General features: G+C 46.3%; 1 protein-coding gene and 3 pseudogenes across 1 annotated transcript; 3 read left to right on the forward strand and 1 right to left on the reverse strand.

The window, feature by feature from the left end:
• Positions 1–7555: 7555 nt before the first annotated feature.
• Positions 7556–11031, forward strand: LOC148162896 (histo-blood group ABO system transferase-like; annotated as a pseudogene).
• An 11326-nt stretch (positions 11032–22357) lies between these two features.
• LOC148162897 (acrosin-like) lies at positions 22358–62098 on the forward strand (annotated as a pseudogene).
• LOC114203315 (melanoma-associated antigen 8-like) lies at positions 34683–35708 on the forward strand (annotated as a pseudogene).
• Positions 62099–63193: 1095 nt separating the features above from the next.
• LOC148162898 (synaptosomal-associated protein 47-like) lies at positions 63194–90050 on the reverse strand. Its single transcript, XM_088017079.1, is given in 6 exon segments — positions 63194–63787; positions 69104–69260; positions 71972–72047; positions 73592–74160; positions 89558–89831; positions 89834–90050. Coding segments are annotated over 6 exon segments (1875 nt in total). The 5' UTR covers positions 90039–90050.
• Positions 90051–134109: the final 44059 nt, after the last annotated feature.

Consider the following 134109-nt stretch of genomic DNA (forward strand, 5'->3'; position numbering starts at 1 on the left):
CCGGTCCCCCTGCCCCTGTTCTGGCCAACACTGCACACCCCAGTCCTCCTGACCGTCCCTGCAGTGGCACTTGTTGCAGCATGCTGTCATGTGTTGTTTCTCGGTCTGCCCTTCCTGTCGGAGTAGGTCTCTCTCACAGCTGCCTGGCTGGATGACAGGTAGATGAATGGTTTTGGGATCTTTTCCCCTGGGATAGCAGGTACCCAACAAAACCCTGATGGGCAGGGTGAGTCTCTGTCCCTCTGTGTCCCCCCAGCCTCGGTGGAGCATAGTGCCCAGGACAAGGGATTTGAGAGTCTTCCTAGATGAAGTTTGTTCTATGAAGGTGGATTCTTTCTGATATCATTATGTAACCACATAACGTGGCCGTCCCTGTGAGACAGAAAGCATGTTACTGTATTGTGTTCTACTTGCATACCGTGGCTAACAAAGAGTAAACACACGCTCACACTCACACGTTCACACTTGCACCTCCGTTTCTGAGCATCACTACCATGTAAACTACAGTGAATTCCCATTGGGCTGCAGGTATGTAGATATGCCATTAAAGGTAGAAATAGAGGAGGGTGGATATGGAGTTCTGGCTAAAATGATGGAACTCCTCGCCTACGCGGGTAAAGAAATTAGTTTTTCCCCAGAAAACACTACGTTCTGCTCAAAGGAGTGACATGATAATATTACGTTTTAGAACGGGGATCAGCACAGACTTTTCTGTAAAATCTTCTGTAAGGATTTTCTGTTAGGTGTTGCAATCCACGTGGTCTCCCTGACAATGACTCCACTCTTGCACTGTGGCTTAAAAGCAGCCACAGACTGTCCATAACTAATGTTCCAGCCGCACTTTATTTAAGAATACAGGGGGAGGCCACATTTAGCCCATGGGTGGCAGTTTCCCACACCCCAGTTTTGCAACCTGATTTACGATGGCGGAGAGGGCTCTTATTTTCAAATGGCAGCATGGGCATACACTGGGATCTATCCTGCCTGACCCCAGCCCTTAAACCTGAAAGGAAAGATGATAGCAAGACTGACTAACCATTAAGGCCTCAGGAATTCCCCCGCATTTCTCTGTATGCCTCTAGCTTCCCACAAGATGTTTGTCTGTGGTTGAAGTACACGTAGGTATTGTTTGGCTGAATATGTCCCCATTGCCTAGTGGGTGTATCTTGTGGGGTATATAACACGCAGACGGTCATCTTGTTCAGGCCAAGATCATGAACATGTTTACGGTTTCCATGAGTCAGTGGAGGACCTGGCACGTGTGGGCTTCAGGATGAGTTTGATTAAGACCTCAGCAATGTTTTTGAGCCCCTGGCTTCCTGGGCCCTCTGTGGTGCTGGCACTGGCCTGGCCTAGGCCACTTCTGCAGTCGTGATGGAAAAGCCCCTATACTGGGCGGTCCACCCCATGCTTTGCACTGCAGGCTGAGACCCAAGGTTTCTGTCACCTCACTGGCTGGGACCAGGTCACATGCCTATGGATGAGCCAGGGAGTGGGGCTGTGGAGACTGGTACAGGTTGTTAGGTCCTCTGTTGTAATGACTTTTCTAATTGCTGTGGTGGCAATGTCTTCTGTGATGCATCTGTTGATAAAATGAGTATTGATTTCTGGTAGCGAGTGGGTCCAAGGTGCTGGCTTAGTACCTAGCACCTCAGTCCCGGCACCTCAGTACTACTCTACTCTTCTGCAGAGACAATGGCTGAGAATGAGCAAAGTTGATGGAAACTGGTCTGGAATGCACAAGGTAGGGGTGTGTGTGTGGGGGTATGGGGATGGGGATAATAGCTCTGGACACCCTGTATCTACAATTTAACCAGGTTCAAGAAGGAGCGAGGAATCTATGGTGTTTCATAGTCAATAATGTTGTAGATGAAGAATATGCCTTTTGCATGGAGTATGACAAGACTTGTTCAAAGTATTTTCTAGTTGGTACAGAAGTCAGGGAGAACAGCACCCCGATCTGCTAGGATAGGCGTGAGAGGCTGAGTGCTCTCAAGAAGGTGTCTGGCTTTTGCAGGGCTCAATGTGAGCCTGCACACAGGACAGACGAGGACAGTTAAAGGTTTTGTTCTACGGAGGGAGTATTGGAAGAATGTGGCACACCTCGTAATCCTGGGGAGAGCACAGATCTCAAGTGGACTGTGGAGTAACTTCGTGAGAGTGGTGGTGATCTGTAGCATCCTGCTAACCAGATTCCTTTCCTTTATTAAGTTCTGGGGGTGGTTTCTATGCCTTTGTCCTAACAGCTTGGATTTCCAGGGGGTGGGATTTTTTTATTATTATTTTTTATAGTTATTTTAATCACCATACATTACATCATTAGTTTTTGATGTAGTGTTCCATGATTCATTGTTTGTGCATAAAACCCAGTGCTCCAGGCAGAACGTGCCCTCTTTAATACCCAACCCCAGGCTAACCCATCCCCCCACCCCCCTCCCCTCTAGAACTCTCAGTTTGTTTTTCAGAGTCCATCATCTCTCCTGGTTCATCTCCCCCTCCGATTTACTCCCCTTCATTCTTCCCCTCCTGCTATCTTCTTCTTTTCTTCTTAACATACATTGCATTATTTGTTTCAGAAGTACAGATCCGTGATTCATCAGTCTTGTACAATTCACAGTGCTCACCATAGCACATACCCTCCCCAATGTCTATCACCCAGCTACCCCCTCCCTCCCACACCCCGACCACTCCAGCAACACTCAGTTTGTTTCCTGAGATTAAGAATCCCTCATATCAGTGAGGTCATATGATACATGTCTTTCTCTGATTGACTTATTTCACTCAGCATAACACCCTCCAGTTCCATCCACATCGTTGCAAAAGGCAAGATTGCATTCCTTTTGATGGCTGCATAATATTCCATTGTGTATATATATCACATCTTCTTTATCCGTTCATCTGTCGATGGACATCTTGGCTCTTTCCATGGTTTGGCTATGGTGGACATTGCTGCTATAAACATTGGGGTGCACATACCCCTTCGGATCCCCTACATTTGTATTTTTGTGGTAAATATTCAGTAGTGCAATTGCTGGGTCATATGGTAGCTCTATTTTCAACTGTTTGAGGAACCTGCATACTGTTTCCCAGAGTGGTTGCACCAGCTTGCATTCCCACCGACAGTGTAGGAGGGTTCCCCCTTCTCCGCATCCCTGCCAACATCTGTCGTTTCCTGACTTCTTAATTTTAGCCATTCAGACTGGTGTGAGGTGGTAGCTCATTGAGGTTTTGATTTGGATTTCCCTGATGCTGAGCGATGTTGAGCACTTTTTCATGTGTCTGTTGGCCATTTGGATGTCTTCTTTGGATAAATGTCTGTTCCTGTCTTCTGCCCATTTCTTGATTGGATTATTTGTTCTTTGGGTGTTGAGTTTGATAAGTTCTTTATAGATTTTGGATACTAGCCCTTTAACTGAGATGTCATTTGCAAATATTTTCTCCCATCCTGTCGGTTGTCTTTTGGTTTTGTGGACTGTTTCTTTGGCTGTGCAAAAGCTTTTTATCTTGATGAAATCCCAATAGTTCATTTTTGCCCTTGCTTCCCTTGCCTTTGGCGATATTTCTAGGAAGAACTGGCGGCGGCTGAGGTCGAAGAAGTTGCTGCCTGTGTTCCTCTTTAGGATTTTGATGGACTCCTGTCTCACGTTTAGGTCTTCCAACCATTTGGAGTCTATTTTTGTGTGTGGTGTAAGGAAATGGTCCAGTTTCATTCTTCTGCATGTGGCTGTCCAATTTTCCCAACACCATTTGTTGAAGAGACTGTCTTTTTTCCATTGGACATTCTTTCCTGCTTTGTCAAAGATTAGTCGACCATAGAGTTGAGGGTCCATTTCTCGGCTCTCTATTCTGTTCCATTGATCTATGTGTCTGTTTTTGTGCCAGTACCATACTGTCTTGATGATGACAGCTTTGTAATGGAGCTGGAAGTCCGGAATTGTGATGCCGAGGGAGTGGGATTTTTTTAGGTCACTGTAACTGTTGGTCCCCTTGGGGGTGGGCAAGTCCTGTTCCGCTGTTGAAGTTGTCTCTAGCGGTTGGAGTGTGTATTACAATCCCATAGGGAAATGGCAGGGGGGCTACAGTGGTCGGCAGGCTATTGTTATTGATGATTTTTATGGGTGGGTTCCATACGATGAGATGTGAGGTCTTATGGCTAGGGATCCTCATTAAGTGCCCGTAAAGAGTGCTTTTTCTGAGTTTAATAGTAGATATATTTTATTATTTTCAATAGCCCTCCTTCTTCTTGGTCCCCCAGTGAGCAGTGCATTACAATGTTGCCGCATTTTACCCGCGTGCGGATGAGTGTTTGAGAACGGAAAATGTTGGCAATGCCTCTACAAATTGTACACTGGAACATCCAAAGAATAAAATTGTATTTTTGACAAAAAATAGGAAGTATCCTCCTGTGATTCTTAGTTTAAACCAGGGGAGGGGGCCTTTTTTGTGGTATTGGTAATGAGTACCATAGTCCTTCCTAGGGAACATTATCAGACTCTATTGGGAACTTGGTCTTTGTTATTGTGGAAGAATCAGGAGTCGACAGATTATTTGTCTCCTGTTTCATTTTCCATGAACATTTCCACAATATTTGGTTTCACACCTCTGCCATTGTGAAATCATCCCAGATTTGGCACCAGCTCACCCTTCTGTGCAAAGGGTATGTTTGAACCAAGAAAAAAGCAGCTTCTGGGTGACTGGGAGACTCTAGGATCAGAATGCTGTTGGTAGGCAGTTACTGTGACCCTAAATTCTGAACAAGCTCCTGACACCCAGACTAAATAGAGTTCAGATTTAGAAACTTCAGATAGAAATTTTGTGTCCATGATGACAACTAAAGAACACGTGTGATACTTAAACCGAACTCTAACCCTTGACTTTAACCCTAAAAGCTAACATGACCCTAAGCCCCAAACTGGAACCCTGAATCTCAAACCTGAAATTGAACCCCACACCCAAACTCTGAACCCAAGCCCTGAATCCAAGCCCTGAACCATGAACCCAAACCCTGAACCAGAACTCTGAGTCATGAGCCCTGAACCCAAACCCCAGCAAGAACCCAAACCCAAATATGACCTTAAACTTTATCCCCTAAGCCCTAAGTCTTAAACCCTAAATCATAAGCCTAAAGCCCTAAACTGTAACTCCAACCATTACCCTCACGCTCACCCAAAACCTTCACTCTCACCCTGATCCTAAACCCAAACCCTGATCTAGAACTCTGACCCAAACCTGAACCTGAACCCAGACCCAAACCCTTGACCACACTTTGTTTATGCATTCACCATGGATGGACAGTTGCATGGTTTCTGCCTTGTGATTATCGTGAACATTGTTCGGGTTTGGGGGCTAGGGTTAGGGTCTTGGGCTGGGGTCAGGACCAGGCTTGAGATCAAGTTTGTGTCGGAATCATGTTCAGTCAGGGCCAGGGTCATGTTCAGTGGCACTGTTTGGGTCAGGGACTGTTGTCATTCCGTATTGTTTCCAATTAATTGTTTCTTAGCTATTTTTGGAGAAGTTGGGGGGATATTGGGCTCCATTCAGCTTGAATTTTCAGAATTTAATGGCTTCAGCTGGACCCAGGGAGCGAGCAGGTGCTTCCATTGAGCAGGGAGCTCACCTTGTCCTGCACTGCCTCCCCCGCCTGCAGAGGGCGCACGACCCCAGCTCCCGCCCGGAGCCCAGAGCCCGGCCTGCGCAGCCGCCGGGACAGGGGCGGACCTCCTCAGAACCTGAGGTGGAGGCTTCTGGGGGCCGTGGGGCGCGTCCACGCTGACAGGAGCCCGGCCTCCTCAGGACCCGCTCTGGAGGACGTGGGGTCGCGTCCACACGGACAGGAGCCCGGCCTCCTCAGGCCCCGCCGCGGGAGGAGAAGGTGAGGAGAAGCCGTCTGAGCGGGGACCGCGGAGGGGGCCCGAGCTCACAGGACTCAGCGGAGGAAGGGCGGGTGCGCAGACCGTGGGGTGTCCGTGGCTCTGTGTGCGGTGACGTGGGGTCCCCGCGGTGCCGTGCGCGGGGCTGTCGGGGCTCCCCGCTCCGGCCTCCCTGCTGGCGTCCCCAGTCCCCTCTCCTGAGGTGCCCGTCTTGCATTTTCACAGTTCTAACCAGGTTTTGGGGGAGGGTTGTGGAAAATGGGAATTCCAGATCCCACTGCTTCTGCTGCACCCGAGACACGGGGGCTGCTGATTGAATCCTCCCGCGAGTCTCTCGCTACCACGTGGCCTCCTTCAAGGGCCGGTGGGCTCTCCGCGGTGGGGGAACCGGGTCTGGGAGGGCGCGGCCTCCGTCACAGTCTGGTGTCGTCTCTGCTTCCGTGACCTGGTGCCGCCGTGGTGGTTTGAGGAGTCGTGGACTCTGCGGTGATTTCAAAGCGCGGTCAACCGGTCACCGCAGCGCAAATACGCTTTACCTCCACACTCAGACCCCAGCTGTCGTCTCCTTACCACATTTACCACACGGGGTGCTTCAGGGCGTGTTACCCCCGACGGGGACACTGTCCCGCGGAACCACCACATACCCGTAAATGAGGAAACCATTACACTCTCCACATTATAACCCAGACCACAGGCCCACTTCCACTGCCACCACCTGCCCCACATCCGAAATGGCCTTTTCCATTCAGATCCAGTTTTCTTTTTCTGGAACTGCTCCGAGACTTTCCCTTATTTTCACAACCCTGATGGGTTTAAGGATTTAAGGATGGATTTCGAGCCAATTTACAGACGGCGCTAATCTGAGTGGCATTTTCTGTCTGGCTTCTGTCACTTGGGCTGTTTTCAGTGTCCATCCACGTGGTGACATGCATCAGTCCTTCGTCCACTTTTCCACCGTGACTAAACATAAATAACCTTTACCACCTAAACATTTCAGGTACACAATGCTCTGGCCTTAGCTGAGTTCCCACGGTTGTACCTCATTCTCCAGAACATGTTCATTCTCCCCGAGGGAGACTCTGTGTGCATTAAACACCCAACTCCCCGTGATTTCTCTGGAGAAGGGTCTATCCAAGTCCTTTGTCTATTTTAAAATTAGGTTGTCTTTTTGTTGAGGAGTTGCAAAAGCTCTTTACATCTTCTGGACAACAGACGCTTACTAGATACATAATGTACAAATATTTCCTTCTGGGGGCTGTCTTTTCACTTTCAGGATAGTCACTTCTGATGTACCAAGATTTGTAATTTTTTCCAACATTTGTTTTAATAGTGAGGGAGAGAGAGTGTGCGAGCGGTCGGGGGCAGAGGGAGAGGGAGAGAGACTTTCAAGCAGGCCCTACTCTGACATGGGGCTTGATATCATGACCTTGAGATCATGATCTGAGCCAAAATTAAGTTAGATGGTTAACTGACTGAGCCAGCCGGGCGTGCTGAAGAGATTTTTAATTTTGAGGATATTATTTTATCTATTTTTTCTTTCTTTTCTTATGCTTTGGTGTCAGAGCTAAAAGCATTGCTAAATCCAAGGTTATGAAGATTTATCCCCATTTATTTCTTCTAGAGTTTATAATTTTACCTCTTACATTTAAGCCTTTACTTATTTTGAGCTAACGTTTCTATGTGGAATGACGTAAGGGTCCAGTTTCATTCCTCTGCACATGGATAACCAATTGTCCCCCAATGTAATGTTGTCCACCCTTGTCAAAATTCAGTGGACCATAGAAGAAGGGGTTTATTTCTGGTCTCACTTAAATCCCACTGATCTGTATGCATACCTTTTTAAAAGGGTATGCAGAACAATAAAAATTGTTATTTTATTTATTTATTTAAAACATTTAATTCAATTAATTAACATATAATGTATTATTTGCTTCAGGGTGAATGCATACCTTTACAACAGTATCACAACGTTTTCTTGACTATTGCTTTTTTATTAGATTTGAACTTTGGAAGTATGACCTTTCACCTTTGATTATCTTTTTCAAGATTGTTCTGGCTAACTTGTGGTCCCTTGAAATTCCATATGACTGTTAGGATTAGCTTGTGCATTTCTTCCCAAAGGCCTTTGTGAATTTTGTTGGGAACACATTGAATTTCCACATCGCCTTGTGTTCTACTGCCATCTTATCAATAGCATGTTTTTTCCTCACCATGGGGTGTCTTCAGAATTATTTAGGTTTCCTTTACTTTCTTTCAGCAATTTTTGTAACATTCAGTGTACAAGATGTGCACCTTGATTACTTCTATACCTAAAAATTTGTTAATGTTGATGTTCCCTAAAATGGAATTGTTTTCTTAAATTCCTTTTCAGATGATTCATTGCTAGTGTATAAAATAAGAGAGATTTTTGTGTATTGATATTTTGTCCTGTAACTGTGCTGAATTAGGTAACTGGCTGTAATCATTTTTGTTGATTATTTAGGAAGCTCTATGCAAGATGATGTTATCCCTGGTCTCTGATTAGACAGAGTTCTAGTGTTTCCTTTCACATGTGGATGCCTTCTTTCTTGGCTTATCCTTCTGGGTAGAACTTTCAGTACAACATTGAGCAACAGGTGAAAACCAACAACCTGTCCTTGTTCCTGATTTCAGAGTAGAGCTGTCCATCTTCAGACTTAAGCATGGTGTTTGCTAGAGATTTAATGAGAAAATTACTCCTTACTCCTGCTTTCGTGAGTATTTATATCAGCAACAGACTTTGGACTTTGGTTAGAACATTTTCTGCATCAATTAATATGACCACATGATTTATTAAAAATTCATTGTGCTGTATAACATTGCTTGTTTCACTCTATTGAATAACCTTTGAGGTGTTTGTGCAGAGCCACTTGCTTAGGGTGCACAGTCTGTTTATGAGCTCTTGGTTTTGCAATTCTTCTGATCTAGCTTCTTACATCTCTTTTAAGAAAGGTACAGGAATGTATTTTGCTGATTTTGTGGGGTTGGTAATAGTGGTTAGGGTTAGGAGTTAGGGATTAGGTTTAGGGTTAGGTTCTCCCTCTCCTCTGCTGCACAGAACCCATTCTCCTCTGTAACTAGAGTGATATTTTCGGAACATAACCTTTGGGCCTTTCTGTGGTCTGCTCCCCTCCTGCCCATCCTCTCCAGCCTCACCTCTTCCACCACAGCCACCCTTCTGTGGGCCACCCAAGTGTGTGGTCGTCCCACATGTGCCCTGGGCCTGACTACAAGCCTTTGCTTTTGCTCTGCCCTCTGCCGGGATCCCTCTTCTATCCCCCTGCTTCATATCTGGCTTGTTCCCCCATTGGCTGGGTCTGGGCTTGCCCTCTGGTGACCTGACTCATGTCTGCTGGTTGAGTGTGCTTATCCCCTATTTAAATGTAGTGCCCGCCTTCCCTGTGTGAGTGATTTACTAACCTGCTGGGTGTGGGGCAGGCACAGGGAAGTAGCCTTAGCGCCTATGCAAAAACATCAGTCTCAGAGGGGCTCACAACGCTTGCCTATAATGGGGGACCTGCTGTCCTCACAGGGGGGAGCAGGTAGTACCCTTAAAGGGCGACCAGCCATGGAACGTGGTTGGACAAGACTTCCAACCTTTTGGGGCCGGGGAGATGTAGACTGGACCTGGAAACTTACACCCTTGGATTCAAGCCTGGGACCAAAGCAAGCCCCCTCTTCTTCCTGGTGTCGTCTTTTGCCTTCCCTGTCCACGGGCTGGACCTGATTCCTGATGTGGCAGAGTTTGAGGGTGACCCCTCCTAGGAATACCAGTGGCTTACTGAGCACCTTGTCAGCAGGATGCCCAGTAGCCTTCCAGGGAGGACCCTACAGGAAGTGGAGACATGTCTGCGGGGGCCAGCGGCAGCCCACTCAAAGCAAAGTGGGACTGGTGTCCGGCCCTGCTGATCCTAGCCGCTCTGTAAGACATAGAAATGAGGGCTGTGCCCAAAGGTGCTTCCTTCCTGGAAGGTGGGGATGGGATTTGCAGGGGGGTGGCCAGTGGAGGGCACCTGCAGGGTTTGCCCAGGAGCTCAGCACAGGCGGAGTGTTCCTGGCTCCAGCATGCTGACTGTGGGGCTGCATGGGTTTCCAGCCTCCAAAGCCTCAGGCTCCCCTTTGGAAGACAGGCTGCTGATGACCCCCATCTCGGGGAACAGATATTAGGGAGGTACTGCTGGCAGATTCCATCAGGAAGGTCAGGAGTTGGCTGTTGCTTAAAGCAGCCCAGGGCCCACCCCCTTGAAGAAGGTGCACATGTCCATGGCCCCCAACTCTGGTGTCCTGCTGCCAGCCTCTTGCAGTGACCCTCTTCCTGCCCTGTCCACTGCCCCTGTGGATACGTGGTCTTCCTGGAGCTGTTCCTGCAGACACCAGAGAAGGACCTCATGGTAGGGCACGGGGTCAACTACTAGGTTTTCACCAATCAGCCGGCTGCCGGGCCCCGTGTGCCCCTCCAGGTAGGCCGAAGTGTGGTGTTCCTCATGGTGGACACAGGGTCACTTACTACGTCTTCACCGACCAGCTGGTTGCTGTGCCCCGTGGGCCACTCTGGGAGGGCCGGAGAGTAGTGGTCCTCGAGGTACACGGCATCCTGCTCTGGCAGGATGTGTCCATGCAGCACAGAGCAATAATCAGCCGCTTCCACGAGCAGCGCTTCTTCTGTGACGTGGAAGACCAGGTGTGCGTGGACGTGGATGCGGGAATGAAGTTCTGGGACCATGTGGGCATGGAGATCCTATCCCCCCTCTTTGGCACCCCACACCCCGTTTTCTACTGGGCAGCCCATGAGGACTTGAGCTACGAGCGCTGGACACAGTCCCAGAGCCACATCCCCAGGGACCAGGGCAACTTTTACTACATGGGGGCCTTTTTTGGGATTTGGTGGTGGAGGTTCCCCGACTGACCTCAGCCTGTCACCAGGTGATGGGGGTCAACTGGCCCAATGGCACTGAGGCCGTGTGGTCCGATAAGTGCCACCTCAAGAGGTACCTGCCAGGCCACAGGCCCACCAAGGTGCTGTCCCTGGAGGACCTGTGAGACCCACGGCTGTTGGGCTGGCCGCCCCATCATTCCCCGGGTCATGAAGAAGCTGAGATCCATGGCTGTGCCCAAGAATCACCAGGACACCCAGAACTCATGAGGAGCTGTCCCCAGAGGAGCTGTGGGACCTGCGGTATTGGGCTGTCCCCTGAAGGACCTGTGGGACCTGCGGCTGATAGGCTGGCCCCTGTCATGAAGAAGCTGAGATTCAGGCCAAGCCCAAGAATCACCAGGACAAACAGAACTCATGAGGGGCTGCCCCCAGAGACCATGCAGGACCCATGGCTGCTGGGCTGGCCCCAGAGGACCTGCGGGACCCGAGCCTGCTGGGCTGGCCCCCCATCATTCCCTGGGTCATGAAGAAGCTGAGATTTGGGCCATGCCCAAGAATCACTAAGATACCCGGAACTCATGAGGGGCTGCCCCCGTCTCCATCAGGAGGTGCTGCCTTGAGCGGAGCCATCAGAGCAGATTCCTACTTCTGTCCCCTTGAGGGAAACAGTGGAACCCAGCACTGCTTGCACGGGCACGCCAGCGCCCCAACCACTCCTGCGCACAGGAGGCCTGCTTGGGGGCATAAGTTCCTCTCTTTGTGGTCACTACATTTTGATCATTTCTGTGTCCTTTACAGCTGTGAACGGCTCCAGTTTTATATCAGATGTTTTTCTGTGTCAATGCTGAGCAACCATCTTAAAAAGAACAATTGAGGGAAAAGGTTTTCTCCGTGGTTCTAAACAGAAATCTCCTGTTGGGGCTGGGAGCAGTCCTGTAGCAGCCATGGACCAGAACAGGTGCTGGCCGGGTCTTCCCTCCCAGTCCTTACACCTCACCGCGGCCATGGGGCTTCAGGGTCAGGGTGCGCCGAGCCACCTCTCAGACCCCCCAGTGCCCTCGCCACCAGAGTCCTTGGCCGTGGCCACTAGCACGGCTTCCAAGAGCGTGGAGTCCCCTGGGCAATATAAGGTTCCCGCCTTGGTTTAAATGGCTATTTCTGTGCTGGTGTTTGTGAAATGTGGGCACTCGCTCCGTCTGGATGTGCGTCCCCTTGGGATTCCTCAGTGCCCACCAGTGGGTTTGCACTTGTGCACTTTCTCTGGACCAGCTGCCTGCACTGTGTCTTAGCAAGCATTTACTGAGCTCAGTCACCCAACAAGGGGCAGAGCGTGAGAGCGAGAACTAAGATACAGGCTCCCTGCTCCTGGGCCCTCCAGGGACTCGCGATGGCCTCGACTTCCTGACTCCTTTTGTATTGTGGTATAATGGACATACAGCTGATACCATGAAGCATGTTTCAGTGGCAATAAGTATATTCCCTGTTCTGCACTGGCTACCTCTGTCCATCGCCACAATGTTTTCATCATCCCAAACTGAACCTCTACCCACGAAAGCCTAAACCCCATTCTCCTTCCCCAGCCCCAGCACCCAGCAGCTCCTTCCACCTCTGTGAATGGGAGTGCTCTCCATCCCTCCCAAGTGGGGTCCTCCGGTGTCGGTCCGTTAGGGACTGGCTTATTTCACGTAGCATAATGGCCTCAAGGTCTGTCTCTCTGAGCCTGAACCTGACCCACTTTCCCCCAAAAAGTGTGGCTCAGCCCTCTCCTGTCTGAGCCGAACTTCCTCAGTCCCCTCTGCTCCCCTCACTTTCCTCCTCAGCCTGAAGATGATCCCAGCCAGTCTGCAGCTCTGAAGACCTGTTCAGTCCAGATGCCAGGCACATAACCCGGGGGCCCCGGTCCTCACCTATACCCCATCTGTCTATGTCAGGTTCCTGCTGCCCTCCCCCAACTGACCAGCTGCAACTCCCACAGGTGTCCCCATCTCAGGAGAGGGAAACACCAAGTCCAGACCCTTGGAGTCCTCTGGGACTTCTTGCTTGCTACCAACTCTCCCAGTAGTGAAATGGCTACTGGAGGACATTCAATGTCAAAAAGATTTAAAGGCATACGTGAGTCTCTGCTGCCTAAGGCAATGGATAACAGTTGGGGCAAATAGAAACCAAGCAGAATCAGAGGAAGAAAGGCTGAGGAATGAGGAGCTTTAGGGAAGAAGGGTCTGGAAGCTCTGACGGCCCCTACCTGACCTTCAGATGCTCCTCAGTTACTCCTGTGCCTCTGGTATCTTCCTGGAAACCTGACATGGCTGTTTTCAGACAGCTCGTCCAGCAGCACCCTCAGTTTCTGGGAGGTGAATTTGCTGGAATCCGCAGGGTGTCCTGCTGCCCCACCGGGATCGCGTTTTGAAGGTGCTTCGTCCGGGCATCTGAGGAGCCAAGACTGTGGGTCTGTGACCTGGAGGGATTCTGAGCAGAACTGGTGGGATGGGAGGGCTGTAAGGCCCAGAGGCAGGTTTCCAGAAAGCGCACTGGGGTCCCCGGCATCCTACTGTTTTCGATTCAAAGCCCTGAGATCTTTAAAATGCCAGCAATGTTACAGCATGGGCCAGAGAAGCAAATGTCCCTGTGCACCCAACACCACCTAAACTATTGGGCATTTCTTGTCACTTGAGCTGAGCACAAAGGATTGGGAGTTGGGGCTTGAGGAGGGTCCTGGGCCAGACTTTGTATTTGGGAGACAAAGACCATCCAGACAAGCTTGTGCTGAGCCTGAGGAGGGGGTCTGTTTGGAGACCCCAGTTGCAGGCACGGCTGTCCACGGATGAGCCCTCAGCCTGCCCCAGTGCACCTGCTGCTGGGGGAGAGCCTGCCCCTCCTCTCTGCCTGAGGGCTCTCTCCTGTACCAGGTGCCTCTTTCCCTGCGAGCCACTGCCATCCTGCAGCCTGGGAGGGTGGATACCCTGAGTTCCTCCAGCTGCTGGGGGGGCACCTGCCCCCTCCTCTCTGCCTGAGGGTTCTCTCCTGCATCAGATGCACCTCCTCTCCTGCCAGTCACTGTCAGCCTACAGCCTCGGTGGGTGGATACCCTGACAACCCCCAGCCCGGTGGCCAGAGCCAGTGTGACATTGTTTCCCAGCAGGCCTTTATGCCATGTCGCCACAGTGCTCACTCTCCTCCTGCAGGCTCACTGTGCCACATCCTCCCTCAGTCTCCCTGGGCCCAAGTCTTCTTCTGCTCGTGGACCATCCTTGACCCAGGCTCTACACGCTGGGACTGGGAGCAGGTTTCTGGACCTTCTGGAATCTTGCTTCCATGCCCATGACATGGGCACAGTCCATCCTCACAGACTGCGCAGAGGAGACCCAGCGCAGGAAGAGGCAGGCCACTACAAGGGAGATGGCAAGTGACCCAAGAGGGAGCACACAGTCCTTGCAAAAAGCACCAGGCTCACAGGACCCAGCATAGGATGTGGGTGTCAGGCCAGAGGGCACAGGGAATCCTGGAGGGGGTGACCCTGTCGGGGAGGCCATGGAAGGGTCCCAGAAGAAGCAGGAGACAAGGAAGACGACAGGACAGAGCTTCCCAAGGAGATTGTTGGAAGGATCAGAGAATTGCAGAGACCCTTGGGAAAACTCAGACCCTGGAGATGTTGGCTGAAATGCTGGCATTTGGTCCGAAATGTTGGGTCACAACACCGCAGTCGACACTGGATGATTTAGTCTTTGTTGGTTCTAGGAATCAGTAGGTACCTGCCAGTGGAACTCACATTGCATGAAGTCTAAGATATACTTACTTTTCATTACTTTTCAGGACTAGACTTTTCTAGAGGAAGTTCTAAGTTTGGGTCTTCCATTCTTTTCTTTGTGCAACTGGCCTGTGTTTTCAGGAGCCGATTCCTGGTGCTCATCACCACTGCTAGCCCTGAGGACTGCCCCCGTCACCTCCCACAGGGGACGTGACCATGTGGTTTGGGGGGTGCTCACTGATGAAGCCCCAGTGCTCAGTACACAGCAGGGACCCCAGATCCTCTGCTGAATGAGGGAGGAAGGAGGGAGGGAAGGAGGGATGGAGGGAGGGGGAGGGAGGGAGGAAGGGAGGGAGGAGGGGGGGCTGCAGGTGGGGAATGAATGAGGGAGAGAAGGAATGAGGGAGGGAGTAAAACCAGGTCCATAAATCAGGAGTCCTTATTTGGGGTGAGGTCCGAGGGCATCACAGCCTGGGCCCTGGATGGTGGCTCAGGGCACGTCCATCTGTACTCCCAGTGCTGACCTTCCTTCTCCTTGGACCCGCTGTCATCCTGGATCCTCTCCCCCTCCTCCTTAAACAATTCTCAATGTTCCCAGGAGCAGGGTGGCAGGAGGGGTGGGTCTCAGGAGGGGCTTCCCAGATCCTGTGCCCCGGATGACACCGGGACTCTAGCTGCAGGGCATTCTATCATGAGAACTGGGACCGTGGATCCCATCCATCTCCTTGGGCATTAGTGCTGTTCCATTCCCTGCTCTCTCCAGCACCGCTGTGATGAACACTCCTGACAATACGTGTGTGAAAAACCGAGCCAGAGTTTCCGGGGCTGAGTCCAAGGCTGAGGATGGGTGCCCCTGTGGCCTGGGATGGGTGCTGCTCACTGTTCTCCCAGACAGGGGTGCCTGTCACCGTTCTCTCTGGGGGACCTCTACTTCCTCCCATTCTCCCCAGGGCTGCTGGTCCCCAGACCAGACACCTGCCAGTCTGAGGGTGACCAGCGCTGCCTCCATAGGGTTTCCTTTGCCGGAGTCCTTCCCCAGGAGCTCCCGCATCTCTGACACATATTCCCTGCGTGCCTATCCTTCCGCCTTGGACTTGCATGTGTTTGGTCTCCGTCCCTGTGGAACCCAGTGACTGGGAGCGTGGTTGGACCAAAGTCAGGTGAACCCTTTCTCTGGCCTTGGGTTGTGAGCAATGCTTTTGCCCTTTGTGGTGTGCCGTCCAGCTTTCTGCGTTTCCCTGGTTTCTGTGTGGGGCTCAGGAGGAACCGGCCCTGTCCTGTCTGGGATCAGGCTGTGGTGTCCCAGCAGGACCAGGGGTCTCGGCCCTGAGATTGTGCCCACCATTCCCTTTAGGAATTGTAATCTATGTAATCTATGATTACATCTGATGTGTAATCCATCGGGGATGTCAATATCAAATGGGGGAAATTTTATGACAAATAAACACAGAAGAAAACGAGTCCCCTTTGAAAATAGGGGGGCAGACACAAAGGCCCCTATTGTGTGATTCCACTTACAGAAACATCAGGAATAGGTAAAGGAACAGAGAGAGAAAGCAGCTTAGGGGTCACCGGGGTCTGGGCTGTAGGAGAAAAGGGCAAGGAGGGCTTCTGGTTCGGGGACTCCTTTGGGGAATGAGATATTCTGCGGCAATGTTCGGGGGTGTGGTGGCACAGCGTTGGGCATGTACTTAATGCTCAAGACGTGTTCAATTGAAAACAAGTAATTTTATTTAAAACAAATAATACACAGCACATAGGACATGGAAGGATAAAATAACAGTTAATATGTACCAGAGAGAAAGAACATAGGGAGAGGGGATGAGACAATCGGGCGGGGTCTCGGGTTCCAGCGATGGAAATAAGGGTAATTGTACAAGGAGCTCCCCCTGCAGGGCTGTGGGCTCTGGATGTGGCCGTGTGAGCCCTGCAGGAGCAGGAGTAGGGGCAGGGGTTAGGATAGGGACAGGAGCGGGGGCAGGATCTGGGTCCGAGGCAGGGGCAGGGGCTGGGGTGGGGGAAGGGGGAGTGGCAGGAACTGTAGCAGGGGCGGGGCAGGGGCTGGTGCAGGAGCAGGTGCCAGTTCTTCCTGGACAGCTCCAGGCTCTCCGTGGGCAGGTGCCGGGTCACCTGCCGGCTCCTGGTCTCCTCCTGAAGTCACTGCAGGCACTAGCCCTCCCTCCAGATCTGGCTCTAGCTCCTCAGGTGGTGGAGCAGCTGTGAGAGGAGAAAAGCTCACCCCTGTGCCTGCTCTCCGTGGGCCTTTGCAGAGACAGAGCCCAGCCCAGGGTCTCCCAGAGAAGCCACAGCCGTGAAGGACCCCTCACGGGGACGTCTCCCCAACTGCAGTCCACCCGCTGTGTGCTCTGTGCCCAGTCGTTGCTCCTGGCCCCACACCAGCCTCTGGGGGCTCCTCCCTGTGGGGCCAGCACCAACCCGTCCCCACACACCACAAACACCCAGCCCCAGGCTTCTCACCCTCGGCCTCGGCCTCTGTGGGCTCCTGCTCCTGGACCACTGTCCGGTGAACAACCCCTTGGGACAGAGGTCCATGTGGTGTCGGAGGTCTTGCCTGGCAATTCCCCAGCACCATTCTCGGGATGCCCGTGGGGTCAACCCCTCTGTCAGGGAGGAGGGCATGTCTGCCAGCTGCCTCTCCATGGCCTCCGTGGCCTTCTGCAAAGACAGGGACCGGTAGCCGGCCCCGAGGCATCACAGCCCTGCCCGGCCATCCGCAATGTCCTCCTGCCCAGTCCCCTGCTGCTCCCAGATCAAACACACACCTGTGCGTGCATAGCCCTGCACCCGGGATGCAGTGACCCATCCCTGCAGGGCTATCGGGATAAACCTCGGGCAGAAGGGTCAGCGCCCACACACCCCATCCCACACAGCCAGCCTTGACCTTGAACATGACCTGCCCACTGGGTATCTGACCCCTCATCAGCCTGCTCCTGCTCGGGGTAGCCCCACACCCATGACCCCCCTTTACACACAAACTCACACACAGGTGCACACACTCACACACAGACACACAAACACGCACAGGCACACACCCCCATCCACATACGTGCACACACACACACACACACACAGACACACGTACGCACACACACAGACACACACACACACACACACACACACACACACGGAGGGCACCTGGGGCTACACAGGTCATCAGAGCGAGTGGGGCTGGGTGGCCGGCTCTGGGCCTCCTGGTGTCACCTCTGTCCTTCCGGCCAAATGGCCAGAGGTGGTGGGGAGCCCTGACATGAAATCCCCAGCGGAGGACAGCGTATGCAGGGCGCGCTTTCTTCTGCCTACAGCCTCCGGACCTCGGCAGGCAACATGTGAACATCTTGGTTTGAGGATCTCCAACGAAATGAGCTGGGCAGGGGGCTGCCTGTGGAATGTGGGTGCCTGGTTACTGGTGTTCAAAATTCTGTTGGGCTCTGTTGTCAGGGAAGTGAGGTCACCACTGCCTGGGGTCCCCTTACCCAAATTCTTCCTCACACAGGAGCCCCCCCGAGGAACCCCCTCCCCCGCTGCTCAATGCTCACCCTCCCCCCATGCCCCATCCATACAGTGACACCCACACAGCCCACCCACAGCCCCCGGGAAGTCTGGGTGCAGCCAGTGTCCCAGCTGTGAGGGCACAGACCTGGATTCAGACCTGGCTCCTGCGTGTGCCCACGGTTATGACCCTGGACAGACCCTGTGCCTCTCAGGGCCTCCCCAGGCTCCCCATCTGCACATCGGGGTATTCTGGCTTCTACTTCTAGGTTCGCCATTAGGGGTAGGACCTCTATACATGTTCCATACCTACTACCACAGGAGGCTGGTGCACATGTGGCAATGCAAGGATGATCCAGGAGCTGGGCTTGGCATGGAACACAGCTCAGAGGGGCCTGGCTCTGCTCTGGGGTCCAGGCAAAGCCACCCCCCTCCTGCCTATGTCCCAGCCCCCGTGTGAAGGTAGTAATGTACTGATTCTGACCTTGTCCCCTGGTGAAGCAGACTTCCAGGGGCTCCCATTATGGTTAGGCTCAGGTCCCAGGGCCTCGTCTGTGCCCGTGTGCTGGGCAGTCCCCACAGTGGCCCCTGGCACCCCTGAATCCTGGTCACACAGCCCTGTGGAATCCCATCCCATCCAGGGTGGATGGCCTGTGTGACGGCGCTCTCAGGAATGGAATGGCACAAAATGCCGGGATGTCATTTCCAAGCTGATGGAGTCTGTGACTTCTCCTGGTTCCCTCTGTCCTGTGTTCATTCTCTGTCCCCTTCTCTGTCTCTGTGTCTGTGTCTCTCACAGGAGCAGACCCGTGGGTTCCATGGGCGATGTGAGAAACCGCAGAAGCCTCCCTTGTCCCCGTTTCCCTCTCCGGTCCTGGTGCTCCATTCCTTCCTAAGGTCTCCTCACCCTGACCAGAGCAGTGATTCTGGATTCTCTTCCACATGGGGACCCTGAGGCTGCAACAAGGAGGGCCCTGACCTTGGTATCCAGACTGGTGGCCCTGTGCTCTTCCACCTTCTGCGTAGCCAGGTCCTAAGGCCCCCAAGCCCCGAGTCTGTCCTCTGCTGAGAAGGACCTCGAGGGGGTAGAAAACATTTTCCCAGCACTGGGATCACAGGGGGTCGGGGATGGCGATCCAAGGCCAACAGGCTCTTCGACAAGCCTGTGGGACCCTTGGGACACTGCATCTCTGCAGCCCAAGTGACAGAAGAGTAAGCTGAGGCCTTTTGTGCTATAGCCCTCTGGACTTGGGGCTGGGTATCTCTTCCTACTCCCAAGTTTGCAGGGTGGTGTTGGACACCGGAACCCAGACCCTGTCTTCTCCCAGTGCCCTGGCAACCCCCTGGGCCCCTTGGGGAACCCTGACCATCAGCCTGGCCTGTCTCCCCTCCCCATGCTCTGGATCTGGGTCCTTGCCAGGAGTCCTGATGCCCTGCCCCATGGCCCAGCCGTCTCCAACCTCTTTCTTCTTTCCCCCTTGTCCCCACCTCGTTCCCAGGGTGCCCTCCCCTTCTGACCCCAGCTGGGCAGTCAGAGTGATGTGGGTGTGGGGGTGGGTTTGCAGGTGCACATGCCTCTACGTCCATCGGATGCCAAGGTCATGTCCCCACATGGGACGGGGTGGGTAGCTATCCCCGAGGATCTGAGGGGCTCTCACCCCCAAAGCGAACCTCATGGGAGGGTTGGGTCTGGCCTAGGACTGGAGAGCAGCCCTGCTCCTTGGGCTCTGCACCCCTCAGTTGTCCTGGGCCAGTCCCTGCCTCTCTTGACCCAGGTTCCCAACTGCCCCTGAGGGTTGGACATGGAGACGCTTGAATGTGGCCGCTCCTCCATGGGTAGGTGGGGGACAGGTGCACCAGGCACCCAGACCTCCCCACCGAGAGGGCCAGCCAGGTGTGTCATGGCCAGGTGTGCAAAGGAGACCTGCACGCAGCACCTGTATGGTGAACCAGCCCTGCAGCGGATGTACATGAGCCCCATGGCTCTGCACCTGACCAGTCCCCCACATTCCCTCACCACAGCTGACTGCTCTGTGGCCCCAAAGTCCACTGGGCCCCGCAATCACACCCACCCTGGGCGGCAGGCCTTAGGGTGCAAGGCCAGGTGGGTAGGACATCTGGGGACACACAGGTCATTGAATACCCCCCACCCAGCTGCCCTGGAATGCAGACTCCCTCTCAGGGTCCAGCTAAGTGCAGGACTGGGCCAGTGAACCTGGAGGCATCAGTGGAGGCCGACTCAGGACAGGGAGAAGATCAGTCTGCCCCTTCCCCTTCTCCTCTCCTCCTTTTGCCTTGTCTTCCTGGCAGGACCCAGGGCAGAGGTCCAGCCTGTCCCTGGCTGCAGCCCTGGCTGGAGTCAGAGGGTCGGGAAGGAGGCCGGGGAGGAGGGGCCCACCAGCAGGATGCCCGAGTGTGAAGGGGGTCGTTAGTGTAATGAGGGACCCCATGGGCATTCAGGGATTTCAGCCCTTTGTAGACATGAGCCGTGGCCCCAGGACTCGGCCCCTGCCCCATCCTTCACTCTCCAGAAGGCCCTGCATCCTCCCCAGCCCAGTCCTGGTCCACAGCCAGTCCTCCCTCCGGCCCCAGGAAATCCAGCTGCTCCAGGGGCTGCAAAATCATTTCAAGCTGGAACCGAGCCATCCCTATGGGGCCTGGTTCCGGGTCCTGCAGCCCCAAAGTGAAGAGAGGTGAGGCCAGGCAGGAGCGGGGAGAGGGCAGAGTGGACTCTCCCTGGGGACCATGGCTCCCTGGTCAGTGCCGACCCTGTTGTGTGCCGGCCCCTAGGGCACCCAGATTCCAGCTCCCAGTCAGGCTCCGGGAGGGAGACCAGAGCGTGGCTCCTGCTAGCTCAGACGTGTCACTCTGTCCTGTAGCTACAGCCTGTCCCACCAGCTGGACTCCCCTCCTAGTCGGCCAGCTCACCTTCACGGTCAAGAACAGGCCATCATGAAGCTCAGGGGCAGGTGCGTGGCTGGGCAGGCAGGGGAGGGCTCGCTCTGGGCTCAAGGAGTCTCTGGCTGGTCTAGCAGGGGCTCTGGAGGGCTGGCCTTCCAGATTCTCTGCTGACTAGCCCTGGGTTAGGGTGAGGGTTAGGGTTAGGTTGAGGGTGAGGGTGAGTTTTAGGTTTAGGGTTAGGGTTTATGGTGAGGGTGAGGGTGAGGGGTGAGGGTTAGGGTTAGGGCTAGGGTTAGGGGTAGGGGTTAGGTTTAGCGTTAGGAGATGATGGCTCCTGATACTCAGGTAAAGATATATAAGACCTACTGGATATTCAGTTGAAGGGCATGTGACCTCCTGAAAGTTATGTGAGCTGAGAAAGTGTGACATTCAGTTAGCGAAGTTAGTAGGAGAATAAAGCTCATTTGACAATCTGAAAACTCATAACACTCAGGAAGAAGCTATGAGGTGTCCTGACACACAGGTAGGCGAGGGACAACCTGTTGATGCTCAGATGGTCTGGTGGAGAACTTACACTCAGGGAGAGGAGGGCACACTGCCCTTCATGCAGGTGGAGGTGTGACCTCCTCACACTCCTACAGGAAGGTGAAACTTCTTAACATGCAGGTATGTGAGGTGAGCATTTGTCATGCTCCCGTCGGTGAGATGCCGTCTCCTGACAATCAGAAAAAATGAAACCTCAGGATATTCAGGTTATTGTGGTGAGAATTCCTGACCCTCAGGTATAGGAGACACATCTTCCTGCATGTAGGTCCCAGAGAGGAGACCTGGAGACACTCAGGTAGGAAACCCCAGACCCTGTGATACTCAGCAGTGAATAGAAAGGTGGGCTTTGTAGTCCTAAATTAGAGAAATTCAAAGTGGCTCTTTGAAAAATGTGCTGATAGTATGTACTTGGAAGAGGGAAAGACAATTTGCCCTACACAGGGTTAAGGATCGATTAATCTGGTGATCCCGACACCCTGTGACCTTGACATGCTGCATCATCTTGACACAGAGGGACAGAACTGTCCCTCAACCCATGATTTGTAACAGGAACTGTGGTTGCAGCTTGCATGAGGGGCAGACCCTGACACTGCACAAAACTGGATCCTCAGATGATACGGAATCTTTGAAGGGTAACTGGGAATGAAGATCCTGGCCTTGGGACAGAGGGAGGGGGCTGCACATGAGCCCCCATCCCCCGAGGGGTGCAGAGGAGCCTGTACAGAAAGCTGGCATCTTGTTTCAGCCTGGACCGGTTAAGCTAAACGGCTCCTGCCTGGCCTGACTATTGGGGTGGGGGAGGGTGGTAGCCATGCTGACTGGTCAGGAGGCCACAGAGGTTTGTGAGGTCACTGGGCTTCCAGGCCGGGCTGGGGCAGGAGTATGGTAGAGATGCTGCCAACTGCCCTTCTGCTGGCCTTGGCAGTGTCTGTGGTTGCCAAAGATAACGCCACGTGTGAGTATGTGTCAGGGACATGTCCGGGGGGTGGAAAGGGTGTTTTCTGAATACAAAACCCCACCCAGACGCCCTCTGTCCAGGGCTAGGAAGGAGGCCAAGCTTGGGCCTTAGTAGTCCCCTGGGTCTCACGGGTGTGACCAACATCCCCAACTCAGACCATCCTTGCTCCCAGCTTCATCAGCCGAGAGACCCCAGGGCTGACCCCGGGCTCCTATGCCTCCCATAGCACAGACGCTGGGGTCCTTCCCTCACCTAGAGACTGACCTCACTGCCTCTTGCACATCAAGTCCCAATTTTTAGAAACCCCTTTCTTCCCACGGATAGTGAGGTGCTCCTCCTGTGGCTGACCCCAAAGACCCCAGGGTATTTTCATGGCATTCTTCTAGGGTCGGGCCTCCACCTTAGACTCTGACAGACCCCAAGTTACCCCCAAACTCTTGTGGCCTCTCCCCAGTTCCCAGAACTTCCACCCCGGAACCCGCTGCTCCCCACACCTGGGATCACTGGAACTGCCGTGGCTACTCTCCCTCCTCCTGCCACCATCCAACCCCACATCGCAGCCCCAACAACCCTGTGGCTGTTTCCTAAGTCTCCCGCCCAGAATTGGCTCTAAAGACCTCAAGCCATTACACCTCTCTCTCACCTCCTCTAGCCTCCCCCCTGCCTTGGGATCTCCCATATTTCTAAGGCCCTTATCATCCGTCTTGCTTCCTAGCGCGCCTTCTTTCCTCGACTTGGGGCTTCACCCACAAGACCCCAGAACTCATACTCCTCAAAACCAGTTCTGAAGTCTGCAGCTTCTGGCTTCCCTACCACCCTGACAGCACCTCTCCTCAGCAGCTCCCCCTCGGACCCTCCACACTCCCGGTTGCCCCATTTTGCCCAGCCCCCTAGCCCTGATTCCCCCATCATGCAGCTGCGAGTACAGGCTGTGCCTCTTCTTGGTTTGAACTGTGCCCCTGGTCTCTCCCCAGTGCCCCCTGTGGGTTATGGTTCAGGCAGAACCCACCGGGAAGTGGAACCCTCGGGCCCTGGCCCTGGATGGTCAGCCTCCAGGTATTCATGTCCCATAATAACCGAATGTACCATGCGTGCAGAGGCACCTTGCTGAACTCCCATTGGCTGCTTACGGCTGCCCACTGCTTCGTCTCCAAAAAGTACGTGTGGGAGCACGTGGAGGGGGGTCTTCAGAAAGGCTCTTCCCAGAAAGGGACATTCTCCAGGGCTCCATGTGCACAGTCTCCCCGGGGCTCTGGGCTTTGTGGCAACCAGACCATGAGTGGGTGGTCCCAGGCCCTTGCTGAGGAGGGCTCTGAGGATCATGATCACCAGAGGTTTCTGTCAAGTCCGTCCTTTCTGAGGATGACCTGGCTTGCCTCTGTGCCCACAGAAAAGTATATGACTGGAGACTGATTTTTGGAACAAGGGAAATTGTGTATGGGAATGAAAAGCCAGCGAAGCTGCCTCAACAGGAGAGATATGTCGAGAAAATCATCATTCATGAGAAATACATCCCCAGTTTAGAGCACGATGACATCGCTCTCATGAAGATCACCCCTCCCGTTCCCTGTGGGCAATTCATCGGAAGGGGCTGCCTGCCCCAATTTAGCACAGGCCCACCTCGAGTTCCCTAGGCCTGCTGGGTGTCTGGCTGGGGATTCCTGAAAGAGAAAGGTGAGTATGGGAGGGGCTCTCACAGGGGTAGGGACACGGCAGGTCATTTCCTCAGTGGTCTCTGAAGTGCAGGGGACATATGTGGTGCCTAGTGGTAATGTCCACCAGAATGCGGGACACTGTCCCCTTTTAGAGCGAGAGAAACTGGCAGCCGAGTCCCCTGTCCACAACCTCACCACTGATGGCTCGTGCGGTCGCTGGGTGGAAGGGTGCATGCAGCCCCAGGAGAACCTGGGCATTTTTCGAATGGGGTATGGGCTGTGGCTCTATCTGGGGCCTGGAACCCCAGTTGCTACCTTCTGGAAATGGGGGATTGTCCCCTGAAACGGCACTTGGAGAAGAGCTCAAGATGGGGTTTTGTGGTTGCGGGCCAACTCCTCCCCTCTCTGGACATCCATTTCCCATCTGTGAGTTGAAGGGACATGTCATGTGCTCTCTGAGCTCTGAGACCCCAGAACCCAGCCCTCCAGACCTCAGTGAACCTCTGCTCCCCACCCTCGCTGGTCACAATGCGAGAATCCACCCCCCCCTCAATCCGAGTGACTTCGTTTTCTCTGGAGAGAGGGGACAGGGTTCTTGGCAGGCCAGCAGTGGGCAGCAAGGGTTTGACGAGTAGGTTAGGCCTTTCAGCTTTCCACAGGTGACCACATGGACTTTTTACCCAGTCACACTGGGGATGAGAAGAGAGACTGAAAGCTATTCTGTCCGTTGATAATGGAAAACTGAGGGCTCCTAATTCCTGAAATACTTTACCTGTTTTAAATATTTTCATTATTTCAAAAATATTGTTGGATATGAATTTGTGCTTAATATAATGCAAAATGTTATGGTTTAGAGAAGAAAGAATCAAAAATGTTTACTAGAAAAAAAATGTTCACTAGCCCCATCAAGAATACAAGGATGTTCCAGGGTCATGCTTTCTTACATTAGAAGTACACACTGGTACCAGACTCTGGCCCTATCTCACTGTGACAAGGTGGTCTTCATCCCCTTTGTCTTTAAACCTGGGATGACTCATATGTGATATAAGACCAAATAAATCTCAAATACTTAACTCTATATTCTTTTCACATAAATCACTTAAGCAATATGATGATAACATAGCCACCTATGAAATACTCCCACTTGAGTAAATGCATGTCAGATGCATAATAGAATTCACACTACATAATCATCAAACTGAAATGTATCTCTTTAAATATAATTGCATATTTTCCTTTTCAATATATGTTGTAGGAAACTCATCAAAGCACTCTAATTTCTTTTTTTTATTATTAATTTAATTTTATTATGTTAGTCGCCATACATTATTACATCATTAGTTTTTGATATGGTGATCCATGATTCATTGTTTTTGTATAACACCCAGTGCTCCATGCAGTATGTGCCCTCCTTAATTCCCTCCACCGGGCTAACCCATCCCCCCTCCCCGCTCCCCTCTAAAACCCTGTTTGTTTCTCAGAGTCCATAGTCTCTCATGGTTCAACTCTCCCTCCGATTCTACTCCCCTCATCTTTCCCTTCCTTCTACTAATGTCCTCCCTACTATTCCTTTTGTTCCACAAATAAGTGAAACCATATGATAATTGACTTTCTCTGTTTGACTTATTTCACTTAGCAGAGTCTCCTCCAGTCCCATCCATGCTGATATAAAAGTTGGGTATTCATCCTTTCTGATGGCTGAGTAATATTCCGTTGTATATATGGACCACACCTTCTTTATCCATTCATCTGTTAAAGGGCATCTCGGCTCTTTCCACAGCTTGGCTATTACGGACATTGCTGCTTTGAACATTGGGGTGCACATGGCCCTTTTTTTCACTACATCTGAGTCTTTGCGGTAAATACCCAGGATGCAATTGCTGGGTCATAGGGTCGCTCTATTTTTAATTTTTTGAGACCCTCCACACTGTTTTCCAAAGTGGCTGTGCCAACTTGCATTTCCACCAACAGTGTAAGAGGGTTCCCCTTTCTCCACAACCTCTCCGACATTTGTTGTTTCTTGCCTTGTCCATTTTTGCCATTCTAACTTGTGTAACGTGGTATCTCAATGTGGTTTTGATTTGAATTTCCCTGATGGCTAATGATGATGAACATTTTTTCATGTGTCTGTTAGCCATTTGTATGTCTTCTTTGGAGAAGTGTCTGTTCATATCTTCTGCCCACTTTTTGACTTGATTATTTTTTATGGGTGTTGAGTTTGAGAAGTTCTTTATATATCTTGGATACCAGCCCTTTATCTATAGTGTCATTTGCAAATTTCTTTTCACTTACCTCAGAGGACTCAGCCGATTAAACACCTATCAGATAGCTGAGTGATTGTTACTGTGAAGATTCTTTTCCCTCCACCAAGACAAGACTCTGAAACTAAAGAAGGTATTTCCTACTATATACAGCAAATTTCTCCAACCACATATCCAGCCCAATGCAATCACATCACTGTTCATGGCTGACTTCCTCCCAGCTGGAGGGTAGACTCCCAACCTTACTTAACAAATGCCTGTTTTTCTACCACACGAGACACAGTTTGCATCCACACATTTGGGTGTCTGAGCCCAAAAACCATACCAAGGGAAAGTCAGGAGATCACTTTAGATACAGATGCCCCTTTAAATTCACACAAATAATGACAATATAGACATGGAACAGTATCTGGTTTCCTTTGATCACGTCCTAGGAAGGGAGTAAGAGCAGATGTGTCATGAGGAGAACAGATTAGATAAATCAGTATATCTGATGACATTCTTTCAGGCACACTAAAACCTTGCTGACACATCTGTCCCTTGAATCTTGGACAAAACATCAAGACGGTGGGCTAGAATGTGCCAGCCCTCATTTCCCACAGACACTCCATAAAGCACAACATATGGACAAACATAGTTTTGTCAGAACTCCAGAAACCAGCTAAAAAGGTGCAAAAGCCACGTGAATCCTTAACCAAGAAAAAGTCCTTACTCAAAATGTTGGGAAAGTTTGTGGAATTGTGCCTCCCCTTGCCATACCCCCAGCTGGAGCAGTGTGGTTTAGTCAGGAGGACACTTCTTAATTCTCAGTTCCATCATTTAGACAAAAGAAGAACATACTTGCTTATAAAGTACTGACTTGTGGAGGGATCTCCATATGATTTCTGTCTGTCCCTGGCTCAGAACAGTGATGGGTAAAGTGGCATAGTTGGAAGGCCTCTGATGGCAGGGACAGTTGCAGTGGATCATTAAAGCAACAGTGAGCTACAATTTGTGGGGGAAGCAAGACATTAACAAAGAGACATTTAATACAAATCCAAGAATTCTAGAAAAAAAAATGCAGGGATGAGAGTCTAAGGAAATTTAAAAGTGACTTGTGTGTGGAGAACTTGACCAAAACACACAGAAGTCCACCTTTACTTCTTTTATAAGATTTGAAAAACCAAACCTGAAAATTATTATAAATACATATTAATGGGCCCACACATACAAAAATCTCATCTATGATATCAGTAACGTAATGTATTGTAGAACTCATTTTTTTGTAATCCACATGTGTTGTGGACTGAATTGGGTCCCCTCTTAATTCATATGTTGAAATCCTAACCTCCATTATTTTATAGTGTCTGTATTTGGAAATAGTACTTCCAATAGGCAATTAAGTCAACATGGATCATATGGGTCACCTTCATCCAATATACGTGATTTCATATAAGTGGAGTTTAAGATACAGACACTTTTAGACTTACAGCCGTGTAAAGACAGACAGAGAAGATGGATGTCTACAAGCCAAGGAAAGGGTTCCCAACAAAATTCAACTCTGCCAACCCCTTGACGTCCATCTTGTAGCCTCCAGAAAAGTGAGGAAATTAACTATTATTAATTACAACCCAGGTTGCGATACTTTGATATGGCAGCCCCAGCAAACAAATACACTATGGTAATGACAAATAAAGTATCAATAAACTACAGACAAAAGGAAATAGGAGGTAAATAAAAGCATCCCATTATTAAAAAAATCAACAAAATGAAGGCATTAAAAAAGGTAATGAGGGACAGCAATAGCTATAACAAGAAAACACTTAACAAAAAGGCATTGAGTTATTTTCCCACCAGTAATCCTATTAAATGTCCCATTCAAAAGATACAGATTGACAGAATGGAATGGATTTAAAAAGAGAAAATAACTATGCTGCCTACAGGATACTCTCCTTAGTTCTAAGGACAGACGTTGATAGATTGTTAATGAAACAATAAAAAAAAATAGACTGTGCTGAAGTAGAAACCGATTGAGATCAGTGGCATTTACACTAAATTCACACAAACATGAAACTGTAAGAAAGCAAAAGGACACATAACAATAATAATGACATTTCACAATTATAAATATATGTATACCAAACCCAGAGATATTAAATATATATAGAAATTTTGGCATGATTTCTAGGGGAACATGGAACATTTTCCAAGATAGACCTTATATAAGAACAATAAACATTTATTAACAACATTTTAAGAAGGGTAAAGTCATACAAACTAGCTTTCCTTATCATAATGAGATAGAATTAAAAATTGGGGCAAGGGCAGCCATAGCAGGTATGACTGCTATTACTGCCCACTTTGGGAGCCTCAAGGCACACGGCAAGGATATCATCCTTCAAGTAGCCCCTGCACATGAGCTTAAGGCAGGCATTTTCCTGACTGCTGTCACCTTCCAACTTCTAGCACATGTTGGAGCAGGCTGGTCCCTTCACAGCACAGGGTCAAAAACCTTCTTGGTGTAACAAGCACAGTTGTCAATTGCAGCCAAATGGACTGAAGGAAACTCTAGTCAGTCATGATAGTAAAGTGCACACAATCCACATAGAGACCTCCTTAGAGTACCTGGTTCTGGTGAACCGGGGCATTGTGCTGCTGGACAACACAGGACCTCTTCTTCAAAAAGCCATGACTGTTAAGGTCAAGAAATGTAGCTTATTTTCCAAATACATAGGAAACAAGCACAGAGGGTTACACATAATAATGAGATGGAGGAATATATCCCAAAAGAACAAGGGCAAAACTGCATCAAATTGCTAAATGAAGAGAAATAATCGATATGACTGTTATAAATTCAAAGTAATGGCTGTAAGATATTCATGGGATTTGAGAAAAGACTGTAGGCTCTCAGTCATACAAAGACAGAACATATTGAAAAGAGACCCAGACTTAGATAAAGAACTCAGGAACTGAAATAAAATACAGTAGAGGGAAGCAATAGCATATAAGATGAGGCAGAGGAATGGATCAGGGAGCTAAAGGAGGATTAATGGAAAACAACAAAGATGAACAGCAAAAAAGAAAGAAAATAAGAATAATAAAGTATGTGACAAGGTGAAGGGAACTCAGCGTATCATCAAGATTGATAACATTCACTTTATAAAGAATCCTGAAGGAGAGAGAGAAAGAGGGGCAGAAAATTTATTTGAAAAAATAATAGCTGAGAATTTCATTAATTTGGGGAAGGAAAGAGGTATCCAGATCCAGGAGGCACAAAGAAACCCTCCCCCCAAAAAATCAAAGCAAGGAGGTGCAAACAAAGACACCTCATGGCAAAATAGTATTGATAAAGTGAGAATTATCTTAAAAAGCACTAGAAAAGAAAACTTGCATATAAGGGAAATGACATAAAACTATCAATAAATTTCTTAGAAACTTTGCAGGCCAGAGAGGTGTGGCATGTTACATTAAAAGTGCTGAAAGATACAAGAAGACGTAAAACAATATATTTTTGCACACAATATAGGAGTACTGAAATACACAAAGCAACTCTTAAGAGCCATAAAGGAAGGTAATCACAGTAATACAATAGAGGACTTCAAGACCTCACTCACATCAATGGATAGATTATCTAGCCAGAAAATCAACAAGGAAACAATGACTTTGAATAACACGATGTACCAGATGGACCTACCGGATATATTCAGAACATTTCATTTAAAAAATATTGGAATACACAATCTTTTCCAGTACATGAGGCATTCTCCAAAATGGATCCTATGTTAGGCCACAAAAAAGTCTCAAATGCAAAAAGATTGAAATTGTATCATGCATTTTTCTCACCACAATGGTATGAAACTAGGAAGCAATTGCAAGAAAAAAAGATGGAAAGAGCACAAATACATGGAGGCTAAATAACATTCTACCAAATATTGAATAGATGAAACAAGAAGTAAAAAAGGAAATCAAAAAATATATGGAGAAAAATGAAAATAAACTACAATGATCCAAAATCTTTGGAATGCAGCAAAACTATTCTAAGAGGAGACATTATAACTGTACAGGAATACATCACAGAGCAAGACAAATATCAAATAAAAAACATAATATTACACTTAAAGGAACTCGGAAAACAAAATAAAAACCAAGCCAGTAGAAAGAAAAAAAATAAAGATTAATCAAAAACAAATGAAATTTAAACTATAAACCAACCAAAACCCAAGAAGACCAAATTAATGAATCCAGGAGCTGTTTTTGTTTTGTTTTTTAAAATTTTTTATTGTTATGTTAATCACCATACATTATATCATTAGTTTTTAATGCAGTGTTCCATGATTCACTGTTTGTGCATAACACCCAGTGCTCCACGCAGAACGTGCCCTCTTTAATAGCCATCACCAGGCTACCCATCCCCCCACCCCCCTCCCCTCCAGAACCCTCAGTTTGTTTTTCGGAGTACACCCTCTCTCATGCTTGGTCTCCCCCTCCGATTTCCCCCCTTTCATTCTTCCCCTCCTGCTATCTTCTTCTTTTTATTTTTTCTTAACTTATATTGCATTATTTGTTTTAGAAGTACAGATCTGTGATTCAACAGTCTTGCACAATTCACGGCACTCACCATAGCACATACCCTATGGAATGTCTATCACCCAGCCACCCCATCCCCCCCACCACCCCCACTCCAGCAACCCTCAGTTTGTTTCGTGCGATTAAGAATTCCTCATATCAGTGAGGTCATATGATATATGTCTTTCCCTGATTGACTTATTTCACTCAGCGTAACACCCTCCAGTTCCATCCACGTCGTTGCAAAAGGCAAGATCGCATTCCTTTTGAAGGCTGCATAATATTCCATTGTGTATATATACCACGTCTTCTTTATCCATTCATCTGTCGATGGTCGTCTTGGCTCTTTCCACAGTTTGGCTGTTGTGGACATTGCTGCTATAAACATTGGGGTGCACACCCCTTTGGATCCCTACATTTCTATCTTTGTGGTAAATACCCAGTAGTGCAATTGCTGGATCTCCCTTGGGTGGGCAGAGGGGCGGGCCCTGGTCCTGCTGGGCTTCAAGCTGAGGATGCAGAGAGAGGACTGAGGGACCCTGGACCCCCGCCCAGCCTCAGTCTGGAAAGGTCCGGGGTGGCAGGGGGGGGGGTGTTGGGAACACGTGGTGAGTCCTGACTTCCGCATCCGGGTCTCAAAGACCCTGGATGCCTTGGCAGAAGGAGAAGGGCCTCCCTCGTTGGGCAGAGGGGAGGCCTCATGTCCTGCTGGACTTTATGGTGAGGATGCAGAGGGAGGAGTGAAGGACCCTGGACCCCAGCACAGCGTCAGTCAGGGAAGGTCCATTGGGGGGAGGGGGGCTGATTGAAACACGGTGAGTCTGGACTTCTGAGTCCGTGTCTCAGAGAGACTGAGGTGAGGCCCTGATGAAAGGAGCAGATGCTCATGTGGGCAGAGGGGAGGGCCCTGGTCAACCATTGCTGGGGGGGTGGCTTGGGGAGGCCAGGGATAAACCCGGCAGGAGAACAGAGGGGAGCCCCGCAGAAGCCCACCCATGATGTCAGTCTAGGGAGCCCCCCCTGGGCGGGATGGGGACACGTGGCCAGTGCGGCGACTTCTGAATCTGGGTCTCCCGAGAACCTGGGGTCCTTGGTGGATCGAAGGAGCAGGGCCTCGCTCAGGGGGCAGAGGGGCAGGCCCAGGTCCTGTTGGCGTTTACGCTGAAGTTGCAGAGGGAGGACTGAGAGACCCTGGACCCCAGCCCAGAGTCAGTCCCTAGAGGCCTGAGTGGAGGACGGGGACACCCCGATTGTGTTCGTGCGTGCGCTTGTGTGTCCCCCACTGGCCCATCTGGGTGTCCCAGACACGGGATGCTCCGGTGCCCAGGAACCGATCCGCAGGCAGTAGGGACAGGCAGAGGCATAGGCACCCAGGGAGTCCTGGTGGAGATCAGAAGAAGGCCCGAGAGACCTAGACGCCCCAACTCAGCCTTGGGAAGCCCTGGGCTTCGTGGCCACACGTGTTAGCCACAGACTTACCCCGGTGGGCTCAGGGCAGGGAGGGCCTTGGTGATGGCAGACCAGCTTGGGGACAGCAGCCAGAGTGGCCTAGGACCTGCCAGGGCTCGAAGCGAGGACCCCCAGGGGACTCCCCAGGGAGCCCGCGGGACCGCGGCCCTGCTTCAGCTACGGGAGACTCCTGGGATGGAAGAGACCACACAGTGCGTGGCCACTTTGGCCTCAGGGCCTCCGAGAACCCCTGGCCGTTTGGATGGAGCACTGCCTCGAGTATGCGGGTGGGGGGCGGTGGCCCACGTGTTGCTGGGTGGCAAGGCAAGGACTGGAAGGAGGACTGCAGGATTGGGGACAGAGAACAGATTCGGTCCCGGGAGGCCCCGGGGCCAGATGGGCACCTAGGGCGTGCCCTGACTTCCCAGCCATGTCTCCTAGAGCCTGGGGTCTGGGTGGAAGGAGCAGGCTTCAGGGCCGCCCAGGCTGAGCCCGGTCCTGCGAGGATGGAAGGGGAGGACCAGAGGGAGGACTGACTGGGCCGCAGTACGGACAGGCCATGGAGGAGGACCCTTGTGGAGGAGGAGCCCACGCCTCCTGTCCGGGGGTCCACATCTGGCTGTTAGAGCCTGAGGGCCTGTGGTGAGAAGGAGCGGGCCTGGGGTGGGGCGGGCCTGTGTGTGTGTGAGGGTGGAGTGCGGGGTCGGGGGGGTGGGGCACAGGTCCGGTTGGGAGTCAGGGTGAGGACCCTGGGGGAGGACTGGCCATACCCCCTCCACCCCATCTCAGCAAAGAAGCCAGGGCACCGGAGTCTGGCTGTGCCCGAACCAGGGAGGATCGGTCAGCGGGGGCCCAACCTGGCACGCATGCTCACTTGTCTCATGGGCCAGAAGGCGGGAGTCCTCGGGGAGCTGAGGTCTTGGTCTGAGGGGCACATGCCTTCTATCTCACGTTGGGGACCTGGAAGAAGCGCAGGCCCTGGCAGGAAGAAAGAAGATTAGCGTCCTGGGGGCCTGAGGGCATCCCCACCCCAGGACAGAGTGGCCCGTCCCTACGACCAGCCCTTTGGGATCTTGCCGGGGGCTGAGGGGCGGGATGGAGACGTGGCCGTGGATGAGGATGTGCTGGCTCCTCCCCCTTTTCTCGGAGCTCTCAGGGTGCTGAGGACCATGCTGGGTGAGGTCGGGGTCAGGTCATCTGGGGAAGCGCACCTGGGAGACACACAGGAGTCCCTGCTTCTGCCAAGAATCAGTGTGGGGACACCCGAGGGAGGAGTGAGTGACTCCCCACCCACCCCTCGGGACCAGGAAGGGATGGCCCAGAAGTCTGTGCAGCCCCTACCTGGAGGTCCTGGGAACCCTGGGTGGGGCCTGTCAGGCTGAGTCCCTCCTCCTCCCCAGATCCTTCCTCTCAGGATGGAGAGGGCCCGGGCCTGAGGGTCTGGACTCCGGTAGCAGAGGAGGCAGGTGCCCTGGCTCTGGGTCTGGCCCTGATGGTGGGGGGCAGATGAGAAATGAGGGGATGCCTCCCACAGCAGGATCCTTAGGGCCCAGGCATACCCTGTGGCTGCTGCCAGCCATGGGGAGACGGGCGATCGGTGGGCCAAGTTATTTCAACTGACTTTTCCTTCTGGCGTCTCCCAGAGATGAGGCCTTGGCACCAGGAGGGTGGCCTCCGGTCAACACAGGGAGTATTCCCAGGCCTTCCGTGGGGTCAAGGTATAGACGGAGAGGTGCGCCCATCCCAGCACAGATGGCACCCGAGCTTGGCCATCCCTGGGATCCCGAGACGAGCCCTTAGACCTCTGGCAGGCGTGGGCAGAGGTGGGCCCCCTGGCTTACCTTCTGTGGGGTCTTAGGGCTGGGCGGTCTTGCTGTGACCCTGTGGCCTCAGGCTGCGGGGGTGCGGCCCAGGCCCTGCCAGGGGAAATAGCAGTCCCCTGAGGGGCCAAGGAGGGGACCAGCCAGCTTGGACGGATGGGGACCTCACAGAGTGCGGCCCAGCCCTCCTGCCCCACTGGGGGCCGTGGGCCGTGCTCTGTGTCTGCACCCCGAAGTGACTCCTCCTTTTCTCCTCCAGGGGCTTCCAGAATTCAGAGTCGAGGCCTAGGTCTGAGGCAGGAACCTCTAAGGTCCCAGAGCAGGGGAGGTGCAGGTGAGTGCCAGTGAACAAGGTGAGTTTCCTGCTCTGAGCATGGAGCCAGGCGCTCGCCCATCCCACCCCAGAGGGGACCCCTCAGCACCCAAGTCCGACGCAGCGCACTGTCAGCTCCGGGACTTCAGGCCTCTGCTACCTGGGCTGCACCCTGAGGAGCCATCCCACCTTTCTTCAGGTTCAGCTCGAACACCATGCCCCTGGGTCAGAGGAGTGAGCTCTGGAAGCTGGAGGAAGACCCGGGCCCGGCCCAGGGCCTGGTGGAGGCACAGCTGTTGGGGGCTGGGGAGGAGAAGGTCCCCCGCACCCCCCCCTCCTTCTCCACCTTGGCCTCCTCCCAGTCCGCCGCCCCATCTGGCTCCTGCTCTGCCCTCTTTCTGGTCCCCTCGGAGGAGGGGTCTGCTGCTGGGTTCCAGAGTCGTCCCCAGAGCTCTCTGAGTGCCTGCCCCTCCCCCACTGCCCAAGCAGCCACTGCCTGCAGCCAGCCTGACCAGGGCTCCAGCAGCTCCTGACCAGGGCTCCAGCAGCTCCGGTGAGGAGGGCGCCAGCCCCCGCGAGGAGCCCGAAGAAGCCCAGCCGGGGCTCCAAAACCTACTCCAGGGGAAGCTGGCCGAGCTGGTGGAGTTCCTGCTCCTCAAGTATCACACCAAGGAGCCGACCAGCCAGGCAGAGATGCTGGAGATCGTCGGCAAGGATGCCCAGGATGCCTTCCCTGTGATCTTGGGCCAGGCCTCTGAGTGCTTGCAGCTGGTCTTTGGTATGGATGTGAAGGAAGTGGACCCCAGCGACCACTCCTACATTCTGGTCCCCATCCTGGGCCTCACCTATGATGGGATGCTGAGCGGTGAGCATGGAGTGCCCAAGACTGGCATCCTGGTGGTGCTCCTGGGGGTGAGTCTCCTGCATGGCGACTGTGCCCCCGAGAAGGAGGTGTGGGAAATGCTAGGGGTCATGGGGGTGTATGCCGGCCAGGAGCATGTCATCTACAGGGAGCCGAGGGAGCTCCTCACCAAGGTCTGGGTGCAAGAAGGGTACGTGGAGTACTGGCAGGTGCCCGGCAGTGACCTTCCTGCTATGAGGTCCCGTGGGGTTCCAGGGCCCACGCCGAAACCAGCAAGTTGCAAATGCTGGAGTATTTGCTACAAGTCAGGCGCGGGCAGCTGGCTTCCTCCCTGGCCCTGTCTGAAGGGACTGTGAGAGATGAGGAAGAGGGGGCCTGAGCCCTGGGGTCCGCCAGGCCCTTTCCAGACTTTGCTGGGTTCGGCAGCCTCTCCTGCAGGGTGCTGGGCATGAAGTGAGGCCACTTGCTGGTTCTTCCCTGTGTGTGTGTGTGTGTGTGTGCCCGTGAAGACAGAGCCCTGGGCTTTTTAAGGAGTGCAGGGCCACGGAGGGTTGGGAGAAGAAAGCAGGGCAAGGAGCCTCCTGCGGGTGGGGGGGTTGTTTCCTGGGATGACTCCCACATCCAGAGCTTGGTGTCCTTGCGGAAGCTCTCCTGTGGGGTTCCTTGCCATAGAAGGTTTCAGCCGCTTCAGGGGCTGATTGTGTGAGTACCATCCACTCTGCAGCATTTGTTCTTACCCAGTCCAAGAGTTAAGAGTTTTATCATGTTCTTGGGGTGCCTGGGTCCTCTGTTGGTTAAGCGTCTGCCATCGGCTCAGGTCAGGATCTCAGGATCCTGGGATCACACCCCACATGGGGCTCCCCGCTCAGTGGAGACTCTGCTTCTCTCTCTCCCCTGTGTGTGCTTTCTCTTTCTCAAATAAATAAATAGCTTTAAGAAAAAGTTTTTCTTCATGCCCTGGACACCAGCCTGGACACCTTGCCTACTTGCTTGGGCTCTCGACCGAAATCACAGGCCATTGGCCTAGGGATGGGTTGGAAAGGTGCAAGAACGGAAGAAGCAAGGGATGGGGGTCAGAAGCTGAAGAGATAGAAGTTTCCTGGTTCTTGCTTCTGATGCCTTCCCGACCATCGTTGTGCAAATGCCAAAGGCAAGCACGCGCACACAAGCGTGGGGACAGGGGGCAGGAGGGCCCAGGTTCTGTCAGGAGTCAAGGTGACGACCAGAGGGAGGAATGAAGGACCCTGGACCCAGTAGGGAATGTCCTGGGAGGCCTCTGGGTGAGACAACGGTGACATGAGGTGTCTCCTGAATTCTGCTCTGTGTCCCAGACACACTGAGCGCTTGTTGTGAGGAGTGGCCCTCAGGAGCAGGGTTGAGGGCACCGGCCATCCAGGGAGTCCAGATGGGGAACAGAGGGTAGGGCTAAGGGACCTGAAGGACCCATCTTGGGGAATCCCTGGACTGTGTAGCCTGATGCGACGTCCACAGTCTTTGCCCGTGGCTCTCATGGCAGTGAGGGCTTTGGTCCGAGGGAAGAGGCCTGGAGACAGCAGAGACAGCATCACCAGTGGTGCTGCGGCTCATGCTGAGATCCCTGAGGGAGGGCTCAGGGAGGGACCTGGACTCCAGAACAGGGACAACGCACTGAAGCCTGCCCCTGCTGTCCGCCCTGGGAGGCCTGTTTGTGCCAAGTCCACAGGCGGTGTGTCAGCACGTCCGCATCCTGGTCTGACAGAGGCTGGGGGCCTCCTTTAAAAAACCGGGGGTCAGGACCTAATGGAGGAAGACCCAGGCCTGGCACAGGGCCTGGTGGAAGCACAGCTGTCGGGGGCTGGGGAAGAGGAGGTCCCAGCAGCTTAGATGAGGAGGGTTCGAGCACCTGGGAGGAGCCGGAAGTCACGCAACCCTCTCTCCAGGACAAACTCCACGTGAAAGTGGCTGCCCTGGTGGAGTTCCTGCTCCTCAAATACCGCAACAAGCAGCCGACCCGCCAGGCAGAGATGCTCGAGATCGTCAGCAAAGATTACCAGGATGACTTCCCAGTGATCTTGGGCCAAGCCTCCGAGTGCATGCGGCTGGTCTTTCTCATGGCCGTGAAGAAAATGGACCGTAGTGACCACTCCTACAACCTGGTCAATGTCCTGGGTCTCATCTGTGATGGGATGCTGAGCGGTGAGCATGGCATGCCCAAGACCGGCCTCCTGGTTTTGGTCCTGGGGGTGAGCCCCCTGCATGGCGACCGTGCCCCCGAGGAGGAGGTGTGGGAAACGCTGGGGCTCATGGGGGTGTATGCCGGTCAGGAGCACATCGTCTATGGGGAGCCCAGGGAGCTCTCACCAAAGTCTGGGTGCAGGAAGGGTACCTGGAGTACCGGCAGGTGCCTGGCAGCGACCCTGACCGCTACGAGTTCCCGTGGGGTCCCAGGGCCCATGCTGAACCAGCAAGGTTCAAGTGCTGGAGTATGTGCTCCGGGTCAGGCACGGGCAGCTGGCTTCCTCCCTGGCCCTGTCTGAAGGAGCTGTGAGAGATGAGGGAGAGGAGGCCTGAGTCCCAGTGGCGGCCAGGCCCTTTCCAGGCTTTGGTGGGGTCGGCAGCTTCTCCTGCGGGGTGCTGGGCATGAAGTGAGGCCACATTTTGGTTCTTCCCTGTGTGTGTGTGAAAAGAGAGAGCCCCGGGAGTTCTAAGTAACGCAGGGCCAGGGAGGGTTGGGGGAAGAAAGCAGGGTGAAGAGCCAGCCTCTCTGGGGGCCTGTTCTCTGCGATGACTCTGACATCCAGAGCTTGGGTTTCTTGAGGAAGCTCTCAAAAGTTGTTCCTTGGAGTACAAGTTTTAACCAGCTTCGGCAGGTAAATGTGTGCGTGACATCCACCCCACAGCATTTGGACTTACCCAGTTCAAGAGTTTTAAGAGTTTTGTCATGTTCTGGAAATAAGGTGAGAGATCTTCCCTCCTTGTTTGGGTTCTGGAATGAAATCACGGGGCATTGGCATAGGAATTTGTTGGAAAGGTGGAAAAATGGAGCAGTCAAGTGACGGGGTCAGGAAATACGGAAATAAAAGATTATTCATTTTTGCTTCTTACTCCTTCTCGTCTGTCATTCTGCAAATTAACATAGATGCATGCGCCTTCACTCACTTAGTTCTTCAAGAAAGGAGGAGAAATGACATCTCAGCACAGAGGGAGCCCTGCTCACTGGCTCCTTGATTCCCAGACATGGGCTGAGCTCTGCTCTCTGGAAGGCCCTGTGTGTGAGCAGTGAGGACATTAGGAAAAGCAGCACACGTTCCACCCTTAGGGGACAGTCTAGCAGCTGCACTCATGGCAGGAAAGTGGGGAGAGGTGTCCTGAGACCTGCAGAAGAAGTGGAAGAAAGGTGAGGTGGTGCGTCTCCCGGGGCAAGCACTGCAGTGGAAGTGCCCCTGGCCTGGGTGGCTCAGGGTGTCGGGTCACCGTGCTCCCTTCTGTGCAGCTGATCACCGTGAACCCGGGGGGTGACAGTGGCCCTACTTGGAGACAGCGTACCTTAGAGGTGGGAGCAAAGTCTGAAATGGATAATTGCTCTGACATGTTCCTTCTGGATCATGGACAAACCAGGGAGAAATCTCCTCCTGGGGCAGGAAAAGAAGATATCCTGCACTCTCATCCCAAGGCCGTTGAACACAGTGCACAGACTAGGTGTTTTATATCCGTCATCTCCAAGTATTTCTGGAGAAATACAGTGATATTCCTTTGAAGTGGAGCCCAGAAGACTCTAGACTGGCACTCTTGTCCTGACCATGCAAAGCCAGAACCCACTGCTTAAAAAGTCATTTTAGTTTGATTATCTGGAGTGTAATTTGGACAGCTATAAGTAAGCAAGGTCTAGGTTTTGGTCAGGGGAGAAATGAGTGAAAGGAGTGGTTTGGTGGAAGAGCAGCTGGAGGGAGGGAAGGAGCTGGTCTTTGACTCACATTCCAGGAGCTTTGTATTGTGTCCAGCTGGGACAATTCCCTCACACCTGAATGCCACACATATTCCCATATATCTCACATATATCCTCTGATTTAGAAAATGGATTGAGTTTTACTTATGAAGCGCCCTCTTTGGCTGATTAGCTATTCCATGTCCTATTGAGCTGCACATTCTCTAACATGACCTCGGTAACAAAAAATAAATAAATAAATAAAATAATACCCCAGAGGAGAGAGTGGAAGGCCCTGGGATCAAAACACACTTGAAATCACTGCCATTCATCAAAGTTCCAATATGTGCCAGGCACTGTGCAAGGTGCTTTCCATATATCACATGCATTCCTGCAGTCCTGCAAGACGGGGCTTATCAAACCCACTCACTTAACTCACTCACTTCAGAAAGAACCTGAGGCTCCTGGGACTTGGTCATTTTCCCAGGATCACGTGGCTAGTGAGTGACAGGGCAGCGACTAGAACCCGGGTCTGAATTCATGTAGAGTCCACGCTGTTCCCACCCACTGCAGCCTGTGGCCAACCTTCCGAGTCCTACATCATTCCTGAGGACAGCATGGTGTCTTCCAGGTGACAAAAAGAAGGATGCTGTGGCTAAGGTACTAAAAAACCTGTTGCTAAGGAAGGAAGGTGACAATGAGAATCAAACAGGTTTTGGGTACTGTCTGTGGGCTTTATTAACCTAGAGTTCTTCTGCCTGAACCTCAGAGTTCTTTGAAAACTGACTGCCCAGGCGCTGGCATTTTTAGCAGACCTGGCACTTTCCCGAATTACAGCAGCCTTTCCCTGGTATTCCCCCGTGTGCTCTTCTGTCTCACTCTTGAACCTGGCCTGCTAAGGAGCTCATCACTGGTCCCCATGGAACAGCTAGGAATCACCTTCTCTCCCCCAACATAGAACCTTACTCTCTGTAGTAATCCTCTGGTCACTAAATGAAGAAGTGAATCCTCCCTGCTGGGATCACAGAATCGTTTGAAAATTAGATGTCATCCTGTACTTGAAAGTATCTGTCACACAGGAGGTGCTTGAAAATTTCAAAGAATTCCAAGGCAAACTGACCTCAAAAACTCCTCCCCTGGGATGCCTGGGTGGCTCAGTCAGTTAAGCATCTGCCTTTGGGTCAGGTCATGATCCCAGGGTCCTGGGCTCGAGTCCCACATCAGGCTCCCTGCTCAATGGGGAGCCTGCTTCCCTCTGCCCGCTGCTCCCCCTGCTTGTGCAATCTCTTTCTCCCTCTCTCTCACTGACAAATAAATAAGATCTAAAAAAAAAACTCCTCCCAGCAATAAAGTCAGTCATAACAAATTATAAAGTTGCATTTTGTTAAGCCCCTACTGTGTAACAATACATGGGAGAAACTTTAATGTTCATCCATAGTGTGTCTTGCTTTCCTTCCAGAATACAGGGGACACAACCTTGCCAGTCCCCTTGTAGTTAGGGAGGGTTGTGTGATGACCCTTTGCCATGGAGATGTGAGCAGAAGCATTGTTTCTCACGTCCAGGCGTTTGCGAGCCAGTATGTCCACTCCATGCTGTCTCCCTTGATTCACCAGCAAACATGGTGACCCCGTGTTGAGATAGGGGAGCCACAAGATGAAAGCAACCTGGACCCAGGGTCTAGGAAAAGCAGAGGGCCCCTGCCAAACTGTATCAGAATTTGTGTGCACAAAGATGCACTTCTGTTGTGTTAGCCCTTCAAATGTCACAGTTTGTTGCATCAGTTAGCAGTTACTTTCATGCAGCCGCTTGTTTTGTTAGGCTTCTCTAGCAATTTTACTTAAGAAGGTACTAGTGCATATCTTCCTATTGCAAAAAAACTTCTAGAAATACAGATGAGTCACAATATCCCCTTTTCAAAGTTCCTCCACAATTCAGCCTCCTCCTCAGAAGTCACCATGACTAACAATCTAGTGTGTATTTTTATTTTTTTAATTTAAAATATTTTCTTTTCTTTGAGAGAGAGAAAGAGTGTGTGATGGAGGGAGGGGCAAATAGAGAGAGAGAGAGAGAGAGACCCTCAAGCCGGCCCCATGCAGAGCCCGATTCGGAGCTCGGTCTCAGGACTGAGATCATGACTTGAACCGAAATCAAGAGTCGGACGCTTAACCAGCTGAGCCACCCAGGCGCCCCTAGTGTGTGTTATTCTAAAGGTGACTATGGCTTTTTCATAGATATGCTCTACAAATATATTGTTTTTATTCAACCTAACCCGTAATACTGTGCATATTGATCTGCCACTACCTTTTGTCACTTAATAAAATGGATGCAGGATCTTCCAATAACAGCACATATACACCTACCTCACTTTTGAAAGTATTCCCTGGAATGTTAAAGTTTGTATATACCATAATTAATCACATACACAATTTTTTCCTGGTGGAAACAAGTTGTTTTCCCTTTATCCTATGACTAATAAAATGAAAACAACATCTTTGACCTGAATCCTTGGGTAGATATGAATGTTTTCTAATAAGATACACATACTAACACAGACATTGGGTTAGAGTGGAGAGGATGTGAATTGTTTAACATTTCATAAATGCGTCTGAAATTTTATTCCACAAGTGCTATACCAGTTTGCATTCCCATAATTAATTTCAATAGCTCCAAAATTGCAATACTTAGGTATAAATCTAATAAGATATGCACAGGATCTGTATGCTGAAAACACAGAATGCTGATAAAAGTAATCAAGACTTAAATAGTAAGTTCAGAGATATACTGTGTTCATGGACTGGTAGACTCACATAGTGAAGATGTCAATTCTCACTAAATTGATCTATACATTCAAAACAATCCAATCAAAATTCTACCAGGATGTTTTTGGATATAAACTAGCTGATTCAACAAGTTTATGGAAAGGCAAAGGAAATAGTATAGCTAAAACAACTATGAAAAAGTAGAATAAAGTCAGAAGAATCACACTACTTGATTTTAAGATAAAGCTATGATAATCCAGGTGGTGTGGTATTGGGGGGCGGAGCAAGATGGCGGAGGAGTAGGAGACCTAGATTTTGTCTGGTCTCAGGAATTCAGCTGAACAACGATCAAACCATTCTGAACACCTACGAACTCAACAGGAGATCGAAGAGGAGAGTAGCAACAACTCTCTGAACAAAGAAGCAACCACTTACTGGAAGGTAGGACCTGCGGAGAAGTGAATCCAAGGCGATATTCAGGAGGATAGACGGCGAGGGAGGGGCCTCCACTGGCCGCTTCTGGCAAGTGATAGAGCTGCGGAGCACAAAATCGGAACTTTTAGAAGTTGGCTCGGCGGAGGGACGTCGCTGCAGGGGCTAAGCAGGGGGTGGAACCCTCGCGGGACAGTGTGGTCTCAGGACCCTTGGGGTCAGAGAAAGACCGGGGGTGCCTGAGTGCGCCAGAGCTCCCAGGTATCGGAGCGGAGAAGCTGGCTGCAGAGACGGAGCTGAGGCGCGGGCTCTCAGCTCGGGGTTGCCATAAACTGTGATCCGCGGCCCAGTCAGGCCACTGCTCCTCCAGCAGGGACCCAAGAAGCGGCAGAGCTGGGGAGACTCCCCTTCCTTCCCGGGCAGGAGCGGCGCGGGAGCGCACCGCAGGGATCTGCTGGGTTTGGAAACTCCACACGGGGTCGGGTGCCAGAGATAGCAACGCTCGGTCACAGGCTGGATGAGCACGGAGTGCGGCCGGAGACCAGGGAGTTGGGAGTGACTGCTTTTCTCTGAGGGCACACTGAGGAGCGGGGCCCCGAGTTCTCAGCTCCTCCGGGTGGAGATTGGGAGGCCACCATTTTTGCCCTGGTCCTCCAAGGCTGTACGGAGAGCTTGCAGGGAACAAAAGCTCCTGAGAGCGAACCTGAGCAGCTTCCTTAGCCCGGACCGAAAAGGGTGGGGCAACTTAGCCTCCGGCAAAGACATTTGGAAACCACAGTAACAGGCCCCTCCCCCAGAAGACCAGCACAAACAGCCAGCAAGCCAAGACCAAGTTTACCGATCAAGGAGCACGGGAGAACTCCAGCGCTAGGGGAATACTGCACGTAGAATTCATAGCTATTTTTTACCATGATTCATTATTTCATCAAAGTTAAATTTTGTTAACTGTTTTTTTTTATTTTTCTTTTTCCCTTTTTCAACCAACATCTTATCAATCCCTTTTTTAAAAAAAAACATTTTTTATTTTTCATTTTTAGAGTCATATTTTGTCCTTTCATAGTAGTTACACTTATTTTTGGCATATATATGTAAGTTGTTCTCTCTTTAAAATTTTGAGATACAGTTTCTTCTAACAGATCAAAATATACCCTAAAACACTAGTGTATGGCTTTGTTCTAGTCTCCTGCCTGATCACGTTCTCTCCCTTTTTCTTTTTTTTTTTCTTAAATCTTCTTTCTTTTTTCAAACAACTTCTTATCTATTCAAGTCCTTTTATAAAATCTTTTATAATTTTGATCTTTACAGTCATCTTCCATCCCTTCATTGTGTCAACCATTATTTTGTACATATGTCTTTCTTCCTTTAAAATTTTAGGAGGCACTTTTTTTTAACAGACCAAAATACTCCCAAAATCTAGTGTGTGGCACTGATCTATGCACTAGCCTGATCATATTTGATCATATTCTGCTTTTTTCGTATTGTTCTGTTTTTTGTTTTTATCTTTTTTTTTCTCTTTCTTTTTTCTTTCTTTCCCTTTCTTTTCCCCTGGTTTCAGGTCTTTTCTGATTTGTATACAGTATATTTGCTGGGGACGTTGTAAACCTGTTAGCATTTTGTTCTCTCATTCATCTATTCTCCTCTGGACAAAATGACAAGACGAAAAAAATCACCTCAGCAAAATGAACAAGAGGTAGTACCGTCAGCCAGGGACCTACTCAATACGGACATTAGTACGATGTCAGACCTAGAATTCAGAATCATGACTTTAAAGATACTACCTGGGCTTGAAAAAAGCGTGGAAGTTATGAGAGAAACCCTTTCGGGAGAAATAAAAGAACTAAAATCTAACCAAGTCGAAATCAAAAAGGCTATTGATGAGGTGCAATCAAAAATGGGGGCACTAAATGCTATGATAAATGAGGCAGAAGAGAGAATCAGTGATATAGAAGACCAAATGATGGACAATAAAGAGGCTGAGAAAAAGAGAGAGAAACAACTACAGGATCACGAGGGCAGAATTCGAGAGATAAGTGATATGATAAGACGAAACAACATTAGAATAATTGGAATCCCAGAAGAAGAAGAGAGAGAGAGAGGGGCAGAAGGTATATTGGAGCAAATAATAGCAGAGAACTTCCCTAATGTGAGGAAGGAAACAGGCATCAAAATCCAGGAGGCACAGAGAACCCCTCTCAAAATCAATAATAATAGGTCAACACCCCGACATCTAATAGTAAAACTTATGAGTCTCAGGACAAAGAGAAAATCCTGAAAGCATCTCGGGAGAAGAGATATGTAACCTACAATGGTAGAAACATTACATTGGCAACAGACCTATCCACAGAGACCAGGCAGGCAGGAAAGGACTGGCAAGATATCTTCAGAGCACTAAACGAGAAAAATATGCAGCCAAGAATACTATATCCAGCTAGGCTGTCATCGAAAATAGAAGGAGAGATTAAAAGCTTCCAGAACAAACAAAAACTAAAGGAATTTAGAAACTAAAACAAAGACTGTAATAAGAGATGAGGAAGGACACTATATCCTACTTAAAGAGTCTATCCAACAAAAAGATCTAACAATTGTAAATATCTATGCCCCGAACATGGGAGCAGCCAATTATATAAGGCAATTAATAACAAAAGCAAAGAAACACATTGACAACAATACAATAATAGTGGGGGACTTTAACACCCCCCTGACTGAAATGGACAGATCATCTAAGCAAAAGATCAACAAGGAAATAAAGACTTTAAATGACACACTGGACCAAATGGACTTCACAGACATATTCAGAACATTCCATCCCAAAGCAACGGAATACACATTCTTCTCTAGTGCCCATGGAATGTTCTCCAGAATTGATCACATCCTAGGTCACAAATCAGGTCTCAACCGGTACCAAAAGACTGGGATCATTCCCTGCATATTTTCAGACCACAATGCTTTGAAACTAGAATTCAATCACAAGAGGAAAGTCGGAAAGAACTCAAATACATGGAGGATAAAGAGCATCCTACTAAAGAATGAATGGGTCAACCAGGAAATTAAAGAAGAATTAAAAAAATTCATGGAAACCAATGAAAATGAAAACACAACTGTTCAAAATCTTTGGGATACAGCACAGGCAGTCCTGAGAGGAAAGTATATAGCAATACAAGCCTTTCTCTAAATCCCGGAAACAAAAATATCCCTCAAAAGGGGAGCAGATGAACAAACTGTGGCATTTCCAAACTAGGGAGCCCAAATCAGTGATAAAAAGTCATAAAGTTAGGATAACACAAAACGTGAATGGATTCCAGGCGTATTATCCCAAATGAAACCAAACAACATCACCAGTCACAGCTGTAGGAATTCCCTCATGTAACCAAATGCCAATATATCCAAAATGTAAAACACAGGAGTGAATGCCATGGGCAGGGATGGGTAGCATGAAGGAGATCTTTGGGCTGACAGAGTAGTTCCATATCTGGATTATGCTGTTGAATATATAAATGTCCATGACAAAGTGACAGACCTAGACATGTCCATCATACCACACTGTCAGTTTCCTGGTGCGAATAGTGTGCTGCAGTGATGTAGGATGTTACCTTGGGGCAAAATGTGCCAAGAGTGCCTCTGCGATGGGACATTTCTGTACTATCTGAATCTCTAAATGGACCTAAATCCCTCCCTACCTATAGGATCGCTCTACCTGTCAACACACCTCAGCATAGTTCCCTAAAGCTATCAGTCCCACCCTGGCTCCTGGAAGCTCCAAGCTTCCCCAGGACCCTAATGTGTGGGTGTCAAGCAGCAGTGTAGGAGGCAGGAGGAACCTGGTCTGGTCTGTGACTGGGCAGGTGCTGGGCTGTGATGTGCTGTACCTAAGGGGCAGAGAAGGCCAGGTGTGGGACAGGACAGAGGCAGGACACAGACTGCTCTCCTGAATCTGCTGTTCTGAGTTTGGGAAGGAATCGACGGGGCAAGGACCTGGCTCACAGCCTGCCCTCCCTCCTCTGGACAGCATCCATCCCCTGGCCTTAGAGATCCCCTCCCCAACCCTGCCGTCTCCTGCATCCTGCTCACACAGCCACCCCCCCAACGTTGCCGGCATTTTACAGGTGAAGAAATGGTGGATCAAGGAGTCAATTGCTCTGCTACAAACCCCCAAAGTGGGGTCCTAGCACCTCCAAGATCCTGCTGTGTCCAGAAACATGTGTCTGGTAAGTGGGGTCTGAGCAGGTAGCCACTAGAGGTTAGCAGCTCTGGGATCACACTGTGATCCACTTCCCCATCAAATCCAAGTGACCCGGACTGCAGCAGCCTCCCCACTGGCTCCTGAAAGCAGCAGCCCTCCTATAAGTTCAGACACCATCCATCTTAGAGATACTAACCTCTCTCATCCCAAGTCCCCCTCATTTTGACCTTCCCTAAAAGACAGCTTTTTCATGGCTCTAATCAGCTTACGCCCTGGTGCTATGAGCAGAGTGCCTTGAGCTCCACCTTGATTTCCAGAAACCAGGATGTCTAAAAGTGTTGATGGGGATAGGAAGGATGTGTTCAGGGTCAGCTGTGCATAATTCACTTACACTTTCTCAGAGCTGTGGAGGCCACTGCTCACCAACTGGAGAATGTGATGACTTAAAAGGCACAGTAGTGAGAATAATCCAGGCTATACATCACAGTCACACGGGCTGTTTCCTGTACTTATTCTGAAATAATGTTTTTATTTTTATTATTTTTTAAAGATTTTATTTATTTATTTGAGAGAGACTGAGAGATAGAGAGCACGAGAGGGAAGAGGGTCAGAGGGAGAAGCAGACTCCCTGCTGAGCAGGGAGCCCGATGTGGGACTCGATCCCGGGACTCCAGGATCATGACCTGAGCCGAAGGCAGTCGCTTAACCAACTGAGCCACCCAGGCGCCCTGAAATAATGTTTTTAAGTTATTTAGGCCTCTGAAAAATATTAAAACTCTCACTCCTGGAGATGACCAAACTTTTCCAAGCTCCGCATTTATGGCATCTTGGATGGGAGTGTGCAGGGACATCACCACTTGGATGCCGTTGCCTGGGAGGCAAAAGCTTCCAGCAAGTCCTTGATGTGCCCAAACAATGTCTCTACCTCATAGACCTGAGCCTGCTTCTCACCCCACGACTTGATTTGTTTTTCTACGGTCTCCACCACTCCTTCCAGGATGGAGCACCTCTCCTTCATCTGGAGGACCTTTGCCAATGTGTCCTCTGTATTCAGGGCCTGGGGTCTCTTCTAGAATTCCCTCCAGTCCCCATCTCGTCTCCTGATATGAGTTCTGTTTCAACCCCCCACCTCATCTCCTGCTATGAGTTCTATTTCAAACTCTCCAAACTTTTGGTTTGACTCCACTTTTTGGCTTGGTATCCTTTCCTCTTGAGGGATATTCCCAAAAAGATGAGGGCTACCCAGGTGACAAGCCACAATGACCTTAAGCTGAAGTCTATCCCAGGGAACTGGTGACTCACTTGTCCTGGGGTCGCCTTAGTTAAAGGGCTTCCAGTCAGTTTAGTGTTCTAGGGACTTCTTGGCGCAGTGCAGAGCTGAGATGGAGGAGTCATGACCACAGGGCTCCCAGCCAACCTCTGTCCTGGGGACCCAATTGTCCTGTGCTCTATGGGGTGGAGGGTTTTGGGTCAGAGGTCTCCTGCTCAGGCTGATGTCCGAGAGACTCGGCACAGTGTCAAGCTGAATCAGAAGGCTTGGCGACCCAGATCTCCCAGTTGGCCTGGTGTTCTTGCGACTCAGTTGCCAGCTGTCTCCTCAGTTGAAGGGCCCCACTTGGAGGGAATCCAGTCATCCTGTTGTTCAAGTGAGTCCTTTGCCCACTGCCAACCTGAGTTGGAGTGTCTGAAGGTTCCTGTTTGGCCCAGTGTTGTGAGGACTCAATTGCCCTCTGCTTTCTTGGGCTGAAGAGCTGCCAGAGAGAGGACTCCCACTCAGCCCAGTGTCCAGGGCACTCCTTTGCCCAGTGTACAACTAGCTTGGTGGTGTCATAGTCTCGGGGCATCTATTGGGCCTGGTGTTCTGGGGAATTCGTTGCCGTTTTCTCAACAGCAGTAGAAGATTCCTCTTCTTTGTCCTAAGTTCCAGGTAGCTCCTTTCTCTGGTGCTGAGTTAGGTAGGGGGGCTTTTGGACTTAAGGCTCCTGCTGGGTCCACTGTCCAGATAATATATTTGTCCACCTCCAGGTCTGGTTGGAGGGGTTTTGGTCAGAGGGCTCCGCAAAATCCTGTGTTTGAGAACCTGATTGCCTTATGCTTTTCTGGGTTGGAGAGCTTTTCTTCTGAGGGCTCCTTTGCAGTCTAGAGTCCAGGTGATTCATTTGCCCGTGCCAGACTGTGTTGGAGAGCTCCTAGCCTAAGTGCTCCTGGTGTTCTGGGGACCTGAATACCCTGTGCTTGGCAGGGATGGTGTCCTCATGATCTCAGGGTGCTTGTGTTCAGCCTGGTGTCCAAGCGATTCTTGTGGCCAGTGCTTGGATATGTTGGAGGGCTCCTCTTCAGAGGACTCTCCCTCAGCCTGGTGTCACTGGTCCTCATTTGGGCAGTGCAGAGCTCGGTTGGAGGTTTCATATTCTTGAGACTCCCAGGAGGCCTGATTTTCTGAGGATTCAATTGCACTGTTCTTTGTTGCATTGGTGGGCATGCACTTGGCCCAGGGTCTTGATGATTCCTTTGCCTTGTACAAAGCTGAGATGGAGGGCCCATGGTCCTAAGGCTCCTGGTCACCCTTCTGTGCAGATGACTTGATTGCCTTGTGCCAAGCTTGGTCGGAGGGGGTTTGGTCCTGGCAAGTCTGGTTTTCTGGGGACTTGACTGCCCTATGTCTCTCCCACAAGTAGACAACAAAAAGAAATAAAAGGTATCTAGGAGGCCCTCCATGGGAGAGTCTGAGCTAACATCATCTTGTGCCTGATTTTTTGACTGCCTGTCTCCACAGGCAGCGCTGGCTTTGCGTTATTTCCCTGTTTTCCCATGCATCATAATGCAGGGCATAAAGTAGGCGCTCAACAAATATTTGTCACATGGTGGTCACTCTTCCCTCTCATAAAGGACATTTTTATTCCCCTTCCCAGCCCAGCCTTCTGTGGGCCACACAGATGCAGTATCTGCCTTGTGGGATGCCTGTCAATGGCTTCCCACCTGACCCAAGCTAAGAGCACTGCCTGTGACTTTCAAGAATAAAAACAACATCCTCAGAATGCAGCAGCTGGACTACAGCTGAGTCTGGGAAACCTTGTTTGTCTCAGTGTGAAATAGTCCAAGCAGGTCCAAGAGAGCTCTAGAAAAAGACTTGATAAGACCCTGTGTGAAGTAATGAATGTGCTCTGTGTATGTGTTTTGGGGTGGGGACAATGGTGCGCAGAGCAGAAGAGAAGAAATGCCTGAATTCTAAATGAATGGGAAGGTCAGTCAGAAGAAGGGTGACCCGTCCCTGTACTGTCAAGTAGAGGAATCGTGGTTTGGTAGACAGCTTTGACCCAGGCCATGCACGGCTGCAGGCCATAAGGTGCGTTCGCCTGCAGAGTGAAGAGTCTCTTCGGCTCTGTCCCTTACTAGGATGAGACGCAGGGTAGGGAGGCACCGTGTGGTTGGGGATGCATGCTGTGCACCCAGAGTTCTAACCCTGGTTTCCCCACTGAGTGAGTGGGCAGACAAGCCCGTCAAGCTTACCATCTTTAGAATGGGGGTGATCAAAGCATTATAATGTGCTTAAACAGTGTCTGGTAGGGACACATGGGTGGCTCCATTGGTTAAGCGTCTGCCTTTGGCCCAGGTCATAATCCCAGGATTCTGGGATCGAGTCCCACATCGGGCTCCCTGCTCAGCAGGGAGTCTGCTTCTCCCTCTGCCTCTGCCACTCCCCCCACCCGCGCTCATGCATTTTTGCACTCTCTCTCTCAAGTAAATGAAGTCTTTAAAAAAAAAAAACAGCATCTGGTATATAGTAAGTGCTCAATAAATGTTAGCTATTCTTCTGTGATTCTATGACAGAGAGAGAGGGATTTTCCTACAAGTAAGAGATAGAAAGGATCGAGTTTTAATTTTTTTGCAATCATTTAAGGAAAAATATCCAATGAAGTTATCTTCAGGGTACTTTGGCACTCAAAAGATATCACCAGGAAGAAAAATTACAATTATAATTCTGTACTATTTTAACAGTATAATTGTGTATCTTTTTTGAAAAAATGTTTTGTGGAAGTGCCAAGTCAATAAGCCATGAACTCAACTTGAGTTCAAGGGTACCCTAGCTTTCATTATGGGTTCCTCAGAAAAACTACAGAAAACGTCATTGGGGTTCAGTCCCCTAGGGCAACACGCTGGGTAATAGAGTGAGCATTTAGTTCTCAAACTGGTATTTGTGCGTCCAGAGACTGCGATCTCCTGAGACCCCGGCCCAGAGGGTCTTGGTGGCCAGCGATGTGGGCAGAATACAACCTCTCCCCAAAGCACAATGTTTAAGTAAGCACTGGTGGGGTGGGGCTACGGCAACGAACAAGGGAAACAGATACTAGCAGAGTTTCTCAAAAGCTCTGGAATTTTTTTTAAGAGTTATTCTTTTGAGAGAGAGAGAGAATGTAAGAGCTCAAGCAGAGGGAGGGACAGAGGGAGAGAATCTCCAGCAGACCCTCCCTGGGGCACGGAGCTCCACACGGGGCTTGGCTCTATCCCACAACCCCAAGAACGTGACCTAAGCCGAAACCAAGAGTTGGACGCTCAGCCAACTGAGGCACCCAGGAGCCCCTGGAACTAATTGTTTTAAAATAATATTTTGAGGTGAAATTCACATACAATAAACCGTTTCAGAGCAAACAATTCAGTGGCATTTAGTATAATTCCCAGTGTTGTGCAACCACCAGCTCTGCGTAGTTCCAGAACCTCTCTGTGCCCCACAGTAAAATCCCACACCCATGTAACAGCTTCTCCCAATTCCACCCTCTCCCAGCCCCTGGAACCACCAGTCTGCTGTCTTTATGGATTTGTGTGCTCTGAATATTCCACGTAAGTGGAACCACACGGTGTGTGACTGTTTTATTGTGCTGAAATACATACAACATACATTTTATTCGTTCAAACCATTCATCCTTACAGCCCCTTCCATCCTGTGACTCTGAAACTCTGTCGCTATTACACAGTGACTCCGACTCTCCCCCTAGCCCCTGACTGCCAACTTTACGTCCTGTCCTCATGGGTGTGACTACACCAAGGGCCTCATATAGTTAGAATCACACAGTATTTGTCTTTTTGGGATTGGTTTATTTAACTTACCGTAAAGTCCTCAAGATTTTATCCATGTTGTAGTATGTGTCAAAAATTTCTTCCTTTTTAAGGCCAAATATTATTCCATTGCATGGATATACCACTATTTGTGTATCCATTTTTCTGTTGATGGACATTTGTACTGTTTCCATCTTTTGGCTTTTGCAAATAGTGCTGCTATGAGCATGTGTTTACACGTTTTTGTGTGTGCAATATTTTCATTTCTTTGAGTATATACCTAAGAGTAGAATTTCAGGTTCATATGGTAATTCTATGTTTAACTGTTTAATCAGCCACCAAACTGTTTTCCACAGTAGCTGAACCATTTTACATTCCCACCGGTAATGTACGAGGGTTCCAATTTTTCCACACCCTTACCAAGAGTTGTTATTTTCTTTTTTTAAATTATTGTAGTCATTCTAATGAGTATGAAGTGATATTTCATTGTAGTTTTGGTGTGCATTTCCCTAATGACTACTGATGCTGGGTATCTTTTTGCATATTTGTTGGAAAAAAAAGTCTATTCAAGTTCTTTGCCCATCTTTAAATTGGGCTGTTTATATTTTTGTTGTTGTGTCCTAAGAGTTCTTTATATATTCTGGATATTAGACTCCTCAGATATATGATTTGCAAATATTTTGTTCCTTTCGCTTTCTTGATAGTGTCCTTTGATGCACAAAATTTTTATTTTTAATGAACTTAAATTTATATATTTTTTGTTGTTCATGCTTTTGGTATCATATCTAAGAAATTGTTCCATCTGCAAGATCGTGAAGGTTTACCTTTATGTTTTCTTCTAAGAGTTTTATTTTAGTACTTATATTCATATCATTGATCCACTGTAGTTAATTTTTGTGTATGATATGAGATAGGGAGCCAACTTTCTTCTTTGTATGGGGATATCCACTTTTACCAGCACCATTTGTTGAAAAAAATCATTTTTTCCTTATTGAATAGTCTTGGAACCCAGGTTGAAAGCCAATTGGCTGTAGTTGTATAGGTTTATTTCCAGATCTTCAATCCTTTTGTTGGTCTGTATGTCTGTCTTTATGCTAGAATCACACGGTTTTAATTACTGTAGTTTTGTAGTGGGTTTTGAAATCAGGAAGTGTGAGTCCTCCAACTTTGTTCTTCTTCTTTAAATTTTTTTATTCTTATGTTAGTCACCACACATCATTATTTTTAATTTAAATTTTTTGTTATGTTAATCACCATACATCATTAGTTGGATGTAGTGTTCCATGATTCATTGTTTGTGCATAACACCCACTGCTCCACGCAGAACGTGCCCTCTTTAATACCCATCAACAGGATATCCCCTCCCCTCTAGAACCCTCAGTTTGTTTTTGAGAGTCCATCATATCTCATGGTTCATCTCCCCCTCCGATTTACTCCCCTTTATTCTTCCCCTCCTGCTATCTTCTTCTTTTTTTTTTCCTTAACATATATTGCATTATTTGTTTCAGAGGTACAGATCTGTTGACTGCTTTGGGAATTATGGACACTTTCACAGTATTAATTATTCCAGTCCATGAGCATAGTATGTATTTCCATTTGCTTGTGTCATCTTTAGTTTGTTTGTTTGTTTGTTTTAATCAAGGTCTGATAGTTTTCAGAGTACAAGTCTTTCATTTCCTTGGTTAAATTGATCCCTAAAGTATTTTATTATTTTTGGTACATCCGTAAATGGGATTTTTTTTCTAAATTTCTCTTGCTGCCACTTTGTTATGGGTGTTCATATTCTTAAACTACTTCTTGCTTCAGTTTTGGAAGGTTGGGTGTTTTGAGTATTTTGTCTATTTCATATAAGTTGTCCCATTTATTAGTGTAAAGTTGGGTATGATATCCCCTAAAAGGCTTTCCAGGGGATCTATGGTGATGCCTCCCTTTTTATTCCTGATATTGATAATGTGCATTTTCTTTGCTTTATTCTTTTTTTTTTAAGATTTTATTTATTTATTTGACAGAGAGCGAGAGGGCACAAGCAGGGGGAGCAGGAGAGGGAGAGGGAGAAGCAGCCTCCCCACAGAGCAGGGAGCCTGATGCGGGGGATCCGTGGGATCATGACCTGAGCCAAAGGCAGACGCTTAACCGACTGAACCACCCAGGCACCCTTCTTTCTTTTATTCTCGTTCATGTCTTGTAAGGGTTTAATATTTAAAAATGACTTCAAAGAACCAACGTTTGGCTTTGTTAATATTTTCTTTTCTTCTGTTTTCAGTTTCATTGATTTCTGCTTTTCCGTTCTTCTACTCTGGTTTTAATTTATAACTTTTCACAACAGAAGCTTAAATCACTGATTATAAACCTTTCTGAGAAGTTTTCAAATACATGCTTTGAGAAGTATAAATTTTCCTCGTGACTGCTCTATTTGCATCCTGCCATTTCCTGCATATTGTCTTGTTTCATTCACTTCCGATATTGTCCAATTCCCTTTATTTAGAATTGTACTTAATCTCCAAATATTTGAGAACTTTCTATTAGTCTTTTGTCATTAATTTCAGATTTCATTTCTTTGGGGACAGATGGTATACTTGAAATTTATTGAGACGTGTTATACTCTTTTCTTAAAGTCCTGAATATACTTTAAAAGAGTGTGCATTCAGCGGTTGGATGATGTTTCCATAAATATCAGTCAGGTTGAGTGGATTAAATAGTGTTTATATTCTTACTCATCATTTTTGTCTTCTTGCTGTGTTAATTATGGAGAGAAATTTGTTGAAATCTACAACTGTGACTGTCTATTTCTCCTTTTAGTTTTGTTAAATTTTGCTTAATGAATTTTGAAATTGTGTTAGATATACATGTTTAGTATTAAGTCTTTTTGTCAAATTGACTCTCTTATTATTATGTATTGTCTGTCTTTATCCCTGGTAACACTCCCTGTCTTAGAGTTTATTTTCGGCACAATATGTCTTTTTTCCAGTCCCTTTGCTTTTGATGTTTGTGTCCTTATATTTCAGGGTCTCTTATAAACAAGACATAGCTGTGTCTTGGTGGTTTTTTCTTTAATCCAGGCTGACAGTCTGCCTTTAAATTAAAGGATTTAGTCTATTTACATTTAGTATAATTACTAATATGGTTGAGTCTAACTCCACCATCTTGATATTTTTCTTTTTTTAGAGATTTTATTTATTTATTAGAGAGAGAGAATGAGAGATAGAAAGCACGAGAGGGAAGAGGATCAGAGGGAGAAGCAGACTCCCTGCTGAGCAGGAAGCCTGATATGGCACTCAATCCCGGGACTCCAGGATCATGACCTGAGCCAAAGGCAGTTGCTTAACCAACTGAGCCACACAGGTGCCCTTGATATTTATTTTCTGTTGATAGCATTTGATCTTTGTTCCTTTGCTTTTCTTTTCCTGCTTCCTTTTTTTTTTTTTTTTTTTTTTTGCTACAAGGTAGATCTCTTTGTATTCATGGGTACGTTACAGTGGTGCCATCCACTGTGGTAGCCACTAGTCACATGTAGTTAAGTTAAAAATTCAGTCCCTCGTTATATCAGCCACACTCTGGATGCCCAGTAGCCACACATGCTTGTTACCACGTTGGAAAGGAGAGATTACGGCAGAAAGTTCCAGATTGAGGTCAGGATTTATTTTGAGTCAGAATTACCCAGGGTCCAATGTGAAAAGGGCATCGTTCTAGTCAGGAGACATGTGTTCATGTTTTGTGTTTACTACTGATGGGCTTTGTGTCCGTAGGCCTACGAGACGCTGCTCTTAGCCTCAGTTTTCTTTTCTAAAACACACGGATAGTAATTCCTGCTCTTCCACTTCACGGAGTGCTTGTGGAAAAGAACACTACAAAATGGTTAACAGTTTTCAGGAAAACATTAAAACTCAGTTGACTGTGTTTCTGTGTTTTGTTTGGTCTTTTAGGTTACTGACGGAGCTGGAGTCCCCTTCTTGGTGGCCCTTTAGCTCCAAGCTTTGGAAGATGCCAGCAGAAACAACGCCCAAGGGGGGCACCTCAACGGCTAGTCCCAAAGCTCTTGGAAAAGAAGGGGTAGTGGTCCGAATTCCTGCTGTTATCTCCCAGGGAACAGCATCTCATGTTAAAGCAGGAAGTCTTACCATCCTTGTGTCCAGGTTGGAAATCCATGACTCGAGTTCTTTACTCATGCACAGATTTGAAAGAGAAGATATAGACGACATTACGGTTCACACACCTTATGAATTTAGAATCCAGAAACAGCCTCACAGAAGTAGGGCCAACTGATTTTTAACAAAGGTGCAAAAGCAATTCAATGGAGGAATGACAGCCTTTTCAACAAATGGTGCCAATGGAATATCTTTAAGGAAGAAAATAACCCTTTACTCTACACCCTCACAACTTAAACAAAAGTTAGTTCAAAACTAATCACAGACTTAAGTATAAAATGTAAAAATGTAAAACTTTTAGAAGAAAACAGGAAAAAGAAGCTTTGGAGCCAGGGCTTGGCGAAGACCAGAGTCCATGATTTTGTTAACACCAAAAGCATGATCCGTAAAAGAAACAAGTGGCAAACTGGACTTCATGGAAAGTAAAACCTTCTGCTTTATGAGAAACCCTGTTATAACAGTGGGAAGACAACTCTAGATGGGAAGAACATGTCTGCAAATAGCACATCGAACAAAGACCAGTTCCTGGGAAAGTAAACAATTACCAATACTCTACAGTTAAAAAAAAAGCTCATTTAGAAAATGTGCAGACACGAAGAGACATTTAACCAAAGAGGAATGTACACGTGGCAAATAAGCCTAGGAGAAGGTGTTCCACGCCACCAAGCACCAGGGAAATAGAAACTGAGACCACAATGAGCTATGATTACACGCCTGTCACAACGGCTAGGATAAAAAATAGCAACAACACTAAACGTTGGCAGGGGTGTAGGAAAACCATGCCTTTCATACATTGCTGGTGGGAAAACAGACATTCTGGAAAAAAATCTGAGTTTCTTAACAAATGAAACATAAACTCACTGTATGACTAAGCCATGAAATGAAAACTCATGTCCATACAAAAATCTACACACCTGTTCGCAGCAGTTTCTTTGTAATAGCCAAGACCCAGAATCAACCGAACTGTCACTTAACAGGTGACTGGAACAGTCTAGAAAACCATACTGTGGCCGTCTACACCATGGACTACTACTCAGCAACAAAAAGGAACAAAGTATTGATAGCGCAACAACCTGGATGGGTCTTAAGGGTATTACTCTGTGGAGTTTTGTATAATTCCATTTATACAATGTTGCCAAGATGACATGATTATAGAGATGCCGAACAGATTGGTGGTTACAGGGGTCAGTGGTGGTGGGAAGTGAGGTGGGGTGGGTGTGACTAGAAGCAGGTAGCATGACCAAAGTTTTGTATCTTGATTCCAACGATGGTTACAGAAAACTGCACATGTGATAAAATGACAGAATTATACATGCACTAAGCCAATGCCAATGTCCTGATTTTGATGTTCTACAGTTACCTAAGATATTATCACTGGGGCAGCTCGTGAGGGGTGCACAAGCCCTCTGTACTCTATTTGCAACATCCTGTGAATCTCTATTATTTCAAAATGAAAAGTTAAGAAAAAAAAAGCAAACAAAAACCACACAGACAGGGAGAAGATATATGCAATGCGGACAACTGACAAGAATTAATATACAGAAAATATAAATGGCTCCGAGAAGAGAACACACAAACAACCTGTGTACTTAGAATATGAACAGATGAATGGATAACAAATATATAAAAAGATGCTCAATGGGGCGCCTGGGTGGCTCAGATGGTTGAGCCATCTGCCTTTGGCTCAGGTCATGGTCCTGGGGTCCTGGGATCAAGTCCCGCATTGGGTTCCCTGCTCCTTGGGAGCCTACTTCTGCCTCTCTCTCTCTCTCTCTTTCTCTCATGAATAAATAAAAATCTAAAAAAAAAAGATGCTCAATGTTTTAATGTAACAATTTAATCATTTTATTACAAATTAAAACAGAATGAAGTAGCACTCACAGCCCTATATAGACTGGCAAAATTCAGAAAGTCACATGACATCAAACGTTGGGGATTTTATGGAGCAACAGAAACTCTTATACCATCCTGGCAGGAGTGCACACGTAACATAACTATTTTGGTGAGCAATACGGGTATCTTAAAGTTTGAGCTAACCCTAAAACTAGGCAATTTCCCCGCAGGCCTAGGTGTGTACCCAACATGGTAAGCACAAAAATATTCACTGTGGCATTGTTTTTAATATCATAAAAATAACATCATAAATGTTCTTCAGAAGAATAGACAAGTCATTTTAGTATAAACTAGTTAAATTTACTGAGCGCTTACCACGTGCCAGACACTATGCTAGGTGCCATGACATAACACTGAACTAAATAGATGAAGATCCCTATCTTCACGGAGCTTACATTGTAGCAGATGAAGACAGACACTAAATAAGCCCTTAAAATATATGCAGCCAACGTGTGGTCATGGCATTTAGAACAAAGGCATCACTATGATTCAATGGGGTCGAGAACTGTTTCATCAATTAATGGTGTCCAAGAAACTGAATATGCTTGGGAAAAAAATGAACCTTGAGGCCGTTAACCAAATGGTGGAGTAGGAAGTTCTGGAGGTCAACCCCCAACTGATATAGCCAGTAAACCAGAAAAAATTGATCAGAATCAACTGTTTCCACACTCTGGAACCTGACTGGACACACAGCAAGCAGAAGAGCACTAAGTGAAAGCGGAGAGCTGGTCCCAGGTGGAAGAGTGACACAGGCAAGCAGCTGCCACCACCCATCCCTCGGGCCTGCTGTGCTGACCTCGTGACCTGGGCTCCAGAACCAGGCTAGGGCCAGGGGTGGCGGTAGAAAGACTGCCCTCAAAAAGTCTGGGTTGCATATTTTGCACATTTAGGTCTCAGCTCTCTCAGGCTTCAGGGTTGCCTTGCTGGCATCTGTCAGTGATTTCAAGAGCTAGGAACACCTTTGCTTTTCCTTCCATTTTTGGAGCCAGAAACTTAAGGAAATCTCTGTCAGTTCACTGTGGTCTGACCACATATAACAGAACAGAAACATCAGCGACCACACACAACAAGGGTTATACACTTTGCAAAAACAGTTCGGAAAAGTTACAGACAGATGACTGTAGCCCCAAACAAGCACAAACCAGCAATCCCTGAGGAGTGGGAGAACCTGATTTCTAAAGTTACCACATTAAGATACTCAGAATGCCTAATTCTCATTAAAAAAAAAAAAGCCAAAGCAAACAAAGAAATGAGAAGATATGGCCCATTCTCATGAAACAAAGAATTGGACAGAAACAATCCCAGAAGAAATACAGACATTGGAATTATCTTAAATGTGTTCAAAGAGCTAAAGGAATTTATGGACAAATAATTAAAGGAAATCAGGAAATGATATATGAACAAAATGAGATTAATAAAAAGACGGAAATTATGAAAAGGAACCCACAAAACTTCTGGAGCTGAAAAGCAAGTTAAAAAAAAAAAAACCTCACTAGAGGTTTCCAACAACATACTTAAGCAGGCGGAAGACAGGATCAACAAACTTGAGATAAGGCAATTGAAATTACCCAGTTGGAGAGGGGAAAAAAAAAGAGAATGAAAATGAACAGGGCCGGGGCACCTGGGTCGTTCAGTCATTAAGCATCTGCCTTCGGCTCAGGTCATGATCCCAGGGTCCTGGGATTGAGCCCCGCATCGGGCTCCCTCCTCCGTGGGAAGCCTGTTTCTCCCTCTCCCAATCCCCCTGCTTGTGTTCCCTCCTTGGCTGTGTCTCTGTCAACCAAATAAATAAAATCTTAAAAAAAAAAGAAAAACTTAAAAAAGAAAAAAAGAAAATGAACAGGGCCTAAGGAACGTGTGGGACAACATAAAGCATACCGATATATGCATCGTAAAGAGAAGAGAGAGATTTGAAAAAATAATGCCTAAAAACTTCCCAAACCTGCGGTATCTGGATGGCTCAGTCGATTGGGAATCCAACTCTTGATTTCAGCTCAGGTCATGATCTCAGTGTTATGAGATCCAGCCCCACATCAGACTCTGTGCTCAGCACGGAGTCTGCTGTGCCTCTCCCGGTGCACACACACACACACGTCTGCATAGGCTCTCTCAAATAAATCTTTAAAAACAAAAAAATAAAAAAAAACCCAAAACACTTCCCAAACTTGATGCAAGGCATGAGTACACACACCTAGCAAGCTTAATAAACTCCAAGCAGGATAAACCCAGAGGTCAACACTGAGACAGATTATAGGCAAACTGGTGAAACTTAAAGATAAAATCTTTGATAAGACAAACAGCCACTTTCTCATCAGACACCCCTAACGTCAGAAGGCAGTGGGATGACATTTAAAAAGCTGTCAACCAGGATTTCTACATCCAGGAAATGATCCTTCAAGAATGAAGTTAAGACTCCTCCTTCTTTATAACTTCAAAACAGATGGGAGGCACGTGGGGAGGGACTCATCTGCCCAACTCCAGCAGATCCTGTCCAGAACTGAGCTGAGGGGTTTAACGGGGGACAATGAGGGGGACTTAGAGCCGTACTGTGGGGAAATGAAATGTGTGTCCTGGATTTGAGTGTAGAGAGGAAAACCTTGGTCCAAATCCAGGACACACCATATCCCTACCATCATGTTTGGGCAAGTGGTGCTCCAGGCTCTTGATTGGAGGCAAGGTGAGTCACAGCGCTTAACACAGGGGGTCACTGTGGGGTGTAAATGAGGTGACACATACTGGCTGTAGCTGTGAATAATCATCTGGCATCAACACACATTCCTGTAGCCACATCTGTTCATCCTCCATGCACTGCCCCTCCTCTTCACCTGCATATGCCTCCAACACCCCACATCCTTCACATGTGTCTGAGGAGAGGCCAGGGGCATTGACTTTCATGGATTTTAGGTTGAAGTAGAGCATTTCAGGATGATGGGGGTTCCGTGGAGGGAGGAGGCAGGGCTTTCCCGAAACGTGTCTTCTGTGATCGATGACCACCGAGCCGCCTGGCTGTAGCCTACAGGATCGCACCTACACTGCAGGAGGCCCGTGTGAACCTCATCGACCTCAAATTATGTAACTCCACCCAGTGGTACAACGGGTGCATTCGTTCAATGTGTGTGTGCAGGGTACCCTGAAGGCAAGATCGACACCTGCCAGGTAACTTCCCTTGGGCGCCCCTTTCCCTGCCAACACCTCTTTTGTGAATCCCTGAACTCCTCTCCCTCCAGGGCCTTGCTTCAGTGACCCTTTCCCTGGTCCCATCTTTTTTTTTTCTTAAAGATTTTATTTATTTGAGAGAGAGAATGAGATAGAGAGCATGAGAGGGGAGAGGGTCAGAGTGAGCAGACTCCCCGCTGAGCAGGGAGCCCAATGTGGGACTCGATCCCGGGACTCCAGGATCATGACCTGAGGCGAAGGCAGTCGCTTAACCAACTGAGCCACCCAGGTGCCCACCCTGGTCCCATCTTGTAGCAGTGAGGATGGGAGGTGATACCTGGGGCCCCTACAAAGAACCAGTCACCACACAGAGAGCTTTATCCCACCGTGACACAGAGATCATATCACCCGAACACAACCCTTGAAGAGAATGCTTACCTCTCCTCACCAGAATACAAAACCTTTCAATCCACTTGTGCACACATGCCCATGCATGCATACAGCCTCATACATGGACACATGGGTCACTTATCTTCCCTCCTCACTGCAAGGAGACCCGTGACAATCCATCCCCTTCTCACATCCACCTGAAGCTGTTGATACCAACTCAAAGTTTACCACCACCACTTGTGTTCATGGCAGCAAGAAGACATGTGACTGAACAAACTGTCCTTCCAGAGCCTATGGCCCTCCTGAGCAGGGGAAAAGTGGCCCAGAGAGTGACTTCTGTGTCCTTCTGGGCAGGGGGACAGCGGCGGGCCTCTTATGTGCAGAGACAACGCGGCCAACACCTATGTAGTCGTGGGAGTCACAAGCTGGGGGGTAGGCTGTGCCCGAACTAAGCGCCCCGGAGTCTACATGGCCACCTGGCCCTATCTGAACTGGACTGCTTCCAAGATCGGTTCTAATGCCTTGCACATGGCTCAATCACCCACCCCTCCCCATCCGACTTCTCAAGCAATCCCGGCTAGACAACCCTCTGCCCGCCCTTCTGCTCGCCCTCCTTGGTACTTCCAATGCCCTCCTTGACCTCCTCCCAGCCCCCCTGCATCTCGACCTCGACCCAAACCCCTGGCCCCAACCCCACCCCTCCCGCACCTATCACTAAAGCTCCCCAAGTACTTTCTTTTGCCAAGGGACTACAGCAACTCACAGAGATCTTGAAGGGGAAGACCTTTTCTAATGCAAAGGGGTATTAGGAAATGGAGACCACAGATCTCCCAGAACTGACTGCCGCCTCCTGATCCAACCCCACTCCCAACAGACCCAGTGAGCCCTTTACTCCCAAGAAAACAAAGATGAAATAAATACATATAAATATAGGTATATAATTCTTTCTGGACTTCTTCCTACCTGCCGTCCCCGACTCAATCCAAACCCTCCCCCAGCAAATCTGTCCTCCCTCTGTCACCCTCCAACAAGGTGGAATTGCTTGTATGTCAGTGGCTATTGTGGTTTCCTAAATCTTGATTTTTGAAGTTGGAACAAGGCGATCTGGGGTGACAAGCCAGGTATGGTCTGGATCTCACACTCAGAGTCTCTGCTTATTAAATCAGTGCAGGTGGGCCCTGGAGCACTTCTGTGAGGTGAGCTGACTCAGAAGGAGGGGTGTGGGTCTGAGTGCATTGGAAGAATGACCCCAGTCTGAAGTTTTGTAGCGTGGCCATCTGATGCTCAGTCCACATGGCCAACCCCAGGCAGGAGTCTGCCCTCAACCAGAATTGCTTATGTCCATCTGTGAATTCCTGAGAAAGAGATTTCGATGACCTCAGGTCAACTGCCCACTCTGGTCAGGGCCCAGATCAAGCCTAAATGCTGGATTAGCCACTTGAGAATTAAAGATGGCAGGCTCCAGAAAGAAACCCCCGGGCTCCTGGCTGGGCAGTTGCTGCAACAAGCAACAGTCTCATACCTGTTCACCTGTTCACTGTGTGCACGTTTCAAGTGCAAGATGGTCCTGTGTTCTGGTTGCAAAGACAGATGGCAGAGGGTACAGGAGCATGAGGGAGGAACTTTGGGTGAGGAAGACCAAGGACGCTGTCTTTTCCTGCTGGGGCTGCAACAGGGACTGATGAAGCAGGCATGAGTATTTTCAGGATTCGTCAGTCTGTCTGGGTTCAAACACACCCCCTGCTTTACCCTCATCAGCTATGTGGCCACAGGACCCAGAGTTCCCTGACGGTACCGCTGCTCAGGTAGGGCTGAGCCTTGTTGACCCAGGTACCCTCATCTCATGACCCGTGCATGGCAAGCGGTAGGTGGTTGGTGAGCAGAGCGAGGGGCTGCCCCTTCCATCTCCCCCTGGAGCAGAGGGACCTGCTCCAAAGCCAAACCCAGACCTAAACTCCAGGCTCGAAGACCGTCAACAGCTGGCGCTCCGCCATCCACCTCGCAAGGCCTCTCTCATTCGACCAACATCTTTTGGGCACCCGACACATCTGGGAACCAACCTTCCCCGTCAGGCTGCACTGCCCTCCCCCCACACCGCGGAATGAACCCAGCGATCCGTGCTTCTCCCGCCCGGGGCCCAAGGACGGTGCATCCCAAGGCTGGGCCTGCCACCTGAGGGAAACGAGGTGCGACCCTGGACTCCCCCGGTGGGCCCGCCGGCGGCCAGCCATGTCCCCGTGGGCGCCCGTCCCCCGCCCCGCCCCGCTCCCCGGTCCCGCTCCCGCCCCGGAGCCCTCGGGCCAGCCGGGTTCTCTGGGGCGCCGCACTCCGCTTCCGGCTCCGTTCGCGTCCTCGCAGCTGCTAGGCAACCGCACAAGGACCCGCAGGAGGGCTGCCCGGCCCGAGGCCTGAAGGACCCCTCCGCGGTACGGGCTGGCTAGCGCGGTGCCGGGAGGGCGGGCGGGAGGTGCCCGGGATGGCCGGGCCCGGGTAGGGCTGCTTGGCCGCTGGGTCGGCGGGCGGCGGGCGGGCCTCCTGCGGTGCTGAGGGGCGGGGACACGGGTAAATGCAGCTGGGCCGTGTTTCCCTCTTTGGTGTAGGAATTTGTAGTTTGTGGCCTTTTCGTGTCTTCTTTAGTAAAATACTTAGAAATCCCAGGGCGCCTGGGTGGCTCAGTCTGTTAAGCCTCGGACTTCAGCTCAGGTCAGGATCTCCAGGTCCAGGGCCGGAGCCCCGCCGGGCTCCCAGCTCAGTGACTGAGAGCCTGCTTCTCCCTCTCCCCCGCCCCTCCCCCTGCTCACTCTCTATTCCAAATACATAAAATTCTTAAAAAAATATTTAGACATCGCGTACTTGAAAATTTCCTCAATTATCAGTGGCTGTATGAAGCAGACTAAAAGTACACATGAAAAGTGTAAAAACAAATTTGCATTTGGTTTGGTTGAATAACTTGCTCCTGATTATGTCCTCATCAAGGACGCGTAAGTCCTGTGCTGCATTATTTGGTTGTCACTTTCGGTTTTGTTAAATAGCCGAGGCCTTTGTAACTCTTACCACGTGCTGTCGGGCTGGGTCACTGTGTCTATGTCTGAAAATCTCTATATGAAGCACTAAAGTAGGATAAGAAATTACAGCAGCACCATTTTGATGAGTCCAAATGTTTTCAAGGTTGGAAATAAATCTTGACTCAGTGAAAAGAAGCTGAAGACATACAGAAAACACATAGGAAATGACTGAAGTGAGTTCTTCCTGCTCATTTACATTAGAAGTAATGAGCGGATGTCTCCAGTTAAAGGCAGAGCTCCAGTTAGGATTAGTTTTAAAAGACAAGATCCAGCTGCATGCTGTCTCCAGGAGGTTCACCTGGGACCCGGTGACACAAAGAGGGTTAAAGTGAGAGGGTGGAAAAGATCCTCCATACAGACATTAACCAGTGGAGACGTGGTGTGCCATCCCCATATCAGACAAGATGGACCCTAAGTCAAGCCCCTTGGAAGAGGCGGGTGAGAGTGAGGGACTGTCTGGGCCGTGTTTAAGAAGAGAGACCCAGAGCCCCTTCAGGAAGCCGGTCCAAACGGGGTCTGACTGCTGGCAGTCTAAAGGTGGGTGCTGCTGAGAGAGATTTTCAGGGGTGTAACCCTTTCCCTGGGAGGTATGCAGAGGGATTCCACAGACCTGTGGGGCTCAGGCTGCCCTCTGCAGGCTGAAGGATGTGTGGTGTGCGTGCACAAGCTGGGCAGATCTGGGGAGCCAAGGAGCTGGAATAGGGCAGCTCTAGGGAGAGGCCCTGCCCTAGGAGCGGGCTGCTGGGAGCACCGGATATCTGCCTAATTCCAAATGCACATATTCCCCCTAAAGGCCCAGCTGGAGGAAGCTGCACATCCTTGCCATTATGGGGCTCCACAGACTCGCTGGGGTACCCTTCAATGAAACAGCTGGGAGCACTGATTGCTGTGCAACTCAGCATCCCCAGTGTGCAATCAGTCCAAACGTGGAAATCTACCACCACACAACGATTTTCAGGGGTGTGCCCCCTCCTTTCAGAAGGTCAATTTGTTGTGGAGGTCGGAACTCCACTGGCTTGTAGGGTCCTGGACACACAAAACTGGTTGATCACTGCATACTGCACACACACGTCCCACACAGGGATGTACCCAGGGATCTGTACAGCGAGAAGTTCAGAAGAAGCCTGGTTTCAGGAGCGGGCTGTTGGGGGTACGTGGAATCTATCCATTTCCAAGCCTGTACTAACTCAAATGTACCTATTTCCTTTGAAGGCTGAGCTGGAGGAGAGTGGGCTTCCTTGGCCGGTGCAGCGGATTAAATGTTAGATAACATGTTATCTCCGTATAGTAGACACCTGTGAGGACTGACGAAGCTGGGGATCGAACAGGCAGACGGTCCTGGGGCTGATAGTCACATTAAAACTGCTGCCAAAGAAATAGTTGTGGGGCTTTGATCCCAACAGCCAGGTGACCAGCAGATGGGTTGGGACCAGGTTGTCCTCCACAGGCCTGAGAGACCCCAGCTGACATTGGCAGGCTGGGGAGGTACCTACTGCTTATGCACAAAATATGGAGGTCCAGATAGGCAGGAACCTGGAACAGGGCAAGAATCTTGAAAGGCTGGGTCTTGGGAGGGGGCTCTTGGGCCCACAAGAACTTACCCTATCCAACAAAAATGTGCTTTGAGACTGAAGGAGAGTGGACTGCCTTTCCAGGACCGAGACGACTTGGGCTGCAGGAGTAATCCTCATGGGTACACCTGGGAGCGTTAATTACAGGTAAGCCCTAGAACCTAAGGCAACCATTCTGAATGGGACTGAGCTGTGCAGATTTAAAACTGAGACTCAGAAATATTTTAGGGGGATGAACTTTCCATGGAACGGAGACTATGCACATGGTTGGGAACAAGGAAACTCCAGGCCAGGGAAAAAGAAGAAAGGGGTTAAAGTTCAGGGTTTTGGTTACAGTTTTGGATAGCATCAGGGATAGGATTTATGGTTTGGGGGTAGGATTTAATGTTAGGGTACGGGTTAGGGTATGGTTTAGGGTACGGGTTAGGGTTAGGCTACAGGCTAGTGTACGGGTTAGGATTAGGGTATGGGTTAGGGTTAAGGTACGGGTTAGGGTACGGGTTGGGGTACGGGTTAGGGGTTAGGGTTTAGGTGACGGGTACGGGTTAGCGTTAGGGTATGGGTTAGCGTTAGGGTACGAGTTAGGGTTAGGGTATGGGTTAGGGTTACAGTATGGGTTAGGGTTAGGGTACGGGTTAGTCTCTGGACCGAGACTTGTGGGAATAAAGCAGTCAGGAGCCCACCTAGGGTTGGGGTTAGGGCCTAGGGGCATGGCAGGTAGAGCTCTCCTGCTCTCAATGCTTTCAGAAGTGTCAAATGGTGCATTTTGCTTTATGGTGTCAGTCTGTGTCCTCCTGTAATGCTCAGGTGGCCCAAATCCCTGGGGCATGGAGCCAGGGACCTAGGGAGAGACCTCTCAGAAGCCACGTGATGGTTAGGGTTAGGGCCCAGGTGCACGGCACCCCTGGTCTGCGGGAACTGTGGCGAGCTTGGGATGGGCAGTGTGTTTTGAGGGCGGGAGTCAGGTTGAGTTTCAGGCTCAGGGTTTGCCTCCAGGCGGTGCAGAAAGTTCAGTTTCGCCGGGATGGGCATTCAGAGTTCTGCTCTGAGCGTTTCCCAGAGTTCCCAGTGGTGTGGTTTCCTTCTGGGTGGCAGCCCGAATCCCTTGATAATGCTCGGCTGTCCCGAATACCTGGTGCTATGGAGCAAGGCTCTGGGGAGAGACGCTCAGAAGCCAACCTAGGGTTAGGCTTAGGGCTTAGGGGCATGACAGGCCTTATGTGCTGGTGCTGTGAATGGCCTCAGTGGTCTGAGTTGAGGCCATGGGTCGGGGGGGGACTGTCAGGCTCAAGGACTGCGGCCTGGGCACGCTGAAGTCGGGGTTCATTGGGATGGACCGGCGCAGTTCTCCTGCTTGGAATGCTTACTGGAGTTCCCCATGGCACGTTTTCCTTTTTAGTGGCAGGCTGAGTCCTCTGGCCCTGGTCAGGTGTCTGAAGTCCCTGGGGCTTTGGAGCCAGGCTCTGGAGACAGACCGCTCAGAAGCCAACCTAGGGTGAGCCTTAGGGCTGAGGGGCATGACAGGCCTGATGTGCCGGCGCTGTGATGAGCTTCCCTGGTCTGGCTGAGGCTGTGGGTCGGGGGGAGTGTCAGGCTCAGGGATTGCAGTGTGGGCACGTTGAACTTGGGTTTTGTTGGGATGGACCAGCACAGTTCTCCTGCTCGGAATGCTTACCGGAGTTCCCAATGGCACGTTTTCCTTTGAGGTGGCAGGTTGAGTCCTCTGATACTTGTCAGGTGTCCCAAATCCCTGTGGCTTTGGAGCTAGTTCTAGGGACAGAGCGCTCAGAAGCCAACCTAGGGTGAGGCTTAGGGCTTAGGGGCATGACAGGCCTGATGTGCCAACGCTGTGATGAGCTTCCTGGGGACTGAGTTGAGGCTGTGGGTCAGGGGGGAGTATCAGGCTAAGGGATTGCGGCCTGGGAACATTGAGATCGGGGTTCGTTGGGATGGACCGGCACAGTTCTCCTGCTCGGAATGCTTACCGGAGTTTCCAATGGCACGTTTTCCATTTTAGTGTCAGGTTGTGTCCTCTGGCACTGGTCAGGTGTCCCCAGTCCCTAGGGCTTTGGAGCCAGGCCCCTTGGGGGACAGACCCTTCAGAAACATCCATAGGGTCACCATTAGGGCCTAGGGGCATGGCAGGCCTGACGTGCAAGGTTGTAGCCAGCTCTGGGAGGTTTATTTTGAGGGCGAGGGTCAGGTTGAGCATCAGATTCAGGGTTCGCCGCCAGAGGGCGCCAAATTTGTGCATTCGCTAGGTTGGGCATTCGGATTTCTCCGGTTCTGAATGCTTTCCGAAATTGAAAGTAGTGTGTTTGAATTCTTTTTGACGTTTGAGTCCTCTAGTGTTGCTCAGTTACAGCCACCCCTGGGACTCCGTAGCCAGGGTCCGAGGACAGTCCACTCCGTTGCCAAGCTAGGGTGAGGCTTAGGGCCTAGGGGTGTGACAGGCCTGATGTGCCGGCACTGTGATGAGCTTCCTGGGGTCTGAGTTGAGGCCGTGGGTCAGTGGGGAGTGTCAGGCTCAGGGATTGTGGCCTGGGCACGTTGAACTCGGGGTTCGTTGGGATGGACCGACACAGTTCTCCTGCTCAGAAAGCTTTCCGGAGTTCCCAATGGCACTTTTTCCTGTTTATTGGCAGGCTTAGTCCTCTGGCCCTGGTCAGGTCTCCCCAGTCCCTGGGGCTTTGGAGCCAGGCCCCTGGGGACAGACCCTTCAGAAGCCTCTGTAGGGTCACGGATAGGGCCCAGGGGCATGGCAGGCCTGACGTGCAAGCACCGTAGCCTGCTCTGGGGGGTCTGTCTTGAGGGAGTGGGCCAGGTTTAGTATCAGGCTGAGGGTTGGCCACCTGAGGGCACCAAATTTGTGCGTTGGCTGGGATGTGCATTCTGAATTCTCTTATTCGGAACACTCTCCGGAGTTGCAAGTAGTGCGTTTGAATTCTTTTTGGCATTTGAGTCCTCTGATGTCGCTCACTTACTGCCATCCCTGGGGCTTTGGAGGCAGGCTTCTGGATACAGAAACTTAGAAGCCACACTAGGGATAGACTTAGGGCCTAGGGTCATTGGAGTCCTGATTTGGCCACTCTGGGGCAAGCTTTGGGGTACGGGGGATCCAAGTTGGGGGTGTGGGTCAGGATGAGTTTCAGGCTCAGGGTTTGTGGGCAGGGGGCCTTTGAAAGTGGCATTTCGCTGCGATGGGCACGCAGGATTCTCCTACTCGGAAAGCTTTGCCCTGAGTTCCCAATGGTGCGTTTTCCTTCTGGGAGACAGGCTGCATCCTCTGGTATTCCTCAGGTGCCTCCGATCCCTGTGGCTTTAGAGCCAGGCCTCTGGGGCCATAGCCCTCAGAAGCCAGCGAGGGATAGGGTGCGGGCCTAGGGGCACGGCAGGCCCGACGTGCCAGCACTGTGGCTTGCTTCTCGGGGGTTTGTCTTGAGGGCGTGGGTCAGGTTGAGTGTCAGGCTCAGAGTTGGCTGCCAGAAGGTGCAAAATTTGCGCGTTCCTTGGGCTGGGCATTCAGAGTTCTGTTCCGAATGCTTTCCCGAGTTCCCAATGGCGCGTTTTCCTTCCGGGTGGCAGCCTGAGTCCCTCGATATTGCTCAGGTGTCCCGAATCTTTGGGACTTTGGAGACAGGTTCTGGGGACTGACCCCTGAGCAGCCAACCCAGGGTGAGGGTTAGGACATAGGGGCACGGGACGTCTGATGTGCCAGCGCTGCGTTGAGGTTCCCGGAGGTGAGGGTCGAGGGTGTGGGTCAGCGTGAGTGTCTTTAGTCAGCGTGAGTGTCTTGCTCTTCTTTTCGGCCAGGGGACCGCTGAAAGTGTGGGTTCGCTGGGGTGGGCATGCAGCGCTCTCCTGCTGTGAATCCTTTCCGGGGTTCCAACCAGCGGGGTTTCTTTCTTGGTGGCAAGCTGAGTCCTCTGGTATTGCTCAGGTGTGCCCTGTCCGTGGGGCTCTGGAGCGAGACCTGCGGAAACAAGGCACTCAGGAGCCCACCTAGGGTCGGGGTTAGGGCCCAGGGGTACGGCAGGCATAGCTCTCCTGCTCTCAGCGCTTTCAGAAGTGCCAAATGGTGCATTTTGCTTTGTGGTGTCAGTCTGTGTCCTCCAGTATTGCTTCGGTGGCGCAAATCCCTGGGGCATGGAGCCAGGGACCTAGGGAGAGATCTCTCAGAAGCCACGTGAGGTTTAGGGTTAGGGTTAGGGTTAGGGCCCAGGTGCACGGCACTCCTGGTCTGTGGGAACTGTGGCGAGCTGGGATGGGCAGTGTGTCTTGAGGGTGGGATCAGGTTGGGAGTCAGGCTCAGGGTTTGCCGCCAGGCGGCACAGAAAGTGCAGTTTCGCAGGGATGGGCGTTCGGAGTTCTGCTCTGAGTGCTTTCCAGAGTTCACATTGGTGCGGTTTCCTTCCAGGTGGCAGCCCGAATCCCTTGATACTGCTCGGGTGTCCCGGATACCTGGTGCTTTGGAGCAAGGCTCTGGGAAGAGATGCTCAATAGCCAACCTGGGGTTAGGCTTAGAGCTTAGGGGCATGACAGGCCTGATGTGCTGGTGCTGTGAATGGCCTCAGTGGTCTGAGTTGAGGCCGTGGGTCAGGGGGGAGTGTCAGGTTCAAGGACTGCGGCCTGGGCACGGTGAAGTCTGGGTCCCAGATGTGTACTATTTCATGCAGATGAGTGTGCTCCTGGATGCCTGGGCCTGTTCTGGGTGCTGGAGATGTGGTCATCAAGAGACAAGTTGCGTCCTGTCCAGATGCAGTACTTGTCCCAGTGTGAGAGCACGGCAGCCAATCAGAGGGCAACAGCACCCGAGGGCGAGTGTTGTCTCTTAAATGAGGTGGTCAGAGAAAGCTTCTCTCAAACGTGGCCACTGGCAAACAACAAAGACAAAAATTACCCAAAATACCATCAATTGCTAAGCATGGGCCATGCTCTGGAGTCTTCTTCCTAAAACCATCAACCCAGGACCATGAGACAACATGAGACAAGAGTGCAATCACGACACGGTGTACAAAACCTCAGCACGCCTCCTACGCGCCGTCGAGACCTTCAGAGTAAGGAGAGCCCAGGGAGACACCACCCGTCGTGGGGGACTCCAGACGGTGTCCTGCAACGGCAAGCACGAGGGGATCTAGACAGAGCTCAGACAGGCTCGTCAGCTGTGACAGTGAGGATGGCAGCCACGGGGGACTCTCCTCCCAGCTCTTCCTCAAGTCTGAATCCACGCTAAGATGTAAAGGGTATCCTAAAGATGCTGTGCAAGAAAACAGCCATTTTCCACTGCTCTTCCCCAGGGTGAACGCAGGCCACCTGTGTCATTCCCAGCCCCTGAAGCCCAGGAGACCCCTGGGGCCAGTCGCTGCCCGGGCCACCTACACTGCACAGGACTGCAGAGGTCTCTGGAAAGTTCTTCCCCACACTGACGCAAGGCAAACCCGGTCCTGTGGTGACACTGCCCCCCGCTGGCCACACAGCTACCAACACGGCTTCGGGAGGACGGGGTAAATTTCTGAGATGTCAAGTCATGATTTCCACCCCCACCGCTTCTGCATTTTCCACTGTGGGACAGTGAAAACACAGGTGCTGGAAACAACATCAGAGGTGACAGAGAGGGCCCGCCCAGGCCTCCCGTGAAGTCCCCAGCAAGCCAGACGCAGTCCTGCTATTCTGCTCCCAAGCCCACGTGCTGGCCTCTCCCTGGCCTCCCCTCCTCATCACCTGCGCCCTCATCCACTCCCGGGGCAGGGTGGCCTCACCGAGGGAGCATGGCACCTCTTGCTCCATGCAGATGCAGACATGCTGTGGGAACCCCTCCACCCCAGAGGCTAAAGTGAGCACCAGGATGAAAACCCATCTGTCATCGTGGAGGTGGTCCCACTCCTTCCACACACACACCGTCTGTGACTGACAGGCGAGGCCACACATCCTGAATCTAGGTGCTGCTGAGAACGTGTCTCTGGATGTGGCGAAGGCCCAGCACCAGCTGACTTTATGTGAGGCTTCCCTGAGGAGGAAGACGTGCAGCCTGTGGTCAACAGCCTTGGCCTGTGCCCTTCCTGATGGCGGGCCCTGTGGAATCCACACTCACCTAGGCTCCTGCTGCTGGACCACGGCCACAGAGGCCCTGGCACGCACTTCCTGCTCCTCTCCAGCCCTGTCTGCACCTGGACATTCGGGGTCAGAGCAGGCCCAGCAAGCCTCTTATCCCCTGCATAGAGTGTGCTGGCATCCCGCAACTGGCACGCAACACTCTCTCCAAAACCACCAGGTACACAGAAAACCCACGAATGTCGTGGAGCTCCATGACAAGAGGGACTGTGGGGGCCCGGCACTGTGCCTGGCACGGGGAGTTCTCCATCAGCAGAATCAATGGCTGAAGGCGTTCTGTGTCAGGCCTAACAGCCCCAGGTCCCCTCACTGACCAGCCCCAGCCCCCCAGGGGCAAACCGCAGGGTGGGGGCACCGACGGCCTGGCCTGACGCCTCCCTCATCAGGGTCTTGGGCTCCCTTCTACTGCCCACCCTTCTCGGCCCCTTTACGGGCTTCCCAGTCCTGCCTTGAGAAGGGCCAAAGAAAAATCTGGAAATGCCAAAAAATTACCTGTTTACATTAACACTTCCAAAATTTTGGTGCTTATGGGACAGATCTATTTTCAGGTAAATTTCTTTTGAAACGTGAAGCCATGTAGAATAACATCAAAATATTCTTGTGTTAGGGAACCAGGTTACATATTAGCACTGAAATCAATCACTTCAGAACAAAAAGAAGCAAACATATCTCTTATTGTAACAGACATCCAGCAATCAAAGTCAATAAGGAAAGCCTACTAGCCTGTTAGAAAAATCACAGTAACACAGACATAAGATCACCTATGGGAAAATAAGGTATTTTATGACTTTGGGATTTCTTAAGATGGGTGCAGAAACAAACTCAAGGGGAATTTACCCAATTAAGGATTTCTGTAACGGACAATGACAGTCTGGCAGAGGTGGTAGCTTCTAAAGCCAACAGGGATGCATACCTACAACATGGACTAAACAAACAGCACAGCAGAATAAAAAAACAAAAACCACAGAATAGGCAATCCACAGAGAAACATGTGAAGCCCAAAAGCAATAAGGAGCGTCAGATGCTCCACGTCAGACATGAAAATAAAGACACCAGCAAGATGCCACCGGATACCATCAGGACGGCAAATCTGAGAAGTCAGATGACCCCAGGCTGCTGTGGGCGAGGCTGGGGCTGGGCCTGCGACCTGGGACCCTTGCGACCCCTGGCCATGCCCAGCTCCGTGCTCCCCAGAGACACTCGGAGGACAGCACACCTCACCGACGGTGGAGGCCTGCAAACCCACAAAAACTATGCTGCAGTTTTCAGAGATTCTGATTCCTAAACATGTCCCTGGAAGGTGGGCTGGGATGTCCCAGACTGATGCCAAGGTCAGGGGTGGAGGGACTGGACACCCACCAGGGTGGGCAGCTAGGTGCCCTGAGTCACACAGAGGAAAGGGGGAATCGCCTACCTTGGAGCCTTCCTCTGTTCTGAAAGTGCCACTGAGCCTTGCTGAGCTCAGGGGAAACCCACACAGCCGTCCAGTGTGTGATACACCCACGCTCCGGGACTCACACAGTCTGAGGTTGCAGGTATTGAGGAAAACGGTCTGAAGTGTTCTCATTTACAAACAAATGGACAGTCTGCAGTGGTGCACAGAACCAGCAGATGCTCTCAGTGACACAGCACGTTAACGGTGTACCACAGGCCGTGCCCCTGAAGACCGACGCGCACTCACCCACCTGCCAGACATAGCAGCCCTTCTCTGCTGGGGAAGATGTGCTGGCACTTCCGGGTGTCAAGCCACCTTCTAACAACTCCATCTTCTTGCTGAACTGCACCTCCAAAATGGGGACAGCCTCGGGCATCTTGGCGGATATCAGGTGATAAGCTATGTCTGGCTTCCCGATGAACCATTGGAGGATGCTAATTTCATAAGGTGTGTGAACCTTAATGTCGTCTATATCTTCTCTTTCAAATCTGTGCATGAGCAAAGAACTCGAGTCATGGATTTCCAACCCGGACACAAGGATGGTAAGACTTCCTGCTTTAACATGAGATGCTGTTCCCTGGGAGATAACAGCAGGAATTTGGACCACTACCCCTTCTTTTTCAAGAGCTTTGGGACTAGCCGTTGAGGTGCCCCCCTTGGGCGTTGTTTCTGCTGGCATCTTCCAAAGCTTGGAGCTAAAGGGCCACCAAGGGGACTCCAGCTCTGTCAGCAACCTAAAAGACCAAACAAAACACAGAAACACAGTCAACTGAGTTTTAATGTTTTCCTGAAAACTGTTAACCATTTTGTAGTGTTCTTTTCCACAAGCACTGCGTGAAGCGGAAGAGCAGGAATTACTATCCGTGTGTTTTAGAAAAGAAAACTGAGGCTAAGAGCAGGATCTCGTAGGCCTACGGACACAAAGCCCATCAGTAGTAAACACAAAACATGAACACACGTCTTCTGACTAGAACGATGCCCTTTTCACATTGGACCCTGGGTAATTCTGACTCAAAATAAATCCTGACCTCAATCTGGAACTTTCTGCAGTAATCTCTCCTTTCCAATGTGGTAACAAGCATGTGTGGCTACTGGGCATCCAGAGTGTGGCTGATATCACGAGGGACTGAATTTTCAACTTAAGTACATGTGGCTAGTGGCTACCACAGTGGATGGCACCACTGTAAAATACCCACAAATACAAACAGATTGACCTTGTAGCAAAAGTAAAAAAGGAAGCAGGAAAGAAAAGCAAAGGAACAAAGATCAAATGGTATCAACAGAAAATAAATATCAAGATGGTGGAGTTAGACTCAACCATATTAGTAATTATACTAAATGTAAATAGACTAAATCCTCTAATTTAAAGGCAGACTGTCAGCCTGGATTAAAGAAAAAACCACCAAGACACAGCTATGTCTTGTTTATAAGAAACACTGAAATATAAGGACACAGAAACATCAAAAGCAAAGGGACTGGAAAAAAGACATATTGTGCCGAAAATAAACTCTAAGTCAGGGAGTGTTACCAGGGATAAAGACAGAGAATACATAATAATAAGAGAGTCAATTTGACAAAAAGACTTAATACTAAACATGTATATCTAACACAATTTCAAAATTCATTAAGCAAAAATTAACAAAACTAAAAGGAGAAATAGACAATCACAGTTGTAGATTTCAACAAATTTCACTCCATAATTAACACAGCAAGAAGACAAAAATGATGAGTAAGAATATAAACACTATTTAATCCACTCTGGCTGACTGGTATTTATGGAAACATCATCCAACCGCTGAATACACACTCTTTTAAAGTATATTCAGAACTTTAAGAAAAGAGTATAACACGTCTCAATAAATTTCAAGTATACCATCTGTCCCCAAAGAAATGAAATCTGAAATTAATGACAAAAGACTAATAGAAAGTTCTCAAATATTTGGAGATTAAGTACAATTCTAAATAAAGGGAATTGGACAATATCGGAAGTGAATGAAACAAAACAATATGCAGGAAATGGCAGGATGCAAATAGAGCAGTCACGAGGAAAATTTATAGTTCTCAATGTGTGTATTTGAAAACTTCTCAGAAAGGTTTATAATCAGTGATTTAAGCTTCTGTTGTGAAAAGTTATAAATTAAACCCAGAGTAGAAGAACGGAAAAGCAGAAATCAATGAAACTGAAAACAGAAGAAAAGAAAATATTAACAAAGCCAAAAGTTGGTTCTTTGAAGTAATTTTTAAAAATTAAACCCTTACAAGACATGAACAAGAATAAAACAAAGAGGGCTGCCTAGGTGGTTCAGTCGGTTAAGCATCTGCCTTTGGCTCAGGTCATGATCCCACGGTCCTGGGATCCCCCGCATCAGGCTCCCTGCTCTGTGGGGAGGCTGCTTCTCCCTCTCCCTCTGCTGCTCCCCCTGCTTGTGCTCTCTCGCTCTCTGTCAAATAAATAAATAAAATCTTAAAAAAAAGAATAAAGCAAAGAAAATGCACATTACCAAGATCAGGAATAAAAAGGGAGGCATCACCATAGATTCTTTTAGCCCTGGAAAGCCTTCTAGGGGATATCATACCCAACTTTACACCAATAAATGGGACAACTTATATGAAATAGACAAAATACTCAAAACACCCAACATTCCAAAACTGAAGCAAGAAGTAGTTTAAGAATATGAACACCCATAACAAAGTGGCAACAAGAGAAATTTAGAAAAGAAAATCCCATTTACGAATGTACCAAAAATAATAAAATACCTTAGGGATAAATTTAACCAAGGAAATGAAAGACTTCTACTCTGAAAACTATCAGACCTTGATTAAAAACAAACAAACAAACAAAGATGACACAAGCAAATTGAAATACATACTATGCTCATGGACCAGAATAATTTATACTGTGAAAATGTCCATAATTCCCAGAGCAATCAACCGATTTAACGCAATCCCTATCAAAATACCAAGAGCATTTTCCACAGAACTAGAATAATACTAAAATTTGTATGGAACCACAAAAGACCTCAACTAGCCAAAGTGATCTTGAGAAAGAAGAACAAAGCTGGAGGTAGAGGTATCAGAATCCCAGATTTCAGGATATACTACCAAGTTGTAGTAATCATAACAGTACGCAGTACTGACACAAAAGCAGACACACCGATCAAAGGAATACAACAGAGAGCCCAGAAATACACCCACACTTACACTGTCAATTAATCTATGACGAAGGAGGCAAGAATATACAACAGGGAAAGGACAGTCTCTTCAACAAATGGTGGTGTGAAAACTAGACAGCCACATGCAAAAGAATGAAATAGGACTCTTTCTTACACCATACACAAAAATTAGCTCAAAATGGATTAAAGGATTAAATGTGCGACTTGAATCCATAAAACTCCTAAAAGAAAACATATACAGTAAAATCGCCTTGACATCCGCCTTGGTAACATATTTATGGATATGTCTCTTTAGGCAATGGAAAGAAAAGTGAAAACAAACTGTTGGGACTACATCAAAATAAAAAGCTTCTGCACGGCAAAGGAAATCATTGACAAAACAAAAAGGCAATCTACTGAATGGGAAACGTTATTGGCAAACGATATATCTGATAAGAGGTTAATATCCAAAATGTATAAAGAACTTATACAATTCATCACCAAAACAAATGGACAATCCAATTAAAAAATGGGCAGAGGATCTGAATAGGCCTTTTCCCATAGAACACATCCATGTGGCCAAAAGACACATGAAAAGATCTCAACATCACTCATCATCAGGGAAATACAAATGAAAACCACATTGAGATATCACCTCACACCGGTCTGAATGGCTAAAATTAACAACACAGGAGACAACAGGTGTTGGTGAGGATGCAGAGAAAGGTGAACCCTCTTGCACTGCTGATGGGAATGCAAACTGGTACAGTCACTCTGGAAAACAGTAAGGAGGTTCCTCAAAAATTAAAAACAGAATTACCATATGATCCAGTAATTCCACTCCTGGGTATTTACCCAAAGAAAATAAAAACACTAGTGATAAATATATCTACACCCCTATCTCTACTGCAGCATTATTTACAATATCCAAAATACGGAGGTAACCCAAGGGTCTCCCTAGATGGATAATGAAGATGTGACACACACACACACACACACGCACACACACACACACACACACACAGTGGAATATTACTCAGCCACAAAAAAGAATGAAGTCTTGCCTTTTGCAAGCATGTGGATGGAGCTAGAGGGTATTAATGGTAAGTGAAATAAGACAGAGAAAGACAAACACTACATGACTTCACTTATATGTAGAACCTAAAAAACTAAGCAAACGAACAAACAAAAAGCAGAAACAGACCCATAAATACAGAGAACTGATGGCTGCCAGAGGGGAGAGGGTTGGGGGAGGGGCAAAATGGATGAAGGGGAGTGGGTGATACAGGCTTCCAGTATGGAACAAATAAATCATGGAGAGAAAAGGTACAGCATAGGGAACATGGTCAATGGTATTTTAATACCAACACAGATGGAAGCTACACTTGTGTTGAGTATATCATTAATTTGTCAAATCACTATGTTGTACATCTGAAATTAACAGAGCATTGTGTATCAACTATACTTCGACTAAAAAAAGGGTGGCATGGATGTCCACCCTCAGTCAGCTATACTGTGGTGTGCTTTCCCCAACTGGAGCAGTGTCAGAAAAAGTACCTGAGGAGCCTCGACATCCACCCTTACCTGGCTGCAGGAGCACTCCTTCCCCTAAGTGGGATGGTGGTAGCGAAGGCCACATGAAGAGCCATCAGTAACAAGGGAAACCTTACTGGCTCAGTGGAGGGGGATGGTAACAAGACCCCCCCAATTCTCCCAGCTAGGGCACAGTTATGAGGAAGCTTGAAATCCCACTCCCAGCCAGCAGCAACAGGTGGGGGATCCCAAGGCACAAACAAGGGCCACGTGGGGAATTGGGGCTCTCATCCTCACACGGCAGTAAGAGGAATCAGCTTCCCTTCTCCTTCCCTTCTTTCCCTCTTTCCTTTAAGAGAGAGAGAGAGAGAGAGTGGGGGAGGGAGAGAGAGAATCTCAAGCAGTCTCATCGCCCAGCATGGAGCGCAACGTGGGGCTTCATCGCACCACCCTGAGATCATGGCCTGAGCCGAATTAAGAGTCAGATGGTTAACCCACTGAGCCACCCAGGCGCCCCAATAGGAAACAGCTTCTTACTCCTGGGGCACCATGTCGGGGAAAGCTCTGCTGAAACAGAAAAACAAGATTCAGAGTCTTAATACCCAAAATGTCCAGGATACAATGAATCACCATGCCAAGAAGCAGGAAAATCTCTTCTTAAATAAAAAATAGAAGCAAATGCCAAAACCAGGATGAAACTGATGGAATTACTGGACAAGAATTCTAAAGCACCATCATAAAAGTATTTCCACAAGCAATTATGGACATGCTGGAAATAAATTAAAAACCACAAAGTCTTAGCAGAGAAACAGAAGACACAATAAAGTATCCGGAAATTTTTGAACTTAGAAATACAATATACGATAAAAAAAAATGGGTAGATGTAGACTGCAGCCTGAGATGACAGATAAAAGAATCTGTGAAATTAAAGATCAAATAACAGAAATTACCCAATCTGAACAACAGGGAGAAAATACTAAAAACAACAATGACAACAAACCCAAGGGTCCAAAACAAAAGACTGAACACTCATCACCACCACTCCAGCAGGAGAAGAGAAAGAGCGTGGGGCTGGAAAAGGACGCAAACAAATAATGGCCGAACATTTCCCAATTTAGGCAAAAAGACATAAATAAGCCCATAGAGTTAAAAAAAAAAAAAACAACAAACTAATCCGACCCGCACAGCATAAAACCAAAGAAATTACCGTGAAGTTATGTTAAACAAAGAAAAGATCTTGACAGTGGCACGAGAGACCTCACCTACAGGAGAAAATCAATTTGAATGGCAGCGCACTTCTCGTCAGAAAGCATGGAGCCAGAAAGAAGTGGCGCAATGGTTTTCAGTGCTCAAAGAAAAGAACTGTCGGTTCAAAATTCCACAATGAGTGGAACTTTTCTTCAGGAATAAAGAAGAAATTGAGTTATTCTCAGAGGAAGTAAACCCACAAAGAAATTGCTGCCCTAAAAGAATGTCTTGAAGAAGTCGATGGATCAGAAAGGAACTGATAAGGGCAGGAATCCTAGAACATGAGGAAGGAGGGTAGAGAAACAGAAAGAGTACAAATATAGGGAAATAAAATGCACTTGCTTTTTTCTTTTGAGCTGGCTAAAATATGTATGGCACTTGAAGTAAAAATTACAAAATTGCTGTGGTTCTCAAATAGGAAAATGAAGTTAAGATAATTAACTTACAGAGGATTTATATGAATCTGGTAGGGTAAACAGACATAAAGACAGTGGTTAGGTTTCTACACACCGGTCAATTGGGTAAAATGTCAACACCAGGGGTGCCTGGGTGGCTCAGTCATTAAGCGGCTGCCTTTGGCTCAGGTCATGATCCCAGGGTCCTGGGATCAAGCCCCGTATCGGGCTCCCTGCTCTGTGGGAAGCCTGCTTTTCCCTCCCCCACTCCCCTGCTTGTGTTCCCTCTCTCGCTGTGTCTCTCTGTCAAATAAACAAATAAAATCTTTTAAAAAAATGTCAACACCAGCACACTGTGACCAATTATGCATATACAACGTAATACCTAGAGTGTCCGGTGAAGAATATATGTAAGGACATACATTCACAACAGTGTAGGTAAGTCACAATGGAATTATGAATTAATATTCAGGTAACCTACAGGAGGCAGGGGGGAAAAAAGAAATGAGCAACAGAGGTAACAAGTAGCACAAAAATAAAACAGCAGATTTAAGTGTTTTTACACCACACTAATAATTACATTGCTAGGATGGCAAAACTGCTCCAGGTTCAGTCCAATTTCTATCAAAATCCCAGCTGGCTCTTGTGCAGAAACCGGCCAGTTAATCCTGAAATTCATATAGAAATGCAAGGGACCCAGGTTAGCCAACAATCTTGAAAAACAAGAATAAATTTGGTTGACTCCCACTACCTGAGTGCAAAGCTTACTACAAAGCTATGGAAATGAGGATGGTGTGGTACTGTCATAGGGTCCACACGTGGATCAATGATAGAACTCAGTCTAGAAACAAGCCTTTACGTGCAGGGTCAGCTGGTCTCCAGCAAGGACAACAAGACAATTCAATGGGAAAACACTGAATTGAAATATTGCTGAGACCACTGGATACCCACATAAAAAGAAAAGAAGTTGGGCCCATTTCTCATACCATGAACTGCAAGTGGATCACAGACCTAAACAGAAAGACTAAAAAAGAGTTAACCTCTGTGACTTTGGATTTGACAATGAATCAGATATGACACCAAAGGCAAATGATGAAAGAAAAACAGATACACTTTAAATCTTTTAGGCCTGCATCGAGCCAGGTCTGGGCCACAGGCATGAGAGATGCAGTCAGGCCCTGGGATGCTGGTATCTGGAGGAGGAGTCGAGGGTGTGGCCACGAAGTGGGCCCGGGTGCACGTGTGCCATAGTCGTCTCCCACGGTCAGACTACATGCTCCAGGGAGGGAAGTCTGCTTGGCAGTGTCTGAAGAAGGGAAACTGCAAAGCTCTGGAAAGCTCATTTTTTTGAATATAAAAGATCAATGTTGGATGCTGGATCAAGATCGGGGGGAAGAAAAGGACATTTGGTACTGTTATGTTGAAACCACAAGGAAAACAACAAAGGATTTTCTCTGGTCCCTTAAAACAAAGAAGCCAAAACAGGACACAGATGTTTTGCTACATCTGTTGGGTTGCACTAGTTTTTCCCACCATGAACATGGGAGAAACTGGATGAGTTCTGTTTTTGAATATATATATATATATTACATAAGTAAATGAATCTCTTCCTCTAAGTTATTTTGAGAAGAAAAAATTAACTGAACAGTTATGAGCTGGGAGCATCATAATGTGTTTTGAGAATTGTTCTAAAGCACAAAAGTGGGGGCACCTGGATGGTTCAGTTCGTAGAGCATGTGGCTCTTGATTCCTGGGGTCATGAGTTCAAACCCTCCATATGGAACAGAGATTAGTGTAAAAAAAAAATCTAAAGCACAAAAAGTGGAAAGATTGTTATTTTCAAACTTGAATCTTCAACCAAATGACACAATTTGGACATCCTTTGTGAATATTATGAAGGCCACTGATGGGACTTAAAATTGATAACGTGCAGTCTGAGGAGAAAATGTCTATTGGGAAAGTTGAGGTAAAACTTTCTTTTACTCAATCTTTTTTTAAAAATATTTTATTTATTTATTTGACAGAGAGACACAGCGAGAGCAGGAACACAAGCAGGGGGAGTGGGAGAGGGAGAAGCAGGCTTCCCGCCAAGCAGGGAGCCCAATGCAGGGTTCGATCCCAGGACCCTGGGACCATGACCTGAGCCGAGGGCAAGCGCTTAACCAACTGAGCCACCCAGGCACCCCTCAATCTGTCTTATTTAGTTCGAAAATAAATTCTGTTTGATTCCTTGGAGAAAAAAAAGATTCTCTGCTTCAAAAAATATCTTCAAGAAAGTAAAATGGGGGCACCTGGGTGGCACAGTTGGTTAAGCGTCTAATTCTTGATTTTGGCTCTTGTTCATGATCTCAGGATTGTGGGACTGAGCCCCATGCTGAGTGGGGAGTTTGCTTGAGATTCTCTCTCTCCCTCCCCACTCCATATCTAAAATAAATAAATAAATCTTATAAAAAAGAAAAGAAAATGACAATCCACAGAAAGGGAGCAAGTATTTTCAAATCATGTATCTGATAAAGGCCTTTTATCCAGAACTCTGTAAGAACTCTTAACAACTTCTATAAAGAACTCTTATAAACTCCATAATAAAAACACAACCACATAAAAAATGCTCAAAGAATCTGAAAACAAAATACACATATGGAAAAAACATATGAAAGGATACTCATTATCACTAGGAAAATGAAAGTCAACCACCCAGTGAGACACCACCTCACACCCACTAGGAGAGTTATAATGAAAAAGATAGGTAACAAGTGTTGTGAGGTTGTGGAGAAACTGGAGCCCCTCATACATTACTGGTGGGGATGTAAAATGGTGCAGCCACTTTGGAAAACAATTGGTCAGTTTCTCAAAATGTTAAAGAGACCCAGCAACTTCCCTTCCAAGGGAAAGGAAAACAAACATCCAAAGCAGCACTATTCATAATAGCAACAAAGCAGAAACAAGAAAATGCCCGTCAAAACTGGTCGAGGGATAAACAAAATGTGATAGATCATACAACAGAATATTAGCCAGAAATATAAAGCAACAGGGCGCCTGGCTGGATCAGTCAGTAGAGCATGGGACTCTTGCTCTGAGGGTTGTGAGTTCAAGCCCCATGTTGGGCATGGAGCCTACTTTAAAAAAAAAAAAAAAGAACAAATAAGTAGTAACAAAGTACTGATCTATCCTACAACCAGGATGAACCTCAAAAACATGATGCATATGTGACCTCTCTAGAAGAGACAAATCTACACAGAAAGAGTAGATCAGTGGTGACCTGGGCAGGGCAAGAACACAGTGACTGCCAAAGGGCTTGAGGCAACTTCTGGGAGTGACGGAACTGACCTAAAATTGGACTATAGTGATGTCTGCACAACTCTGTAAATCTACCAAAAATCATTGAATTGTTACATACAATGAGTAAATTTTATGGTATGTAAATGAGAAGACTGTTTTAAAAAAATCTACAAAGACACCTCAGAATAAAACATCAGAATATCTAGGAAAGGGGGAAAACAGTAGCCACAATCCTACACAACTTAGCAATAACATACACTAGGAAGACAATGGAAAACATCCTCAAAGTCCTGAGCTACATAGGGCTCAACTGTGAAGAGCCAAACTGTCATTCAAGAGTGCCATTTTCCAACACGTCAACACCAAGGCCACACTATTTACTCACAGATGCCAATGGAAATACAACCAAACTACTTACAACTAGATTCCAGCAAACTCCTGATATCAAAACCAGGTTGCCAATTTGTCTTCATTTCATTTAAAGAGAGATACGGAATTCCAGGAAGTAGGAAGCGTATAATCCAGATTTTTAGTATACACACAGACACACACACACACACACACACACACACACACACACACACACACATTTGTTTTCTTCGAGTTCTATGGGGCCCTTTTGCTGCTTTTGATCGCAGAGAGGCTAGCATAGGGGTTTCAACCACCATGAACTGAAGCAGCTTTCCAGCTAGAGAATTCAAAGAGACAAGCCCTATTTCCTTTTCCCTTCATGGGAGCCAGATATCTAAGAATGGAGACACAAGGGAAGAGAAATTTCAATGAACACACACAACAAGAAAGACATGGTTCACAAAAATAGTTTGGAAAAGACTCAAAGCTCAACAACTCCCCCAGAAGGATAAACTTATAAAGATCCACACGGAGATACATCATAGTTAAAGTGTTGAAACCCAAAGACAAAAACAGAGTTTTGAAAGCAAGAAGAGACAAGCGACCTGCCACATTCAAGAGATTCACAGTAAGAAGCAGTCCAATGTAATCAATCACCAACCACCAAGTAGCTGGCTGAGGAGCCTAGACAACACAGCCATACTGGAGACTCAGTGTTGGTCTCCAGTTTGGGTGTGCAGCAGCGGCCGTGGCCAGGCTGGCCTTGGTGAGTTGAAGTCCATGTTGCTGAGACCCATCATGACTTCCATCTCTGTCACCGTGGTCACTTTGCTCATGGGCCTACTGGGCAACTGCAGGAGATGCTGGGGAAACAGGCTGGCTGGGATCCAGGGAAAAGGTCATCCTAGCCACTTGATTATCACAATCCTCCTCTGCTGAAGAGGCTCTGGTGAGCGTTCACATGGGATACATCTTTGCCTTTTGTCCCACTCAGAGAAGTCTATCCATATAATTCTACCCCAGACCTCCCTGTCATGAAGTTTCCAATCATGTTTCTTCCATTCCCCAAACATCCAGCCAAACCACCGGCCACAGCCAATCAGTAAGCCGTTGAGCCTCTAGCCGTTCCTCCTTCCAAGGAAACTGTTGAGCAGAGTAGCACACAACGGTCACCAATCTCAGGGGCCTCCAAACACGTCTGCCCACAGCCATCTTGGAGTTACCACAGAACACAACATGGTCAAGCACTGGATGGAGCAATGCCTTACCCAGCTTTACTCACATGGAGAAGAGACGGAACAAAATCAGGTCCAATGTAGGCACTGGTACCTCACGGACATCAGGTGCCCCTGGCGGCCGATGCAGGACAACCGGCTTATGTACATCCCTCTAACGCTTCAGCTCAAGGACCAACCCCCCACCCCCCAACTATGGAGTCTGAAATACAGAAGACTGGGGGTGTGCCTGAGAGCCACTCACATGCATGCTTCTGTAGAACAAAAGAGCACTGGTTGAGCCTGTAACAGGGAAAGCCATTCCCCTACTAGGGGATAAGTCTGGCACAGGCTATGTGTTCCAGGCCTAAAACCCATTCTTATGAGGCTGAGAGTGCGTCAAAAGACTTTATGCACAAGACTGCCTTTCCAACACAATGAATTTTCAGGTGCATGGCTTGAAGTTCAGCCCACTGGGAGGATTTCTGAGTCATGCCTGCATATTGCACAAAACCATCTGTAAACCAGGCTCCACAATTTTCCTCCTCAGTCAACTGACTGTAGGGTGTTCCCCAGGTAGGGAATGTGCCCTCGGTGCAGGCTGGGAGAGAAAAGGCGGTATGGCAGGAGTGGGGGCCATGTGACCTAGCCTATGCTTTCAGGGCCTGCTAGAGCCTGATCTCCTGTAGCAGGGCTCTGTTTTGAAATCCTACACTGTGACTCCCTATAAAGGTCCACAAAGGCTCCAAAGAGCACCTTTGTCTACCGCAGATACTTGGAGCGCCACTGGATCTGCTGGATCATGTGGCCCAGGTGGCACCTTGACCTGCTACAGAGCCTTCTTATTCCGGACCCCACTCAAAACTAGCATCTTTTCAAGTCACTTGGTAACTGGCCAGAGAAGCACACCCAAATGAAGAGTATGTCGCTTCCAAAATGCTAAGGGGCTCACTAGGCGCCATGTCTCCTTTTAGTTTTGTTTTTTTCTTTTGTAAATTTTATTTATTTGAGACAGAGAGAGAGAGCATGCACAAGCATGTGTGTGAGTGGGGGGGAAGAGGAGAGGGGGGAGGGAGAGGGAAAGAACCTCAAGCAGACTTCCAACTGGGTATAGAGCATGATGTGGGGCTCAATCTCATGACCCTGAGATCATGACCTGAGCTGAAACCAAGAGTTGGACGCTTAAGCGACTGAGCCACCCAGACACCGCAAGTGTGTCTTCCTTTTGGTTATAGGAAGAGCCAGATGCAAAATCTATCCTTCACCATAAAAAGATACCTCAGCAAGCCCCACTCCACTGGATCCCTAGAAATTTCAATGAGGATGAAAGTATCTAATTTCTGTCAGATTTCTTTCCCACCTCTGACAAGCAAACATCTTTCCAGTGCATCTAGAGTAGCTGCTACTTCTTCCTTGAGCCAGTCCGCATGGTATCCCCCATGTAATGGGCCAGCATGCTATCCTGTGAAGGGAGAGACAGTCAAGGGCCCTGTGACATAAAGCATGACACAGGGCTGGAGAGCTGGTATACCCCTGAGGTGGGACGATACAATGCACTGCTGGCGGCTGAAAGCAAGCTGATCTGGTGGTCCTTCCTAAGAGCATTTGCCAGACAGACCACTGCAGAGAACGTTCCAGAGGATGTGTTCATTTGCTCAAGCATCGGGAACAGCAACTGCAATTAAGAGTACCACCTGGTAAGTTTAAGACAATCCATCTTTGTTCTGCACCGTCGAGTGAGTGAGCTGAGTGCAGATGATGCAGGGCTCACTATCCATGCACCCTTCCAGTCCTTGATGGGGGCACTGATCTCAGAAATCCCTCCAAGAAGAGGTTACTATTCTAGGCAGTCCAGAGGCTCCCACTTGGCTTGGCCACCAGAACAGCCCTCACTACACAGGTCAGGGAACCAGTGTGCGATTCTGCCTGCTGCTGGATGATGTGCTCCAGGACTGGGATGGGTTCGGGGCCTACTGGGCCCACTGTGACACTACGAGGCAGACCTCAGTTAGAACTCCACTGATCCCTTGACCCCCAGAAGCCCCTACTCTGACTGGTCTGCTGCCATCAGGTCACTTCCAGCATCCAGGGGTCCCAAACTGTCTGGTGGCTTCCTGCTCCCTAGTGCACGGCCACCCTGGTTAAATGCCACAAGTCCCGTGGGGGAAGGCTGGGAGAAAGAACAAAGGTGTAAACTTTAGTTAATTAATTAATTAATAAAGCTTTTATTTATTTATTTGAGTGAGTGAGAAGGACAGACAGTGAGAGAGTACAAGTGGGGAGAAGAGGGAGAAGCGGGCTCCCCACAGAGCAAGGAGCCTGATGTGGGGCTTGATCGCAGGACCCTGGGATCATGACCGAAGCCAAAGGCAGATGCTTAGCCAACTGAGCCACCCAGGGGCTCCCAAAGGTGTAAACTTTTAGGAGCAAACTGGGGTGCTTCCAGCTTCCCCATCATTCAAGGGGTTTCGAAACTGCAAACTCAGTCTTCAAGTCTGGGAGCTGATTCAGGGGCCATGAGTGCTTTTTAATTCAAGTTAGAGGCTTGCTCACTTGACCCAGCCAAAGTATGAACTGGGTCAACTGGGGCACCCGGGTGATCCTGGGGTCCTGGGATTGAGCCCCGCATTGGGCTCCCTGCCCCTCTCCTTGCTCGTGTTCCCTCTCTTGCTATGTCTTTCTCTGTCAAATAAATAAATAAAATCTTAAAAAAATAAAAGAACTGGGTCAACTGCCCATCTACTTCTCCTCCAAGAGCAAGGTCTCTCGGAGTCAGACTATTCTGATCACGGCTTTGGCTCTGCTGTCCATTATGGTGACCACCCCAAAGATGAAACTCAAGAAATAGTAGAACAAAAAGACAAGGAGAAAAATGAGAACACTATCAGAAGATCAATCCAGGACGGCCGATAACCAGACAACGGGCGTTCCAGAAGGAACACACTTTAAAACTGAAAGGCAGAACCGCATCACATGCTCACCGAACACCTGTGCCAACGACCCCCAAGAGCCAGGAGACCCCCACGAGGAGCACCCATTGGCGGCTCTGTGGGAGCTCGCTGTGCAACTGCGGCACGTGTGGCCCTGCGCATGCCCCTCCAGCGTGGCCTTTTGCAGTTCAGTGCTCCCTGCATTTTTGCTACTTTACCCATTTAAAAACTCTTATAAATTTTGCTTTTGTACACATCTACTTTCAACTTGGTTTTGTGTTATTAACATTGCTTTGAGGTGGATCCATGTCAGTCTGTGCAGATCTAAAAGCAATCAGTGTCTTGAATCCGAGTTGGCAGTGATGTGGGAAACAAAGGCAGAAGGAAAGGTAGATAAAATGTTTTGTCCTTATACCCTGCAGCCTACTGAGAAATACTGCATTACCGTTAATGCCTGGCTACAAGGAAAAACCACCTTGGTCTGACAATAGCAAGGGCTCTGGTAACCCATGTCGTCCTTAGCAGATGAAGATCCTTTTGGAACCTCCCTTTACTCCCCACCCCACCCCAAAGTACAGCATCATTTGCTCCTCATACCCCCCAGCAGCAGCTCTTTCTGCCCAAGTTTCCATCCCTGTGTTTTAATAAAACCACCATTTTGCACTGAAGACATCTTAAGAATTCTTCCTTGGCCATCGGCTCTGGACCTCATCTCTTTCCAAAAACTACATAGTAGTGACTAATTACTGCATCCCCTTGAGGATCGACTGACTACAGCTGCCTCAGTGAATGTGCCCATCCACACACGCTGGGATTCGTCATGGGGTCTGTGCACCTTCGGCTTAGCTAGGTCTTGCCAGGGGCCGGGCCAGGTCCCATCAGTGACAGCGATACAAGACGTCTCGTCCCGACCCACACCCTGACCATCAGTCGGTGTTGTCTCACATCTGTACTTGTTGGTTTAATTTACCTTTCTCTAATTACTGGGGTGCCAGTACCTCCCTTTCATGGGCTGGGCTCATCTGCTTAAAAACAAGGCCGTGTGCACTGGCCTCCCTGTGCCCCCTTCCCAGTGGCTGGGAAGATTGCTGCCAACAGCTTCTTACACAGCCACGGAGCCAACACGGGGCCCCGGGGCGTGACCCAGAGCAGAGCCTTTGACCTGCCCGGGACGCCGACCTTCCCCTGCACCTCTCTGTGGGGGAAATAGCCTCCCAGCTTCTGCAAGCCACAGGATCTGAGGATCTCCATGACGGCAGCTGACCCTACACTCCAATCAATCGTCCTGCCCATTTTTCTACTGAACTGGCTTTTTCTCATTCTGACATATGAGCTCTCTACCTAGCTGGGTATGAATCCCCGGGTGAGAATACAAGTGGATACTACAAGCATCTTCTCTAGCCTCAGGTTCATCTTCTCACTTTTGTGTTTTGTTTTGGTTTGTTTTTTAAGATTTTATTTATTTGACATAAGAGAAATACAGCAAGAGAGGGAACACGACCAAGGGGAGCGGGAGAGGAAGCAGCAGGCTTCTCGCTGAGCAGGGAGCCCGATGTGGGACTTGATTCCAGGACCCTGGGATCACGACCCCAGCCAAAGGCAGACGCCCAACGACTGAGCTACCCAGGGGCCCTATCAGTTGGCCTTTTGTTAAAAGAACATTAAAGAAATGCGGCAATGTCAGCACACAGCCACATAAACAAAAGCTCCCTGGGGCCCCCACTGTTTAGAAGACTGGAGGGGGTCCCTGGTTTGGGAGTGGCTGGTGTCTCAGCACAGCCGGCAGCTCCTGGAGCCAAAGAGCTTCAGCTCAAACCCTGCGGCCACATGGCCGTGCAGAACAGCAACTTCATGTGTGTGACCTGGCCCCTCGGCCTGTTTCCCCCATAGGATGAAACGAGGTAGCCTTCCTTATTCACACAAGACTGGAGCTCTGCACCAGGCACAGAATGTGTCCCTCACCAACGCCCACCCGGCGTCACTGCGCACGGCAGGGGCGTGACCCGTGTGTCAGAAACGCCCCCTGTACCTGTCAGCCACGTCCAGGTCAGATTCCATCTTGTCCAGGCCCTTGGTGATGCTGTCCAGCTGCTCGCTCTGATGGTGGAGGACTCAGGCTGTCTCTTCCAGGCAATTCTGGGAACAGGCCATCAGACCAGTCAGCTGCTTCCCCTTCGTCACAGGGAGCGGTGCTTCCGATGGAGACAGCAGCAGCTCTCTCCAGAAATGCTCGATGATGCTGAAGACTGCATTCCGACTGGGCTGCAAGGAGCTGAACCAGTGCTTGAGGTGGTCCTTCTCCAGGTGAGAGACCTGAAGACAAAGTGAGAAGCCTCCTTCTTGATCTCAATCACACTAGACAGGGGGAAGCTGACCAGTGCCTCCCCGGTTTTATCAGTTGTAAATCTCAGGGAGTGAGAACTTAATGAAAGCTTTCCAGGAACCCATCGCTTCTCCGGTTCTAAGTAGTAGGAGCAAGGCCAGGAGTGCACACAGACCTCTCTGCTCATCTGGCTCCCGGGCTGGTCTGCTCCACGGCCACGGCCACTCGGCCTCTGGAGGAGAGGGACAGGTTAGCGGATGGGTGGGGCTAGCGCGTGTCAGCACACTTGGACCACAGACAGGAGGACAGCTCGGTGTGCTGAGTACACCAGGGACTGGCAGGATGGAGGCCCACCCCACCCGAACCAAGGTCCATGGCTCGATGCGACTGCCACCCCAGGATCCTTCACAAGAACACCACTTCTGCTGTGACAGCCCCACCAATACACAGTCCTCTCATGTTCCTACGCTAACACTCTCCTCTCGAAATCGTCATCATAGAGGAAGTAATCCTACAGGTAGACCTTTCCCTTCTTGCATGGCCCACAAAATCATCAAGTTCTACATAATTATCTAGCTCCGCATACGTATCTGTACGTACGGTTTCACACGGCTGTAAGTAGTGAAGGTACGCTGTTCACATCTACGGCTTTTGCATTTGTTAACAATGTTTGGGAAGTCAGGCATGATGGATGTGATGCAATCCTGACAGAACACCATGTGCGCCCTTCTCACTGACCAGATAAGCCCACAAAGCCAGGAAAGGAGGAGAATCTCGTGCAAGGTCAAACCACAGGTACGTGACGAGGACTTGGCTACAACTAGACTTGGGAATGCCTCGTGCACCTCCCTTGTGGGCAGAGGTCCAGCTGGGGCCTGTCTTCCACACACCCCCCCGCCATGCTATGCGCACACACAGTTACGGCATAACCTCGTTTGTAAACACGGGAGAACAAATCACTGCTATTATCTCTTACGATACTGAGAAGTGTGGGGGTCTCTGAATCCTGGCCATGGCTTCAAGGCCCCACAGGCCATGTGGGGCGGCAGGCACCGAGGTGCCAACACTGACATCGCCCCTGGCTCCTGAAACTCAGCGTCCACAGAAACCCTCTGCATTTGTTCACTGAGTTATACTTAAAAGACCCAGACTTCTCCATGATGCCACATCAAGTAACCAAGGCTGGGCAAGACAAGAAAAGAGATTGCATGGCATGGAGCGTCCTAATTACACGGAATCCAAGTGCCTGGAGAGTCGGCAGACAGCAGGCTCGCCGTGTGACCTCAGGAGGGCTCTCTGAAGGGCCAGCCAACCCACAGTTCAGACCTGCTGAACACAACACCGAGTTACCTCCTTGAGAGCTTTCACACTTGTCCTACGCCCACCTGGGGCACAGATGCAGCATGGCGGCCTCTCCTCTGGGACGAGGTCTCTCACTGGAGAGAGGGAACCAGAAAGCAGACGTGTCCTCCTCAGACTTCTCTCCCCAGCGAGAGGGACATCCACCCAACACTGAAACAAACACAGACCACTGTGGCCTGCTGGCCTGGGACCTCTACTGGCACAGACCTGTGACGTCCCCCGCACAGACCCGCCAGGCCGTTGTGCCACGGGGCCTGACCTGGTCCTTCCGGCTGAAGGGACCCTCCAGCCTTTCAGCCACCCGACCACCACCAACTGTGTCCAACCCACAGAGAGAGTCAGGGCCTGTGCTGTTCACCACTGTCCAGTGTTGGGGAGCTTGCTGCAGCTAGAGGCTGAGTCCCTACTAACAAGAGCCTGTGCCCCGGGGGGACTCCTGAGCTCCAAGCGAGATGAGACACACATGCTCCAGAGCGATGGAGTGTGGCACTGCAGGGTCTGAGGAGCTCTGCTCTGCCACGTGCTTTACAACAATAGAAAGTTCCTTCACCCTCTGGGCCTGTTTACCCACCACTCAAATGACTGAAGACCGAAGGACAACAGCAGCTCTGAAATATGCTAGAATTCAAAGAGAGGAGGACACTGAGGTGCCTGGCTGGCTCGGTCGTTAAGCGTCTGCCTTTGGTTCAGGTCATGGTCCCGGGGGTCCTGGGATCGAGCCCCGAGTTGGGACTGAAGGGTGCCTGGGTGGCTCTCTCACTTAACCATCCGACGCTTGATTTCAGCTCAGGTCTTGATCTCAGGGTCGTGAAATTAAGCCCTGAGTGAAGCTCTGTGCTGAGCAAGGAGTCTGCTTTGGATTATCTCTCCCTCTCCCTCTGCCCCTCCTGCTCATGCCCACACTCTCTCTCAAATAAATAAACAAATCTTAAAAAAAATGAGGCTGAATCATTGGAGAGGACAGAAATGAGAAAAAATTATCTGGACGAAGCTTTAAAGTTACCCAATTCTACTTAAAGGTGGCAGGTTATTCACATACAGTTAGCCCTATTCCCTCCCAAAACTCCATTAAAATAACTCTAGCAAGATTAAAAAGGCATAACCTCTTATTCCTGTTAATGAGAAAAAAACATGACGGTACTTCACAAAAGAGGATCTTTAAATGGCACGTGAAAAGGTGTTCAACACCTGATCTTGTATATACCCATATTTCAAAGCTTATGTTACATAGTGTGCTGAAAGATTTCCTGAAATAATGTGTCACTGGAGGAAATGGGCTACCTACTGAAAAGAAAAGTGTGTGGGGGCAGTGCTGGGAAGTGGTGATCGTGGTGTAATTCCATGGGTCAGTTGCTGAATAGCATTTCTTGCTGGCATCTCCATCTTGGGAGACAGAAAAAGTTTAGCAGGAGAAAAACACCTGGAAATGAGGTGAAATGTAGTTGGGAATTTCTGCACAGAAAGTAAAAGTCTGTACTAAATTTCTGTATTATTAATTTGGGATTTATTCCAGGATTTGATATATTCTCAGCAGTCACTGAGAAAATGCACTTCACAGGGTAAGAACTGCAAAATAGTACTTTAAAAAACAAAACAAAAAATATGAATAATACCTGTCATATCCCTAATTACAGTTAAGACCTTATCAAGTGGCTTGAAAAGACAAAAACCCTTATTACATGATTCCACATATCTTAATTTTTGTTTTTAAAATTTCTTTTAAAGATCAAGAGGCACCTGAGTCGCTCAGTCAGTTGAGCGTCTGCCTTCAGCTCAGGTCATGATCCTGGGGTCCTGGGATGGACAAGCATCAGGCTCTCTGCTCAGCGGGGAGCTTGCTTCTCCCTCTCCCCTCTCTCCCAACTTCTGCCCTCTCTCTCTCTTTCTCTCAAGTAAAGTCTTTAAGAAAGAAAAAAATAAAGATTGATTTTATTTATTGAAGGTGGGGAGGGGCACAGGGAGAGGGAGACAGAGTCCTAAGCTGACTCCAGCTGGGCATGGAGCGGGAGGCTGGGCTCTATCTCAGGACCTGAGCGGAAACCAAGAGTCAGCAGCTTAACCAACTGTGCCACTCAGGCGCCCCTCACATCCTTTCATTTTTAAAGTTGAGAACAGGAAGTTTTGGAAGGTCAATCTATAGTATTAAATAAAACAGTACCCACACCAGTATAATCCTCTTAAATCCGAACCCAAATTCTGGTTCCAGATACAAAGAGCGCATTTATTTTTTGACACGTTCTAATAAAAGAAGTAAAACCTGTTTGTTTCAGACACAACTATGAGTGGATGTGCATACGTGTAAGGTTTAAAAGTAAATCTCAGGAGCAAAGGTAAAATTCTGAATCAAACACCTGACATCTTAGTTCAATCCCATAAACCTTAAAGCAGTAACTATCAAGCTAAGGTCAACATCACAAGTAGTCTCTAGTACAAAAGGTGCTCTAATGCCTGCCTGCCTGGCCCTTTACAAAAAAAGAAGACGGAACTTCTGCAAATACCTGTATGCAACCCCCTGCAACAGCGTCCCACCCATTCTTGTCAGGGGAACTACACAAACGACGTTTCAGAAAGCCCACGGTGAGAAAGAACCAGCGTAAAACCTTCCTGTTTCCAACCGGTTTCCTATAAAGTCACCAAATGGGGTCTGTTATTGCAAAAAGGAGAGCAATAAAAAGAACAGCTCCCTTCCTAACCGGGGACATTCTTACATTCCTTTTTCTTGGTTTTTCCTCTGGACATTTCAAAGAAAACTTGTGGAACTCTTAAATATTTAAACCAGTATTTCAGAAGCAGCAACAATCTTGAACGCAAATCCACTAAATTACAAGGCAATAAAGTAAATTTCGAGGATCCCTAAGTGAAGGAGTAAAACGATTCCTCAGTTCGTGGGAAAATGGGCCAACCCCACCGTAACGCAATAAGGCCGCGTCCCGGAACAGTGCACGTTCCAAGAGAAACTTTTTCCAGACATAGAAAGGAGGTCGGAGAGAGCCTCTGCGGTGCTGGATCCCTCACGAACATGAACAAACGTATTCGAAAGAGCAAAATCCGTGCGCTCTCCGTTCCCAACACAATCGCTATTGGTTGCCGACATTTTGTAAAGACTCCGAACTTTCACGAAGCTGTAGGGGCGCAAAACCTCAGCCATTTTCCGAAGCCAAGTAAACAGCGCGCACGAGGCAGCAAGAAGGGCGGACAGGAAGGTGCCAAGCGCACGATCAAAGGGGTGGGGGGGCAGCGTCAGCCAGTAAATGGAGTGAAGGGCGTAGGGGGCGCGGAGCTCGAAGGTTAGGTTCCGTAAATATACAACGGGGGCTGGGAGAACAACTTCTCAAACTGTCCTCTCGCAATGGCTTCCTTCAACGAAAGTGTCACGTCTGACCCTCGGAGGAGGGCTCCGGCCGTCTCGGCCCTGCCCCTCCCCCCGCCCCGCCAGGCGCTCCCGCGACCCGCGCGTCCTTCCCCGCCGGCCGCCGCCCCACCTGTGCCTTCCAGGCCTCGGGCGCTTGGGCGCCCCTTGGAGAGTTCCCCGCCTGGCTGCCGGCGGCCGCACACCAGCGACCTGCTCCCTCAGACGCCGCGCCTCCACGAAGCGCTGGGCCGAGGCCGGCCCCGAGGTTCTCAGCGCCTCGCACGCGCGCGCGCCCTGACGCTGGGCCTCACAGAGCGTTCCAAGCCCTCGCTCTCGCGGCGGGGAGCCGCAGGCCGGCCTTCGCGTGACGCCCACTCGGGTGGCTTACCCTCCGCGGCCCCGCCTCAGGCCTTCCCACGCTGACCTTCTAGATGGTGTGTGAGGAGACGTCAGCCAGCTCCGGATCCTGGAGGACGCGGGCGGAGGGCTCCCAGAGAATCCCGTGAAGCGGCCGCTCCGCGCGGACGCCCAGCCCCGGCCTTCGCGCGCGTCGTCAGCGCCCGCGCTTGCGCGGTGTCTTTCTCCCCACCGCGGACCAAGGCCGCCGGAGGGGCTGGGAAAGAGCGGTGGGCCGCGAGAGCGGGCGCGGCTGGAGGGAGCACCCTGGACACAGTGCACGTGCGAGCACCAGGGCTGATTCTCCCAACTCTCCTGGAAGCCAGGCTCTGTTACTCATGTATTCTAAGACGGTTGCCGCCGATGGTAAAAGTCTCCAGGTGTGTGTGTGCGTGTGTCTGTGTGTGTGCGCGCAGCAGTACTGCCCATGTTACATTCCTGACTCCTCAGGATAAAGAGCAACTGTGCTGATACCATTTATGATTGTGGGGCTAAAAAGGGAGGATCAAAGTGAACATGCCTGACCTTGCTCCAAAACTTCTTTAAAATGACTAAAATGCTATAGATGACACTTTATACTCTTCAATAGACTTGCCTTTAGAAAACTATACCTAGGGTGCCCTGAGCACTTACGCCTACCTAAGTGACTTGTTGAGGGATGGCAGTGACTTAATTCTACGTGAAGTACTGACCTCAGTCAAAATTAGTTAGTGATGAGGACTGTTGTGGGATCACTGGGTGAGGCCTTTAAGTTAGGGGCCATTTGGGAATTTCCCCCACTCGGAGAAAGGTAACAGCCATCCCAAAGAGAAACACCTGTTAGGAAGGTACACGTTAATACAAGGGTTTAAATTATTTTGCTCGTATACTCCCTAAAAGAATTCTGGAAACATGTGACTGTACCTTTTCCCTCATTTTTAGATAGACCATACCTAAAAATTTTGATGATTTAAATAGTTGCAAAATATGCAAATTGTTCGATAGTAAATTGAGAGTTTTAAAATAAAACTGCTACATAACCCTTCTAAATGTAGCCAGTGTGAACCTAAATACCAGGCAATTTGATATCCTTCATCAATTTTTATAACTACATGAACAAGCTTTTCTTTAATACAAAATTTTGCATCCTTCCTTTTCTTCCTAAACCTGTATTTCCATAGTTCTTCGTGAAAACTTATCCCAATATAATATTTCTTTATTCTGGAAAGTCTTTTCTTGATCACCTATCAAACTTCTTTGCATCATAGGTACATAAATTTAAATCTAATTTTAAAATTTTGCAATAGCCATAAAAGTTAAAAGTGTTTAAAAACTTGAAATTTCTAAATACAAGGTCATTATATATAGAAAACCGTAGAATTTACTACAAAGCTACTAAGTACATCAAAGTTGCAGGATAAAGGATCAACATACAAAAATCGATAGTATTTCTAAACACTAGCAATGAACGCTTCAAAAATGAAATTAAGAATGTCATGAGAATACCATCAAGAACAAAACACTTGGGAATAAATTTAACAAAATAAGTGCAAGACTTGTACACCAAAAACTACAAAACATTGCTGACAGTGTTTATAGAAGACCTAAATGAACGGAAAGACATTCCATACTCGCAGACAGATTTAATATTGTTATAGTGGCAATATTCCCCAAATTGATCTATAGATGGAGCATAATCCCTAAGAAAATCCCAGACAACTATTTTGCAGAAATCGGCAAGCTAATCCTAAACTCACATGGAAATGCAAGGGAGCCAGAATAGCCAAAACAATCTTGAAAAAGAACAAAGGGGAAGGACATTTTTTTTGTTTGTTTTGTTTCTTTTGTGTTTTGAGTTTTTATTTGAATTTCCATTGGTTAACATACAGTGATTCATCACTTTCATACAACACCCAGAGCTCATCACTACAAGTACCCTCCATAACCATCACCCATTTTACCCATCCCCCTGCCCACTTCTGCTCCAGGAACCCTCGGTTTGTTCCTTATAGAGGAGTCTGTTTCCTGGTTTGCCTCTCTCTCTCTCTTTTTTTCCCCATAGGTTCATCTGTTTTGTTTCTTAAATTCCACATATGAAATCATATAGTATTTGTCTTTACTGCCTGACATATTTTGCTTAGCATAATGCTCTCTGGTTCTATCCACATTGTTGCAAATGGCCAGATTTCATTCTTTCTGGTGGCTGTGTAATATCCCATTATATAAATATATCTATCATCTATCTATCTATTTATCTATTTATCATCTATATATCTCTCTATATATCTTCTTTATCTATCCATCAGTTGATGTACATTTGGGCTCTTTCCATAATTTGGCTATTGTTGATAATGCTGCTATAAACAGGGTGCATCTATCCCTTTGAATCAGTATTTTTTTTTAAATCTGCATATGTCTTTAGGTCTAAAATGAGTCTTACAGGCAGCATATAGGTGGGTCTTGTTTTTTATCCATTCTGACACCCTATGTCTTTTGATTGGAGCATTTAACCATTTACATTTAGAGTAATTATTGATTGATATACATTTAGTGCCATTTTATTACTTGTTTTGTCATTGTTTTTGGAGATTTTCTCTGTTCCTTTCTAGTCTTTGTCACTTTTGGTCTTTCCTTCCCACTCAAAGTGTCCCTTTTAATATTTTTTTGCAGGGCTGGTTTAGTGGTCACGAACTGCTTCAGTTTTTGTTTGTCTGGGAGACTCTTTATTTCTTCTTCTGTTCTGAATGATAGCCTTGCTGGATAGAGTATTCCTGGCTGCATATTTTTCCCAGGCAGCAGGTTGAATATATCATGTCACTCCCTCTGGCTTGTCGGGTTTCTGTTGAGAGATCTGCCAGTAGATTATGGGTTTTCCTTGCAAGGTAGGGAAATGTCTTGCTGCTTTTAGGACTTTTTTTCTTTATCACTATATTTTGCAAGTTTAACTACAGTGTCTTAATGTTGGCCTGCTTTTCTTGATATTGATGGGAGTTCTCTGTGCCTTGTGGATTTGGATCTCTATTTCCATCCCCTGATTAAGGTAAGTTTTCGGCTATTACTTCCTCAAATAAACCTTCAGCTCCCTTTTGTCTCTCTTATTCTTCTGGGACTACTATGATACAAATGTTACTACATTTGATATGGTCACTGAGTTCTCTAAGTCTGCTCTTGTGATCCATAGCTTTTCTTTCTGTCTTTTGTTCAGCTTCATTATTTTCCATAATTCTATCTTCTATTTCACTTATGTGTTCCTCTGCTTCTTCCATCCTTTAGGTCATTATATCCAGTTGGTTTCAAATTTCAGTTATTGCATTTTTAATTTCTGTCTAATTTTTTTTAGCTCCTTTATCTCTGTGGTAAGGGCCTTTCCAGCTTTTCTCAAGTCCAGTGGATATCTTTATGATTGTTGCTTTAAGTTCTCCATCAGGCGTATTACTTATATCTGTTTCCATTAGATCTCTGGCTGTGATCTTATTCTTTCTTTTGGAATTAATTCCTCTGTCTTGACATTTTGTCTAGGTCTCTGTCTTCCTCTGTGCTTTAGAAAAGCCTGTTATGTCTCCTGTTCCTGAGAGTAATGGCCTTAAAAAGGGGAGGCCATATAGTGTTCAGGGCCTGGTGCTCCAAGGAGCGTGTCTGGTATGTGCTGTTTATACTCTGCTGCTATGTTTTGGCTTTGGAGCAAAGCAGGCTAAAGCTCCAGTATTTGGGTTAGCCACCCTCCGCAGGTATCTCTGTGCCTATGCTGAGGGGTGGGGGAGGGAGATGGTGTCCACTGGATCATTCGTCACCTGAGAGGCAACTCTGCAAATGTCACTTCTCACAGATGGACTCTAAGAAGAGTGAACAGTCTCTCTCCATGAGCCTTTGGTGATGCTCAGATTGTGCCATCCAACCCAGGATTGCTTACATGCCTTCTCTCCTGGAGTAGGGGAGTGCTGTCAGGACTCTATCCTAGCCAAGCCTGTGGACCTCTAAAACTCCAGTTTTTGAGCCCCACTGGTTGCAAAAACTCACGAAAATCAGCCCCTCTTGTTTACCCAGCCAATGGCTTTGAGGAAGTGTTCCCCTTGTGCATATCCCTGTGTGCTCCACTCTGTCTTTCCTGTTTCTTCAACCTCGGCCCCCTCCCCTCTGCAGCACCCATGATTCATTTCTCCCCTAAAGCCCATCTCCACACTTCCTACCTTCCTGAATGTGGCCTCTTCTTTCCCTCTAGTTGTGCAGTTTGTCAGTCCACAGGTCAATTTCTTGGCTATTCAGAAGAATAGATTTTTAACTATCAAATAGATTTGATAGTTATCTAGCTGTGTTTGAGGGATGAGGTAAGCCTAGGGTCTTCCCACTATGCCACCATCTTAGCTCCCCCCACACTTTATGATATCAAAATTTACTACAGAGCTTCAGTAATCAATTCAGTTTGGTACTAGCATAGGACAAACCTACGTAGGATAGAATTGAAAAGAGGAACAGAATTAAGAACCCATAAATAAGCCCATTTACAGTGAACTGGTTTTCAACAAAATTGCCAAGAAAAACTGATGGGAAAGAAATATTTTTTTCAACAAATAGAACAATTGCAAATTCATCCAAAAAAGGTGAATTTGGAACCTTATGTCATACCATAGTAAAAAATTAACACAAAATGGATCAAAGACTTAACTGTAAGAACTAAAACTACAAAACCCTTAGAAGAAAACATGAGTAAATCTTCATAAACTTGGGGAAGCAATGATTTCTTAGTTACCACCCCCAAAATATAGGCAATAAAAGAAAAATTGGTAAATTGTACATCATCAAAATTAAAACCTTTTGCTCTTCAAAAGACACCATCAAAAAATTAAAAATAAGGGATGCCTGGGTGGCTCAGTCATTAAGCGTCTGCCTTCAGCTCAGGTCATGATCCCAGGGTCCTGGGATCAAGCCCCACATTGGGCTCCCTACTCGGCGGGAAGCCTGCTGCTCCCTCTCCGACTCCCCCTGCTTGTGTTCCTGCTCTCATTCTCTCTCTCTCTGTCAAATAAATAAATAAAATCTTAAAAGAAAAGAAATTGAAAATAAAACCCACAGACTATGATAAGTTATTTGCAAATTATTATATCTGAGTTGTATTTAGAATATATAAAGAACTATTATAACTTAATAACTAAACAGATATGTAATATAATTTAAAAATGGGCAAAGGATTTGAATAGACATTTGTCCAAAGATATACAAATGGCCAGAAAGCATATGAAAATATGTTCAATGTAATTGGTCTTTAGAAAAATGGAAATAAGGAACACAATATGTCATTATTTACCCACTAGAATATCTGTAATAAAAAAAGATAGATACTAACAAGTGTGGACAAGGATGTGGAGAAATTCAAACCGTCATGTATTACTGGTACAATGTTAAATGACGCAGCCATATTTTGGTAATCAGTTTGACTGTTTCTTAAAAAGTTATATGTAGACTTACTTTATGACCTGCAATTCCCATCAGAGGTGAAGTTGTGTACATGTTTTCATCTCTTGGTTCAAAAAAATCAAGTGATGCTGCTGTTATAAAATTCCTTCCACTTTTCTTTATTTAGTTTAGGTGAATACTGTTTCTCAGCTTTCTCATCGATAAATGTTAAAATTGAGATAGAATTGGTGCTGAATTCTGTCTTATTCTGGAAATAGAACACCTATAATACATATAATACAAACAATACAAATACTGGTACACATATACAAAATATCCACGTATACTTGACAGAAATGTTCATAGCATTTTAAAAGGCCAAAAAGTAAAAATAACCCAAACAACAAGTATCAATCAACTGGTGAATGGATTTTTGAAATTGTAATAAATTCATATAGTTGGTATTATTTGGTCCCCAAAATACTGCAACATGGATAAAACTCAGTGAAAGAATCCAGACATGAACATATATTATATGATTCTATTTTTGTAAATTTTTTTAATGGCAAATAGAAAGTAGAGTAGTAGTTGCCTATGGCTGTGGTTGGTAATTGGAATTGACTGTAAATGGGCATGGGCATGGGTTTTTTTTTTTTTTTTAGGTTGATAGAAATGTTCTAACATTAGATTGTGATGATGGTTTTATAATTCTGTAAACATAAAATTCATTGAATTGTACATTTAAAATGAGTAAACTTTATGGTATATGTATTATATTTAAAGCAGTTTGAAAAATACCTCCTGGGTAGAGGGATTATTATAATTGTTTGTATTTATATGTATTTTATGTTTGGATAAATATTTATTGAACAAGAAGTATATATTTATTGGAAATATATCTCGAAGAGGTGACAAGGACTTTTTTCCAATTCATATATTTCTAGATGTTTATCATTTATTTCTAGAATGGGACAGAATTCGGCTTCAATTATATTCTAATTTTAATATTTATAAATGTAAAGGCAGAGAAATTCTGTCCACATAAAATGAACTGATTTAGGTTATCACTGGTGATATTACCTTTGCTCCCAGCTCATGTTAAACTCAATAGAATGACTCAGTGTAAAATAAAACTCCTGGTAAGTACAATATGTTGAAGACTAATGTGATGATAATATTCTAGGAGTTCCACATGAGGCTAGGTCTTCAATGTATGGAAAATAGGGAGTTGTTGTTTAACGGATGTAGTTTCAGTTTTGCAAGATGAAAAAGTTCTAACAACCGGTTGCACACAATGATGTGAATATAGTTAACATTAATTGTACACTTAAAAATGGTTGAGATGGTAAATTTTACATGTGTATTTTCCTACAATTAAAAAATAATCTGAGAATCAGCTTTACACTGATTCTTTGAAGCAATAATGTAACATTAGTCTGTCTTGTGGCAAAATGCAAGCTCCTTAAGAGCAGAAATACTGTTTCATCTATTTTATTTATCTTTGCATCCCCTACAGCTTCACTGCTCAAAGTGTGGTCCATGGGTCACAACATCAGGCATTGTCTGGGTGCTTGTTAGAAATGTACCAGCACCCCACATTTTGTGAGTCTACACATACTTTTAATAACACACCTGGGTGATTCACATGCACTTTATAAAGTTTGAGAAGCACTGTTCTACAGCACCTAACTCAGAAATATCAGAGAATATTAAAGTTTGGCTGTTGTTCATGGATTAGAATCTTCTATTGATAGCTGCATTTAACTTCTTTGCTCTAGGACTGCTGTGAACTTTAGATTTCACCAATACACATATGCTAGAAATAAACAGTGAGCCAAGATTTACATAAATTTAAAGTAGGATTTTTAATCACCTTCTGTCTGATTCTCCATCCTGCACTTGGAACAAAACATAACTTGAAGATGGAACCATCTCTGCCACCCTCCCATTTTCTGTGACCATGTAATGACCTCTATGTGGCAGTATAACTCTGAGAAACGTGCGGAAAAGTCCGCATTTAGACTCCAGTTACCATTTCTCAGCTCTGAGGTGTCTGTCCCACACCCACGTTTGGGGAAAAGACCATGGGTGAGACCTTTGATTATAGTTGGCAGAGACCCTCAAAGCTTTTCTGTCCTCCTCCCTTCTTCTTCTCTCATCATTCAACTTCACAGGCCAAGCTTTTGCCAGATCTGGCCATATCACAGTCCTATGTACCCAACCAACTCCTCTACCTCAACCTAGGATGCTTAACTAGAAAGGAACCAAGTTCAAATCCAGGACTCTTAGCTCCTCCTCCTAGGACAGCACCTGGCTCGGGTCTGAGGGAGATGGTGGATGAATAGCCCTCACATGGAATCCTTCAGCAAGACTTCTCTTGAGCAACCCCCTCATGGTGTTTCCTGGGACTCATATACACTCCAGATATCACAATATTGAGAGTGGAGGATCTAGGCAGGAATGGTGTGTATCCATGGATACATGTCCCATGGTTGGAGAAGTCAACAATTAGTACATTCTCTGCATGTTAAAAATGCTCTACTATCACACAGAGCTTTTGTAGCTCTGGGCTAGGGAAAATAGTCATTGCATGTGCTGACAGGACAACAGGACATGGTAATTCAATGCTACAGTGGCTGGAAAAAGAATTAGTGTCTTGTATGTTATTGGACCTACACTTGTCAAAGCATTTTACATTATCTCATTTGATCCTCAAAAGACTTTGCAACATCAAATAGGACAGGCATGATTAGCCCCATTATATAGAAAACTAACCCAAGTCTTGGCAGGGTTAGAGTTTGTAGCAGTAGTTGACAGCTGGGGCTTAAATTCACTCACTTCACTCATTCCTTGACCATGAGCAAGTAACCCAATGTCTCTGGGATACAGTTTCCTCATCTGCAAATGGGAAGGAAAATAATTGTGTCTCGCCCACGAGGTAGATGGTGCATGTGAAGACTAGAGCATAGTGGCTTCCTGAACACAATAAGAGGTGACACCTTCTAGCTACTATGATTACTGACAGATCACACAGCTAATGGGTGATCACAATAGACCTAAGACTCAAACCATCTTCTTCAGGTTCTAAGTCCAATGGTCTTTTCACTTTGCAGCAGTGTGTGTGATTTTAGACACATTTCCAGCATCATCTCCTTCAGGAAGCATTTTCTGATCCCATCCTATTCCTGGCCGAGTGCCCCAACGCTCTTCCTAGTTGCATTCTGTACATCATTAGCTCTCCACACTTTGTATGAATCCACTGATTATAAGCTCCCTCAGAGCTGGGATCATGCCTCCTTATTGGTCTTGGTATCACCAGAGCTAGATCATCGCCAGCGCAGAGTAAGCACCGTGTTTGTTAACCTGGACTCCAGTATGGCTTAGTGATGTGGATTTTGATAGGAAACAGTCTTGCATTCAATCTTTGCAGGCGAGATCACACTGTATCCCACTCTGCCTGTATTTCTTTGCCCTTTTGTCTTTTTTAGCTCTTCTGCTAGAGGCCTATTTATTATCTCTGTCTATAATTCTCCAATTCTCATGCAGAATTTGAATAAAATCACAGTTTAGCACCAGCTGTGTAGATTTCTACAAAACAATATGAAGCTTCCACTTGCTGCTGAGAAAACACACAGATGCAATTTATAATCAGATTTCAGGGGAATGTGGCACGTTGTTAAGGTTTCATTTCTGGCCACATAGGAGGGAGGAACTAAAAATGGGACTGCTAGAACAAAATGAAAATGTCAGGTGCTTAAAAGGAATCGCGAAACTCAGACTTCAAACAACTAGATGATGCCACAATGGCCTTTTATTTATTTTTGCTTTGTCTGTATTTTGGGGGAAGTGAATTATGTTTGAGCAAATCAAATTCACTACAGATTATACATATATGAATACACAAAGATATACACACACATATGGCTATAGATGTACGTATGCCTTTGTTTTCTGGAATTAGAAATGTTCATCCTATGTAGCAAAGCCTCGACATACAAGCCCGTCGTGTCATTTAATCAGTGTTATTACTACAAATAAATTACTCAAATTTCTTACTGTGATATAGTAAAGGTCATAATCACAGCCCATCGTCAAGCATTAGCTACTGCTGTTGTATACAACACACTGAAGGATGTGACCATTAGTCATTTATGAAATGGATCGCCATTCTAATAAATTCAGCAATTTTAAGGAGGAATTTCGTAAGTTTAGGGCAGTATTTCAGGGCAACAATTCATTAAACAAGTATCAGCAATCTTTTTCTTCCATACTAGAAATCTTGTTGCTTTGGACAATATATTGAAAAAATAGCTTCTACTATTTTTGCAAGTCATCCATGAGAAGAAAAAACAAACAAACAAACAGTGATTGCTCAATTTGAAACTTCTAAAAGGATGGAATATATTATTTAGAGCTAAATTAATATATGAAATACAAATAAAGGCTTTCTGGATTGGTACAACTATTTTTAAATTCTTCTATCCTTATGAGAATAATAATCTTGCTTAATTTAAAACATCACACCCCCTGCATTTCCTTAGTTTGAGAAAAGATAAGCAGTTTGACTTCACATTATTTGGCAAAAGCATGGTTAGCTGATGAAAGGTGTGATGTGACATGTTAGTCAATGACAGCCCAAGATAACCATGAGATCATCAGAGTAGTTTTAAAATCAATTGGTAACACAGTCCCATGGCGAAGACAAGGGATAATTTTCTCAGACACCTAATGTTTCAAAAAATGTTACGCTATTAATTTTGATTATGGTCGTAATTTAACCTGGCCTCCAATTTAAAAATGTTTACATAAAAGCATTGATTTGGTATCTGAGACTCATTTCCTCAGAAAGCACACTGAGGTGAAATGAGCAGTTTTTAAATGTGCAGTGTACATTGTCTTCACTTTAGAAAACAAGTAGGTAATACATTCTTCTCTTATGGATGCTAGCAACCCAAAGCTTTATTACGTTTGTCTTTACGTTACTATTATTATCACCTAATTTCTGATACTGGATTAGCTGCAGTATGATAAAAAAGAAAAGAAAGTTGTCTATTTTCTGTGAGTGACCCCAACAACCCTCAGTCTCAAGAAGAGAAATGCTGAAAACATTAACACCTGAGTTCTGCCATCGGGCCTTGAACATGCCCTTCTTTGAGTGTGTGGTTAGATAAATTTGCAATGAGAACAAGAACTGCTTGACATCCTTCTGGTGGTCTTTTACCTAATGTTTGCCCAGAGGCCAGATTTAATTTGAGTGATATCTTCTGGGGTCTCCGTTTATGTAATTTTGATTGAGGTAAGAGCAAGATGGAGGAAGCACTCCAGGTTTAAGAGATGTCCAAGCTTTTAAGTCACGTGGGAGACTATCAAAAGAGTTCCATGTTTCAGGGGTTCTGGAAGGCAGGATTCTAGTCCAATTTGGAGAAAGGAGAACAAAGAATGAAAAAAAAAAGAATTCCAAATGAAAATAATCGAAGCTAAAACTCTGTTGGGAATTCAACAGTACAGTTCAGGAAATCTGTTTGAAGTGTGAATAATAGGTTGTTGTTATGCGTAGTCTTAAAGACTCAGCGGAGCCCCGATCCAAGCTTCATTTTAGACTCGACTTGTCCCTGGTCTCCTAACTTGTTGTCACTGTAGATTACCAGACTGATAATTGCTGGGATTTTCCCACTATTTCTTAGGAGAGGTAAGAATGTGAGGAGGTGAAAAAAGGACCTTAGTCAGTGATGTGCTACTAGGTGTTTAACAACTGGCTCCGTGGGGTGGGGTTGGGGGGTGGGGGAGTATGCTTCTATTTACAGACATAAGTTTATTATAAACCATACTGGTGTAAAGGATATGTAGCACACAATTTATTAATAATAATAAAATACATAATACTCTTTGTTGTAAGTCAATTGATTCTTACAGAATGTTTTTGTTAATTTGTGCCAAACTCTTATACCTATAGCCAATCTACAGTTGCCACTGAGAAACAGATGTGGTTCTTACATGAATGTTAGTGAATGTTTTCCTTTAAGTCAGTGAGTGAGACTAAGTAAAACAAGAAAGACATATATCTCGGAACTTACTTGTCAATGATTTGAGTACTGGAGGAAAACTGGAAGAATATCTCCTCAATTTTTTATTCACAATGTAATAACCAGACACGACATGTTTAAAAAATTTAATCTGTATTAGTTAAATTTCCTCTACCACTTTCTGAAGTCCAAACCAGGGATTGGCCAACGTTTTCTGCAAAGGGCCAGATAGTAACATTTTCGGTTTTTTAGTTCATAAGGTCTCTATCTTAACTATCTCTATTTGTACAACCCGGCCATCACAGTATGAAAGCAGCCAGAAGCTGCATGTAAGCAGATAAGTGTGGCTGTATTCCAGCCAAACTTTATTTGTGGACTCTAAACTTTGAATTCAATGTAATTTTTATATATCTGGAAATATTTTTCTTCTTTTGTTTTTTTTTTCAACAGTTAAAAATATAAAAACCATTTTTAGCTCATAAGCCATACAAAAACAGGCAGTGGGCTAGATTTGGTTTATGAGCTGTAGTTTGTCATTCCCTTAATTTTGTCTGGCCACAGAATAGTAAATTAAGCTCTGATTTGCAGCATTTGCCAATCCTGTGGTATAAAGATTATCACTATGGCTGATTTCAAGCTACCAATGTGGCATCACTGAATGTTGGGAAGAGATGAGGAGTAGCACGACATTATATTGTATTTCCACCCCAAAGATAAAACAGGTAAGAATAACCTCAAGAGCATACATAATAGTAAAATAATTTGAAATGCTGAGTTTTAAGTATTTATTACCTTACTTTTATATTATTCACTTATTTGTATGATTATATGATTTCATTTTTAATAATGGCAACAACCAACTTGCAAAATTCTCAAAAACTTAACAATCGGCTTCTGCAAGTTGGTACAAGCTGGTTTCCCAAGCACTTATTCTAGCGATACTGCAGCTCTTGACTCTGATATTCCCCCACCAACACTGATTCTTCTTCTTTTTTTTTTAAAGATTTTATTTGAGAGGGACAGACAGACAGAGAGAGACAACAAGCAGGGAGAGGAGCAGAGGGACAAGCAGACTCCCTCCTGAGCAGGGAGCCTGATGTGGGACTCAATCCCAGGACCCTGAGATCAGGACGTGAGCTGGAGGCAGACGCTTAACCAACTGAGCCACCCAGGCGCCTCAACACTGATTCTTCTACCATAGAAACGGAATTACCTCTTAGAAGTGTCCGCAAACTAGACAGAGTGCAAGGAATCCTAGGCCGTGAGTCCATCTAGGAAGCTCTTGCTGATTCTGCCTTCCACGGAGAAATGAAATGATGGAAACCTTCACCGCCACAGGTGCAGTGGGTCTTGACTTATCTCCCAAATGGAAGAATTGTTATAATAGTCATAATAGTTGACATTTCTTGAGTATTTACTGTGGACCACGCACTGTTCTCAACTTTTACCTGTCCCAACTCATTGGGTTGTCACTCAACGCCAAGACGGAGTTTACATCATCATCATTTACATTGGAGGATAATGAGACACACAAACGTGAGGCTCCTTGCCGAGGGTACAGATGTGGAAAATTAAAAGTTCCAACTTCCCTAAATGCTAGCTCATTTCCTCTCTAAGTTGCACTTGCAGAGATCAAGTATCTGTTTTTTTATTATTTACTTATTTATCAATCCAATACAAGGTTATCAGTAAAATTCAGTAGGTCCCAAACTGGACCATCATCTTTCCTCCCCAAATCTGTTTTCTCTCTTCTCTTTTCCACGTGCTTGCTGTTCCTGGTACTGACACGACACTAGGCACCCTGGCATCTTGGACTCTTTCCTCCTCATTCTACACAGCTGCCAATCCTGTCCATGGAAACTCCAATATTACTTATTGGGCCTTCTCCTTTTTATTTCCATTCTCCTTCTCATTGAGGACTCCGGTACCTCTCACTCAGATGATTGCAGAAGGCCCCTCACCATCTCCAAGTATTTGTTCCAAATGGCATACCGTGCTGCCAGAACATGGAACCAGTCTCTTGCTCATAAGCGATAATGATTGCCCACCGCCTACTCCTCAAAGCTCTCCCCTTCCTCCTCCTCTTGACTCCTTTTAAGCTGCAAGCTTACAGAACTTTTCACCATTTTTCGCAGACACTCCATGCTTGACCCACCTCCACGCCTTTGCTCAAGCTGCTGCTTTTGCTTGCAGTGCCCTTCTCCAGAACTCTGTCTGCCTGCTCTCTAGTCTTTTTTTCTTTTTTCATTTTAAATGACCCAGAATTTCTTTGGTCTCCTAGCCAGAAGCAGCCTCTCCCTCTGCTGAAGTCCCATAGCATTTTTTCTACCTGTGCTTTTCTTGTGGCACTTTTTGCTCTCCCCACCCTAATTTTTCTTTTTGTTTAAGATTGTACTTATTTATTTATTTTAGAGGGGGTGGAGGGAGGAGTGGATGGAGAAGGTTAAGCAGACTCCACACTGAGATCGGAGCCCAACACAGGACTCAATCCCACGACCCCGAGATCATGACCCGAGTTGAAATCAAACCGACTGAGCCACCAGGCGCCCCCATTTATTCTTCTTTGTTGTTTCTCTTCTCTCTCCTGCTTGACTCTGAATCCCCTGAAAGCATGATTAGTTTTCCACCTATCCCCTACGGTTGCTTGTGCACTGGGGGCTTAGCCAAGATCAGATGGGTGAATGAATAAAACCCAGGAAAGGCAACCTCTCCCACTTACTATTAATGTTGTTTAATATCCCTTTTGTGAAACATACCATGCACAATATAGAGCTGCATTGTCCAACATGGTAACCGCCAACCGCATGTGTCTGTGGAGCACTTGAAATGTGGTCTAAGTCCAAAATGTACACTGGTCCAAATTGAAATGTGCAATCAGTATAAAATATATACTGTACTTTGAAGTCTTAGGATGAAAAAAAAATCTCAGTAGTTGTTTTACATGTGCAAATTATCATGCCTGCAATACACTGGGTTAAATAAAATATAAAAATTACCACCCATTTATGTTTGCTTTTAAAAATGTGACTACTGGAAAGTTTACAATTACATACATGGCTTGCATTATATCTCCACTGGAAGCTCTGTTATAGAGTGTACTCATGATCCCCTTGAAATGTCTCTGTTTTCTAGACTGACAGTGTGTTGTCATGGAAAGGGTTCTCAGAACTTGTCCCAGTTCCTTAAACTTTTGGAAGCTTTGTTTCCTTGATTTTGAATTAGGGGTAACTGTGCCTTCCTGACAGGTGGTTTAATAAGGTAATATACATTAAGCTGCCTGACACTTTGTAGGTACTGGGTAAGTATGGGTTTTTTCAACTTTCTGGGCCAGCACAAACATACCACATGCATCATTCCCACCCATCATTGCCAGTATATTAGTATCACTGCACTGACCAGTACTCACCATTGTTGTAGGCCAGCTCTATATAATTTTTCTATTATCTCTTACTGTTGCTTTAAGTCTCATACCCCTAGCAAGAATACATGGGAAATGCAGTTGTTAACCTGAAAACAAAGAGAATTTGGAGACCTTATCCTGCTTACATTTTCAGGGTCTGGTTCCAAATTACAATGTAAGCAGCCTGAGGCTCACCTCTCTGGAGGAAAGAGATGTCCACATCTGCCACGTTCCTCAATTTGAGGGGGTCGATTCACATCATACAGTATCCTGTGTTTTACACCAACAGTACAGTGTGAAGGGTCCTTTGAATAACTTGCTGTTCTCATTGATATTATATGATTGGTGGCGGGGGGGTAGGGAGATATGTACAAATTGTTCTTCATTTTAGGCAAGACCATGAACCTAGGTTTTGAGGTCCTTAAAGATTAGAGGGTAATTAGCAAAAAAATGAAACAATTATCAATGCTATATATGCTATATAAAATAATGTCAACATTATTTTCAGAACAGACATTACCATTATAATATACTGATATTAATACTAACCAAGGATTTCTGGGAAATTTTTCCTTCATCATTAAAGGTTAGAGTTGTCATTGCTGTCATGTTCCATGGGGTTGCATGTCCTGCATCTGCTTGTCTCCTTCACAGAAGGGCTTATATATCTAGAGAAGGTGAGGTCTTCACAATGGAAGAGGAAGATTTTAAGTCTTCATTATCAGTGTACAACAAGTAATTTTAGATCCCAAGATAACCTAACAATAGAGGGATGATGGTGTTTATCATCTTGGGCTGCTTGTGCATGAATATTATTAATCATCAACTTAATCCTGAATATCTTGGGACTGCAGCAGAGTTCCAGGATTGCATTTCTTAATGTCTTCATTACAGCTGTAAATCTCAAAATAAATACAATAATTACAAGGAAGCATCAGCAGCTGGGGCAATTAAATGCTAGTTGCCTTCTGCTATGCAGAGACTTGCATTAAGCAAAATGTGTGCTCTTCATTACAGAACAATTCTTTACAGATAAATGTTCCACAGTAGAAATGACGTTCCTTCTGCCAAAGGAAGAAACTTATCAGGGAGGGTGCCATCCCTGGGGTCCCTGGATATCCAATAGAGATGCTCAAGCTCAAATGTGAAAGAGAAATGGGACATGAAATCTTCAGGTCCCTGGGGCTCCACTAATCAGATGACTGGGCACAAAGATGGGTTTTCTCTTTTCAGATTGAAGATGTATTTGCCACAGAAAATCAACCAAGTAATCAACAAATATTTACTGAAGACAAACCATCATGGTCCTTGTCATCAACTACAAAACTTATTTTGTGTGTAACACACACATTACCTGGATTAGACCACAGAAGAGCAAAACTCTGGATTGTAATAGGGGAAACTAAATATGACTACAAAGATAATAACACAGAAATTTCAACAGAAAGTACTATACAGTAAGAGATATAGGGATAGCCACTTTAGTGGGCATTATTCTAGAGTCATGATATGTTTAATAAGAAATATAAGAACTGATCCCTGTGCTTAGGGAATCACAGTTTAATTCGGGGATGAACTAAACATAATACTATGAGAAAGCAATAGGATATAAAGAGCTAAGATACAGATGCAGAATGTAAACCTGTGAAGATTGGAAACAAAAAAAGAGAGCAGACTCTATGGCGTCAATAGTCAGGGGTGGCTCCATGGAGGGGAGAGAGTGCTTTAGAAATCCTTTAAAGTCAGAGACAGTTTGGATAAATGAAGGGGAGAAGGGAGAGTTCAAGGCTTCAGGTGAAAATATCTTTAGTTTTGGTAAACTTTGGAGAGTTGGTCAGCAAATCATTTATTCAACATCAGCGTTCTGATGGAGGAACTGGACTATTTTGAATGGGAAATGAAGAACGGGTCCTTACATCTATAACTGCAGGTTCTACTGATGGGCACACTCTTGGGTTTGGAAGTCATCCTTCTGTTCGTTCAGTAAACACTGACTAAGGACCTGTTATACACTGAGATTATACTAGGCTATACTAGGCAAGACAAGATACACATCAAGGATATGGAAATTTAACAGGTTTAATTACATACAATGTCGTCCATGCTCTTACAAGGACAAACACAGAGTTTTAGAGGAGAACCCCCAAACTCAGGCTTGGGAAGTCAAGAAAAGTTGAGATGTGCAGAATAAATAGGGGTTATCCCGGCAAGGGACGTGGGATTGTAGGAAGCATAACCAGATGGCATGAATAATTTGGGTAAAAAGCCGACCTGGCTAGGTTTAAGAACCCCAGGTTGTTCTGTTTGGCTGGAATGAAGAGGCAAGAAGAGTTGAGGCCAGGTATATAGGCCAATGCCAAATGGTAAAATACTTTCAAGCAGTGATAAAGAATTTGGACTTTGTCCTGAGGACCATGGAGAGTCAGAGAATAATTTTAATCTGGGGATGGACATGATTGCATCTGTTCTGAAACCTCATCCAGGCTGCAGTGTGGAGAATGGATTGGATGCTCCAGGGTCAAAGCTGATATTATCATACAGCATTTTCATAACTGCCCTAAATGAGAAAGGGAAAAGTGTGTGTAGTCTAGTCTCCTCTGCCCATGCCTATTGTCTGCTTCTTGACTCAAGATTGCAGTCTTTATCCTTAGAGGCATGGGATTCTGATCCTCAATACCTACAAGAAGGTTTTCCTGATTCTACCTGGTTCTACCCCAGCAATGGATAGATGACTGCTCAAATTTCTGTCTGCTCAAGTCCTAGCCTGATCCGAAAGGAGACCACTTGCTAACATATATAACAATCATATAACTCAGCACAATTATGTTGTGGAGGACAAAACATCAGGGAATTATAGTAATTCAGTTTAATATCTGCTGAAAGCGTTGATAAAGGCTTATGTGGCTGTTCAGAGAAATTGCATGCGGTAAGAAAGCCATTGCCATAACCACTGAAAAACACTTGGTATTTTGACAAAATTTAAAATGCCCTCTCAGGAAAGACTCTATTCTTCCCTTGAATAACATTTTAGATCTTGAGGTAAAGGCAGGGGATATGTGTGGTAAGGAATTATGTTCATACTATACACAGCTCTCAGCTTGTATTCCAGGAGCTCCAAATTCCTTCTTTCTTTTCTTTTTATGTTTCAGTCAGTATAAAAGCAAAATTGATCTGACTTCACAAATTGTGCTTCTAGCAAATTTTAAAAGTACTTAAAATGTTATCTTTGAAAATCAGGTAATACAACAGGACATCTGTGCATTCCTTTTATACTGGGCATCCCAGCAGCCTTCCAGGTTAATAGAATCTGTGTGTGATTGCAGATGTTTAATACACATAATTAATTAAACGCTGATCCCAGTCATCATGCTGCCAGATATAAATACTATCTGGGAAGGGCTGTTTCATAAGATGACAAGTCTAATAGTGCAAATGTTGCAACACCATTCAGAGGAGGAAGGAAGCTGTTCTGGAGTTTTACTAAAAATAAGATGCTTGTACTGAAAAAGGAAATTATAAGTGCATGTTCTACCCACCTAGGTTGGCCATCTATTCCATTCCAAAGAGTAGCACTCACTTCCAAACCACTCTCTGAGATAAAAGGAGTTGCAATTGAGGAAGAGTAAGAAACTGACAGATCTTCTGTTATTTGGATAAATGATCCTTTCTCCTTTCCTTTCATATAATTGCACACTTGAATCGAATAAACAAGAAGTTAGTGGATTAAATAAACATTAATAAGAAGGCCTAAGCATAAGAGACAAAGGTTGCATCCTGCCATATTTAATATGGGCTTCTTAAAACAGATATACACATTTAGTATTACTTTATGAACAGATATTTTTCAGTTGCATTTTGGGAGCTGTATTATTGTTTAGATCCATTACTTTTAGGTTCTTATCCTAACTGCATGGAACTGTTTAAACATGAGAAAAAGCAGTTTATTGGAGAGTATATCCCATTGAAAGGCAATTTATTTCTAGCATGGCAAGGATACTAAACTTCCTTATTGTTGGCACATTTAATCCATTTTTAGAATCCTAATGTTTGAAGCTGAACCAAAAATGGAATATTTTCAGGGGAACAAGAATTGAAGTGGATAAATCACTTCTGAGAATTTTGCAACAATCCAGGTGAGAGATGGTGGCAGGAGAATAGGAGATGGTGAGGAGTAGGTTGACTCCAGATATATTTAGAAGGAAATGGTGCAAGAAAAAGAGAGGACTGAAGGATGATTCCAGAATTCCTTTGAGCTGCTGGATGGTGGTGGTGCTAATGAAAGAGATGGGGAGGGGCGCCTGCGTGGGTCAATTGGTTAAGCATCAGACTCTTGATTTTGGCTCAGGTCAGGCTCCACACTCAGTGGGGAGTCTGCTTGAGATTCTCTCTCTCCCTCTGCCCCTTCCCCCTCATACAAGCGCATGCAAACCCACTTGCGCTTTCTCTCTTCTCTCCTTCTTTAAAATAAATTTAAAAAGAGAGAGAGAGAGAGAGAGATGGGGAATATTTGCGGATGGGACAAAGGTTGATGGAGAGAGTGGTTGAATTGCCTGCCTCTCTCCCTCTTTTCCTCGATAGCTTCCTTCCTTTTTTCCTTTCAGGCAGGGTGGGAAGGTGACTGGACAGAGGCTGGAACTCTCATGGCTGAGTATTTTAGGGGTTGGGGGGCCCTTGCGGGGCTGGGGTTGACACAAGGAGATTGTGAAGAGGCAGCCTGGTAGCAAGAGACTGGCTCCATGAGGGGGATTAAGCAAATGAGTAAATATACTGGTGGCATCCGGAGCCAGGTTTGTTATTGTTGGAGAAGGTACAGATATGGAAAGGGGAGAGCTAGAGTGAACCCGATGGTGTTGGAGGGCAACCAGATATATCTGTGTGAACTCATGGCGTGCGTGTGTACACACACATATATACACGCATCATATGAATACACCTAAATGTGTATATGTATTCACATATGTGTGTGTATATATATATGTACATATATTTCCTAGATCTGGCCAACATCCATAGTAAAAAAATACAAACAAAAGGCACACATTTCCCCGCATAAATCTATATTGTGTAGTAACTAAAATACTGTTCAGAGCCGTGGCTAGAATTAAACAGTACAACAATACACAAAAAAGAACCCAGTAGCAGTGAATGCCCTGGTAGCAATGGACAGATCTTGGTTTCCAAATAGCACTCTCCACTAAAACACTGAAAGGAAACACTACGTAAAGAATTGGCTGACTCTAGGGCTGGGCAGTGAAAAGAACAAGACCAACTTAGAACACCTTTTTGTATCAGAAAGTAGGGAAGTGCTCACAGAATGATGGGCTATGTAATAAAGAAACAAAAGCCTTCTTGAAGGGCTTCCTCTAATCAAGTCTGGGTCAACCTGGGCATCAAAATAAGTAATGACAGCAGTGGATTATGATTCATTAAGCAATAAAGGAATATATGAATTTACACTTTCTCCCCATCTGTTAACCATTATAATAATAATTGATCCAGGCAAAAAAACATTGATGATGCCAATTAATAAATGTAAAAGTAATGACAGAATCAAAAAACCCCATTTGTTAACCATAATAATAACATTACTATTATATTAATAATTATAATTAATATTAATATTAATATATGATAACATTATTAATTAATAATAATCAATAATAATTGATCCAGGCAAAAAAACATTGATGACTTCTAAGTTTCAGGTCTCATTAGTCTCTTGTGCTCTGTGATAGTTGCTCAGTGTTGCTTTGCATTTATATGGCCTTGACAGTTTTGAGGAATACTGGTTAGATGTTTTGCAGAATGTCCCTCAATTTGAATTGTCTTATGTTTTTCTCATGGTTATTGGGATTATGAGTTTTTCAAAGAATTCCGTGGAGATGAAGTACCCTTCTCCTCACTCCTATGGGGGAGTCCATGGTGTACACGTGACATCAGGGCTGAAACTAAACCTTGGTCCCTTGGGCAGGGTAGTGTTTTCCAGGTTTATTCACAGTTCCCTCTCCATCCTTTATGCTTTGAAATTGAGTTGCTCTGTCTAGAGCACACTTGGGGGTGGTGTTGATGAAGTGTCAGCTCCTGCGAGGTGTAGTATCTACATATACTACTTAGAATTCTTCTGGGGCGCCTGGGTGGTGCAGTTGGTTGGGCGTCCGACTCTTGTTTTGGGCTCAGTTCGTGATCTCAGGGTCGTGGATTCGAGCACCTTGTCAGGCTCTGTGCTCAGAGGTGAGTCTGCTTGAGGATTCTCTCCCTCTGCCCCTCACACTTGTGCTCTCTCTGTCTCTAAAATAAATAGATAAATCTTAAAAAAAATAGAATTCTTCTGTAGGGAGTATTTGCCTCTTTCCCCCATTTATTATTTTTGCAGTATAGACCCACATACATTTATTTTATACTTTGGATGATACTCCAATACTGTATTATTTAATTTGCTGTTTTTTTCTAGCTTTGGCCATTGGGAGTGCTTTCACATGGCTACTGTGTCTGTTTCATGTGACCCTACCTTTTTTTTTAAAATATATCTTTACTTTCATATTATAAAATGCTCCAGGCTTATCTTATATTTTCCCTAGCTCAGTCCTGCATTTCTCGAAGATGACCTGGTTCCTTTAATCGGAGAATGTTAATTGGAAACCAAGATCTAGACACAAGGCATGCTTGTTGCTCCTGAGATGTCATCGCTTTTAGGCCCCCTGAGGTAGGTAACACAAAACGAGGCAATGCAGGCATGTATCCTAACCCACGTGGACATGCATGCCTGTACTGATTCTGTATCTATCCATCTGCATATATATTAAACAGGAGTTCATACTGCTGTTTCCAACCCATATCCAGTACCACAGGGTTCATTTTATCCTTCACTTCTTGCTTATACTGAATAATTTTTGAATGTTTAACTCTTTTCTTAATTTTCAGATTTTATTGACTGATTTGAGAGAGAGAGCACAAGCAGGGGAAGGGGGAGAGGGAGAAGCAGGCTCCCCACTGAGCAGGGAGCCCCACGTGGGGCTCGATTCCAGGACCCTGGGCTCATGACTTGAGGCAGATGCTTAACTGACTGAGCCACCCAGGCGCCCCAATTCTTGAATGTTTAATAAACATTGCATTCCTGGAATAAACTCCACTACTATTATAGTGTATTACCCTTTCCCTATCTTACTGGATTTCATTTGCTAAAATTAAAAATAAACCGGTGCATTTATATTCATGAAGAATATTGGTCTGTAGTTTCCTTTTCATGCAACATCTCTGTGTTAATCTCACTATCAGGATAATGCTGGCTACATAAAATAAGTTGGGAAGTGTGTTCCATGTTTCAGCTTTTGGGAAGAGTTAGTGTAAAATTCCTATTATTTCTTCCTTGCATGGTAGGCTTTGCCAGTAAAGCTATCTGGACCTTGAGTTCACTTTGTGGAAGGGCATGGGATTGGGAATTCAGTTTCTTTCATAGGTATTTAGTAAGCAATTCGGGCCATCTGTCTTCTTGAATGAGCTTTGGTAGGTTTTATCTTTCAAAGAATTTATCCCTTTCATCTAGCTAGTCAGATTTATAGGCACAAGATTGTTCATAGTTTTCCCTTATTATCTTTCTAATGACTGCCTGTCTGCTGCATTTGTGCTGATGCCATCGTTCTAATCCCTAATATTGGTAATTTTTAATTTTTTTCTCCTTCCCCCCCTTGGTTAGTCTGACTAAAGTCAGCTGTATTGGTTCTTAAGGAACCAGCTTTACTTTCATTAACTTTCTCTATTTGTTTTTGCTGTTTTCTATTTCATTGATTTCTTCTCTGTTATTTCTTCTACTTTGGGCTTAATTCATTCTTTTACCAGTTCCTTAAAGTGGGAGCTGAGGTCATTGATTTGAAATCTTCTTTTTCTTCTAATATATTTAACACTATAAATTTCTCCCCAAGTAGTGACATCCCACATTTTATGTTAGTTATACATTTTTTAGTTAGTTCAAAATAATTTCTAATTTCCCTTTTGATTTCATATTTCATGCATGAATTATTGAGAAGCATGTCATTTAGTTACCAAATATTGGGAATATTTCTGTTATTGAGTTATAAATTAATTGCATATTATGGTCAGAGTACATATTTTGAATAGCTTGATTCATTTTAAAATTTCTTAGACTTGTTTTATGGCCTAGGATGTATTCTATCTTCATCAATGTTCTGGGTATACCTGAAAAAGATGTATGTTCTTCTGTTTGTGGTGGAATATTCTATAAATGGCAATTAGTTCAGGACAGTTGATAGTGTTCACATTTTCTATATCCTTACCGATCTTCTGTACATTTGTTCTATAAATTATTGAGAAAGGTTATTGAAATCTCTGAATATAATTGTAAATTTGTCTACTTCTTATAGATTATATATACTTTATCAGTTATATTGATAAAATAATTCACATACCATACAGTTTACCTGTTTAAACTGTGTAATTCAATGGCTTTCAGTAGATGCAGAGAGTTCTGCAACCATCACCACAACCAGTTTTAGAACATTCTTATTCCCCAGGGCGCCTGAGTGGCTCAGTCGTTAAGCGTCTGCCTTCAGCTCAGGTCATGATCCCGGGGTCCTGGGATCGAGGCCCACATCGGGCTCCCTGCTTGTCAGGAAGCCTGCTTCTCCCTCTCTCACTCCCCCAGCTTGTGTTCCCTCTCTCGCTGTCTCTCTCTCTGTCAAATAAATAAATAAATTCTTTAAGAAAAAAAAGAACATTCTTATTCCCCTACATTCCTCTAAATCCCCACCCCTTAGCTGCTAGGAACGTAAAATAGTGCATTCCCTCTGGAAATAACCAGCTTCTCAAAAATTAAACATAGAATTATCATATTACCCTGGAATGTCACTCTTAGGTACATATCCAGAAGACTTGAAAACAGAGACCCAAAGATATTTGGACACCAGTGTTCATAGCAGCACTATTCACAATAGCCAAAAAGGGGAAACAACCCAAGTGTCCATCAACAGATGAATGAGTAAACATGTTGTAGATACATACAATGGAATATTATTCAGCCATGAAAAGAAATGGAGTTCTGATACATGGTATTACATTAACGATCCTTGAAAATATTTTAAGTGAAATAGGCCAGATACAAAAAGGACAAATATTGTATGATTCCACTTACATGAGGTATCTAGAATAGGAAATTCATAGGGACAGAAAGTAGAATAGAGCTTACCAGTGCACAGAGGAGGGCAGAATGGGGAGCTATTTCCTAATAGTTAGAGTTTTTGTTTGGAATCATGAAAAAGTTCTGGAATTGATAGTGGTGGTGGTTACACAACACTGTGAATGTCCTTAATGCCACTGAATTGTACACTTAGAAATGGTTAAAATGATAAACTTTGTTATTTATATTGTAATTAAAAAAATTACACTACAAAAAAGGCAAATACAAAAGAATGCAGGAATAGAGAGAAGATGGGACAGAAAAATAGAAGACAGGTTTGTCATAGGTGCCGCCCCCTGCATTGTGTGCCTACCCACGCGACTGGCCAAGTTCTGCTGATGGGGCCGGGCTGCTGCGGATGTGGGTCAGGCATGCTGATCCAAGTAGCTAGGCATCTGCACAGTTAACTTTCCTGAACAGGTGGCAGTCCTGCAGTTTATGTACCCACTGGCATTTCCTGTGATTGGGCCAGTGTTGCAAGTGGAGAGGTTCGTTGCTGGTGGTGCGCAGAGGCGGGTACCCAGACTGAAAGAATAGGAGAACCCCTTGAAGACTGATTCCAAGAATACATTCAAAGAGGACGTCCCTGGGGATATCTTCAACGTGTCCACCTTTGACTGCTTCAGATCGGAAAAAAAAACTTTGATTATTAGAGTCACTTACTTCAGCTATTCAAGGTGATATTGAGTAAGTTAAGAAACAGCTAGACTTACCAGAACATTTGGAACTCAAAGAAGACAATGTCTTCCAGGTTCCTAAAGGAAACTAATGAATGGCCACTGGGGAGAAATCATCTGTCTTATTTATTCATCCACTGCTTATAACTGTGCAACATATTTTGGTTATATTACTAAAGCTGTGTATTGGTTTAAAGAGGGTAATGTATTTACCACATTATGCTTTAAGTTAAACCCATCATGCGTCAATATTAAAAAGTCATCCTAAAAAAAAATCAAGATTTTTTAACGTATATGTTAGTTAAAAACGCTTTCAAAGCTTTCTAAAATATACCACTAGAAAGGTCTTAAAACTGCCTTATGATGGAAATAAAATGCATCCTTTACTATAAAAGGCAAGTTTTTAATTTGAGTTGAGAACTGTAAAATCCAGCATGGATGCCATCGAATAATGCACGCTCTAAACAGAGAAGGCTTAGAAAAGCAAATGCACTGAAAAAAGGATTCATGTTTATGACAAACCTAAGGGGAAAAATCCAGACTTTGTATTTTGTATGTATTTTGAATTAATGTTTTATTATTGACACATAAAGACCTGTGACATTTCATTTTATTCAGTTCCTTCATGAGATCAAATCATTGTACCACTGTCCATGTTGGTATAGATCTACATCAATTCTAAATAGTCTAGGTTCCCTCCTTCTTCCAAGTTTTGTCCATATATATTTTTTTAAAGATTTTATTTATTTGCCAGAGAGAGACAAAGCAAGAGAAGGAACACAAGCTGGGGGAGTGGGAGAGGGAGAAGCAGGCTTCCCGCGGAGCAGGGAGCCGATGTGGGGCTCAATCCCAGGACTCTGGGACCATGACCTGAGCTGGAGGCAGACGATTAACAACCGAGCCACCCAGGCACCCCTCCATTATTTTAAGACAAAGTAAAATGACTTTTTCATTCCATAGTTCTCATTTTTGTGTTAATACTTCTCACTCGTTAGTCAGAGTACATATTTTTCATTTTCTTGACTTAGGTTCTTCTTTCCTTGAAATGACTGTCAGGGTCAGTCATTGTCCATTTAGATTATTTTGCAACCATAGTTATGAGAGATTGACTGTTTATACCATTTCATCCTTTCACTGTATTAATGATGATGATCATGTATATCTGTATTGATTAGAAAAAAAAACTTTTGTCTTTAGGTTTCTTCGGGATTTAAATGAATAAATAGCAGTTCACTTATATATCCAACTCAAAGAACACAGAATGCTTGTTTTCCCCCCGGGAAAACTATTTAAGAGCCAATTAAATTATGAAATATTTAGAAGGTTATTTATTTTAATGTAATGATTTGCTCCTAAGCAAGTCTAAGCTGTTATAGTTGTGTATGCACTGTAATTTGATGTCATTTTAAAGAGAGCTTGTAGCTTGAAAGAAAGGCATAATAAAATTGTAGTTAAAAAATCTTCATACTGATACATTTTTCTTCAACTATGTGATTTTTATTTAAATATTTTATTTATTTATTTGAGAGACAGAGAGAGCACAAGCAGGGGGAGCAGCCCAGGCAGAGGGAGAAGCAGGCTCCCCGCTGAGTGGGGAGACCGACATGGGGCTCTTGATCCCAGGACCCTGGGATCACGACCTGAGCCGAAGGCAGATGCTTAATGGATTAAGCCGCCCAGGTGCCACAACGATGTGATTTTTGATCACTTGAGTCTTTTTGTTTACACTGGTAGAAGTTTGAGATCCCTGCATATTTAGAAGCTAAGATTACTGATTGCTTTGGGCTCCTGGAACAGTTGATTGTATCATCGTTCACCTGAGCGACAGATCTGGTGGGCGTCTTGGGGCGAGGGGAAGAAATGTATAGAAGATACCTTTAAAGGTGATGATATTACAAATCAGTTTCCCTAATTTGCATAAATTAATGAGCTGTTTGCACTAAAGACATTTACAAAGTATATAGGAAAATATCTAAAACTGATGTTGAGGTGCCGGGACATGGATAAATGCAACTGGGTCGTGTTTTCCTTTTTGGTGTAGGAATTTGTGGCAAACAGAATAGCTTGTGGCTTTTTCATTTCTTCTTTAGTAAAATATTGGTTCATCTCCCCCACCGATTTACTCCCCTTCATCCTTCCCCTCCTGATATTTTCTTCTTTTTTTTTTTTCTTAACATATATTGCATTATTTGTTTCAGAGGTACAGACCTGTGATTCAACAGTCTTGTACAATTCACAACGCTCACCATAGCACATACCTTCCCCAATGTCTATCACCCAGCCACCCCATCCCTCCCACACCGCCACCACTCCAGCAACACTCAATTTGTTTCCTGAGATTAAGAATTCCTCATATCAGGAGGTGGAGCAAGATGGCGGAGGAGTAGGAGACCTAGATTTCGTCTGGTCTCAGGAATTCAGCTGAATAGGGATCAAACCATTCTGAACACCTACGAACTCAACAGGAGATCAAAGAGGAGAGTAGCAACAACTCTCTGAACAGAGAAGCGACCACTTACTGGAAGAGTCATATTTTATCCCTTCATAGTAGTTACCCTTATTTTTGGCATATACATATATAAGTTGTTCTCTCTTTAAAATTTTGAGACACAGTTTCTTCTAACAGATAAAAATATACCCTAAATCACTAGTGTATGGTTCTGTTCTAGTCTCCTACTTGATCACATTCTCTCCCTTTTTTCTTTTTCTTTTCTTAAATCTTCTTTCTTTTTTCAAACAACTTCTTATCTTATCAAGTCCTTTTATAAAATCTTTTATAATTTTCATCTTTACAGTCATCTTCTATCCCTTCATTGTATCAACCCTTATTTTGTACATATATGTCTTTCTTCCTTTAAATTTCAGGAGGCACTTTTTTCTAACAGACCAAAATACGCCCAAAACCTAGTGTGTGGCACTGATCTATGCACTGGCCTGATCATATTTGATCATATTCTGCCTTTTTTGTATAGTTCTGTTTTTGTTTTTATCTTTCTTTTTTTTTCTTTTTCTCTTTCTTTTTTCTTTCTTTCCCTTTCTTTTCCCCTGCTTTCGGGCCTTTTCTGATTTGTATACAGTATATTTGCTGGGGACGTTGTAAACCTGTTAGCATTTTGTTCTCTCATTCATCTATTCTCCTCTGGACAAAATGACAAGACGAAAGAAATCACCTCAGCAAAAAGAACAAGAGGTAGTACTGTCAGCCAGGGACCTACTCAATACGGACATTAGTACGATGTCAGACCTAGAGTTCAGAATCATGACTTTAAAGATACTAGCTGGGCTTGAAAAAAGCGTGGAAGTTATGAGAGAAACCCTTTCTGGAGAAATAAAAGAACTAATATCTAACCAAGTCGAAATCAAAAAGGCTATTGATGAGGTGCAATCAAAAATGGGGGCACTAAATGCTAGGATAAATGAGGCAGAAGAGAGAATCAGTGATATAGAAGACAAATGATGGAAAGTAAAGAGGCTGAGAAAAAGAGAGAGAAACAACTACAGGATCATGAGGGCAGAATTCGAGAGATAAGTGATTCGATAAGACGAAACAACTTTAGAATAATTGGGATCCCAGAAGAAGAAGAAAGAGAGAGAGGGGCAGAAGGTATATTGGAGCAAATAATAGCAGAGAACTTCCCTAATGTGAGGAAGGAAACAGGCATCAAAATCCAGGAGGCACAGAGAACCCCTCTCAAAATCAATAAAAATAGGTCAACACCCCGACATCTAATAGTAAAACTTATGAGTCTCAGAGACAAAGAGAAAATCCTGAAAGCAGCTCGGGAGAAGAGATATGTAACCTACAATGGTAAAAATATTAGATTGGCAACAGACCTATCCACAGAGACCTGGCAGGCCAGAAAGGACTGGCAAGATATCTTCAGAGCACTAAACGAGAAAAATATGCAGCCAAGAATACTATATTCAGCTAGGCTGTCATTGAAAATAGAAGGAGAGATAAAAAGCTTCCAGGACAAACAAAAACTAAAGGAATTTGCAAACACGAAACCAGCCCTCCAAGAAATATTGAAAGGGGTCATCTAAGCAAAGAGAGAGCCTAAAAGCAGCAAAGATCAGAAAGGAACACAGACAACATACAGTAACAGTCACCTTACAGGCAATAAAATGGCACTAAATTCATACCTTTCAATAGTTACCCTGAATGTAAATGGGCTCAATGCCCCAATCAAAAGACACAGGCTATCAGATTGGATTAAAAAACAAGACCCATCCATATGCTGTCTGCAAGAGACTCATTTTAGACCCAAAGACACCCCTAGATTGAAAGTGAGGGGTTGGAAAACCATATACCATGCTAATGGACACCAAAAGAAAGCTGGGGTGGCAATCCTTATATCAGACAAACTAGACTTTAAAACAAAGACTGTAATAAGAGATGAGAAAGGACACTATATCCTACTTAAAGGGTCTATCCAACAAGAAGATCTAACAATTGTAAATATCTATGCCCCGAACATGGGAGCAGCCAATTATATAAGGCAATTAATAACAAAAGCAAAGAAACACATTGACAACAATACAATAATAGTGGGGGACTTTAACACCCCCCTGACTGAAATGGACAGATCCTCTAAGCAAAAGATCAACAAGGAAATAAAGACTTTAAATGACACACTGGACCAATGGACTTCACAGACATATTCAGAACATTCCATCCCAAAGCAACGGAATACACATTCTTCTCTAGTGCCCATGGAACATTCTCCAGAATTGATCACATCCTAGGTCACAAATCAGGTCTCAACCGGTACCAAAAGATTGGGATCATTCCCTGCATATTTTCAGACCACAATGCTTTGAAACTAGAACTCAATCACAAGAGGAAAGTCGGAAAGAACTCAAATACGTGGAGGCTAAAGAGCATCCTACTAAAGAATGAATGGGTCAACCAGGAAATTAAAGAAGAATTAAAAAAATTCATGGAAACCAATGAAAATGAAAACACAACTGTCCAAAATCTTTGGGATACAGCAAAGGCAGTCCTGAGAGGAAAGTATATAGCAATACAAGCCTTTCTCAAGAAACAAGAAAGGTCTCAAATACACAATCTAACCCTACACCTAAAGGAGCTGGAGAAAGAACAGCAAAGAAAGCCTAAACCCAGCAGGAGAAGAGAAATCATAAAGATCAGAGCAGAAATCAATGAACTAGAAAACAAAACAACAGTAGAACAGATCAACGATACTAGGAGCTGGTTCTTTGAAAGAATTAACAAGATTGATAAACCCCTGGCCAAACTGATCAAAAAGAAAAGAGAAATGACCCAAATCAACAAAATCATGAATGAAAGAGGAGAGATCACAACCAACACCAAAGAAATACAGACAATTATAAGAACATATTACGAGCAACTCTATGCCAGCAAATTAGATAACCTGGAAGAAATTGGTGCATTCCTAGAGATGTATCAACTACCAAAACTGAACCAGGAAGAAATAGAAAACCTGAACAGACCTATAACCACTAAGGAAATTGAAGCAGTCATCAAAAATCTCCCAAGAAACAAAAGCCTAGGGCCAGATGGCTTCCCAGGGGAATTCTATCAGACACTTCAAGAAGAATTAGTACCTATTCTCCTGAAACTGTTCCAAAACATAGAAATGGAAGGAAAACTTCCAAATTCATTTTATGAGGCCACCATTACCTTGATCCCAAAACCAGACAAAGATCCCATCAAAAAGGAGAATTACAGACCAATATCCTTGATGAACATGGATGCAAAAATTCTCACCAAAATCCTAGCCAATAGCATCCAACAGTACATTAAAAGGATTATTCACCACGACCAAGTGGGATTTATCCCTGGGTTGCAAGGCTGGTTCAACATCCGCAAATCAATCAACGTGATACAATACATTAACAAAAGAAAGAACGAGAATCATATGATCCTCTCAATAGATGCAGAAAAAGCATTTGACAAAGTACAGCATCCTTTCTTGATCAAAACTCTTCAGAGTATAGGGATAGAGGGTACATACCTCAATATCATAAAAGCCATCTACGAAAAACCTACAGCGAATATCATTCTCAATGGGGAAAGGCTGAGAGCTTTTCCCCTAAGGTCAGGAACGCGGCAGGGATGTCCACTCTCACCACTGCTATTCAACATAGTATTAGAAGTCCTAGCCACAGCAATCAGACAACAAAAAGAAATCAAAGGCATCCAAACCGGCAAAGAGGAAGTCAAACTCTCACTCTTTGCAGATGATATGATACTTTATGTGGAAAACCCAAAAGACTCCACCCCAAAACTGCTAGAACTCATACAGGAATTCAGTCAAGTAGCAGGCTATAAAATCAATGCACAGAAATCAGTGGCATTCCTATACACCAACAACAAGACAGAAGAGAGACAAATCAAGGAGTCGATCCCATTCACAACTGCACCCAAAACCATAAGATACCTAGGAATAAATTTAACCAAAGAGGCAAAGGATCTGTACTCAGAAAACTATAAAATACTCATGAAAGAAATTGAAGAAGACACAAAGAAATGGAAAAACTTTCCATGCTCATGGATTGGGAGAACCAACATTGTGAAGATGTCAATGCTACCTAGAGCAATCTACACATTCAATGCAATCCCCATCAAAATACCATCCACTTTTTTCAAAGAAATGGAACAAATAATCCTAAAATTTGTATGGAACCAGAAGAGACCCCGAATAGCCAGAGGAATATTGAAAAAGAAAAGCAAAGCTGGCGGCATCACAATTCCGGACTTCCAGCTCTATTACAAAGCTGTCATCATCAAGACAGTATGGTACTGGCACAAAAACAGACACATAGATCAATGGAACAGAATCGAGAGCCCAGAAAGGGACCCTCAACTCTATGGTCAACTTATCTTTGACAAAGCAGGAAAGAATGTGCAGTGGAAAAAAGACAGTCTCTTCCACAAATGGTGTTGGGAAAATTGGACAGCCACATGCAGAAGAATGAAACTGGACCATTTCCTTACACCACACACAAAAATAGACTCCAAATGGTTGAAAGACCTAAACGTGAGACAGGATTCCATCCAAATCCTAAAGGAGAACACAGGTAGCAACCTCTTCGACCTCAGCCGCAGCAACTTCTTCCTAGAAACATCACCAAAGGCACGGGAAGCCAGGGCAAAAATGAACTATTGGGATTTCATCAAGATAAAAAGCTTTTGCACAGCAAAAGAAACAGTCCACAAAACCAAAAGACAACCGACAGAATGGGAGAAAATATTTGCAAATGACATATCAGATAAAGGGCTAGTATCCAAAATCTATAAAGAACTTATCAAACTCAACACCCAAAGAACAAATAATCCAATCAAGAAATGGGCAGAAGACATGAACAGACATTTTTCCAAAGAAGACATCCAAATGGCCAACAGGCACATGAAAAAGTGCTCCACATCGCTCGGCATCAGGGAAATCCAAATCAAAACCTCAATGAGATACCACCTCACACCCGTCAGAATGGCTAAAATTAACAAGTCAGGGAACGACAGATGTTGGCGGGGATGTGGAGAAAGGGGAACCCTCCTACACTGTTGGTGGGAATGCAAGCTGGTGCAGCCCCCCTGGAAAACAGTATGGAGTTGCCTCAAACAGTTGAAATTAGAGCTATCATTTGATCCAGCAATTGCACTACTTGGTATTTACCCCAAAGATACAAATGTAGGGACCCGAAGGGGTACGTGCACCCCAATGTTTATAACAGCAATGTCCACAATAGCCAAACTGTGGAAACAGCCAAGATGTCCATCGACGGATGAATGGATAAAGAAGAGGTGGTATATATACACAATGGCATATTATGCAGCCATCAAAAGGAATGAGATCTTGCCATTTGCAACTACGTGGATGGAACTGGAGGCTGTTATGCTGAGTGAAATAAGTCAATCAGAGAAAGACATGTATCATATGACCTCACTGATATGAGGAATTCTTAATCTCAGGAACAAACTGAGGGTTGCTGGAGTGGTCGGGGGTGGGAGGGATGGGGTGGCTGGGTGATGGACATTGGGGAAGATATGTGCTACGGTGAGCGCTGTGAATTGTGTAAGACTGTTGAATCACAGATCTGTACTTCTGAAACAAATAACACAACATATTTTAAGAAAAAAGAAAAAGAAGAAGATAGCAGGAGAGGAAGAATGAAGGGGAGTAAGTCAGAGGGGGAGACGAACCAGGAGAGATGATGGACTCTGAAAAACAAACTGAGGTTTCTGAAGGGGAGGAGGGTGGGGGGATGGGTTAGCCTGATGATGGGTATTGAGGAGGGCACATTCTGCATGGAGCACTGGGTTTTATGAACAAACAATGAATCATGGAACACTACACCAAAACAAATTATGTAATATATGGTGATTAACATAACAATACAAAAATTAAAATAAAAAGAAATTGGAAAGACCTCAAGTAAGCAACCTATCTTTACATCTCAAGGGACTGAAAAAACAACAACAAATTAAGCCCAAAGTTAGCAGAAGGAAGGAAACAATACAGCCCAAAGCAGAAATAAATGAAATGGGAATGATAAAAAAAAAAAAAAACCGAAAGCATTGATGAACCTGAGAACTGGTTCTATGAATAAGATAAACAAAATCAACAAACCTTTAGTTAGACTAAGAAAAAAAAAAAGACTCAAATAAGGGTGCCTGGGTGGCTCCGTCGTTAAGTGTCTGCCTTCGGGTCAGGTCATGATCCCAGGGTCCTGGGATCGAGCCCCACATCGGGCTCCCTGCTCTGCGGGAAGCCTGCTTCGCTTCTCCCTCTCCCACTCCTCCTGCTTGTGTTCCCTCTCTCACTGTGTCTCTCTCTGTCAAATAAATAAAATAAAATCTTTAAAAAAAAAAACAAAAAACCTCCCAACACAGAAACCTCCCCCAGGACAAGACAGCTTCACTGGAGATTCTATCAGACAGTCACAGAAGAATTAACCCCTGTTCTTCTCAAACTCTTCCAAAAAATTGAGGAGGAGGGAATACTTCCAAAATAAGCTTGTGAGGCTGCCATTTCCCTGATACCAAAGCCAAAGAAGGACTCCACAAGAAAAAAACCTACAGACCAATATTTCTGATGAATCCAGATGCAAAAACTCTTAACAACATATTAGCAAACTGAATTCAAGAACACATAAATAGGATTATACATCATGAGCAAGTAGGTTTTATCCCTGAAATGCAAGGATCATTAAACATACAGAAATCAATAAATGTGATACATCACATTAATAAAATGAAAGGAAAAAATCACATGATCATCTGAATAGATGCAGAAAAAGCACTTGACAAAATACATCATTTAATAAAAACCCTTAGCAGATCCGGTATAGAAGGAATGTACCTCAATGTATTAGAGGCTATACGTTATGAGCCCATGGCTAACAGTATACTCGCTGGTGAAAAATTGAAAGCTTTTCCTCAAGGAGCAGAAACAAGATGTGGATGCCCACACACACCACTCTTATTCAGTTTGGTATTAGAAGTCCTTGCCAAAGCAATCAGGCAAGACAAAGAAACAACAGGCATCCAAATCAGGAAGGAAGAAGTGAATCTGTCACTGTTTGCATATAATACGATTTGGTATATAGAAAATCTAAAAGGCTGTTAGAGTTCAGTCAAGTTGCAGGATACAGAGTCAACTTATGCAAATTATTTACATTCCTATACACTAAGAATGAAACATCTGAAAACGAAATAAAGAAAACTACCCCATTCAAAATAGCATCAAAAACAATAAAATATTACGAATAAATTTAACCAAGGATGTGAAAGTCCAGTACACTGAACTAGAAGACTTTGCTGAAAGAATTCAAAGAAATGCAAAGACAAACAAATGGAAAGACATCCTCTGTTCATGGATCAGAAGAATTTATATTGTTAAAATGTCCTTCCTGAGGAAAAAAGAACAAAGCCATAGTTACCACACTTCCTGACTTCAAACTATACTACAAAGCTTCAGGAATAAAAACAGTATGTTACTGAGAGGAGGAGCAAGATGGCAGAGCAGTAGGAGACCTAAATTTCATCTAGTCACAGGCATTCAGCTAGATGGGGATCAAACCATTCTGAACACCTACAAACTCAACAGGAGACCAAAGAGAAGAATAGCAACAACTCTCTGAACAGAAAAGCGACCACTTTCTGGAAGGTAGGATGTGCAGAGAAGTGAATCCGAGGTGATATTTGGGATGATAGATGGTAGGGGAGGGGGCATTCTTCAGGCACTACTAGCAAGTGATAGAGCAGTGGAGCACAAAATCGGAACTTTTAGAAGTCAGCTCTACTTAGGGATGTCGCTCCAGTGGCTCAGAGGAGGGTGGAGCCCTCGCTGGGAAAGTGTGGTCTCAGGACCCTCGGGGTCACAGAAAGACCAGGGGTGCCTAAGGGCAGTAGAGCTCCCAGGTATCGGAGCAGGGAAGCTAGCTACAGAGACAGAGCCAAGGAGTGGGCTCTCAGCTAGGGGTTGCCATAAAATGTGATCCACAGCACAGTCGGGCCGCTGCTCCTCCAGCAGGGACCTAACAAGTGGCAGATGCGCGGAGACACCCCTTCCTCCCCCAGGAGGAGAAGCGCAGGAGTACAATGCAGGAATCTGCTGGGTTTGGAGACACCACACGGGGTTGTGTGCCAGAGATAGAAATGCTATGCTGGTTCACAGGCCGGGTGAGCACAGAGTGAGGCTAGAGACTGGGGAGAGAGGAGTGATTGACTGCTTTTCTCTGGGGGCTCACTGAGGAGTGGGGCCCCAATTTCTCAGCTCCTCTGGGGTGGAGATTGGGAGGCCGCCATTTTCACTCTCATCCTCCAAAGCTGTACTGAGAGCTTGCAGGGAACAAAAGCTCCCGAGAGCAAACCCGAGTAGATTCCTTAGCCCGAACCGGCAAAGGCAGGGCAGTTCTGCCTCCAGCAAAGACATTTGGGAACCACGGCAACAGGTCCCTCCCCCAGAAGATCAGCAAGAACAGCCAGCCAAGACCAAGTTTACCGATCAATGAGAATGGCAGAACTCCAGCACTAGGGGAATACTGCACCTAGAATTCATGGCTTTTTTCCCATGATTCTTTAGTCTTTCAAAGTTAATTTTTTTAATTTTCTTTTTGAAATTTTCTTTTTCCCTTTTTCAATCAACATCTTATCAATTCCTTTTTAAATAATCTTTTTCATTTTTCATTTTTGGGGTCATATTCTATTCCTTCATAGTAGTTACCCTTATTTTTGTACATATATAAGCTTTTCTTTCTTTAAAATTTTGGGAGGCACTTTCTTCTGATCATATTTGATCATATTCTGTTTTTCTTTGTTCATTTGTTTTTTATCTTTTCTTTTTCATTTTTTTCTTTTTACTTTCTTTTACGCTCTTTTCCCCCACTTTCAGGTCTCTTCTGATTTGTTTAATGTATATTTGTCTGGGGTCATTGTTACTCTGTTAGCGTTTTGTTCTCTCATTCATCTGTTCTTCTCTGGACAAAATGAGAAGGTGGAAAAAAATCACCCCAGAAGAAAGAACAAGAGGCATTTCCGACTACCAGGGACCTAATCAGTATGGACATTAGTAAGATGTTGGAACTAGAGTTCAGAATGACGATTTTAAAAATACTAGCTGGGCTTGAAAAAAGCATGGAAGTTATTAGAGAAACCATTTCTGGAGAAATAAAAGAACTAAAATCTATCCAGGTCAAAATCAAAAAGGCTATTAATGAGGTGCAATAAAAAATGGAATCTCTAACTGCTAGGATAAATGAGGCAGAAGAGAGAATTAGTGATATAGAAGACCAAATGATGGAAAATAAAAGAGCCCAGAAAAGGAGAGATAAACAACTACTGTATCACGAGGGCAGAATTTGAGAGATAATTAATACCATAAGATGAAACAATATTAGAATAACTGGGATCCCAGAAGAAGAAGAAGAGAGGGGCAGAAGGTATATTGCAGCAAATTATAGCAGAGAACTTCCCTAATTTGGAGAAAGAAAATGCATCAAAATCCAGGAGGCAGGGAGAACCCCCCTCAAAATCAATAAAAATGGGTCAACACCCCGACGCATTTTTTTAAAGATTTTATTTATTTATTCGACAGAGACAGAGACGGTGAGAGCAGGGACACAAGCAGGGGGAGTGGGAGAAGGAGAAGCAGGCCTCCCGCTGAGCAGGGAGCCCAATTTGGGACTCAATCCCAGGACTGTGGGATCATGACCTCAGCCGAAGGCAGCCTCTTAATGACTGACCCACCCAGGTGCCCCAACCCATTTTTAATAGTAAAACTTACGAGTCTCAGAGACAAAGAGAAAATCCTGAAAGCAGCCTGGGAGAAGAGATCTGTAGCCTACAATGATAGAAGTAGTAGACTGGCAACAGTCCTATCCACAGAGACGTGGCAGGACAGAAAGGACTGGCATGATATTTTCAGAGCACTAAAGGAGAAAATTATGCAGCCAAGAATACTGTATCCAGCTAGGTTGTCACTGAAACTACAAGGAGAGATAAAAAGCTTCCAGGACAAACAAAACTAAAAGAAATTACAAACAACAAACCAGTCCTACAAGAACTATTGAAAGAGGTCCTCTAAGCAAAGAGAGAGCCTAAAAGTAACATGGACCAGGAAGGAACAGAGACAATATACTGTAAGAGTCACATTACAGGAAATACAATGGCACTAAATTCGTATCTTTCAATAGTTACCCTGAATGTAAATGGGCTAAATCCCCCAATCAAAGGACGCAGGCTATCAAACTGGATAAAAAAACAAGACCCATCGATATATTTTCTGCAAGAGAGTCATTATAGACCCAAAGACACCCCCAGATTGAAAATGAGGGGGTGGAAAACAATTTACCATGCTAATGGACACCGAAAGAAAGATGGGGTGGGAATCCTTATATCAGACAAATTAGATTTTAAAACAAAGACTCTAATAAGAGATGAGGAAGGACACTATATCCTACTTAAAACGTCTATCCAACAAGAAGATCTAACAATTGTAAATATCTATGCCCTGAACATGGGAGCAGCCAATTATATAAGGCAATTAAAAACAAAAGCAAAGAAAAACATTCACAACAATACAATAATAATGGGGGACTTTAACACCCCCTTCACTGAAATGGAGAGATCATCTAAGCAAAAGATCACCAAGGAAATAAAGACTTTAAATGACACACTGGACCAAATGGACTTCACAGATGTATTCAGAACATTCCATCCCAAAGCAACAGAATACACATTCTTCTCTAGTGCCCATGGAACATGCTGCAGAATAGATCACATCCTAGGTCACAAATCAGGTCTCAACCAGTACCAAAAGACTGGGATCATTCCCTGCATATTTTCAGACCACAATGCTTTGAAACCAGAACTCAATCACAAGAGGATAGTCGGAAACAACTCAAATACATGGAGGCTAAAGAGCATCCTACTAAAGAATGAAAGGGTCAACGGAAATTAAAGAAGAATTAATGGAAATAAATGAAAATGAAAACACAACTATTCAATATCTTTGGGATGCAACAAAGGCAGTCCTAAGAGGAAAGTATATGGCAATACAAGCCTTTCTCAAGAAACAAGAAAGGTCTCAAATACACAATCTAACCCTACACCTAAAGCAGCTAGAGAAAGAATAGCAAATAAAGGCTAAACCCAACAGGAGAAGAAAAATGATAAAGATCAGAGCAGAAATCAATGAAATAGAAACCAAAAGAACACTAGAACAGATCAATGAAACTAGGAGCTGGTTCTTTGAAAGAATTAACAAGTTTGATAAACCCCTGCCAGACTTAGCAAAAAGAAAAGAGAAATAACCCAAATAAATAAAATCGTGAATGAAAGAGGAGAGATCACAACCAACACCAAAGAAATACAAACAATTATAAGAACATTTTATGGGAGGCGGAGCAAGATGGCGGAGGAGTAGGAGAACTAGATTTCGTCTGGTCTCAGGAATTCAACTGAATAGGGATCAAACCATTCTGAACACCTACGAACTCAACAGGAGATCAAAGAGGAGAGTAGCAACAACTCTCTGAACAGAGAAGCGACCACTTTCTGGAAGGTAGGACGTGCGGAGAAGTGAATCGGAGGCAATATTCGGGAGGATAGACGGTGGGGGAGGGGCCTCCACTGGCCGCTTCTGGCAAGTGATAGAGCCGCGGAGCACAAAAACGGACCTTTTAGAAGTTGGCTCGGCTAAGAGACGTCGCTGTAGTGGCTAAGCAGGGAGTGGAATCCTACCGGGACAGTGTGGTCTCAGGACCCTTGGGGTCACAGAAAGACAGGGGGTGCCTGAGTGTGGCAGAGCTCCCAGGTATCTGAGCGGGGAAGCCGGCTGCAGAGACGGAGCCGAGGCACGGGCTCTCAGCTCGGGGTTGCCATAAACTGTGACCAGCGGCCCAGTCGGGCCACTGCTCCTCCAGCAGGGACCCAACAAGTGGCAGAGCCAGGGAGACTCCCCATCCAACCCTGGGAGGAGCGGCGCGGAAGTGCACCACA

Source organism: Eumetopias jubatus, unplaced genomic scaffold (genome assembly GCF_037043125.1).
Source record: "Eumetopias jubatus isolate StellerSeaLion01/CBP00866 unplaced genomic scaffold, mEumJub1_p1.0 scaffold_12, whole genome shotgun sequence".
Classification (NCBI taxonomy): domain Eukaryota; kingdom Metazoa; phylum Chordata; class Mammalia; order Carnivora; family Otariidae; genus Eumetopias; species Eumetopias jubatus.